Source organism: Sylvia atricapilla, chromosome 23 (genome assembly GCF_009819655.1).
Source record: "Sylvia atricapilla isolate bSylAtr1 chromosome 23, bSylAtr1.pri, whole genome shotgun sequence".
Taxonomy (NCBI): Eukaryota; Metazoa; Chordata; class Aves; order Passeriformes; family Sylviidae; genus Sylvia; species Sylvia atricapilla.
This window is the reverse complement of record NC_089162.1, coordinates 6,113,612-6,245,943: the sequence shown is the minus strand read 5'-3', so window position 1 is coordinate 6,245,943 and position 132,332 is coordinate 6,113,612. Positions and strand designations below refer to the sequence as shown.

General features: G+C 54.7%; 10 protein-coding genes across 13 annotated transcripts; 3 read left to right on the top strand and 7 right to left on the bottom strand.

Annotated features, from left to right (window-relative positions):
- Positions 1–3,755: 3,755 nt before the first annotated feature.
- On the bottom strand, positions 3,756–9,132 carry SCN2B (sodium voltage-gated channel beta subunit 2). Of its 2 annotated transcripts, none has more exons than XM_066334982.1 (4): positions 8,924–9,132; positions 6,340–6,506; positions 5,973–6,183; positions 3,756–5,869 (listed from the first exon to the last, which is right to left on the bottom strand). In XM_066334982.1, exons 1-4 carry the CDS (start codon positions 8,991–8,993, stop codon positions 5,670–5,672), a joined length of 648 nt encoding a protein of 215 aa, XP_066191079.1. In that variant the 5' UTR covers positions 8,994–9,132; the 3' UTR covers positions 3,756–5,669. The 2 variants fall into 2 exon arrangements, with proteins under 2 accessions (XP_066191079.1, XP_066191080.1); XM_066334983.1 differs by lacking the exon at positions 8,924–9,132 and adding an exon at positions 7,423–7,638.
- A 1,588-nt stretch (positions 9,133–10,720) lies between these two features.
- LOC136371119 (myelin protein P0-like) lies at positions 10,721–14,391 on the bottom strand. Its single transcript, XM_066334981.1, has 7 exons — positions 14,203–14,391; positions 12,799–12,956; positions 12,252–12,477; positions 12,036–12,165; positions 11,668–11,728; positions 11,381–11,476; positions 10,721–11,224 (listed from the first exon to the last, which is right to left on the bottom strand). Exons 1-7 carry the CDS (start codon positions 14,276–14,278, stop codon positions 11,063–11,065), a joined length of 909 nt encoding a protein of 302 aa, XP_066191078.1. The 5' UTR covers positions 14,279–14,391; the 3' UTR covers positions 10,721–11,062.
- Positions 14,392–17,854: 3,463 nt separating this feature from the next.
- Positions 17,855–24,015, bottom strand: MPZL3 (myelin protein zero like 3). Its single transcript, XM_066334644.1, has 6 exons — positions 23,943–24,015; positions 22,401–22,567; positions 21,738–21,948; positions 20,692–20,857; positions 19,925–19,988; positions 17,855–18,088 (listed from the first exon to the last, which is right to left on the bottom strand). The coding sequence occupies exons 1-6, from the start codon at positions 24,013–24,015 to the stop codon at positions 18,062–18,064; spliced, it is 708 nt and encodes a 235-aa protein (XP_066190741.1). The 3' UTR covers positions 17,855–18,061.
- Positions 24,016–24,963: 948 nt separating this feature from the next.
- MPZL2 (myelin protein zero like 2) lies at positions 24,964–29,576 on the bottom strand. The gene is made up of 6 exons (XM_066334984.1): positions 29,437–29,576; positions 27,897–28,063; positions 27,363–27,573; positions 26,779–26,923; positions 26,302–26,389; positions 24,964–25,799 (listed from the first exon to the last, which is right to left on the bottom strand). Exons 1-5 carry the CDS (start codon positions 29,489–29,491, stop codon positions 26,329–26,331), a joined length of 639 nt encoding a protein of 212 aa, XP_066191081.1. The 5' UTR covers positions 29,492–29,576; the 3' UTR covers positions 24,964–25,799; positions 26,302–26,328.
- A 2,783-nt stretch (positions 29,577–32,359) lies between these two features.
- CD3E (CD3 epsilon subunit of T-cell receptor complex) lies at positions 32,360–35,772 on the top strand. Of its 2 annotated transcripts, XM_066334986.1 has the most exons (8): positions 32,360–32,459; positions 32,563–32,662; positions 33,821–33,841; positions 34,105–34,122; positions 34,309–34,509; positions 34,704–34,856; positions 35,167–35,213; positions 35,490–35,772. In XM_066334986.1, exons 2-8 carry the CDS (start codon positions 32,608–32,610, stop codon positions 35,544–35,546), a joined length of 552 nt encoding a protein of 183 aa, XP_066191083.1. In that variant the 5' UTR covers positions 32,360–32,459; positions 32,563–32,607; the 3' UTR covers positions 35,547–35,772. The 2 variants fall into 2 exon arrangements, with proteins under 2 accessions (XP_066191083.1, XP_066191082.1); XM_066334985.1 differs by lacking the exon at positions 32,360–32,459 and having other exon boundaries at positions 32,468–32,662.
- A 1,441-nt stretch (positions 35,773–37,213) lies between these two features.
- Positions 37,214–38,891, bottom strand: LOC136371124 (T-cell surface glycoprotein CD3 gamma chain-like). The gene is made up of 5 exons (XM_066334989.1): positions 38,739–38,891; positions 38,250–38,453; positions 37,794–37,925; positions 37,616–37,656; positions 37,214–37,420 (listed from the first exon to the last, which is right to left on the bottom strand). The coding sequence occupies exons 1-5, from the start codon at positions 38,809–38,811 to the stop codon at positions 37,358–37,360; spliced, it is 513 nt and encodes a 170-aa protein (XP_066191086.1). The 5' UTR covers positions 38,812–38,891; the 3' UTR covers positions 37,214–37,357.
- A 1,226-nt stretch (positions 38,892–40,117) lies between these two features.
- On the top strand, positions 40,118–48,246 carry LOC136371117 (centromere/kinetochore protein zw10 homolog). 2 transcript variants are annotated; one of them, XM_066334978.1, is made up of 16 exons: positions 40,118–40,234; positions 40,601–40,735; positions 41,210–41,311; positions 41,468–41,545; positions 41,656–41,815; positions 41,996–42,145; positions 42,554–42,748; positions 42,931–43,094; positions 43,278–43,460; positions 43,624–43,862; positions 44,546–44,617; positions 45,245–45,414; positions 46,017–46,147; positions 46,398–46,529; positions 46,731–46,933; positions 47,020–48,246. In XM_066334978.1, the coding sequence occupies exons 1-16, from the start codon at positions 40,118–40,120 to the stop codon at positions 47,138–47,140; spliced, it is 2,352 nt and encodes a 783-aa protein (XP_066191075.1). In that variant the 3' UTR covers positions 47,141–48,246. The 2 variants fall into 2 exon arrangements, with proteins under 2 accessions (XP_066191075.1, XP_066191074.1); XM_066334977.1 differs by lacking the exon at positions 40,118–40,234 and having other exon boundaries at positions 40,582–40,735.
- Positions 48,247–48,361: 115 nt separating this feature from the next.
- Positions 48,362–51,994, bottom strand: LOC136370941 (transmembrane protease serine 5-like). Its single transcript, XM_066334642.1, has 8 exons — positions 51,882–51,994; positions 51,696–51,739; positions 51,424–51,586; positions 50,232–50,404; positions 49,650–49,748; positions 49,326–49,468; positions 48,513–48,665; positions 48,362–48,370 (listed from the first exon to the last, which is right to left on the bottom strand). Exons 1-8 carry the CDS (start codon positions 51,992–51,994, stop codon positions 48,362–48,364), a joined length of 897 nt encoding a protein of 298 aa, XP_066190739.1.
- Positions 51,995–98,074: 46,080 nt separating this feature from the next.
- On the top strand, positions 98,075–108,051 carry LOC136370940 (D(2) dopamine receptor). Its single transcript, XM_066334641.1, has 8 exons — positions 98,075–98,271; positions 99,537–99,639; positions 102,452–102,561; positions 103,233–103,369; positions 103,857–104,047; positions 105,079–105,165; positions 105,806–106,145; positions 107,812–108,051. The coding sequence occupies exons 1-8, from the start codon at positions 98,102–98,104 to the stop codon at positions 108,003–108,005; spliced, it is 1,332 nt and encodes a 443-aa protein (XP_066190738.1). The 5' UTR covers positions 98,075–98,101; the 3' UTR covers positions 108,006–108,051.
- A 13,412-nt stretch (positions 108,052–121,463) lies between these two features.
- On the bottom strand, positions 121,464–128,865 carry LOC136370987 (ankyrin repeat and protein kinase domain-containing protein 1-like). Its single transcript, XM_066334725.1, has 8 exons — positions 128,678–128,865; positions 126,652–126,946; positions 126,202–126,353; positions 125,396–125,445; positions 125,157–125,312; positions 124,839–124,957; positions 123,907–123,952; positions 121,464–122,804 (listed from the first exon to the last, which is right to left on the bottom strand). The coding sequence occupies exons 1-8, from the start codon at positions 128,863–128,865 to the stop codon at positions 121,468–121,470; spliced, it is 2,343 nt and encodes a 780-aa protein (XP_066190822.1). The 3' UTR covers positions 121,464–121,467.
- Between the last annotated feature and the right edge of the window lie 3,467 nt (positions 128,866–132,332).

Sequence of the window (132,332 nt, the reverse complement as noted above, 5' to 3'; positions counted from 1 at the left end):
CGGAGGCGCTGCCACGCTCCTGGAGCACGAACGGTGCTGACTTCTCCTCTGGGCTGCAGTGACACGGGGCACACTGCCTGGAAAAGCTCAGCCCAGGGACATTGGCTTCCCCAACCTGGGTTCTGGGTGTGAGAGCAGCTCACCTGCAGCGATGCTGCCTGCGTGTCTCGGGTGCCACAGCCTGTCACCTTCAGGGCACGTCAAGGCTCCCCATCCCCATCCCCGCTCTCCTGGCTGGCAGCATGAAGCAGCAGAGAGGAGGGAAAGCAGGAGGCTTTGCAGGGCACGGGGACATCCCAGGGGAGCCGGAGAGGATGCCAGCAGTGCCTGTGGGTTGAGGCGTTAGGGCTGCAGAGCTGGCAGGAGAGGCAGGAAAAATACAGGCGGAGCGGGCAGGGCAGCGCTGGCAGCCGGCGCTGCGGGAGCGGCGTGCACGGCTCTGCTGATGCAGCAGAAGGTGCCTTGGCGGGCGGCTGGGATGGATTCAGGGAGGGGATGGATTCAGGGAGGGGATGGATTCAGGGAGGGGATGGATACAGGGAAGTGATGGATACAGGGAAGTGATGGATACAGCGAGGGGAGCAGAGCCGCAGGCGCCGTGCGGAGACGGGAGGAGGAGCGCAGCGTTTGCTGGAGCATCACTAATTGTGAGAGGACAGGCAGAGGGATCCGAGGGGGCGCAGGGACGCCTGTCACCCCCGCAGGGCTGCCTGGTGGCTGCTGGGGCCTGCAGCAGTGGGGACACGGAACAGCAGCAGCCCTGGCCTGGTGCGGGGGAAGGTGTGGAGGAGCCCCTCCGGGGATGCTCAGGTGCCTGCCAAGTTTGCTTGCATTTGGGATGCGTTTGGCAAAACTGCCACTGAGAGTCTTGCCAGCGGAGCCCTAAATCCTTCTGGAAGCAGGAAGGTCGGGAAGCCCGCAGAGGTCGGCTGGTAAATACAGAGCTCCAGTGGGCACTGGCACGAAGGGGGTGCACTGGGCAGGTGGGCACACAGGTGACACGGCCCTGCAGCCACGTGTCCCTGCTGAGCATCCCCCAGAGGTGACCCTGGCACCCCTGTGCCCGTCCCCCTGCACGCCCGGGGCAGCCCCAGGGCCGGGAGCGGGACTCTGGCTGTCACCAGCGCCTGATGGAGCTGTCACACTTGGCAGCTCCAGCCGCTCTCCTCGGCCGGCTGATCCCGTGAGACATCTGCCAGTGCCGCGGGCCTGGACAGGGCTCTGCTGTCCCCAGCCCGGCCGGTGGCGGTGGCAGGGGCAGCAGCTGGCCCCGGGGGCTCGGCAGGACACAGGTGTCCAGAGTGGGAGCCGGGATTCCTGCGGCTCAGCGGAAACTTGTTCTGCTGAGCCCAGCACAGGGCTGCTGTGTCTGGTTTCAGGGCAGGCGAGCACCCTGTGCTCGGACACTGTCACCTCCCTTGGGGACAGGAAGGAGGGCTCAGGGTGCTGCCAGCTGGCTCACGGCCTGCAGGGGGGCACAGCGGCTGCCTGTGTACCCTCAGTCCCTCTCACCTTGCACTGCCGGAGCTCGGAGGGTTAAAACGCCGGGCTGCTGCTCTCCGAGGAGGGCTCCTGCCTCCCTCCACGTGGGTACCGACCAGGTAGGGCTGAGCAGAGCAGAGCACTTGGGCTGCAGCTCGCAGCTGAAGGCAGCAGGCGCAGCGCTGGCCCCGGCTGCCCTGGAGCATCCTGCCAGGGGCTGCCCCAGGAGGACGGTCCCAACCTCCTCCCAAAGCTCCCCGAGCCAGACGATGCTGTGCTCCCGGAGCGGGCAGAGCTCTCCTGCCGGTGGAGGGGGAGGAGGAGGAGGCAACGCTGGAACAGAGCTTCCCATCAGCACCTTATATTTACTGCAAGGTCCTCTGGCTGTGACCTTTAAAAGACAAAGGTGCCTGGCATCCCGGCGGCTGGAGGCACCGCAGGGCTCGGGCTCTGCAGGACTGTCCTGGCTGGGGCGGACTGGTCCGGCTGGAAGCTGAGCGAGAGGTCCCGGGCACGGACTGCGGGTGAGTACCTGGCTGCTTTTGTCATTCCAGCTCCCGGCTGCCTGCAGCTCTCCCTCGGAGCGGTGCTTCCCCCTCTCCCTGCGCTGCCGCTGCCTGCTCGCCCCCGCCCGCGGAGCTGCCCGTCCTCCGGAGCGCACAGGTCCCTCACCCCGTTCCGCGGGTCCCTGAAACCCGCGGGGGAAGAGCGGCCGCGTCCCCCGGCAGCCACTGCAGAGCATCTGCAAGGATCGCTGAGGCAACCCTGCCGTATCCCAGGAGAAAGTTTGATCCTGACTCGGCACAGCCCGAGGCCACCTCCACTGAATTCTCCCTGTTCTGTCCCCCAAAGCTGCCCCTCACACCCCTCACTGCCCCGGACCTCAGTGCCCCAGGCTGTTCCCTTTCCCCTTCTTTACCTCCCAGCCCCGGGAGCAGGGCAGCATTGCAGGGACTGTGGCTCTGGACTCTCCCTGAGCCACCCCAGCAGTCCGCTGTGACTGCACAGGGCCAGGCAGAGGTCCCTGCCACTTCCACCCCCCTCCCTGCTCTGTAACACCTGTAATCCCACCTGGCCAAGGAAACTGGAGTGTTCTGGAACAGGGAGTGTCCGTGGTTCTCGGGAATCCGTGAAGCCCCGGTGCTGGGGTTTGCTCTCCCTGCCCTCAGTCCCCCGCAGTGAGGAGAACTCACCCTTGTTGCGTCCCACGGGGTCTCCTCTGTGATCCCACTGCTCTCCTTAAGTTTTTTGCCAGCGGCATTCTAACGAGCATCCTGAAAGTGCCGGGGGCTCCCCCATCCCCTCTGCCCGCGGCTGCATTTGGCCCCCTGAAGCTGGGTGGGGATAACCCCACGTCCTCCTCCGGGGAGCTGCTGCTCCCTGCACGGCAAAGCTGTTCCCTGCCTCGGGCCAGGAATCGATGGGCTGCGCCTCCCGGCAGCAGCAGGACTGTGTCAGCAGGGCGCTGGAGGTGATTTGGGTGCCCTTCCTCGGGGAGGGAGAGGTGCCATGGGAAGCTGGAAGTTTTCCGCAGCGCTGACCCCACACTGAGGTGTCCAGGGCGCAGTGTCCGGGCAGGCAGGGACAGGGACACTGGGACAGCCCGTCCCACTGGCACTGCTGCTGGGGACAGCCGGTGGGGAGGGGGCAAGGCAGGGCTGGAAAGGTGCAAAGAGGCGGTGGCAGTGCCTCAGGGCAGTGTGTGGCCAGCCCCTGCCGGTGTGAGGGACTGGGATGCAGCGGCCCGGAGTGAAGGGCAGCAGGGGGAGGCACGGCGCAGGGCGGCTGGCAGAGCTTCCCTCGTGTCTCCACGGCGGCTGAGCTGATGGATGGGCCTATTAACCGTGCCCCAGTTGTGTCGTGCTGCTCTGGAGCATCCCCACGGTGTTGCTGCACTGGGAGAACAGCCGGTTACGGGTGTCCATCACCCGGCGAGTGCCCCGGGCCTTACCTGCCACCAGCAGCCATCAATCCCAGCTCTCTGAGAAGCACAAGTGGAGAAGCTGACAGGGCACAGGTCCTGGAGGCCCCGCAGTGGGTGTGGAGTGCCCCTGAAATCTCCCTGTGGGAAGGTTGGGGCAGCACTGGCCACAGTCCCACCCCCAGCACTGCCCTGGCTCTGTGGCAGTCCCAGAGCTGTGAACTCCCTCGGCACCCAAAGCACCTCAGCAGGACCAAGCTCCACTCCGGAGCGGGCTCACGCCCCCCGGCAGAGCAGATGAGGGGCCTGTCCTGCCCTTCCAGGCTGCCGCACAAAAGCATCGAGGGCAAAGTCGGTGTTTTGTTGTTCTTTTGTTTGTTTGACTGTACAAAGAGCAATAAAAACATCCCGCGCTCGGCAGAGCGCTCGGCGAGAGGAGCCCAGGGGAAGGCGCACACCCGAGGCCACAGCACGACCCACAGCAGCCCCTCCTGTGTGTACACATCTGTATTTGTCGGCTCTCCGCTGTGCGCAGCTATGTACAGACAGATGCATTGGCAAGTTGCAATCCAAGGATAGTGCACGAAAAGAAATGAAAGGCAGATGCAAGACCGGTCATGTGCAAGCCTCAGAGGGCTCCGTGCCCCCGAGGCGCCGGCTCAGCCCCGCCGGGAGCTGCGGACAGCCCGGCTCCGGCAGAAGGCGGGGCGGGAGCCCTGCGGCACCGGGCGCCGCCGGCACTGTGCGGGGGTGCGGGGACAGCCCGGCCCCACCCCGGGCAGCAGGGCCCAGGGCAGGGGGGGCCACGCGTGGGACACGGCACATTCCTGCTGCGGATGGGAGGGGAGCAGCGTGGAGCCCGGCGGGGTCGAGTGGGATGGACGCAGGGCACGCGGGGCCGGGGTGGAAAGCGACGGGGCAGAGCAGGGAGGGCACAGCTGTCCCGCCGTCCCTGGGGCCGGATGGCACGGCCGGGATGGCACCTACACAGGGACGTGGCAAAGGTGTCCCTTCTCCGCACAGGGACACTGCGAAGGTGTCCCCTGTCCCCTGGCAGCGCTGCTCGCGGGTGACCGGACCTCCATCACCTGCCCCTGGGCAGTGTCCCCTGTGGCTCTGTGCATCTCCCGGCAGCCACGGGAGGAGAAAAGCTCAGGCCCGGTGCCACAGGGGACACTGCCCCGGGTCATTCCCTGCCTGACCCCCAGTGCTGCAGCCAGCACAGCTCACCTGCCAGCTGAGGCAGGCGGCACACGGGCTGGGCACGCTGGCAGTGCATTGCCATGGCAGTGACAGTGTGCAGTGCTCTGCGGGGAGGCTGCAGGAGGCACTCTCAGCATCGCAGGGCTGCTCCAGGGTGACAGAGCTGTCCTAACTCTGCTCTTGGGCCCAGTCCTTCCCAGCAAGTGCCCAAAAGCTCCTCTTCCTTCCAGCAGCTCCTTGTCCCCGGCAGCTTCCCCCCGCCACTCCCCACCACCTCAGCTGGACACAGCAGCAGGACGTCTTCCATCACAATTACCCTCCCCAAGAAGGGAACGAGCATGGAACAGTCAGCCCAGCACCTTGGGCTGAGATGCTCAGACCAAAGAACAGCCCGAGAGGCAGAAGGGTCCATCCCTTGCACACCAAGAGCCATCAAAGGGTCCAAAACACCCCTAAGCTCCAAGACACTGGGTGAGCTCATGGCTTTGGCCGCTGACTTCTGAGCAGCCTGGGACAATCCCTGAGGAGCACGAGCTTGCAAGGAGGAGACTGGCAGCTTTGGGGATCCCTCGGGATGGGAACACCAGTGCCAGTGGCCCAGGCACAGCAGGAGCACCTTGGGATGAGTCTGACCAAGGGCAGACTGCTGGCCCCGGCTCACATTTTCTGCTGGGACAGAGAGCAGACAATGGGCCAAGGGGCTGCCCAGACCCCTCTGCCCCTCCTGGCACCCCCTGCTCCAGTCCCTCCGTGTGTGGGGACTGCACAGGTCCCCCCTCACCCGCCCCAGCCTGTCCCCAGCACCTCCTCACAACTCTCCGGCACTCCGAGCAGGGGACAGGCTGCTCCCAGCTCAGCCTCAGGGGCTTCAGCCCCCCTTTCCCCAGCCCTGCCCGGCACAGCCAGGCTCCGGGGACCTTCTCTCTGCGCCCTGCCGCAGGCTGGGTGGGGTGTTAGGATGGAAGGAGGGATGCTCTGGGGAGACAGAAATCCTTGCTCTGGGAAGCACATCAAGAGGGTCACGCTGTACAGGGGACAGGAGGGAGGGGCGGGCAGGGGGGCGTTACTTGGTGCCCTCATCCGGGTTGCCTTCTCCGTCCGTCTTCCCTTCCTCCTCCGTCTTCTGGTCGTCCGTGTTGAGCCTCTGCTGCTTTTTCCGGCGCACGCATTTCACCACCATCAGCACCAGGATCACCACGGCCAGGAAACCGCCCACGGAGGCGCCCACGATCACGGCCACCGTCGAGTCGTGCTTTGGGGGCTCTGGGGACACAGGGCACAGGCTCAGGGACCGGCTGAGAACGGGCAGGGCTCTGCGAGCACCCCCTGCACCCATGGGTGTCCCGCAGAGCAGGGCAGCACTGACCTTGGGTGAGCACCTTGAGGCTGATCTTGCCGTGGCCCCGGTGCCGGTCCGGGGGGTTCAGGACGTAGCAGTTGTAGGTGCCCTCGTCCTCCAGCTGCACGTTTTTGAGGGTGAAGGACACGTCGTACTTGGCGGGGTTGCCCGTGAACTCCACGCGGTTCCCGAAGCGGTCCAGCTGCTTGTTCATGATCTTGGTGCGGAACTGCAGGAACTGGGCGGTGGGGACAGCAGGTGAGGCAGCGTCCGGCGCCCCACGGGCCCATTTCCCAGCCAGGCACCCCCTCCCTGCACTTGCTGCCCCATAGAGACCCCAAGCGACCCCCTTTGTGCTGTGCCAGGACCCCCGGCAGATCCCCGAGAGACTCACCAGCTCCTCCGAGCAGTTACTGCACTCCTGGTACGTCCAGTTGAGGGAAAACTGTTTGTTCTCCACCTTGTAGCAGGAGTTGAAGGTGCAGGAGAGCTTCACAGAGGAGCCGTTCAAGGCGTTGATGGTGGCAGGGGCCATGACCTCCATGCCCAGTCTCGGGGGCGCTGCCGGATGCAGATGAATTTGGGGGCTGTCAGGTGGCTGAAGCCACGTCCCCACGGTGCCCTGCCTGCGCAGAGCTCTCCCTGGGGCCTGGCACTGCCTTCCAGGCGCATCCGCACGCTCTGCATCCAGCCAGGACCGGAATTTCCCTGCCCAGCAGGGGCGAGGGGAGCAGCCCCAGCCCCGGCACCGTCCCTTGGCTGGACAGGGAGAGCATCGTCCCTGCTCTGCCAGGGCTGCTGCCCGTGCCCATCCCTGTGCCTGCGGGCCAGCCCTGCCCCCGGCCGTCCCCCGAGGCTGTGCTGCCGCGGGATCGATGGCGCTGTGCGAGGCTGCAGCGTCAGCGCGGGGCCCGGCGCCACAGCCACACGCAGCTTTCTAAAGGCTGAGCTCATCACATTTCATTCCCAGCAGGACACGGCTACGGCAGCGAGGGCTGGGAGCTGCCGGGGCCGGCCCCAGGGGCTCCGGGGGGAATGCAGATGATGCTTTCCCCTGCCAGCAGCGCCCACGCGAGGATTCTCCAGCTGGGAATGACCAGAGCAAGCCCCCGGTGGCTGCTGGGGGAACCCCAGTCCCTGACCCCTGGCCTTGCTGAGAAAGAGGGACATCGCCTGGTAATTCCCTGGTGCAGCCGGCAGGGCAGGACTCAGCTGGGGAGTGGGCAGGGTGGGGTGTCTGTGCCCTGCTCCCTCCTCCACTCCTTCCCTGCAGCTCCCCTCAGCAGCACCCAAACCCAGCGCCTGCACCCAGGCTGGGCAAAGGGAGCAGGGTCCTGTGCTGCAAACTAGCCAAGCCCCGAGAAGCTCAGGGACACGGGGACAGCCAGCTCTGGGAGGGACCAGAGTGTACTGGGGGACACTGACACCGTCCAGGGCACAGTGACAGTGCCACCAGGCGCTTTAAGGATCACCTCACCTCTCCCCTTGGGCTGCTGCTCTTTGCTCTCAAACCTTCTTGCCGAGGCCAAGCTGGGTGCGTGTCAGGGCTGCTCCGGGGCCGCTGCGCTCCTCCTGCAAGCAGGGCAGGAAAGGGCCAGGCTCTGCAGCCAGGGACAGGAGCCTCGCCCAAGCTGCTGTGCTGAGCCCCAGCTCCCGCTGCCAGCCGTGAACCAGCAGCGCCCTGAAGCTCCCTGGGGGCAGAGCGGTGCCCTCGGGGCTGGCCCAGCCCCGGGGACGGCTCCTGGCCGCGCTGGCAGCCCCGGGGAACAGCCTCCATCCAGCCTCAGCGCAGGGAGGGCTCCCACAGGGCTGGGGGACACAGGGATGGGCACGGCTGGGGCGTGGGGACAAGTCACAGCACCCAAGGCAGGAAGAAGTGTCCTGAGCCAGTGTCACTTGCTGCCCCGTGGCAGCCACCACCTTTGATGCCTCTGAGAAGACCTTGCAGGGGTGGGAGAGAAGAGCCAGGAGCTGGCCAGTCCCAGCAGGAATGGTTGGAGGGGATCCCTGCACGGAATGACTGTCTGAGTGTCCCTCACACGATGCCCTGTGTGCCTCCAGGTGGGTGACATGGCCTTGTCCTGTGTCCTTGGGGCTCCCCAGGGCTCTACAGAGGGATGAGGTGCCACCAGCAGCAAACCTGGGACACCACGGCCTGGCAGGACCTGGGAACACCCGTGTGTGCGGGTCCAAACTTTGCCACTGGCCGGGCACTCAGGCCTGGGGGACAAGGGAGGAGGGGGAAGGAAGCCCCTGGAGCCCAGGGACCGTGCAGGCCGAGTCCTGCGGCGCTGCGCAGGCTCCCGAACGCTCCGTCACGCTGCAGCCGGGCTGGGGGGGCACGGTGACAGCAGCCTCTACAGCAGCCCTGACTCCCTTCTGTACCCTCCTTTCCCAGGCTCTCTCCTCGGGGAAAAGCAGCCCGGCAGGAGCTCCGGGACAGCACTTGAGAGGAGCGCTGCGATCCCGGCCGCGATCGATGCAGCGGCCGCGGAGCTGCTGACACAGCGCTGCTGCTGCCGCCGCCGCGGGGCCGGGCACAGCGCACGGAGCACGGCCCCCAGCGCGGCCACCAGCGCGGGGACAGCCACGGCAGCCCTGGCAGCACCCACGGGACGGCCACAAGGCAGCGCAGGCCAGCTGCCAGCGGCCCAAGGGACACGCACAGGCAGCAGGGCTCACCTGCCCACACCTCCCCGTGCCCACCTGCCGCGCGGAGGGCTCCGTGCTCCGCACCCGGCAGGACGCGGGGCGTTCTCCGCAGGAGATGCGGCGGCACCGTACCCCCCAGCCAGCCCGAAAGCAGGTCACCCCGGCTGGTGGCTGCCCGCAGGGCGCACGCCACGCCACCTCCGTCCCCATCCCTGCGGCACGGCGCGTCCCGGGGCTGTCACACGGCCGGGGGGGCTCGTGGCCGGGGACACGCGGGTGTCTCCCCGCCTGGGCACATGCAAGGGGGGGCTCAAGCCGACACTTACCCAGCGAGAGGAGCAAGGTGAGGCCGGTGAGGAACAAGGTGGGCTGCGGGAGCCAGGCTTCCGGGCTCATTTTGTCGGACTTTTGTGTGTGGAGAGGACGTGGTGTTGGTGTGGGTTGTGGAGGAGGTGGAGGTGCTTTTTCGAACGCCCGGGTTATTTGCAGGTGACATAGAACATTAGAGCCGCTTTCTCCCCACAGCCCAATATGGCTGGAGCGGTGCTGGGGCGAAAAAAAGCAGTAAATGCTGTGGTTGGTGGATCGCAGTCGCCGGAGTGGGAGGGCGGAAAAAATTTCCCCTGAACTGCAGGCGACAGCTCCTGGCGCCGCCGGCTCCCTGCTCTGTGCACGGGCTGTGGCACACGGTGGGTTCCTGCGGCCCCCGCAGCCCCCCGCCTTCAGAGGGGACAGGCAGGAGTGTCCCCCGTGTCCCGCTGGGGGCTGGCGGCCAGCGCTGCTCACACCATCCACGGCAGCAGTCCCCGTTCTGGGGTGGCCGGCGGGGCCCAGGAGGGTGGGAAATGTCCCCCCAGGGCCAGGCACAGGGCACAGGGGCTGCTCCAGGCTGGGGACAGCAGAGGGGCCCGGCCAGGATGGCCCCGGGAGGCTGCAGCAGGTACAGGTGCTCCTGGTCACCTGCCTGCTCCCGGACTGCTCCGTCACTTCCCAGGGCTGCCAAACCCCTGCAGGCTCCTTCCCCTTCTCCGGCAGCATCTTGTCCCGGGATAAGAGCTCCCCTCAGGCAGCCTGGGCACGGGGAGGCTCTGCCCAGCAGTGACAGCGCTGGAGAAAGTCTTTGGTCCCCTTTGCACCGCGGGTCAAGGAAACCTTTGGGCCTGGGCTCCAAAGCTGGGTTCCAGCTGCAGAGGTGGGTGCAGCAAAGACAAGGCACGACTCCTGAGAGCAGAAGGCAGTGACAGAGCTGCTCGGGCCCGGGGACACGGCGGGGTGGCGTTTGGGACAGCATCACTGGGGGGAGAGGCGAGGGATGCTCCAGAGGCAGGGCACACCTCGGTTCCTGTGCAGCAGAGCCCGGGGGAGGCAGGAGGGGTGCCGAGGGGCTCTGCTGCCTGCCCACAGTCAGGAGGGGAGGCAGGACAGCCGGGAGACAAGGCACGGAGTGTCCCAACAACTCTGCTCAGCAAACACTCACTGCACACACAGCACTGTCCCATCCTCCCTGGGCAGGCAGAACCCTCTCTGCTCCGCTGCTAAGGCTGCCACCACCCCACACTGTCCCTGTGCCATCCCCCGAGCCCCCCAATCCAGCTCCGGGGGCCGGCTCCTCCTAAAGCCCGTCCCGCGGCTGCCTGCGGGAAAACAGAGCCGGGTGTCAACGAGAACCAAGGAGCGCAGCGCGGCGCTGCAGTGTGCCGGCAGCGGTGGGAGGTGGAGGGTCCCGGCTCCCTCCGCACCTGGAGGTGTCAAACATCTATAGATAGCGCCTGGCAGCGCCGGTAGCGCCCAGCACCCAGAGACAGAGCGGGAGCAGCGCCAGAGCCCGCCCAGGCGCTGCCCCGGGGGCCCCGGAGGGGTGGCTGGGCTGTCCCCGGCCAGCGCTGCCCATCACCCGTGGCCAGGGGACACACGTGGGGGACCCCACTGCCCGCGGGCTGTGTCCTGCTCCCCTCAGTCCCCACCCTGCCGACAAGAGACCCCTTTTTTTGGTCCCGTTTGGATTTGGTCCCGCCCGGAGCCAGCGGGTGCCCCGTGCCAGGCTGCACATGGGTTCCGGGGCTCCCAGGGCCTGGGCCAGGCAGGTTTTGGCACACTTGGACATCACATGCTTAGGCAGGAGGTGAAATGAAGACACCGTCAGGGAAGACTCCCTGAGTTTTATTATCTACAGAAAAACACTGTCACAGCTGCTGCTGCATCTCCCCCGCTGGAGATCCTTACCTTGGGCTAGATCAAAGCTGGAGCCTGAGGCTGTGCCCACTCTCTCCAGAGTCCAGGGGGTAAGGGCCGGAGGGATGGGTGTCCCCTGGTCCCCTGCAGACAGCTGGGGAGGCCTGTGGCCCAGCAGTGCCCTGGCACAGGGCACACAGTGACCACAGTGACATGTCACCAGTTCTCAGTCCTCCGAGGGACAAAGGTGTCATGGACACACCCGGACAAGGGGCTGCCATCCCACAGCACAGCTATTTCTGCTGCTCTGGAGGCTGGGGCAGTGCCTCCTTTGGCCTGCTGGGGGGCTCCTGGCTCCGTCCATCCCCCTGTGTCCCCTCTGCCATCCATTCTGACGGGATTGTCCTCTTGGCCAGCTCCACGTAGACGCCGTTGTCCCGGCAGTGAGATGGGTGCTGCAGAGGGCAAAGGACGAGGTGTGAGCCTCCCCCACCACGGGTACCAGGGTGAGCTTGGGGAGGGCAGGGGGCACGGGATGCTGGTCTGGCACAGAGAGTGAGGCCCTGGCTGTGGTGACCCTGGTGACCCACCACGCCTCTGCAGCTCCTCACCATGGTTATGTACGTGTCCTCAGCTCTCCTCTTCTTCTTGGCTTCCTGCTCGGCCTTGGGTACCTCAGCTCCAGGGACTGAGCAGTAAATGGCTTCCTGCGAGGGGCAGATCAGGGTGTTCGGGACTGAGCAGCCCCAAACACACAGGGGCTGCCCCCGTCACGGCGGCAAGAAACAAGAGCCGTGGTTGGAGCTGGCCAGTAAATGGCCCCTGGTGCCGGGCAGGGTGGGATCCCCTCCCTCGGCCTCCCCAGCCCTGAGCCCACACACCCACCCCCAGCTCTCACCTCTGCTTTGTTCTTGCTGCTGCTGTTCCCCATCCTCTCCAGGGCTGTGGTGGTCGCAAACCTTCAGGGGAGGCAGCAGCAGGGTCACCTCCGGCGAGAAGCATCACCCTCCCCTCCCGTCCCTTCCTCCCTCTCCCGGGACATCCCTTTGCACATGCCCGGCCCGGGCTATCCCTGCTGCTGGCACGGCCCGGGAGCTTTGGCAGCCGGCCGGGGCAGGGTGGCACTAGGTGGCGGCAGGAGGCTGCACCCCACCTGGGGAGCTGAACCCTCGCACCTGAGCGCAGAGCGCAGAGCTCGGCCGGCGAGAGCAGCGCGGGAGGGCTGCGGGGAGATCCTTCCTCACCCCCTAAACCCAGAGCTGGTACCTCTTCCTCACGCAGAGCCCGGCCAGGAACGCCACCACCACGGCCACGCAGCCACAGCCCACCACGGCCGGCCAGAACCCCGAGTCCGGCGGGGAGGGCGCCACATCCTCGCCACCCGGTCCTCCTCTTTCTGCCGGGGAGACAGCGAGGCAGGCGATGGGGAGAGCCGCAGAGCCGCTCGGCGGGTGCGGGGGGCTCAGCCTGGGTGCGTCTCACCTCTGGATGCCGGGGCGCTGACCAGCAGCTCCGTCTGGCTCTTGAAGACGCTGCTGTTCTGCAGCAGCCGCAGCTGGCACTCGTAGGTGCCGCTGTCGTTGAGGCGCAGGTCGTGCAGCCAGATGGAGCCGTCCCAGCGGGAGGTGTCCCCCTGCCACTGCACCCGCTGCTTGAAGCGGCCCGCGGGGACGCCGTGGTTGCTGTAGTAAAAAAACACCATCTCCTCCTGCCGGGGCACAGGCGGCGTGCGGTGAGCGGTGTCAGGTGCCTGTCACTCCTCGGGAGCTCTCAATTCGCACTTTTCTGCCGGTCCCGTGGGTTGTTGTCCCCGCACAGAGCCCGGCAGGCTCAGGGATAACCCCAGCGCCCAGAGCGGCGCTCCCCCGGCCCCTGCCCCAGCACGGGGACCCTTCTTCCTCTCGTGGAAACTTCTCTCCATGGCCAGCCGACAGCGGGTGGGCTTCCCCACACCTCTCCAGGGCTGCTGGCCCACCCTCCCCGCCCTGCCACCCCGTGTCCCCTCCGCTGCCACCGTGTCCCGACCCACCTGGGCGCCAGCTCGTGCCCTGTGCAGCCAGTCCACTTTGAGCAGGGTCCATCCCTTGCTCCCGGGGTCTATGAAGAGGCACTGCAGCAGCACGGAGTCGCCGGCCCTAGCTCGGAGCTGAGGCTGCATGAACACGACGGCAGCCCTGCCGCACAGCCCTGCCGGGGACAGGGACAGCAGGATGAGCCCGGGGAGCACGGCCAGCCGCAGCCTGCCTGTCCCCATCGCTGTCTCCTCCCCAGGGGCTCACGGCCCTGAGCAGTGCAGAGGCCAAGCCCGTGCCTGACCCCTGCTCGTGGCGTGCCCGGGATGTGGGGCAGCACATCCTCCCGCCGCCACACCACGGGGCCGCTGCCGTGTGATCCAGCCGAAGGGGACTTGGGAAGCACAGCCCCTGCCCTGCACGCCTCGGAGCCAAAGCCTGCAGCTCCCGCGGGGCTGTGCCTGTGAGTCACTGGCTGGGAGAACCTGTGCTGCTCTCATCTCTGCCAGGCCAGGGGCAATTCAAGCGCTTCACATGAATTTCAGTTCCTCCCTCATTGCCCATTTGGCTTCCTTCCCCTTTGCTCATAGGCTCCAGACCTGGGCTGGTACTTGTCTGGCCACATAACCACAGCTTGGGGTTGCTAGAGAAGCTGGACAGTGAGAGAAAAAAGCAAACCAGGGGAACACCAAAGAGCACAGAGCTGAACAACCCACAGGAGGCAGCTGCCAGCTCGCTGTGCCAGCATGTGGCAGGAAGGGGGTTTAAGCTCTTCTCCAATTCTCTGAAACGAGTGGGGCAGAAAACGTCTCTGGAGCTGCTCAGCCCCACCTGGCTGAGCCCGCAGTGGCACTGCCAGGGCAGGCTGAGCTCTGGCTGCTCTTTGCTGAGGGCTGGGGGAGCTGATTCAGCGGGGAGCTGCTCAGACAGGTAGGCTCGTCCTCGTGGCCAAGGCACTCTGCTCAGCCCGTCCGAAAGCACCGAGGGCTGGGCCCTGGCCGAGCACCAAGTGTTTGTCTGAAACCCTGTAAATAATGAATGCAAAGTGCTGCAGCTTCCCAAACAAGTTCTGTTGGTCTTGACCGGCCGAGGAGCTCAAAATGACAAATATTTGCCAGCGGAGAAGACCAAGGGAGCTGCTGCCTCGAGCAGAGCCAAAATCAATACCTCGGAAAACTCCCCTTGTATTTAGAGTGGGTGAAGTGGCTTCTTTCAAAGCCTTGGAGCCTCGGCAGAGGCCACGTCCAGGGATGTGCAGCTGGCAGCCTGTTCACACGGGAGGCTGCAGGGAGGGGACACGCAGCACACGCGGGGCCAGAGGAGGGACTGGCACCCAGGAGAGGAGCAGCTCCAGGGGGTTCTCACCACAGGGAGACACTGACGGCTCTTGGAGCAAAGGGGAAATAAAACTCAGAGCTTACCCAGCCATGGCAGCACCAGGGTCAGGCTCAGCAGCACCTTCATCTCCGTCTGAAAAGAACAGCAGAGGTGACACATGCTCCAGTGTCCCCTGGGGCAGGACACCAAGGACTGGCAGCCAGCTCAAGGTCAGAGGAAGACTCCTGGTGTCCAGCCTCTGAGGCTGGAAGTCAGCAGAGCACAGAGGGTCCAGACCAGGGCTGGTTTGTAAGACCACACTGCGCCTGAGAGGAGGAGCGAGTGTGGGGTACAGGGCTCAGCCTAACCCCCTTCGTGTCTTCTCCTCAGTCAATTTTTCCGGTGGTTTAGGGGTCGAGCTTCTGACATCCGAGCTAAGATGTTTGCAGGTGCACACTCTGCTCCCAAGGCAATCAGATGTTTTTAATACGGAGAACCAGAGAGGTTTGGTCCTAAAACCTAAAACACAAACCCTCCTAGTCCAGATCTAAATCCTCACCCCTGGGTGCTGCACACGGTGAGAGGTTCTGCTGGTGTGTGGATCCAGCCTGACCTGCCCCACATCTCTCAGAATAAAGCTGCCATCTCCTTTCTGCACACTAGATTTATCCTGCAGCCCAGGGAAGGACTGGCTGTCACCACAGGAATGCCCCAGCCAGTGTCCAGAGGAAGGCAGGAGTCAGTGCCCTGCCCCTGGTCCATGATTCCCAGTTGGGGCCACTCATTTAAGGGTGAATAGTGACTGAGAGCAGCTCTCCTGCCTGGAGAACCCTCACGCGAAGCTGGAATTGAGGCTGCCATTACCAGCACCTATTTTCCAATACTGCAGAAATGAAATAGAAAGACAGGAGCTGAATCATCTCTGGCATTTTGGTGGCCTCTCTCTTTTCGCTCCTTTGTGCATGTGAGAGGCTCTCCAGGTCAGCCTCGGACAGGGATTCCAGGCTCAGAATCAGCTGCTGGGGATCCTTAGATCAGTTCTAGGCTGAGAAAATCACTGCAGCTTTGTACCTTCATCACCCTGCCCCTTTCACAAACAAATGGTGCTGAGAAGTGGCAGCAAACCGTCTGGAACTCTCTCCCATCTGCCTCTGAAAGCACAGGAGCCCTGTGTGTGGTTTGCAGTGCTCTGTGCAGCTCTGCCGTGACACACTTTGCTGCACACCCGACCTACAAACCCAGGGCCAGCACAGCTCGGGGCAGCAGGCACAGCATCCTGCAGTGTCCCAGGGACACTGCCAAAACCTGCAGAGCTGCACTCTCCCAGGATCACCCCCGTGCAGCCAGCTCAAAACCCGGTCCAGTCTGACTGCAGAAAGCTGAGGTTTCTATACCCAGAACCTCCCAAAGCTCCTGGGGCTCTGGGAATTATTTGCCAGCAAGTCCTTGCTGGGTTTAGTGCCCTGGTTTTGGGCAGGGTTTTGCAGGATGTCCCCCTGTGACACACAGCAGTGACAGGGTGCTGTGAGGCACCAGCTGGAGCCAGCCCCCACTCGCCAGGCTGGTCTGTGTGTGCCAGTGCTGACACATCCAAATGGCCTTTCCCAAATGGGGCGCAGACACTGCATGGCCCTCACATTTCCCTGCTTTTGGCACATCAGAGTCACCGGCACTTCTGCTCCCCTGGCTCTCTTCTCAGGAAAAACAAATGAAAAAAAAATCTCTAAAAATAAATATTACAGCAATAAATACTCACCCGGTGTTGGCCTGAGGAAGACAGCTTGTGTCGTGTGAAAGGCTCTCCAGCAACTGGTTTAGTTGCTAAATCACCTCGAGACCTTTCTTGGCAGCCTTTGGTTCCCTGTCAGGTTGTCTGGTGGTCACTTTCTAATGCACATCCTCCTTTGCTGTTCCTCTTTCTCTTGCATGTCAGAGGGGAAACCAGCTGCAGATGGATCTCTGCCCCAGAGGAGTGATGGGGCAGCCTCAGGGGGCAGCTCACAGGCACCAGGGGCTCAGGGGCAGTGTGGGGGCCTGGCCTGACCCCTCCCCATGACCAGCCTGGGACACAGAGACTCCTGGCACACACCCTGTGCTCCCTCCTGCTTTGCTTTTTGGGGAGCAGAGCTGCTTAGAGGGCTGGCACTGCTGGATGGTGTCCCAGTGAGGCAGCAGCAGCGCTGGGTGACGTGGCTGTGCCTTGCTCCTGCTGCTGCCAGGGCCCCTGCAGCCTCCTGGCACAGCTGGGCAGCTGCTTCCTCCTCAAACACACACCAGCCACCCGTTTCCTTCTGCTGCCACCCCCCTGGACACTTTGAGAATCCGTTTTCACCCTTCTTCCCTTGAAACACCAGAGCAAGGAGCTGTTCTCCATCCCAGTGTCCCACTGGTCCCCATCCCAGGGTCACTGGGTTTGATGATGCACCAAGAAATTCCCATGAAAAAGCCCAGCACCATTCCCAGCTCCCAGGTGGCAGCTCAGCTTCACACCAGGAATATTTGCCCAGGATCCAGCAGAGCCATGGCCAAGGAGCCCAAAGCTGAAATCCAGCGTTTTGCAGCAAAAACAGAACCTTTGTTTCCCCAGGGGAAGGCGTGTGGTGGGTGAGTGCTGAGAGTGGAACAGCAAAGCCACTTCCCCCGGGCTGCAGGATCCCAGCCTTTCCCAGGGGAGTGTTGTGTGTCAGCAGGGAGCACAAACACTTTAAATATCATAAACATTTTAAATTTCATCTCCTTCTTGCTTTATAGTAGACAGGAGAAAAATGTATTTCTGCGGAGGCACAGATCTACAGCTGACCTACTTCTCAGTGAGAGCTTCACCACACCCAAAAGCTGCAGCTGCTGAGGGGGGACCTGCTACCTGTCCCCTTTTGGGTTAAATCTGCTCCCTTAAAACATTTACTCATCATCAGATGACAATTTTTACACCTCAGGATGGCAGTTTTATGAGTTCAGCTGTATTTAGCCAAATAAAGAGACCCGCAGGATGGAATAACGCAATTTATTAATTGCACAGCAAAAGCAGCAGTAAACCTGGAGCACGCCTGTGAAAGGAGAAGTTTTGAGTGGTACAGAAAGAAAGCAGCTCTTCAGGGATTGAGGGAAGGAATTCCACTGCCCATCAGTGCTGGATGAGGCTGGTGAAAGAGGAAATGCCCTCCATGGAGGGGAAGTAATGCTGCACAATTGATCATTTCCCTAAATGGGGTCCCAGAAGAAGGGAGGAAGAAAACAGCTACTGCAAACAGAACATCCCTTTGGGCAGTGCTTGAGTCCATGGCTGAGGTAGATGGGGTTGTGTGTCCCCAGAAACAGAGTCCCCATTTGCATTTCTTATTTCAAAAAAGTAAAAAAAAAAAAAAAAAAAACAAAAAACCGTTTTCTATGAATTGTGCTTCACTTCTACGAGTAGAAGGAGAGGTACCAGTGATGCAGCTGAATAAAAAAATACTTCATAAGCAGTAGGTTCTCTTCGCTCCAAGACAGAGGATGCCAGATATCACTTCATAAACTGGTGTCAGTCAGTATGTTCCAAAAAAGAAAAAGGAGAATAAACCATGTCAGTGCCTGGAGGTGACCAGTCCAGAGAGCTGGAGCAGCCTTCACTTCAAAAATTCAAAAGATTTCCAGGGCTCAGGAGAAGAGAGATGTCACCAAAACAGCAAACCAAGAAACCAAAGTGATCTGCAGGAAAACCAAGGCACGCTGGCTCTTTCGGCACTGAGGTTTCTGTAGGCCCTGCACATCTGAGGGCAGATTTTCTTCTCCACATTAAATTACAAAGGTTTTTAGAAAATCATCGTTTGGTGCTTAAATAGAAGTGAATTATCCCATCAGCATTATCCCTGAGAGCAGAGCACACCTTTTAGTCTGCACTGGTTATCCAGCAGCCTCTGGAGGGATCTAACCATGATTTTCAGGGCTGGAGTTTTAGTCTTTTCCCACATCTTCAGTTTTCTATCAGTAGGGATCTTCCTCATCCGTGTCCTGAACGGGGAACATGGAGAGAAACTGAGATTATGTGGGAAGAAATGAATCAAGCCACGAGGTCAGCCAAATGCTGAGCCTGGCTGGGCTTCTGGCAAGAACCTAGATAGATGCTCCCCAAAAACTGCTGTGTTTGAACAAGCCAGAGGACTTGCAAAAACCCTGGTACAAATACAAATACAAACACAAATACAAATATGAATATGTCTGACCTCTCCCAGACACCATCATCACATTACAACCCACATGTGAAACGTGTTTGAAGAGGAGCAGCAGCTAAAGATGAAGCAGAAAGTGCAGCAGCAGCCTGCAGAGACAGCCCTGAGCAGCACAAATTATTGTTTTCCAGCCTGACAAACAGCCACTTGCAGAACCCCATCGTTGCTGTAACCACAGCGTCATTTGATGGTGTCCCCACAGCAGTTCTGAGCTCAGCCCAGCGCCTCAGCAGGGGAAATCTCACTGACACCCCAGACATTTCCAGTCTGAGGAGTTCTTCCCTTGCCTTTGCAGATTTTAATTGTTTGGTGACCTGTGAGGCACGAAGAGGCACATTAGAGAAACCCCAGAAAAGCAGGTTTAGGTGAGAGGGCAGCGTTCAGACCTGATCAGATAAATGTTCCAATATCAGACAGCAAAGCACTCGACATGAAAGCAGCAGGATTTTATCATCCCAACTTGACTCATCCCAAAGGATGACAGGACATTTTTCAGCTTTTATGTTCTCCCATGTCCTGACAGCACTTCCTCACCAAACTGGGGCTCCATCCTTTCCCATTTTTCCTCCCTGATTCCCAGAACATCTCCTGGAGCATCCCTTCCACCTCCCAAGGGAGCTGTGCCTTTGGCACAGGGCATTTCCTGCTTCCTGCCCCTCTCCAAAGCCTCTTCACCAACGCTGCAGCTCCGTGCTGCCTGTGCCTAATGCAGAACTGTAAATATTTTATGTCCAACTTACGTAATTGCCTGCTTTTCATCCTGTGTCTGGTAGGAACCATCAGCACACGCCTGTCTGAAGGCTTGGGCACTTAGGCCACTTTTAAATCACTGGCATTAGGGGAATGAATCAAGCAACACGTGTTTAAATCCTCCTAAACTCACGTCCTGACTGAGTGCCTGAGAGGCAAAGGTGTCCCTGAGGTAAATCTGGCCTGGAGGACACTGAGAAGGAATGAAAACCTTCTTGGATGACTCTGGAATGTGGCTGCCAGCACACGGGACTCGCACAAAACCAGGGCAGAAGGTGGCAAACCCACTGAGGAGCTGGAGCAGCTGATTAACAACCAGGAGCTGCTGCCGGGGTGGGAAGGGAAGCGGCAGCATGAGAAGGCAGCCACCACTTCAGAGAGCACGACAAACAAAAAAAAATAAAAGCAGGAACAAACAAAGCGACCGCGAGGGTTTAGCAATGTCCTGCTGGGATGGGAAGGAGGTGAAAGGAGGAAGATGTGAGGAAGATGTCCACCAGCTCAGCAGAAAGCCAGAGGGCTGGGGGGTGACAGCCTGCCTTCCCCAGCACTGCCAGCCCCAAACTGCCCACACTGAGCCCCAGACCAACCCCGCAGCAGCTGCCACTTCAACCCCGACCTGTCATCTTAAAATGACGCCTTTGAGTCCCGTCAAGTCCAGCGACAAATTGGTTTGATGGATCTCATGACAGCTTCCCCACCAGTACAACCAGCAGCTCTCCCTCCCGGCTGCTGGGGAGCTCCGGGGAGCCTTTGGGACACACCTTGGACACCCAGAGGTGTCAGGACACTCTGCCCACTGCTCTTGGCACCTTCTTTGAGCACCCGCGTTGGCAAAACCGCTGTGAAAACGCCGACTTTCACTTACCACACAGTTCAGGCAGCACTCCTTGATCCTCCCCCCGCAGCCAGCTCTGTCTGTGCGCTCAGGCCTGCAGGAAAAGCACGGGATCAGGTTGGACTTTTCCCCCCAGACATTCCAGGACCTCCTCTGGACTGTGAATTCTGGTTGTACCACATGGAGCTGGAGGGTTTTTTGTCGTGGGGAAAAAGCCTTTAAGTCTGCAGGGCAAAGCCAAAAGGACTGAAAGCTGCCAGGTGCCTCATTTTGAAGGTGGCACTTAATGCCACAAAGATGAAAACAAAAGTTGCTTTTTGACTGGCAGATCTTGCACCGCCACTCAAAACATTAAAAGACTGTATTAAAAAATGATTCTGTGAGGAACTGAGCAGAAATCCAAGGCTCCTTCAGTAGCTGGCATCTCTGCTCAGGCCACCACAGGTAGCATTATTTGGTTTATTTTCCTTTTATGGGGATTCCACCCCAAAACTCAGCACACAAAGCTCACAGATGTGAAACATCCTGCTGACTCAGGCACAAATAAACCTCATAACAGAAGTGAAATATGCCTGACCCTAAACTGCTTCAGTTCCATGGCATTCCTCACGCGAATGAGGGAGAAAAGGGGATGTGCAGCCCTTGGTTTGTGCTCCAGCACGGGGATTTCCCAAAGCTCGCTGCTCTGGCACAAACCACTGACTGAAATGCTGAAGCACAGTGAGGAAATCATCTCCAGTGCCCGTGCCCACACCCCAAAGTGGAAATACAGGCTCCAGCCTGGAGCCAGGACTTACTCATCAGACACCTCAATGGAGGATTTCTTGTAGCCACATTTCCCTTTCTCCTTCACTGCCCGGAATTTCCTCCCCATCCTCACCAGCAGCAGAACTACCACGAGGACGGAGGGCAGGAACACCAGGATGGACAGCAGGGTTGCTGAGGTCAGCTGGAAGGCCAGGCCTGAAACACAGTGAGACAGGGCTCGGCTGAGCTGTGGGACAAACCCACAGCCAGGGACAGCTTGGTGGCCCTTCCACGTGAGACACAGGGCTGGACACAGCCTGTCCCTGCATCCACAGGGTCCTGTACCCAAACCTGTGGGGCTCCTGTCCCCAAACCTGCAATCTCCAAACCTGTGGGATTCCTGTCCCCAAACCTGCAGTCCCCAAATCTGTGGGGCTCCTGTCCCCAAACCTGTGGGGTTTCTGCCACCAAACCTGCAGTCCCCAAACTTCTGGGGCTCCTGTCCCCAAACCTGCAGTCCCCAAACCTCTGGGGCTCCTGTCCCCAAACCTGCAGTCCCCAGATCTATGGGGCTCCTGTCCCCACACCCACGGGGCTCTCCTGTCCCCCTGTCCCCAAATCTGTGGTCCCTTGCTGTCCCCCCGGGCAGGCTGAGCTGGAGGGAGCTGCAGAGGAAGGCAGAGCACGGCACAGTTCTATCAGCAGGGCTGAGCTGGAATTTGGGGCAGGGCTGGCACGCAGGGCAGATGAGGAAATTATTACTGACAATCAGCGCTTGTGATGTGGAGATTATTTTTAGGCCGGCATTTCCTCGGTGTTTAACTTGTTCTGCCGCAATTTGCGGAGGCTGAACTTGTGAACAAAGAGAGGCTTTTGATTCCTGTTCTCACCACAGCTCCCCCTGGCCCTTCCTGCCTCAAATCAGTTCAGGAGTTCTCCAAGTACTGAGCTCAGAGGGCAGGGCTGGGGTAACCTCTGCTGGAACTCCAGCGTAGAAGTCCAGGGAACATTTCTCACGTGACACTCGGGATTCCAGGATCCAACAAAGCAACTCTGTCACGGGGAGTGAGGTCAAGTCCCGGGCAGGGAGCCTTACCCCGCTCTGTGACCACCAGCTCCGTCTGGGGGATGTTGTGATAAACATCTGGAGGGTTCTTCACGCTGCAGATGAAGGTCCCGTTGTCACTGAGCTCCGGGCTGTGGATAGCGATGGAAGCGTCGCCGTTGGCAACGTTCCCAACCCAGGATATCCTGTCTCGGAACCTCCCCGCTGTGGTGGGGTGTGGGATGGACTGGTAATGAAAAACCTGCAAGGAGGGAAAGGCGAGAATTTTGGCAATAAAAAACTCATCCGAGAAAGCAGAGTGGGCTGGGGTTTTTTGGCCAAAAATAAAGAAATTGTGCATTGTAAAAATAAAGAATTACAACACATTAAGAAGTCAGGAAGAATATTTCCTATATAAGAAAATGTTCCTATATAAGAGAAGTATAGCTACCAACTGAATCTTTACAGTCATTCTGTGCAGTGCACCATGCAGCACTTGTGACAAACCCCCAAATTAATCTCCTTTAACATTATTATGCTATTTTGTATTTACCTAGAGTGTTTTTTCATCCAGAGAACACCCAAAGGAATTTTACAGGGGAAAAGGAGGCAACCACGAGACTCCCAAACCACAAAGTGAGGCGGCAGCCGGGGAAAGCAAAGAGAAAATCCAGATTTTTAGCACGCCCAGAGGCCTGGCCATGCTCCACCTACTGTCTCCATCTGTCCCCCAGAGTGGGGCCGGTATGTCCAGTCCACCAGCAGGCTCTCCGTGATGGGCGAGCTGGATTTGAAGGAGCATTTCAGCAGCGCTTGCTCACCCACGAAAGCTCGGACTTTAGGACTGGCCTTAATTTCCAGGGCGAGAGCATTGCAGACACCTGGTGGGACGGGCACAAAAGGCAGGGATTTATTTCTTGTTAACTGCGAGGGGCAAAATTATCCCAAAAATACCGAGCAGGCCATGCAGAATTCAAAGACTAAAGCACAGTTATTATTTCCCTCCCTAACAGTGAAATTTGCAGGAAAGCAGGAAACTTCCCGGACGTATTTTCCGTGGGAAGGGAAGCGGCTCCAAACGAGGAAGGTGGGCAGTACCACCACAGATATTTAGATGTGGAGACAAAGAGCTGAGGAATGGAACAAGCTGCGTCTCTGAGGAGCTGCAAAACAGCAGCTTGAAGTTTTTCCAAGCGGCTCCGCTCTGCGTTTGTGGCCGCAGTTTCACCCTGACGGGCTCACGGCTCTCCCCAGAGCACGGAGCTCTCTCCGTTCGCGTTTCCAGCGGGCGCAGCCGCTTCTGCCCCGCGATGCTGCGGCGCTCCCGAGCCTCCGGGAGAATCTGTCCGAGCCTCCCGCCGGCTCTTCCCGAGCTTTCCTCCTCCGCCAGAGCACCGAGCACGGCGGGACCACCCTTCCCGAGCCTCCCGCTGCCCCGGGACCATCCACCCTTCCCGAGCCTCTCACTGCCCGGGGACCATCCACCCTTCCCGAGCCTCCCACTGCCCGGGACCATCCACCCTTCCCGAGCCTCCCACTGCCCGGGACCATCCACCCTTCCCGAGCCTCCCACTGCCCCAGGACCATCCACCCTTCCCGAGCCTCCCACTGCCCGGGACCATCCGCCCTTCCCGAGCCTCCCGCTGCCCGGGACCATCCGCCCTTCCCGAGCCTCCCGCTGCCCGGGGACCATCCACCCTTCCCGAGCCTCCCACTGCCCGGGACCATCCGCCCTTCCCGAGCCTCCCACTGCCCGGGACCATCCGCCCTTCCCGAGCCTCCCACTGCCCGGGACCATCCGCCCTTCCCGAGCCTCTCACTGCCCGGGGACCATCCGCCCTTCCCGAGCCTCCCGCTGCCGGGGACCATCCGCCCTTCCCGAGCCTCTCACTGCCCGGGGACCATCCACCCTTCCCGAGCCTCTCACTGCCCGGGACCATCCGCCCTTCCCGAGCCTCCCGCTGCCCCGGGACCATCCACCTTTCCCGAGCCTCTCACTGCCCGGGACCATCCGCCCTTCCCGAGCCTCCCGCTGCCGGGGACCATCCGCCCTTCCCGAGCCTCTCACTGCCCGGGGACCATCCACCCTTCCCGAGCCTCTCACTGCCCGGGACCATCCGCCCTTCCCGAGCCTCCCGCTGCCCCGGGACCATCCACCCTTCCCGAGCGCTCCCGGGCCGCTTCCCACGCGGGACACTGCGGGCACCGCCGCTGCCGTCCCTTTATCCCCCCGGAGCCCCCCGGAGCCCCCGTTACCGAGCAGCAGCAGAGCCCCCCGCGGCAGGAGGAGGAGGCGGCCCCCGGAGCCCTCCGCCCCTGGCCGCCCCATCCCGGCCGGCCTCAGGCCCGGAACATGGCGCTCACCTGGCGCAGGTGAGGGCGGGGCAGCCCCGAAATGGCCGCGGCGCCTGGGTGGGTACACCCGGGTACACCCGGGTACACCTGGGTACAACTGGGCACACCCGGGTACACCTGGGTTACACACCTGGGTACACAAGAGAAGGTGCGCCGCGGCCACCGCGATTGTCCCCAAAGCCCCGAGCAGCTCCTGTCGCTGCCAGCCCGCTGGCCGCGCTTTTTGTTGGTTTTTTGGGGGCTGTCCCAAAGCGAGGAATGTGTCGGGATTTTAACAAGTTCCTCGCAGTGAGAAAAAAAAAAAAAAAAAAAAAAAAAAAAAAAAAAAAAAAAAAAAAAAAAAAAAGAAAAGAAAAGTAGAGCTAATCAGAGGAGCAGGGAGCAGCTGCATCCCTTATCCAAGGAGACCCTGGAACTGGTTCAGGGATGTAATGAATCTCGATGTTGAAGTGTGTCTGTGTGTACACTGCTAACAGGGCACAACACCCAAGGTTTGTATATCCCAGAGCTGAACTATCTTGGTTATAACACCAAAACTCACACCTGAAGGTGCAAAAGACCCTGGCCAGGTGAAGAGCCTGTCCCTGAGCAGGGGGAGAAGTCGGCTGGGGTGACATAACTTGTGTGGGAATTATTAACCCATTGTAAGAGAGGGGCTGTACTTGGAAAGTTACTGACTGAATTCCGCATAAATAGCGGTGGGAAAGTCCAGCGGGATGTGCTGGATTTGTGGGACACCACCGAGCACCCACTTGGGCTCCTCTGAAGTCAATAATCAATAATTAACCTCTCCCTGATGTATTTAATGATTGGTTTGTTGCACACCGGGTAACGGACCCGACTCTGAGGACAAACAGTGCAAATGTGCTCATTTGAGGTGTCAGGGCCCCCAGGTCACTTCCCCGTGTCACACCAGGGCAGCTCTCAGCAAGGGCCTTTATTTCCAACAAGGTGAGTGACAATGAAAACAGGCAGGTGACAGCCGGGCAGCGAGGCTGGCACATCGCGGGTTATAAAGCCATTAAAGACATTGTACAAACAAACAGAGCAAGGCTTTGATTTGGGGCTGGGTAAACACTGTAACAGGATTGGTTTGGGGCTCTGGGACACTGTTAGAGCTCCGTGGGTTCCAGCTTTGGGGAGCACTGGGATGGAAAGAGGGGGAATGGGAACAGCTGCTGAACCCAGGCAGGAAACTCTCCTCAACCCCCAAACTGTCCCAAAGCTGCCAGACGTGGATGTGCAAACCACCCTGGCTGGTGAATGATATCCCTAACAACAACCAGCACAGCTTGCCCAGCTCTAACACTGTCCATCTAACGCAGGAAAAGGGATTCCCAGGACTTTGGGTCTCAGCTGAGACCTCACAGCTCAGCCTTCCTTCTCAGCATGCCAGGGAGGATTCTCAGGGAATAAAACCAGGGCAGCACAAAGGCACGTTGTGGTTTCTAAGGTGCAAGAGTGCGTCTGCTCAGACACCTCCCAGCCCTCTGTTCAGTCACTCTCGGCACTTTCATCTCCCAGAGACGCCGTGCTCAGGTTGAACAGGGGAGAAGATGAAGGAAAGTTCTTTGTTCACAGGGCAAGGTCCTCCTGTGCTTTGCTTCCCCGAAGGGAATTCACAGCTCGTGTAAAGTCACCCTCTTCCCATGCGAGACTTTCAGGTTGAGCAGAGGTTCCGGCAGCGTGGGGCGTCTGTAATCCAGCTTTGTTCTAACAGCCCAAATTACAGGCTTTCACCAGCTGCTTTGGAAGCACCTGAGAAGAAAGTTTGTAAGAAAAACAAACATCCATTACTCAGGGTCGTTGTCAAAAACCAAAATAATAGAGGCAGGTGCTGACCTCAGAAACTGCGGGTGGAATTTATGCTGACACGTTTAAGCAAAGACAGTGAATATGGAAACAGCGCCAGTCTTCCTGTTGCAATTTTAAAACAATAAAGGTTAAAGTTACCCAAAAGCAGATTCAAAACTGACAAAAGGGAAGTAATTCATTCCTCTTCATCTACAAAGCAGGAATGCCATGGAAAGCAGCAACAATGGCTTTCCTACGAATGCTCCTCAACACCGGGGGGGAGAAATCTCATGCACATTTAAGAGGCTGTGATTGTTCAGGGATTGTTCAGCCTCTCTGAAGGATCCTCAACAGCAAAGTGTGACCGTGGCCTCAGTTCTGACTGTGAATAGCAGGGGAATACCCGAGGGAATGTCTTGGAGAGTCCCCAGGAGCACTGAGACATTAAAAAGGTTTGGATGTGTACCTGCATTGTGCACACCAGCAAAGACCTTTAATCTTCCAGTGGAATGGGTTCCTTCTCTTCCCCCATCTTCAGGCTCTCCTTTTCTTTACTGTTAGAAAAGTGAGAGGAGAAAAAAAAGAGAGGAAAAAAAAGCCCCAAATCAGTGTCAGGCTGAGCAGCAGGATGTCCTGAGTCACACCCAGGGTGAGATGTGAGGGTGCCACACGTGTGGTGACCACAGCTCAGGGGACAGCGTGGTCATCTGCCCGCCACCCCCACAGCAGCCGTGTCCTCTGAGCGAGGAGCCGCTGAGAAGGACAAGGGCCAGAGGAGGACTCCAGAGCTTGTCCATCCCGGGGCTCTGCTCTGCCTGCACGCAGCCAATTATCACTGATTGTTCTGAGGTTTGCATTGAGGATGCTCCATGAAGGGTCTGGGCCAATAATTCAGAGAGGCCCAGAGCTTGTGAGACCCTCCCTGAGCCTGTCCCCCCCTCACCTCTCGGTGTCTGCCACCTCCAGCCTCTTGTCTCGCGCTCTCCTGCGGCGCTGCCGACAGATGATCACGGCTGTCACCACGATGACCATCAGCACAGAGGCAGATCCGATGGCCACGGCCAGGAAATGGATTTCTGAGAAGTTCACTGCGTGGGGAGGGACAGAGGAATGAAGCAGAGGGACACGCAGGAGGAACGAGGGTGGGATCTGTGAATGAAACCTTCCCTCAGGCTCCTCTCTGTCCCTCCAGAAACAGAACCGAGCCCAGAGCAGAGCCCAGAGCAGAGCAGGGGACCCTGTGGGTGCTAACACAGCCCTGCTGACAGCCCCGGGACATCGGGATCTCCATTTTCCCGGGAATGATTTGGTCCCGTGGTAGCCCTTCATCTCCCCAGATTTCCAGGCAGTTCCTCTCCCAACATATCACCACCTTTTGTTTTGTGGTGAATATTTGCCACTCCGGGGCTTTGTTCGGGTTGTGATTGAAGTTTAGCAGCTTTTTCCTTCTGACCCCTTTTCCCTGCTAATTTTCCAGCCACTTTGTTAAACCCTCCCGAGCTCTGGGGGTGTTTCTTGGCCTCTCACCTTTCTGCACCACCCGGAGCCGCACCTCCCCGATGGTGCCGTAGACATCTGGCCAGTTTGTCACCTGGCAGGTGAAGGTGCCGTTGTCACTGGGCTGCAGGTTCCAGATGATGATGGAAACGTCGTTACGCTCAATGTTCCCGTCCCAAGTGACTCGCTCTTTAAACCTCCCCGAGGGGGGCTTGTAGGGCTCCTTCAGGTAGTAAAATACCTGCAAAAAGCACAGAAACATCCAGTGGCCTGGCTTGGAAGGGAGCTGGAAGGTTCCTGAAGTGTTCTCAGGTGTGGGATGTCACCTAAGGCAGGCTCAGCTGTGGTGTCAGCAGGTCCAGCTTTGTAAAACCACAAATATTTTGACCTTGATCACCCCAAACTAAACACGAGAGGGTGTTTTCGGATTAGTCACTACACGTGACGAAGGCCCAAATGTCCCTGCGGGTTTCAGGTGTGTCTGTTCTCACTCGCTGCTCACCCAGAGCTGGGTGTTGGGGCAGGGTGAAAAACCCTGAAAAGGAGCATCAAAGTCTCACTCACCGGCTCATGAGAGCTCAGGTCCTCGGGCTGGAAGTTCCAGCTCACCGACAGCTGCTGGCTCACGGGGCTGCTGCTGGAAAAGGTGCATTTCAGCCGCTGGTTGGTGCCGTTCACGGCGACCACCTCCTTGGCCGTGTGAACCTCCACCGCTGCCGCCAGCCACAGCGCTGCGGGGGAAACAGAGGGAGAAAAATCACTGCAGTGAACTAATCACCGCTCCTTATCAGCTTCAGTTCCCTGGGAGCCTCATCTGTGCTGGCCAGGGATGACCTGAGTGTCCCACAAACATTGCGAGGGGAGGTGATCCTGCAGATTAATCCAGAAAAACCTTCTCCAACTGGACTGAAACTCATCCCAAAATTGCTATTTCCCACTCTAGAACCTCCCTTTGTGCGCTTTCTGCTCCGCCTCATGCACACCACGGTGGAACTGCTCTTACTGACACATCCAGAGCCAGTTTTAGAGGATTTATAACCCGGCTGGGCAGCTCCAGGTAAAGTCAGTCAGGCCGAAGAATTCTAGAGGAAATCCTCAAGGTGAATGTGGATTTGTTTTCCCCAGAAACATCCCCACATCCTCCACGGCTGCTGCTTTAAAAATAAGTGAGCGTCGCTCACTCGGTGCCCTCCTGGAAAAGCGACAACTAGCAGGAGGCAGAGCAAGGAAAAGAGAGGATGAAAAGTGAAAAATAAGAAAAATTAAGTGTTTTGCTGGTGAAGGAAATAGAAAATATCAATATCCTGTCACGTTAGGAAGTTAACTTATCTCAGTATGATTCAAACCATAAAAAAAGGAAAAAAAAAAAAAACCAAAAGCTTATCTAGGGTTGTAAGATATAACTTCACAATGGAGATGTATTTGGAAGTAATTTATGACTAAATGCTTCCTTCCAACTAATTCATTATCTCGAAGGAATGCCAAAACATTGACGGTATTTACACGTGAAAAACGTCACTGGCAGAGAACTTGTTGCTCTCACACGGATCCGGTGCCAAGTCTGTTCATTTATAACTCCTCGAAAAGAACTAAGCGAGAAATAAGAGCGAAATACTTTTTTTTTTTTTTTTTTTGCCAAGGCAGATTACACCCGTGTGCTGATGCATTTGGGGAAGGAGGACCGGGGTATTCTTAAAATCCAGGTGTTTGGATATAAAGCACCGAAAATCCAAGTGAGTTTCGTGCGGGTCTGGAACCTTTGTTGTGTGAAGGATCTGACGCTCCTGGACAATCCCCGACTGTTTAGGAACAAAGGTGGCAAAAGAAAAAAAAGAAAAGGCTGAGAGTAGAGTTCAGATTCCTGGCAGGAGAGCAAAAGACGCTGTAACCCGAGCTGAGGAGGAGATCAGGGGACGGGATCGGTGTTTTTCCTCTCGAATACGCCCAAACCTGTTGGGGAAGAAACTCCACCACTTGGTGCCACTTCCAGCGAGCCCCGCGCCAGGAAAGAATCGCAGCAAGGACGGGGGAAAGCCTCTGCCTTAGGGATGATTTCAGGGGTCAGAAGAAGGAGATGAGGCCGGCCGGGGCCAGGTTTCCTTACCTCGGAGCTGCGCCCCAAGGACGAGCGCAGCGCCCAGCCATGTGCGGCCGCGCATGGGGGACACCAATCCGGGGCTGCACGCACAAATCCGCTTCGGGTCCTCCCTGACCGGCTAAAAGATGAGTTTCTCAAAGTCTTCCCGGCACCACGGGGCAGATTCCTTGCCCCAGCTCGGCCTGCGAGGGGAGGTGAGCGCTCCCCCTGCGCTCCCCGCCGAGGTGCGCCCAGCGCCGCTCGCTTCTGCCCGGAATCGCCGAGATTCCCGAGGTGAGATTAATTTCTTCTCCCTCCCATATTGCCCTGCTCTTTTGTGTTGCAATCATCCCTCCTCCCAGCCGCCAGCCGAAACCACTCCCCTCTCGGGGGAGGTAAAGGAACATTTGCCTGGAGGTGTTCATAGGTGACTCGAAGGAATGAGGGCCAATTGTTCGGCAAAAAGAGCTGCAAACAATCCTCAAAAGATCGGCCCAAACCCGACAGCCCACGGCCGCAGCGCGGGCCCTCATGCAGAGGATGGAAACCTCCCACCAAACACAGATAACGTGCCTTAAAATGGTTTGAAGGTTCCTTGGCTGCAGCCAAGGATTGGGAGCCTGGTGCTGGGGAAATCCTTGGAAAAATCAAGTGGGAAACGGATCCAGCTCGGCCGTGCTCTAGGCACAGCCGGGGAAACTGTGCCGCGATGCTCCACGGGTGAGAAATTCCGTGCGACACAAAAGATTCTGCAGGAGGCACGTGGGAGCTGTGAGAGTGTGAACCGACCCGAGCCTGTGCTGGCAGATGAGGATCGTTTTGCCTTCGAGGGCCGTAAACCCCTGGCAGTGTCGGTGTCCGGTGCACCAGAGGTGATCCCGGGTTCCCTGTGCCTGGTGTGATTTCCTTTGCAGAGGTGCGAGGGGAGGCGCCCGAGGCTCTGCGTGTTTCGGGGGGTTCCCTTCAGAGGTTTGGCGAGGGAAAAAACAGCGCTGAGGCTGTCAGCTCCCTGGATTGTGCCCAGAACAGAGCAGGGAACCCCGTGGGTGCTCACACATCCCTGCTGACAGCCCCGGGCCACCGGGATCTCCATTTCCCGGAATGATTTGGTCCTTAGCCAGCCCTCCATTACTCCATCTCTCCAGATTTCCAGGCAGCTACTGTTCCAACATATCACCTCCTTTTGTTTCCTCACCGCCGTGAATATTTGTCACTCTGGGGCTTTGTTCAGGTTGTGATTAAAGTTTAGCAGCCAGTTTGCTGCCACTCCCTCCTCCTGTTTCTGCGGCGGGCTGGGAACAGCCCCTATTCCCACTTTATCCCGCAGACTTCTGCCAACCTTCATCTTCTTTGGAAACATGGTGCTTTTTTCAGCTTTGAGGAGAAGAGCGCGTCCCTGGCACACTCACCGGGAGCCTCAACCCTCTGACGCGCCACTTGGAAACACAAAATAAAGAAAAGAGAGCCCTGACGGCCAAAGGGAGCGCCCCCGTAAGGGAAACGGGGCACGGCTCCGTCCCCTCTGTGTCCCTGCGGGCAGCAGAGCCTGGGGTGTCCCTGGCAGAGCCTCGGGGGTCAGTGTGCGCCCCAAGCCCCCGCTGTGGGGACAGTGCCCGGCTGCGGGGACAGTGCCCAGCTGTGGGGACAGTGCCCGGCTGCGGGGACAGTGCCCAGCTGTGGGGACAGTGCCCGGCTGGAGGGACAGTGCCCGGCTGCGGGACAGTGCCCGGCTGCAGGGACAGTGCCCGGCTGTGGGACAGTGCCCGGCTGGAGGGACAGTGCCCGGCTGTGGGGACAGTGCCCGGCTGTGGGGACAGTGCCCGGCTGGATGGACAGTGCCCGGCTGTGGGACAGTGCCCGGCTGGATGGACAGTGCCCGGCTGCAGGGACAGTGCCCGGCTGCGGGGACAGTGCCCGGCTGGAGGGACAGTGCCCGGCTGTGGGGACAGTGCCCGGCTGCAGGGACAGTGCCCGGCTGTGGGACAGTGCCCGGCTGTGGGGACAGTGCCCGGCTGTGGGACAGTGCCCGGCTGGAGGGACAGTGCCCGGCTGTGGGACAGTGCCCGGCTGTGGGACAGTGCCCAGCTGTGGGGACAGTGCCCGGCTGTGGGGACAGTGCCCTGCTGCGGGGACAGTGCCCGGCTGGAGGGACAGTGCCCGGCTGTGGGGACAGTGCCCGGCTGTGGGGACAGTGCCCGGCTGGAGGGACAGTGCCCAGCTGTGGGGACAGTGCCCGGCTGGAGGGACAGTGCCCGGCTGCAGGGACAGTGCCCGGCTGTGGCGCTGGCCGCGGCAGGAGCCCCCTCTAGCGGGGCCAGGGCAGAGAAGGTCCCCAAAACGCCGGGATAACTCCGGCAGGGCCCGTGGCGAGGGGCTGAGGCTGGGCACGGGCAGGGGGCGATGGGCTCAGCTCTGTGCCCCCCACCGCCGGGGGATGAGCTCCGGGGGATGCTTCTGGTGCCTTGGCTCCGAGCGGCCAGAGCCTGGAAGGGACCTGCGGGGAAGGTGGGCAGCGGCTCTTCGTCTGCAGCTGGAGGATAGAACAAGGGGGAATGGGTTCAGGCTGCCAGAGGACAGGGTTAGATGGGATTTTGGGAAGGAATTGTTCCCTGGCAGGGTGGGCAGGCCCTGGCACAGGGTGCCCAGAGCAGCTGTGGGTGCCCCTGGATCCCTGGCAGTGCCCAAGGCCAGGCTGGACAGGGCTGGGAGCATCTGGGACAGTGGGAGGTGTCCCTGCCATGGCAGGGGTGGTACTGGATGGGATTTCTGGTCCCTTCCCACCCAAACCGCGTTGTGATGCTGCGTGAAGCTATTTTCCGCGGTCGGAACTTCTCAAACCCTCACTTTGAGAAGCTGATTCCAGCTCCTTTCCCTCTCCTGCTGCTCCCAGGGCAGCTCCAGGAGCTGTCCCGAGCCCTGCAGCGCTGCTGCAGAGCACAGCAGCCACCCCTCGCCGCCGGTGACGTGCCATGAAGACGCTTTGAGCCTCCACACTTCCTGACCTGGGCTTAGTTCACGTGTCTGGCTCTGCCTGGGCTGCTCTGGAAACAGTGAGTCCCCCAGCCCTGCTCGGGTCGGTGGCGATTCTGGGAAAAAACCACCAATCCTGGGCCTCTTTCTAAAGAAAAGCCACCGTGTTCTTTCCTGCCACAGCCATGCCTGTCTGATGTGGTGGACAGGAGCAGCAGGAGGAGGAAGATGAGGATGAGGCTGGAGCGGTCCCTGCCCCTCCTGGGGTTCCTGCTGTGTGCAGGTGAGTCCCCACACTCCGGGTGAGTCTCCAAACTCCAGGGGAGTCCCCAAACTCCGGGTGAGTCCCCAAACTCCGGGTGAGTCCCCAAACTCCGGGTGAGTCCCCAAACTCCAGGTGAATCCCCAAACTCCGGGTGAGTCCCCAAACTCCAGGCGGCTCGGTTCAGTGTGAGCTCTGAGGTTCCACGCTCTTCATTTTGGTTTTTTACCGGCGCACTGAAAGCGTTTGGTGGTGGTGGGTGAATAACTTCAGGCGTGGTGGGGTACCGGGGCTGTGGTGGAGGCTCCCAGCCGGAATGTCCCCGTGGTTCAGGGTGAGGAGCAGAGCCCCCGAAAAGGCTCTAAAGGAGCCGGTGATGAGGAGAGACGTCCAAGGTAAACCATTAAGCGTTTTTACTCCATTCCAAGTTGTTAAGAGTACAACTGCTCTGCCAAAGTGCTGCGAATACCAATCTTGGTTTGTCAATGGCCTGCTCTTTTTTTTTTTTTTTTTTTCAGATTTAAATTTGTCTATGCAAAGTCAAAAAAGCATCAGGTCACCTTCTCTCTCCTCTCCAGCCAAGCGCGCTGTCTGTGGAATTCAAATTTATGCACTTCTTTACATGACTTCTTGCAAAAAGACCCAGATGTCTTAAAGGGAGATCACAAGTCTGATTCACAGCTCCTAAAAACTCCTTCTTTAACATTCCACCTCCAGAGCCCTCCATGGAGCGAGTTGTTTCCCACAAGGCGGAAAACCCACTCAGATAAACAGTTTTACATTAAATAACGTCATGAAATAACTCTGCAGCGAGTTTTCTGGCAGAGGACCGAGGTTCTTACCAGGGTTTTCCAGCACTGTTTGCTCCATGATAATAAAGCAGAATTTCGGGGTCTGCACCTTGCAATAACAACTCTTTTTTTTTTCTGAGCTGGGTTGGAAAATGGTTCAAGTTTCCATTCTGCGTTAGGCTGTGTCAAAAATGGCTCCCAAGTTCAGAACAACATCCTGTCCCCCCACCAGAACATTTCTGATGCCCTCAGCGTGAACGTGGGGTTATAAACATCTCTTTCAAGCGGCTGAGTTCAGAAAGGAGGCCCTGGGGGTAGGAAAGGTGTGTGATATCTGAACCTCAATAACTTAACGTTTCTTATTCTTTTTGTGTTTTTTTTTTTGCAGTTGGCACCACAGCTCAGCAGGGTAAGTGTATTTTACCGCCACCCTTAATTATTTCTCATGCTAAAAATCCCAAATAAAGACTAAGAGTCAAATAGAAAGATTTGAATTTTATAAATATTGCAGGATAGGAAAAAAATTCACTGTTCATTAATTGACAGCGATCTTACAGATTGGAGAAATTGGTCCCTAATTATTACCAGTGTTGGGCATTTCCAACAGAATTTCTAAGCAGTGAGACAACGATGAGACGATTTTTTAACACTCCTTTTTTTTCTGTTTTGCAGATGAAGAAACTGAAGGGGGTAAGTGAATTTTACCAACAAAATATTAGTGTCTTTAATACTAATCTTTAATACTAATCTTTCATGCTAATCTTTAAGTATCTTTAGTATTTAGCAGGATATAAAAGCTGTAGCTGACTAAAAACCAGGTAGAAACATCTGAATTTTGCCCTTGGTTTCCTTTCTCATTGGTGTGTTCCTCCCAAGGGGAATTCCTGGTGGAGATTTCCGGCACCACGGTGACAATCACGTGTCCCTTAGAGGACGATGGCATCGACTGGACCTTTTCTAGGAAAGGAGAGGTCACCGAGGAGAAGAAGTTAATTTTCAGGGACCACGACAGCTCTCCTGTCAACCTGAGCTGTTCCTTGGGGAGCAGGCAACGTGAGCTGTACCTGAATGCCCGAGGTGAGCGCAGAGCCCTCGCCCTGCACGTGCCAGGGGCAGCTTTGGGGAGCTGACACTGGGGTTTGGTGCTGCCAAGGCCATTCCCGCCCCGTGTGCGCAGTGAAAGTGCCCCAGAGCCCATTTCTGGCAGAAGGAATCTCCCGTGTCCCCCTCCCAGCTCTGGCTCTGAGCATCCCTCTGCCCTCATCCCACAGTGTGTGCCACCTGCGAGGAGCTGGACGCCCTGACCGTGGCAGGGATCATCGCTGCAGACCTCCTCATCACCCTGGGGCTGCTGATCCTGGTCTATTACTTCAGCAAAGGCAGGAAGGGACGGGCCAGCTCCTCTGGGGACAGCCGGCCACGAGGTGAGAGCCACTGCAGACATCCTCTGAGCCCCCAGGGAAATCCTCATCCCCAGTGTGTGACGGGACAGCCTCTGCTCCCCTCGAGCTTCCAGTCAGTGCTCCTGCTTCCCACAGGCTGCCTTTGTGCAGGGACGGGAGTGGCCGCTGGGCCAAAGATTCCTGCACGCAGGAACCCATTTCCCAGGCAGCAATTGCCTCTTGGAGAGCTCAGAATAAATCCACGGGAGCTGATCCTGGCCCTGGGGTCAGCCTGGAGGTGCCTCACGGCAGGAATCCCCAAGGGTTCCCCCTCTCTGTGCCTCTGTTTCAGGTCAGAAGATGCAGCGTCCTCCCCCTGTCCCAAACCCGGACTACGAGGTGAGGACAGCCCCTGAACGTCCCATCCCTGCTGCCTGGGGAGGGACAGCCAGGGCTGGGGCTGAGAGCCAGCTCCTTTACCCATCCAGTCCAGCTCCCAGTTTCCCTGGCAGCGGAGGGAAAAGGTGATGGGGGGAGCCCCTGTTCCTGGTGCTGCCACGGGGATTTCCGTGGGAGCAGAACCGCCGCTCGCCGTGCTGCCCCTGCCCCGCTGTGCTTTTCCCTGCGCCGTGTGGGCTCGGGGCAGGATTGCTGAGGGCTCTGCTCTTCCCACAGCCCATCCGGAAAGGCCAGCGGGAGCTGTATGCGGGCCTGGCGCCCAGGGCCCTCTGAAATCCCCGGGGATGACAGGCTGTGACCAGCACCACCGCGGCCCAACGCTTCTGCCCACCTCGTCCCCAGCTCCCCGCGGCTCTGCTGAGGCTCTGGCACTTTGGGATATGGCCCACAGGACGGGGACACGCCGTCCCACCCCGGGCTGTGCTTGGGTTTGCCATCAAGGAACAGGGATGAGCACATTGGCAAGAGATTTCCTTCTCAATAAAGGACTGCAGCCTCACTGGTGGCTCCTGCTCTCCTTTCCCCGTCACACTTCTCTCTGCTCCTTTTGGTTTTCTCTCCAGTTTAATCTCTGCTCTGAGTGCCTCCAGTGCTTCTGGCTGGTTCCAGAAGAAAGTGGTTTCTGGTGGGCTGAGAGTGGACCCTCTTCGGGGGAATTTGCCTCTGAGCTCGTCCTGCTCTCACCTTTCACAGCCTGATCTCCATTTGCAGCCAAAGCAGCAGAGGCAGGCAGCAAAAACCCCCCAAAACGGCCCAGCAGCAATGGAACTGCTCAACAAAGAGGCTGAGAAGGGCCCGTGGGCTGTTTTGATGGCAGTTTCAGGTCGAAGCCCGGCTGAGGCAGCCCCTGAGCAGAGGAAGCAGCAGCGGAGCAGGGGCTGGGGGTGGTTGAGGTGCAGGAGGCAGCCCCAGCAGCCCTGCGCCCCGCAGGATGCGGTTTGCAGGCACAGCTGGGCTCCTTCACCACAACAGCCCCACACCCCGAGCAGGGAGATGGTGAGATACACACAGCACCAACCCCAGCAGCTCCAGAAACGCTCAGGGCCGTGTTCTCACCTTCTGTGAGCCAGGGGCGCCTGCTCTGCCCGCCAGTGGGGTGGGAAAAGCTTGGACTTCTCTGGGTGTACAAGACCTACGTTTTGCTCCAGAAACCCCCTAAATTTTGCTTCAAAAAAAAAAAAAAACAAAAACAAACCCTAAATTTTGCCACACCCCAGCAATTCTACCACTGTTTTTGGGGTACATCAATGTACGAGTTTGCCCCAGTGTTTTTCCCAGGCAGTGTCATCCCACACACTTCTTGTCCCAGCAGGATCAGCACCCACCCATTGGCAGAGCTCTGTCTCTGGGCTTGCCTGCACCAGGGGAATATTTCTTTGTCCTCCCAAGGGTGGGGAGGTGCTGCCTGGCCCTGTCTGGTGTCTGTCCCGTTTTGGGGACTCAGAGCATGTGAGCTGTTTCTGCTTGGGGCTGGGGAGTAGAGAGCAGTGACCAAATCCCATCCCGTGTGCACCTTCCCAGTGACCAAATCCTGTCCCTTATGCACCTTCCCAGTGACCAAATCCCATCCCTTGTGCACCTTCCCAGTGACCAAATCCTGTCCTGTGTGCACCTTCCCAGTGACCAAACCCCATCCCTTGTGCACCTTCCCAGTGACCAAATCCCATCCCCTGTGCACCTTCCCAGTGACCAAATCCCATCCCCTGTGCACCTTCCCAGTGACCAAACCCCATCCCTTGTGCACCTTCCCAGTGACCAAACCCCATCCCTTGTGCACCTTCCCAGTGACCAAATCCCGTTCCATGTGCACCTTCCCAGTGACCAAATCCTGTTCCATGTGCACCTTCCCAGTGACCAAACCCCATCCCGTGTGGACCTAAGGAGACACCAGATCCCAGCCCGTGTGTGCCTTCCCCAGGACCTGGAGACAACAGGGAGGCTGTGGGACAGGCTCATCTTTAATGGCAGGAATATGGAAGTGCAAGAGATGGTGGAATGAGCCCAGGGCTACAAGCAGCCCACCCTGGAGGGGGCTCCAAGTGAAACCAGCACGCTGATGAAGGCAGCCTCAGAGTCTTCTCACTTCACTTTCGGGCACGGGTGTGACCCAGCCGGCTGTACTGATCATCCTCCCGCTCTCCGAGGGGCTGGGAGGGGGAAAACAGGGGACATGAATCAGGACTGTACCTGCCCAGGCCTGGGAGGGCGAGCTGGATCGGCTTTTGGCAAGGTTCTTTACACACAGGGGTGCTGGAATGTCCCCCCACACACACAGGTGTCCCCACACACACACACGGGGTGCTGGAATGTCCCCACACACACAGGGGTGTCCCCACCCTCACCTGGTAGAGCTCATTGGCGATCAGGTTCTGCCTGTCAGAAGCTGAAGGAAGAAAAGTCAGGGTCAGGGATCAGGGGAGCCATGGGCACTGCGGGGAACATTCCCAAACAAACCCAAGAGCTGCACACGCAGCCCCTAGAGGTGCCAGGCACAGCCCTGGGGCCTCTCCTGTGCCTCACCTCGTGACGTGTGTCCCCTGTCGTGGCCAGTGATGCAGTACACGGCCACGGCCAGGAACAGTGTGGCCACCACGTCGGCGACGACGATGCCGGAGATGGTGGGAGCGTCCACCTCGATGCAGTTCTGGCACACTGGAAAGCCCAAAAGGACACGGACACTGAGGGCACGTCCAGAGGGCTCGGCCAGCTCTGCCAGGCCAGCACAGAGCAGCTGGGTTTGCTGCGTGAGCCGGGACAGGGGGACAAGCTGCCATGTGTCCCCCACACTCAGTGCAGGCCCAGAGAAGCAGGTCACGGCCCTAAATAAAGCTGCAGAGCTGTCACAGTGACACCACACGCAGAGGAACCTGCAGCAAACCAGCACAGACACTCCCAGATGGGGAGGGAAATTCCCTCAAGGCTGGGTGAAAGCTCCAAGGAGCCGTGGCTGTGGCAAAGGAGGTGTGCAGCACTTACTGCGATAGTGCACCTGGAGGCTCTTCCTTTGGCCGCCTGTTTCACACACGTAGAGCCCCCTGGGGTCGTCATAAACCCCGCTCAGCTCCAGCAGTGCCTCGCGCCCAACAGCGTCCCCGTCTTTCCACCATGTGACGTTTTTGCCTTGGCCGACCACACACTCCAGGAACACCTTCCCACTGAATTCCTTCACGTAGATCTGCCCTGGGGAAGGAGAGGAGAGCTTCAGCTCCGTGTTATCCACACCAGCGCAGAGCTCCGAGCTCCTTCGTGGCAGTGAAGCATCACATCAGGCTGTCCCCAAAAAAAACCCCCTCTGGGCAAAGCAGCTCCCCCATCCCTGTTGCACTGATTCCTTTTTCCCCTCGACACTCCGAACCTTCCCTGGTGGAAAACCTCACCAAGCCTCGGGGCTCCTCCCCAGCACCCTCCCGGCGTGTCCAGGCACCACGGGCAGTGTCCGGCCGCTGACCACCGCTGCGGACTCACCTCGGACCCCCCAGCTGGCCAGGGCCAGGCTGGCCAGCAGCGCCCAGGCACCGAGCACCTTTCCCCCGGCCATGGCCCGGCCGTGCCGCCTCTGTCCCGGTTCGCAGGACGTGCGGGAGCCGCTCAGCACAAGGCACCAGCCGCCCGGGGCTGTGTCAGTTCCGGATGCCGGGGGCCGGTGCTCACTCCCCCGGAGCCGGGGAGGGATCGGGGAGCCTCCTTCCTCAGCCCGGAACTGCCTGACAGCCGTGGGAGGGCACCGAGGGGCTGAGGCTCGCCTCCTCCGGCAGCCGAGGGCTTCCAGCAGCCACGGAGAGCCAGAGACCAGGACAGCCCAGTCCTCGTCCGGCCACGGAACTCGGCAGCATCCACAGGTCCGCCAGCATCCAGGGAGCCTCCCGGCATCCAGGGAGCACCTCCGGCATCCAGGGAGCACCTCCGGCATCCAGGGAGCCTCCCGGCATCCAGGGAGACCTCCGGCATCCAGGGAGCATCTCCGGCATCCAGGGAGCACCTCCGGCATCCAGAGAGCACCTCCGGCATCCAGGGAGCACCTCCGGCATCCAGGGAGCACCCCGGCATCCAGGGAGCATCTCCAGCATCCAGGGAGCCTCCCGGCATCCAGGGAGCACCTCCGGCATGCAGGGAGCACCTTCAGCATCCAGGGAGCATCTCCAGCATCCAGGGAGATCTCCAGCATCCATTGAGCACCTCCAGCATCCAGGGAGCATCTCCAGCATCCAGGGAGCACCCCGGCATCCAGGGAGCCCCCCGGCATCTATTGAGCACCTCCGGCATCCAGGGAGCACCCCCGGCATCCCGAGCCCCCTTCAGCAGCTGGGGAGCCCCCAGCATTTCCATGTCCCTCCCCTGTCACTGTCCCCCTGCAGCCACAGATCGCCGGTGTCCGCTGTTGTTCCACGCAGTCACAGAACCCCAGTATGCACTGGTGTGTTCCCCCAGCACCCACAGGTCTCGCAGCATCCAGGGAGCCCCCAGCACCCAGAGGACCCTGCAGCAGCCGCAGAGCCCCCCGGCATCCCCGGGATCTCAGTGTCCCCTTAACCGCGGTCCCCGATATCTCCATGTCCCCATAACCACGATCCCGATCCTCCTGGTGTCTCCGTGTCCCCATAACCACGATCTCCGATCCCCCTGGTGTCTCCGTGTCCCCACAACGTCGGTCCCCGATATCTCCGTGTCCCCATAACCACGATCCCCGATCCCCCTGGTGTCTCCGTGTCCCCATAACCACGATCCCCGATCCCCGGTGTCCCCGCTCTCTCCGCTGTCCCCGCGCGGTCTCGAACCCGTGTCCCCGCGCGGAGCTGCGCGCCGCGGTCCCGTGTCCCTTGGCGGCCGCCGTAGGGCGCGCAGCCATGGCGGCTCCGGCGGGCTCGCTGGTGGCGGCCGTGCTGGCGCACTCGGGCCGGCTGGACAAGGAGCATCTGGGAGCCCGCGTGGGCCGCCTGTCCCGCCGCGTCGAGGAGCTCAAGGCAAGGGACGGGAGCGGCGGAGGGACGGGGGCCGAGGGAGCGCGGGGAGAGACGCGGGGCCGGCGGAGCGGGTCGGGAGCGAGGGTCCAGGCCGGGTGCAGCCCGGGTTTGGAGCGGGTGTGCAGCGCTGGGGCAGCCCGGCTGCAGCCCTGGGTCAGCTCGGGTGGTCAGCCTTGCTTTGGAGTGGATGTCCAGCCGTGGCTCAGGGTGCCAGCCCCGGGTCAGTCCCGGGTGTGCAGTCCTGGTCCGGGCCCTGGGATGTCCGGCCCTGCTCATCCCGGGGTACCTCGGCATTCCCTTACCCCATCCCGGCGGTCCTGTCCCTCTGCCTCGGGGTGACGCTGTCCCGGTACTCGTTGTCCTCAGGGAGAGGTGTGCACCATGATCAACAAGAAGTACAGCGAGTTCCTGCCCAGCATGCAGAGCGCAGAGGACCTGGTGGCGCAGGTGGAGGGGCTGGCCAAGAACATCGACCTGCTCAAGGCGGGCATCGAGAACGAGGTGACTGCGGGGGGACCTTCTGCTCCATTTCATCCCAAATCCGGAGCCCCCACCCCATCCCGGGGTGTTTGGTCACAGCCCCAAACCTGCCAGAGTTCAAGGAGTGTCCCGACAGGACTTTCACGGTGGGGTTTTGTGGTTTGTGGCAGATCCTGGGGTCACTTCCAGCTCGGGAGATTCTGTGACTAAGATCCCTGGGTGATATCAGCCCTAAAGAATGCCTTGAGGTGACACACCAGGGTGTAAATTAACAGCTGTCAGTAAGGGTTTGTCACTCTTATGTGGGTGCAAAAGTGTGTCACAGTGTGTTCAGCCTTGGCTGTGGCACGGGGTGTGACACAGGAATAAAAAGGATGGAGTTTTTTCCTTACCAAATTATTCTACGAACAAAAATAAATGATAAATGAAATTGAAGAGGGAAAATGCGTGTGCTGACAAACAGTGTCAATGGACTGAAAGCTGTTGTTGTCTCAGGTCCAGCGAGATCTGAACGTTGCTGTTGCTGAGTTCACGGAGCTGAAGCAGCAGCTGGAGAGGGACACTCTGGTCCTGAGCGTCCTGAAAAAGCTGCAGGAGGTGAGGAGGGGGAGCAGAACAACGCTGCTCCTCGCTGTGAGGCATTATCCCGGGCTCTGTTTGGGCTGTGTGTGTACCTTACAGACTGGGGTGAGTGTGGGCAGTGTGAGAGCAGAGCTGCACTGACACCCCTCTGTGTGTGTTTGTCCTTTGCAGTTTGATACAGCCATCAAAGAGTGCAACTCTGCTCTGCTGAAAAAGCAGTACGTGACAGCAGCTCAGCAGCTGGAGAAGGTACCTGTGAGCCCTTGGCAGTGCTGATTGCTGCCCTGGGTGAGTCCCAGAGGGTGGTTTTCACTGGCAGAGGCAGCCCTTACCCCGGCTGTGTCTGCTGTCCCCACCAGGCACGGAGCAGCCTCAGGAGCCTGGAGTCCCGCAGGGGCTTTGAGCTGAAGATCCTGAAGGCCCTGGGCACAGAGCTCACAGTGCAGACACAGAACATCATCTACCATCTCGGGGAGGAGTGGCAGAAGCTCATTGTGTGGAAGCTTCCCCCTTCCAAAGGTGCTCACAGGGTTTTGGGGTTTTTTCACCCTTTCTGAAGTGCCTGTTTTCACCTGCAGGATGGGACATGCAGTGAAACTGGTGGGCTGAGGGGGGGTTGAAGGAGCTCTTGCTCTGGGGAGGGGTGGATCTTTGCCTTTGCTGTGACCCTGTGACAGCCCTGGGTGTGGTTTGTGGCAGGCAGCAGCAGCCTGGAGGCCGTGGTGCTGTCGGAGCTGCACTTGCACACGGTGCCACCCCAGGACGAGGACACTGCTGTCCCCCCCGTGGCTGCTGTGCTGCAGGCCTTGGCTGTCCTGGGAGAGCTGCACTCCAAGCTCAAAGATTTTGGTAAGACAGACCCCAGAAACAGCCCCAGGAGCTCAGGGGGATAGTTCAGGCTTTTTTTAACATGGATAGTGAGATCCACTTCACTCCAGCAGGACACTGGGAAACTTCTTCCTCTCCTGGCTTTTGTTTCCCACTGAGCTACAGCTCTTATTAATAGGAAAATATTTATCCCATTATCTCTCTGGATTTATTTCTCCTGTCCTGACAGTTCAGTGTGCTTTTGATCCATGACTGTGTGGTTTCCCAGCCTGGTGCTTGAAGAGTTTTACCTCATTAGTAATTCCCTGATAGAGCTGATTGAGGGGTTATTCCTTCCACTTCCTGCAGTCTCTAAACCCAGAACAGTCAGGGCTGGAGCTCACTGGAGCAGTCTGCTGTTGGAAAACCTCTGTCTTTCCCTTTGCTCAGGCCAGCTGTTGCTGCAGTACATCCTGAAGCCACTGATCTCACAGCCATCATCCCTGCAGCCAGTCCCAGAGGAGCAGCCAGATGTGTTCATCCTCAGGTTCAGGTCCCAGGAGTTTGCCTTGGATGAGTCCTCTCCTATGGAGGTGTTTGACAAGATCAGGCTGGTTTTTGAAGTTCTGCACAAACACCTGCTAAGTAGGTAGTTCCTTTCTTTTGGAATTAGTTATGATCAGGACCTTGTTCATTTAATGAGGGTTTTCTAGAATATCTGATTGTTAATTAGCGTTGTGTGCAAGGAAAGTGAACTTTTGAACTGGTGGGGGGTCTGGCCCAGGAAGCAGCCGGATTAAAATCCATTTGTGTTCTCTGGGATGCAGAGGTGCCTGTGGAGCAGCCTGGGGAGGGCAGCAAGGAGGGCAGAGTCACCCTGGCAGAGCTGCTGGGGGAGCTCATCTGGGAGGAGCTCTCCGACTGCCTCATCCACAACTGCCTGGTGAACTCCATCCCAACCAACAGCAGCAAACTGGAGCAGTACAAAGAGGTGGGTCCCAAAAACCCCTCAGGTTTGAACACAGAGCCCAGGGACTCCAGTGTGGTGTCATTCCAGTGGTTAATGCCCTCCAAAACCTCGTTCATCCTTTGCTTTCGCCTTTTATACCCAGTTTTACTTTGTTCCCTGGTTTTAGGAGGCTGTGCTAACACAGACCACATCTGCTCTCCTCAGGTGATCGAGTCCACAGAGGAATTTGAGAAGGCCCTGAAGAAGATGCACTTTCTGAAGGAGGACACCACTGCCTTGCTGAAATACGCCTGCAACGTCGATTCCCACTTTGCCAACAAGAAGTGCCAGGATGTGATCATGGCAGCCAGGAACCTGATGACCTCAGAAATACACAACACTGTGAAGGTGACTGACACAGCTTTTCCACCTGGAAAACAATCTCTAAATAATTTTTAACACTGCTGCAGTGTTGTGTTTACCTTAAACCTCTGCCGTTCAGTGCTTTTTAATCTTGCAGATTCCCCTTTCTGAGCTCTAAATTCTGTTTCTCTCTCTCGTTTTCCTTTAGATCACACCCGAGTCCAGCATAACCCTCCCGGAGCTCCCTGACCCTGGCTCAGGAGACCACCTGAAAATGCTCATACCCTCCAACTCCGTGCACAATGGGACAGTGAATCTGGGGAGTGAGAGCAGGCTGAGCCCCTTCACCCTGTGCCTGCCCACCTGCCGCATCAGCTCCTCGGTGCAGCAGCTGGTGGAGCTGGCTTACCACACCCTGCTGGAGGCCACAGCCAGCACGGATCTCTGGTAGGGATTACTGGGCATTCTTCACTTGTATTGGTTTATTTAATAACCTGTGTGTGGCCCTCTGGCAACGCCGAGCATCTGGCAATAGGTTTAAAGAAGTTTAAAGTGTAGAAAATACTGAAAATTGGGCTCGGTCGTTGCTCTTGTTTTGGCTGGAGGATGTATCCCTGGGTTTGGGCAGGGGACTGACACTGCTGCAGGCTGTTCCTTCAGGTTCGGGTTTTTAGAAAAATCAAAGCCATCTCTTTTTCCCAAAACCGAGTGCTGGCCTCACTGTGAGCAGAGTTCTAAAGCAAAGAACTCCAGCCCTGCAGCTGGCAGGGCTCTTGGGGAAAAACAAACAGGATCCACATCGACTTGACTTCAACAAGCAGAGAGCCCTGAAGGAGGAGAGTTGCCCAGGTGACAGGTGCCCTCAAGGGGCAGAGAGAGGGCTGAGTGTTCCTGCACACCTGGAGGGGCAGGGACAGTGTCCCCTTTGTTCTGGGCTTCCACACTGAACCTCAAGGTCACCAGAGCCTTTGTGAGCTTTCCAGAGTGTTGACAGTGCTGTCATTGATCCTGACAATCCCCTCTTTGTGCCACTGCTTCACTGCTCACAAAACCTTGTTGTGGGGCAGGCTGAGGGTCAGCTGTGAACAGGACATTAATGCCAGGCTGACGTGAGCCTTTTTCCCTTGTAGCTGTGTGCAGCTCTTCGACTGTGTCAGGAACATCTTCCAGCTCTTCTATGAGGTGGTGCCCACGTACCACAGGTGAGTGTGTCCATATTTCCTGTTCTGAGGGCAATCCTGCTGTTGGAACAGTCCCAGTTGTTCACTACTTCCTCCATCAGCAAAAATCAACTGTTCAGTCTCTCACTGAGCCATACCTGTGCAAAGCAGGAGCTCGAGAGTTCCTGTGTTGCCAATCTTACAATGAAGGGTGTGGGTGAAGTTCTCACAGCTGGATTTTTTCCAGCCACACAACTTTGATCTCAGATCTGATGCACGGATTTTTCATGATGTTTTTCCTGTGAAGAAAAAGAGCAGCAGTGAAGATGCAAAGTTCACAATCCTGTCAGAGAACTTCTCTGCCTTTTCCTCACTGTGACTTTGCTCTACCAAAATACATCCTGTTTGAAAGTGCGTGGTTTGGAAGTACATGTGTGGGGTAACACAGGGTTTAGATGTGCCATTTCAGTGCCATTTCAGGCTTTTTTCTGCCAGTTCCTGTGGGGATGTGAGAGGTTAAATGTTTTTACTCTGAGGACAGTACAGAGTACAGAGTTTTTACTCTGCTGATAGACTGTGCGTTTCTCTAGGATAGACACCACCGATTTTTTTAACAGAACCAGCTCTAAATAACCCCATTTCTTCCCTTTTCCCTTCTTGCTGGGCCAGGGAGAACCTGCAGAAGCTGCCCCAGCTGGCTGCCATCCACCACAACAACTGCATGTACATTGCCCACCACCTGCTCACCCTGGGCCACCAGTTCCACTACCGCGGCACCGGCGTGCTGAGGAACGGCGCTGCCACCTTCGTGGACCTGGTGCCTGGCTTCAGGAGGCTGGGTAACCTCCCTCCTTCCTCCTTCCCTTCCAAAATGTGCCTCTGGATCACGGGGGAGTTCACCCTGGCAGCTGCTGCTGGGTGGTTTTGTGGAGGTGTGGTGGCTCACTCGGTGTGAGCGCTGCTTTGGTGTTTTCTGGACGAGTGGCAGAAATGTTTTGTGAACTTCTGAGGAAGTTTTGGCTCTTTGAAACCCGTATTTTCTTAGCCCAAGAGCAGTTCGGCACCCAGCAAGATGTAGGGCTGTGTTTTGGGATCTGCTGCTCGGTCCTTTCATATTTTCATTGGTTATCAAAAATGTCAATAATATCTGATATTTTCATTAGTTATTCTACAGAAATAAATCCAGACATAAGTCTGTGTGAGCTGACAGGAACCATCCAGAATTCATTCTGCTACTCTGCTCTTTTCCCAGCAGTGTTGCAGCAGTGCAAGCTGCACAAGAGCTCGGTGGTTAAACTGGCTCTGGGAGACTGTTTGGAGACTGGAAATTTGATTAGAAATAAAACATTGTAGCAAGTTCATTATTCAGCACTTGCCGTCATAAATAGGCAGAGCAAATTTGGTAATTGCTTAATTGCTTCTCTCTGTTTTGCTCCTAAAGGGATGGAGTGTTTTCTGGCCCAGATGAGAGTGCAGAAGGGAGAAATCCTGGAGAGGCTCTCGAGTGCCAGGAATTTTTCCAACATGGATGACGAGGAGAATTACTGTGCAGCAAATAAAGCCATCAAGCAGGTAAGGAAGGCAGAGGAGGAGCATCCCAGTGGCTGCAGGTATCCTGGGCAGGGTGCAGTGTGTCATCTCAGCCCTGACAGCTATGAAACTGCTAAAAACCCCTGTTTTCTGACAGGAAGGTTTGGGATTTTTCTCCTGGGCCGTGTCTTTAGCAGGATTGCTGCATTGTTTCTCCCCATTTGAGCTCCCCTGATGCCCTGGTGCCTTTCCCAGGGCTCTGTCTGGTGTCACACTCAGCTGTTCCTTGCAGGTGCTGCACCAGCTGAGGAGGCTGGGCATGGTGTGGCAGGATGTGCTGCCTGTGAACGTGTACTGCAAGGCCATGGGCGCCCTCCTGAACACAGCCCTGGCAGAGATTGTCACCAGGATTGCTGCCCTGGAGGTAACAGCCATGGGGGGTGCTGGGGACACCATTTGTCACCTCCAGAATCTCCCCAAAATCACGTTTCAGGGGAGCAGCTCCTTGAACACAGAAATTATAATCATGTGTCCATGGGAAACGTTCACAGTCCCAATCTTTCATTTCACTTGGCACTGCAGAAATAAACCTCACTTTGCTCTGGTGATGTTTTCCCCACTCCAGGATATCTCTGCAGAGGATGCAGACAGGCTGTACTCACTCTGCAGGGTCATGGTGGAGGAGGGACCCCAAGTTTTCACCCCTCTGCTGGAAGAGGACAAAAATAAGAAGTACCAAGAGGAAGTTCCAGTCTATGTGCACAAGTGGATGACCTTCAAGGAGCTGATGATCATCCTGCAGGCCAACCTCCAGGAGATCGTGGATCAGTAGGTGTTCTCCTTTGCAGGCCCTTGTTTGAGGTGCCATTTCTGGGCAGGCTGGTGACATGAGGCTGTCCCTGTCTCCCCTGCAGGTGGGCAGATGGGAAGGGGCCTCTGGCAGAGGAATTTTCAGCAGCTGAGGTGAAGAGTCTGATCCGAGCCTTGTTCCAGAACACAGAGAGGAGAGCAGCAGCTCTGGCCAAGATCAAGTGACCGCAGTTGACACCAGCAAGAGCAAACTGACAAAACTTCCAAATATTTTTGTTTTTTAAATTTCACCTTTCTTATTCGTACTGGTCTGAGAGACTGTGGGGTGGGGTAAGTGCTGCCTGCAGCTTGGCTGGGGGAAGGAGCATTTCCTGGCTGGGTGTTGGTGGAACCTCACCTCAGGCTGGGCTCAGGGCCCTGCAGGGGCATTTCTGCCCTGCAGCTCCACATCAGGGCACCTGCAGCTCCTCTCTGACCTCCCCTGTCCCTCAAACCACTCGTGGGACCTTTGAGCCTTTGATATCCCTCCAGGGAGTGCCAAACTTCCCCACCTCAGCTTCCCCTGAGGAGCACACCTCCAGGGAGACACTTCTGAGAGGGATGTGGGGAGAGGAGATCCTGTGCTGGATGAACCTTTGGTCAGGTCACAGGGTTTCTCTAGGAAAACTCTCTTATTTCTCATGGAAAATACCTTCAGACTGATTCAGAACTTTTCAGTGTCTCTTTCTCAAGTGTAGAAGCCAATTCAACTCCTTCCTTCATGTTTCCTTTGGGGGTGAGCTGCATTGCTCTGGTGTCTTTCTGGTGTGATATTTTCTGTCCTTTAAGAACGATGAGAGAAATGTAAACCAATATCAAAAGGGAATGAAAGGTGCACTCTCAGCACTGAGTCACAAAATGCTGTGTTTGACACTTGGATTACTGTACATTGCTTTTAACTGAAAACCTCCCTGAGAGCTTTCACTGAATTTAGCCCAGAGCCCAGGTGGAGCAAAGTCCTTCCTGCCCTGTAGTGCTCAGAAGAGTTCCACTCACAGAATTTAAGGTTTTAATCTGTTGTCTCCTTGTCATTGGCACTTTTGTCCCATTCCTGTTCCCATTTCCAGGCATTTGTGCAGGGCCTGAGGCTTTCTTGCCACCCCAGTCCTTGCTTTTATTTCCTTTTTGTTTTATTCCCCCTCTGAGTGTTCCAGAACTCTGGCAGCTCGTGGCATCCCCTGCCCCCTCAAACACAGTAATCCAAAAACATCTATTTTGAAATACACTTCTCCCCTGTTGATTGTTCACAGAATTGTAATTTGCTATTTTCTTTAATAAACTATTTATACTGAGCACGTTTGGGAGTCTCTTTTGGTTGCAGTGAGACAGGAGGAGCAGGTCCTGGGCTGTTCTTCACCCTGTGGCAGGGCAGAGCATTGCTGTGTGCAGTCTGTCCTTGCCTGATTTCTAGTGGGCCTAATAAAATCAGTAAAAAAGGGAACAGAAAAGGAAAAAAAAAAAAAAAAAGAAAAGAAAAGAAAAAAAAAAAAACAGTCATAAGCGAGGTTGTCCTGAGGGGATCCTGGGATTTGTCTAAGGAACATACTGCTGGGTTTACCTGGGTGACCTGGTGGATCCAGGGCAGCAGCTGGGCCACGTTGCTGTAGACCCCGGGGTGGTTGGGCTCGGCACAGCCCTGGCCCCAGCTCACAACCCCCACCAGGCGCCACGTGGCTCCATCCCAGCACACCAGAGGGCCCCCACTGTCCCCCTGCGGGACAGGACACGGTGTCACAGCCTGTCACAGCCTGCTGTGGGTCCCCGAGGCTCACCCTGTGCCACTGTCCCCGTGTGGGGCAGGACATGGTGTCCCAGCTGCTGTGGGTCCCCAAAGCTCACTCTGTGCCACTGTCCCCGTGTAGGACAGGACACGGTGTCACAGCCTGTCACAGCCTGCTGTGGGTCCCCGAGGCTCACCCAGTGCCACTGTCCCCCTGCGGGACAGGACACGGTGTCACAGCCTGTCACAGCCTGCTGTGGGTCCCCGAGGCTAACCCGGTGCCACTGTCCCCCTGTGGGGCAGGACACGGTGTCACAGCCTGTCACAGCCTGCTGTGGGTCCCCAAAGCTCACCCTGTGCCACTGTCCCCGTGTGGGGCAGGACACGGTGTCACAGCCTGTCCCAGCTGCTGTGGGTCCCCAAAGCTCATCCAGTGCCACTGTCCTTCTAGGACAGGACACGGTGTCACAGCCTGCTGTGGGTCCCCAAAGCTCGTCCCCTGCCAGGTGCCACCACTCCAATCCCTGTCCAACTTGGCCTTGAGCCCTTCAGGGAGCACCCAAACCTCAGGGCAGCCTGTGCCTCACCAAGGGTGTCCCCAGAGTGTCCCCAGGGTGTCCCCGGAGTGTCCACAGAGTGTCCCAGCCCTACCTGGCAGGCGTCCACGTGTCCCTGCAGGTGTCCGGCACAGAGCATCCTGGCCGTGAGCTCTCCCCTGTACACACAGGAGCTGTTGCACCTCCGGGTGCCGATCAGGGGCACCAGCGCCTCCTTCAGCGTCGCGGCCACCTGTGCTGGGGACAGGGACACACGGGAGGGCAGGAGGGGACAGCAGGGGACAGCAGGGACAGGGGGCTGCGCTAAGGGCTGGCGGTCCCCGGGCCCGTGGTCCCCCAGGAGCAGAGCCTTTGGGATGGAAGGGGCACACGGGGCGGGGCTCCGGCGGCGGCCAGGGTGGGCTCGGGGGGAGCTCACCTTGCTCCGGGGCGGTGTAACCCCAGCCCGACACCCAGCACGGGGTGCCCTGCAGCAGGTCCCGCCCGGAGGGCGGCAGGCACACGGCGCGGATGGCACCTGCGGGGACAGCGACACCTCAGAGGGGACAGGCGGGGACGGGAGAGGCTCCTGCCCCAGGAGCTGGGACACTGCAGCGCTGGGCTGAGCCTGCCCCGGGCCAGGCTGGCAGAGGGACAGGGACAGGGCTGGGGGCAGCCCGGGACAGCGGGACATGGCCCTGCCCTGGTGGGGATGGAACTGGAGGGGCTTTAGGGCCCCCTCACACCCAAACCATCCCGGGATTCTGGTTCTGCCAGAGCTGCTCGGGAGCGGCAGGCTCGGGAGAGGCTGGGTTTGGGCAGCTTGTCACTGTGCGGTGGGACAGAAAACCCCACAGAAGGACAGGACAGCAGCAGGATACACCAGGACACAGCAGGACACCCAAGGACACAGCAGGACAGCCCCAGGACAGCCCCGGGACAGCCCAGGACACAGCGGGACAGCCCAGGACACAGCAGGACACAGCGGGACAGCCCCGGGACAGCCCCAGCCCTTCCTCACCCGAGAAATTGAGCGGCACTCGGAGCCTCAGCAGGGCGATGTCGTAGTCGAGGCTGCTGGGGCTGTAGAGCGGGTGTGGGATGATTTCCCGGACCGGCACCCCGGCCTGGGGCTGGGCGGAGCCGTGCGTGACAATTCCCGCAAAAACCAGCCAGGCTGGGGCCGGGAGCTGCCTGCAACCGAGTGGGGCCGGGAGCGCCCTGGGAACGGGCTGCGGGCACCCAGGGGTGCTGACAGCGGGGACAGGGAATGGGGAGGGCAGAGAGAGCCGGGAATGGGCACGGGGAGCAGGGGATGGGCACAGGGAGCAGGGGATGGGCACAGGGACAGCCCGGGGATGGGCACAGGGAACAGGGGATGGGCACAGGGAACAGGGGATGGGCACAGGGAGAGCCCGGGGATGGGCACAGGGAGCAGGGGATGGGCACAGGGAACAGGGGATGGGCACAGGGAGAGCCCGGGGATGGGCACAGGGAGCAGGGGATGGGCACAGGGAGAGCCCGGGGATGGGCACAGGGAACAGGGGATGGGCACAGGGAGCCCGGGGATGGGCACAGGGAGCCCGGGGATGGGCACAGGGAGAGCCCGGGGATGGGCACAGGGAGCCCGGGGATGGGCACAGGGAGAGCCCGGGGATGGGCACAGGGAACAGGGATGGGCACAGGGAACAGGGGATGGGCACAGGGAGAGCCCGGGGATGGGCACAGGGAGCCCGGGGATGGGCACAGGGAGAGCCCGGGGATGGGCACAGGGAGAGCCCGGGGATGGGCACAGGGAACAGGGGATGGGCACAGCGAACAGGGGATGGGCACAGCGAACAGGGGATGGGCACAGGGAGAGCCCGGGGATGGGCACAGGGAACAGGGGATGGGCACAAGGGAGAGCCCGGGGATGGGCACAGGGAGCCGGGGATGGGCACAGGGAGAGCCCGGGGATGGGCACAGGGAGAGCCCGGGGATGGGCACAGGGAGCCGGGGATGGGCACAGGGAACAGGGGATGGGCACAGGGAACAGGGGATGGGCACAGGGACAGCCCGGGGATGGGCACAGGGAGCCGGGGATGGGCACAGGGAACAGGGGATGGGCACAGGGACAGCCCGGGGATGGGCACAGAGAGCCCGGGGATGGGCACAGAGGGAGCAGCGGATGGGCACAGGGAACAGGGGATGGGCACAGGGAGAGCCCGGGGTACCTGTGTACGCAGTGAGCTGCCGTGAGGATCCACTCGGGGGCCAGCACGGAGCCCCCACAGCGGTGCTGGGAGCCCTGGCACACACTGACCTGCCAGGGCCAACGCCCCGGGGCCACGTCTGTGCCCCCCACCACCCGGAGAGCCGCAGCCTGCAGCCCACACTCTGCGAGGGACGGGGGGAGAGGCTCCAGCTGCAGCCCTCCCTGCTGCACGGCGGGGGCGGCTGCACCCGGGCAGAGCCCTGGGGACAGGGGACAGGGGGAATCACTCACCTGAGCACCGCAGAGCCACAACCAGGCCCGACGGGCAGCTGCTCCTGTGTGTGAGCAGGGCTGGTCACGACAAACCCCAGCCCAAAGCTCCCGAAGGGGAGTTTGGGGCACAGCCCCTGCACCGCTCTGTGGTTAGTGCTGAGAACAGGCTCCAGCAAACGCCGCTGGCCCCAGGGCCGCCCTCACCTGAGCCGCCACCTGTCCTGCGGGCTGCCCTCCTGCCGGGCTGTCACCTGCAGGAACCGCTGCCCTGCGCTCACCGGGATGTCCCTCAGGTTCACCCCCTTCTGCTGGGTCATGCTGCAGGAGCAACAGGAAACGTCCCGGGAGGGGTCAGCAATGTCACCTGCCACGGGAGGGTCACAGACCCACAGCTCTGGCAGCTGGGAACGGGCTTTTTGTCCAGAAGGACGTCCAGGAGCTGCTCCTGCAGGTGCCGAGCCCAGTGTCCCCAGGGGCTGACAAACCCCCGGCCCCCAAAGGAGCCAAGCCCCTCCGTCCCCCGTGGAAAGGGAAAATCCACCCGTGCCGTGCCCACCTGAGGTAGCCCAGCTGCTGGCAGAGCTGGGTGCCCAGGGACGGCTCCCAGTGCCCGTGGCACACCAGGAGCCAGCCGGGATGTGCTTCCAGCCGCGCCTCCAGCAGGGAATTGGCTGTGCTGATCCTGAAGGACACTAAAGCCATCCCGGGGCAGACACCCTGTGAGCTCCCCCGCTCTGTGCGGGGCGGTTCACAGCCAAAGCAGGAGAAAACCCACCCCGAACCCCAGAAATAAACCATTGGGGGAATTAGAAACTCTCAATGAACCCAGTCAGAGGGTCACAGAGAGATGGCAGAGTCGCCTCTGCAGTGAGGCTCAGCGCTGAGCGGCTCAGCAGCGCTTGGGAGAAAAGCAAAAGGGCAAAACGCAGCAGATGTTGATCCTTGCAGAGCCTCTTTCGTGCCTCTCCCGTCTCCCCACGGCTGTGACAAGGACCAAAGGCGCCAACCTGTGCTGGGAGCGCCCCGGACCACGGGCTCCTCCTCCTCGCCATCCTCACACGCTGCGATGGAGCCCCAATCCTGCTCCTGGGGAGAGCCCTGGGGCTCCTTGGGCTGCCTCACTGCGGGACACAGGGAACGGGGTGAGGGTGGGCAGCACCCAAAGGTGCCCCAGCCCAGGGCAGGGCTGAGCAGGGAGCTCCCAGCCCCTCAGCCCCAGCGCCAGCCCCCAGTCCCGCTGGCAGGGGGGCAGCAGGGCTGTCCTGGGGGGACACTGACCCAGCAGCCACGTCCCCCCCGCTGTCCCCGCCAGCAGCCCGGCCAGCCCCAGCAGCACGAGCAGCCTCCTGACGGGGCAGGGAGCCCCAGGGGACACTTCAGCAGGACCTGTAAAGGAGCAGAGAGGGTCAGAAGCTTGGTGTGTCCCCCACGGCCCTCCCAAGCCCCTGGTGAAGCCCCCGGCACGTGCTGCGCTGATTTCCAGGGCTCGGCTGCTCCTTTCCCCCAGCGGAGCAGTGGACTGTGCCCCAGCTCAGGACCCAGAGCCCACCCTGTCCCCAGGGGCCACCAGCAGCTCACCTGGTGTGCCCTGGGCAGGGCAGTGTCCCCGCGGCTCCCCTCCGGGGCTCGGCCATCCCGGGGCTGGGCTCGGCATCCTCGGTGTGCTCCGGCCTCTGGGGACACTGGCGACAGCTCTGGGGCCAGGAGCAGAGCCCGGGGACAGCTCTGGGGACAGGTCTGGGGACAGGAGCAGAGCCCGGGGACAGCTCTGGGGACAGGAGCAGAGCCCGGGGACAGCTCTGGGGACAGGAGCAGAACCCGGAGCAGCTCGGGGACAGCTCTTTGGGCAGGGGCTGGGCTGTGGGATCCCGGCTCAGCACGGCAGGAGGAGCAGAGCTCGGGTGGCCAGGAGCCAGCTCAGGTTCCTGTGCATGCGCTGAAGGCGCTGCCTGTCCCCAAACCCCCCTTCTCCTCCTGCTGCAGGGCGGGGGCCATGGCTCAGCCCCCGCTCCATCCCCTGCTGTCCCAGGGGACACTCCTGTCCCTCCCTGGGGCCTCCCCAGCCCGAGCAGCAGCTGTGGGGCTGCCTCAGCCCCCGGAGCCGTTCCCCACCTGCTGCCCCCTCTCCCCTCCCCGTCCCGGCCACACGAGGAGCCCCAGGAGCTGCCGGGGGCTGCGGCTCCAGCCAGCCCTGACCAGCGTCTGCCAGTCCTCCGGGGGCAAAACTTCCTAAAGTGGGGGGAGAAACCAGGGAGGAGCCTGGAGCTGCTTTTTAGCACCCGCACACCTCCAGCCAAGGGCCTGCCAGCTGTGCCAGCTGTGCCAGGGGAAGGACAGGGGAGGGACAGGGGAGGGCTGGTGGGACCACACCCGCAGCTCCCCCAGGGAATCAGCCCCACCTCCCCAGGGGTGGGTTTTTCCTGCCTGGAGAATAAGGGGAGGAGCAGAGGTCAGGCAGCAGCTCTCAGCTGCCTCCTGATCCTCCAGGTGATTTCTTGCTGCTTTAAAGGGAGTTTCTGGCCCGTGGCTGGGCCGTGTTGGGGCAGGAGATGGTTTTCAGTGCAGAGCTCTGGTGGAACAGGAATCCCTCAGGCTGCTGCATCCCCTCATCCTCCTCTGCCCCTGTTCCGAACCCCAGGGCAGCCGAGCAGAATGGAGAAGCTGTCCCATGGAATAAAGGCTTTTATTCCCTACTTCCCCACCCCTGACAGACACAGCTCGGTGCTCCGAGCACCGATGAATTGTTAATGCTGTTTAACCGAAGAAAGTGCCATGAATGTTTCATGTCCTGCAGGCTGAGGGTTTGTGCTCTCTCCGAGTGACACCCGGTGTGCTGTGGCACAAACGCACCCTGCGCTGGGCAGCTGCTGGGAGAACAGGGGGAGGTTGGGGTCGGATTGCATTTTTCTCTCCAAGCCCCGTCTCATTTGGAGTTTAGGGCAGAAAGGCTGCAAATATCCCCGAGCTCACACCTCGGCTCAGCCTCTGACCCCTTCCCGGGCCTGTGCCGCACCCGGCGGCTCTGGAGCACGCAGAGGACTGTAGATGGTGCTGGAGCAGACTGTAGATGGTGCTGGAGCACCGGTGGGAAAGGAGGGAACAGCCCCGAACGCCGCTGAGCATCCTTTGGCAGCTCCTGTGGGCACGGAGGAGGAGAGGCACCCTCCAGGCCGCTGGAGCGGTTCAGGTCCTCTCCCCTCCCAGAAGCAGGAGCTCAGCCTGCTCCGAGCGGAGATGAAACAGTTAAGGAGAGGTGTGAACTCAGGCAGCACAGCACCGAGGGCACGGGCTGCTCCTTGGGGCAGCGGGAACCGGGGCGGACCCCGAAAGGATCCACCGGGAGCGGGGGAAAAGGGCCGGGAGCATCCCCCGGCCCGCGCTGCCTCTGCCCCGGGTCCCGCTGGGGTCCCCTTCCCAAAGGCATCCCGATGATGTCCCGTCCTCCCCGCCGCAGCGAGAGCAGCGCAGGGCAGAGCGCCTCCGAAGCCACACGGGCTCGGGCTGGGGAAGGCGAGAGGCAGCAAAGCCTCCTCCTCCTCCTCCTCCTCCTCCTCCTCCTCCTCCTCCTCCTCCTCCTGCCGCACCGAGGCCATTCCCTGCAGGGCTGGTGCCCAGAGCCAGGGGATGGCCAAACTGCTCCTGTCCTGCCACAGAGGGGCTGGAAGAAACGTCCTGACCCCGCTGGTGCTGTGACTGTGCTGGGGACACCTCGGTGCTCACCCCGAGCACTGTCACCTGGCACAGGCAGAGGCGGGACGTGCTGTCCCTCTGTGGGTGTTTCTGCCGAGCAGGGACAGCCAGGACAGCGCTGGGCCCCGCTCCTCATCCATCACCCGGTAAATGGGGAATTTAAGGATGGCAGGGATGAAATGTTTTCATTCTCTGTACCATGTTCCAGCACAAAGATATCCCAAGGGATTTATTCTCGGGAACGAGTCAGAGAAGAATAACTGTTCAAGAGACATTCATTCTGTGCTCTTTTTCCCCCAATTCCAGTTCATTTGTCACTTGCCAGCCGGAGCTGTGCCCTTGCGAGTTGCTTCTCCCCGGATCTCCCCCCCCAGCCATAAAACAGGTGCTGGGCTGGATTTTCTCACTCCAGGCAAAGGTCCTGGGATGTTCCTGAGCTGCACCTCCAGCAGATTCTCTCCCTCAACCCCTGCCCTGCTCTCCTCCAGGCCTCTTCCTCCCAGGATCTCCCCCCAGCCATAAAAGATGTGCTGGGTCGGGTGGGTTTTTATTTCACTCCCTGCTCCTGGAGGGGACACTGAAATCCACGCCAGGGGCAGCAGGAATTTCCCTGTCTGGTTGTTTCTGGAGAAGAGTCGCCTTTGGGGACACATCCCCGGCCGGGCTGCGGCTCCTCGAGGCATCAGATGGAGTTACAATCTCGGTCCTGCCAGAAATGATCCCCCCGGGAAGATCGAGGGGTCCCTGGGCTGTGTTTAGAGGCCGCTAAACACCCGATAAAATGAACTCTGCTATCCCTGGAAACCTGTCTTTGCTCAGCCCAGCGAGGAGAAGAGCCCAGGAGCAGGTGGATATTCCCACCAGCCTTTGCTCCGAGATATTCCAGTGAGAGGTCACTAAATGGGACAGAAATGAGGGTTTCCCGGCCAGCAGCAGCGTTTTTCCTGCTCTCAGTCCCAGTTTCCTGAGCTCTGACTTTGTTCCCCTCTGCAGCACAAAGCCTTGGCCAGCGCTGCTCACCAAACCCACCTGCCTGCCGCCTCCCCGGCACAGCCTCGTTATGGATCCTAATTAAATAATTACACATTTTCCTTCGGGGTAATTACAGCCACCGCTTATGTAAATAAATACGCTGCCTGCGATTACAAAGTTATGGGGAGCTGTTAGAGAAAGAAAGATTCTGTTCAAGGGAAAATCACTTTGGGGAGCTCCTGGCCAGGCCCAAACCTCCCCATCATCACTCTGCCTCATCCTCCTCACCCGCTGACACCTCCCTGAGCGCCAGGAATTCCCTTCCCACCTGGAATTCTCTGCCTTTCTCCAGGCTGCAAAGCCAAACCCCTTTAATGCATCTTGACAGGGAAATAACTCCCCTTGTGCCAGCGTTTGTCAGCAGCGTTCAGGGGAGGAAAGGTCCCAAAGAGCTTCTCCTGCAGCTTTCTCATTTATTTCCTCCACATTTCTTCTTTATTTCCTCCCATAAATTCACTCGGGGGAGTTACTCAGCATTTTAAAGCGGCGGCCTCGATATCTCCCTGAAGGATCACCTAAAGCTAAAAAAAAGAGAAAGAAAAAAAAATATTACTTCCAGGTTTCTCTTTCTGTTCCATTTCTGCAGCAGTTTGGGGCACGCAGCTTCCTGCAGCTCGGGGATGCTCAGCTTTGCGAAAAAAAGGGGGAAAAGGGGAAAAAAAACCCAAAGGGATTTAATTTAGGAAGAGGCTGAATGGGAGAACAACGATGCTGAGCCCTGGGGACCCGCGGGGTCGTGTCACCCCCTGGGGCCCAGCAGAGATTTTGTGGGTGCTAAGAAGGTATTTGGACTAACAGTTGCCATTTGGGATTCAAAAATAGCCACAGATTTTAGGGGGACCTGGCAATCCTAATATATTTATTTCCTTTTTTTTTTTAAATTTTTTTTTATTTTATTTTTTAAATTTTTAATTTTTTTTCCTTTTCTCTACCAGGCAGCCCAACAGACACCTCGCTAACACTCCTGTGATGAACTGGCTGAAGTCTCCGAGTCATTAATTCGGTTTTTCCAGCTCTTTGAGCTCCGCGGAGGTTCCAGGCGGTGACTCAGCCCCGCTCGCTCCAGCCGCGTTTGCGCTGCTGATCATTTATCTCATTATCTCCTTAATAATAAGGAGATAATTATCTCATTAATAACGATAATAACGGGGGTTGTTTTGGCTGCTGTAACCCCCCAGCAGCAGGCCCTCACCACGTCCCTCTCTCGCTGAAGTTTTAGAAGAAGTTCACCAATAAATCCCCTCAACTGAGGAGAAACCTCCGAGTCCGAGCCCCAAAATCGGATTTCTCAGTTTCTGTGTTTCTGGAAACTGATTGACAGCTGTCAATCACAACCCATGCTAGAACTTCCTTAGGGAAAAGACTTTTCACCTTCATGCTAAACCAGCACATCTTTCCACCCCTCAACTCTGGAAAACACAGGCTTAAAATCATTATCCAAATTCCGTACAACATACATCTCCAATCTACTTAAACAATAAACTATTTCACCCTTAGATATTCTACTACAATTACACCTAACTCATTACTAATTCTTGCTTCGCCTTTAAAATTCTCCTATTCCATCTCATTTTATAACTCTTCCCAAATTTTGATCTCAATTTGTTCGCCTCAACCGGGCAGAAACACCAATTAATGTCGTGGTTTTAATTTTAATTCCAGTAATTTAATGTAATTGGTTCCCCGGCCGATGCACCATTTGTGTCATCACCAGGAGACGCTTCACACGTGGGGGAAAAAAAAAAAAAATCGTTTTTCTTAACACCGAGGAAATATTTTTTGCTTTTCTCCTGTGCCGGGTGGTGACTCAGCGCCGTGTTTGAGGCGAGGGAAGGAACATCACGGTTCTGTCTCTGTGGCCCTGGAGCTGCTCCTTCCCGGGGATTTGGGGATTTGGGGATTTGGGATTTTGGGAACCCCTTTGGCAGCGGGTCCGTGTGTGACCGCGGGAGGATTTGTCAATCCACGAGGAGTAAAAGGTTGGGGAGGTTTGATATGTTCCCTGCAGCTTTTCCATCCCCGGAGCCGCGGGGAGAGGGCAGCAGCTGCTCTTCCAGGGATGTTGTTCTTGCTATCCCCTCTGGGAAAAGAAATACAATTAAAATAAATAAATAAATAAATAAAAATGAAGAAATAAAAGAAATTTTTTTTTAAAAAATCTATAAAATAAAATAAGTAAAATCAATAAAATTTTGAAAAAATAAATTAAAAATAAAATAAAGAAAAAAATTTATTTTTTAAAAAATCAATAAAATAAGTAAAATAAGTAAAATAAACGCAATAAATATAAAATAGAAAAGAGAATGCAATATGATAAAATTTAACAAAGTAAAGACTAAAATATATAAAACAAAATAAATATAAACTAAATTAAAATAAAATAAAATATAAAATAAACCAAAATAGAATAAAATAGGCATTTCCAAGAGGCCCAAAGCCGCAGCTCACAGGGGTTTCACCACAAGAGGGGATCAGGAGGCCCCATTCCCCTGTCCCGTGTCCCCTGTCCCCTGTCCCCTGTCCTGCCCTCCCACCCCCAGGGCTTTACCACTCTCCAGTTTACCCTTTAAAATCAAATTTGCTGCCCCCGGGCAAGGCTTGGGGCTTTAGTGCTGATTATTTCCCCCCTCTAATGCTGATTTCCCCCTTTAGTGCTGATTTCCCCCTTTAATGCTGATTATTTCCCTCTTTAATGCTGATTTCCCCCCTTTAGTGCTGATTATTTCCCCTTTAGTGCTGATTTCTCCCCTTTAGTGCTGATTTCCCCCTTTAGTGCTGATTTCCCCCCCTTTGATGCTGATTTCCCCCCCTTTGATGCTGATTTCCCCTGCAGCTAAAGCCGAATTCTGCCCCTTCCCGCACGGGATGAGCTTTTTCACCCCCTGGGGCCCTTTGGCATCTCCTCAGGAGCCACTTTTGGAGGCTTTGTGTCCCCAGCAGCGCCCAGCTCCCATCGAGAGAACAATCCCAGCCCGCAGAGCTCCTGCCAGCCCCTCCTCAGAGCAGCTTCCTCATTTCAGAGGTGAGGAGCTAATGAGTCATTAAAGACAAACAAGAAACAAGAGAAAGCGTTTGACTTAGCACTTCTCCTTCTCCCAAAAAAATTAAAAAAATCCTGCAACTGCAGAATTTTAAGCAGAGCGAGCCAGAGCAATTTTAATAATATCAAGCTTAAATTGACAGCGAAAAGGGTGAATACAAAAGAGCAACAAAAACCCAAATATATATAAACCATAAGGCTTTGTCAAAAGAATGTGATTAAGCTTCCAGAGTTATACATCGAATATTTAGGCAGTGCTGGGAGCGAGGGGTTTTTCCTCCCTCCCGTGCACCGAGAAAAAGCTGCAGGAATTTATCCACGGGGCCTCGGTGCTGCTCGGATTTCTGTGCCCAGCCCCGGTGGCACAGCCTGGGCACGGGTGGCATCACAATTGTCACCTTCTCCCGGCCGAGAAAGGAGGAGCTGGTGCCCAGGGGTGAGAGCAGAGCCCAGCCCTGGGCTGTTCTCTCAGCCTCGGGTACAAAGTGCGGATTTACAGGGAAAATGAACACGAAGTTTCACTGCTCAGATAAACCTGAAGGCCCCCGAGAGTGTCTCCTGTGTTAATTCCCGTTGTTCCAGCCGTGAGGAGCAGGACCGGGGCTGGAATTCAGCAGCAGGGGGATGCTGAGGGGCAGCAGCTCCCCAAAGGGCCCTGGGGATGGAGTTTTGGTCCTCCCCAGGCTCAGCTCTGCCCTTTGCCCAGCTGGACAGAGCTGGCCGCATCTCCAGAGCATCACCGCACCGAAAGGAGCCTTTTAGCCTCGGATTTAGAGCAAACCCCAGCGTTTCCCAGCCATCAGCTCCTCCGCAGCCCTGGAGCTGCAGCCCTGAAATGTGTCTATTGATCCCGGCGGGTTAATGATGGAGCTGCTGGGAAGCGCTGTGAGAACAGCTCCTGCCGTGCCTCTGTCCCTCCTCTGCAGGTGTCACTGCTGCAGGTGTCACTGCTGCAGGTGTCACTGCTCTGCAGGTGTCACTGCTCTGCCGGTGTCACTCCTGTGCAGGTGTCCCTCCTGTGCCGGTGTCACTGCTGCAGGTGTCACTCCTGTGCAGGTGTCACTGCTGCAGGTGTCACTGCTGCAGGTGTCACTGCTCTGCCGGTGTCACTGCTCTGCCGGTGTCACTGCTGTGCAGGTGTCACTCCTGTGCAGGTGTCACTGCTCTGCCGGTGTCACTGCTGTGCAGGTGTCACTGCTGCAGGTGTCACTGCTCTGCAGGTGTCACTGCTCTGCAGGTGTCACTGCTGTGCAGGTGTCACTCCTGTGCAGGTGTCACTGCTCTGCAGGTGTCACTCCTGTGCAGGTGTCCCTCCTGTGCAGGTGTCACTGCTCTGCACGTGTCACTGCTCTGCCGGTGTCACTGCTCTGCCGGTGTCACTGCTCTGCAGGTGTCACTGCTGTGCAGGTGTCACTCCTGTGCAGGTGTCACTCCTGTGCAGGTGTCACTGCTCTGCAGGTGTCACTGCTCTGCAGGTGTCACTCCTGTGCAGGTGTCACTCCTGTGCCGGTGTCACTCCTGTGCAGGTGTCCCTCCTGTGCAGGTGTCCCTCCTGTGCAGGTGTCACTGCTCTGCCGGTGTCACTGCTCTGCCGGTGTCACTCCTGTGCAGGTGTCTCTCCTGTGCAGGTGTCACTGCTGCAAGTGTCACTGCTCTGCAGGTGTCACTGCCCTGCCGGTGTCCCTCCTGTGCAGGTGTCACTCCTCTGCCGGTGTCACTGCTCTGCAGGTGTCACTCCTGTGCAGGTGTCACTCCTGTGCAGGTGTCACTGTTCTGCCGGTGTCACTCCTGTGCAGGTGTCACTCCTGTGCAGGTGTCACTGCTCTGCAGGTGAGCTCTGCACCTTGCACAAAGTGTCACCTCGTGTTTGAACCCTGAACAGCTTCGCAGCTCTTTTGGTTGGTTGTTTAAAGAACGGTGGAAGGATGAAAGGTGTACCTGTCCCCTCCTCCTTCAAAGTGTCACCTTCCACCACACTTTGAGGTGACACCGCCCTGCAGGACTCGGGGGTGGCAAGAGAGCAACTGAGATTTAGCAAATAAATGCTAAATAATTAAGGATATGACTCCCACAGCGCTGATTTTTTTTTTCACTGTCACATAAACAACAGCAACAGCAACAATAATAACAGGCCAATATTGCCAGGTACCAGGGGGATTAAACATCAAATTAATACTTAGCAAGGTAAGGATTAAGCAGAAATAACAGCTTTATGATTAGAGCCTGAAACTGCCGCTGATAATGACTGATTATGCTCCTGCAGAGGAAGAATTACAAGTACTTAAGGACAAATAACCCTCCCGAAGTCGCTGGCAGAAGCACAGACATAAATCGTCTGTGTAATGGGGCTGGAGCTGCGTGGACAGAGCAGGGAGGTGAGGGAGGATGTGAGTGCTTTCCAAGAGATAAAACACTTGCTTGTCTCCATGTCACCAAAGTGCCGGGGAGGAGTTAAACCGAGAAAAGAAGGATAAAAAAACCAACAAAACCATCATCTTCTCAAGTCCTCTCTGCGTGGGGTTTGCAGCCCTCGTGGCAGAGCCCTTGTTTATGTGAAACGATTTAATCTGGCGCTCGGCAGAGTCTGGCTGCAGTTTCCAGCCCATTAGGTTGGTGTTTCTGGAGCTCCTCTGGGCTCCTCTCCCCCGGTGGGCATCATCGGGGTTGTTTTCTCCCAGCCTGGACACGGAAACAAGGCAGAGGCAGCAAACCTGTCCTGGTGGGTGAGGCTGGGAATGGGGACAGAGACAGTCCTGGGGAGAATCCCCACTCCCTGTGAGGTTAAAGACACAGAGCAACTCCTGGAAGAGATTTCCACTGGGAAAAACCCCAGATCAGAGCTGGGAATGGGAATAGAGACAGTCTTGGGGAGAATCCCCACTGACGGTGAGGTGAGAGACACACAGAAACTCCTGGAAGAGCCTTCCACTGGGAAAACCCCAGATGAGAGCTGGGAATGGGGAAGGACCCAGCTCTGGGCTGGGAGCAGTGACAGGGAGGAGGGTGAGGGTGGAACTGCTGTGACCAAGGCACCAACTCCTCTCTCCTTGCAGGATGTCCCACCCCACGCCCAAATGTCCCATTCCATCACAAACCCTCCTGCTGGAAGCACCGCTGGCTCCCGGGAATCCCAGCCCAGCCCCTCAGGCTGCCCACCACAAAGCAAATGAAAACCCAGAGTCCCGATTGTGCCGTTCCTTGTGTCAGTGTGCAATTCCCGGCGGTGCTGCCGCAGCAGACGTGCCTTTGCCTGGGCTCGACCCTCCCAAAGGGACATTCCTGAGCACACACGGTGATGGGCAGGGCTCTCATCACTTCTCCCTCACTGGAGGTATTCCAGAGCCATCTGGACACAGTCCTGGGCTCTGGGGTGAGCGGGGAGGTGGCACCAGGCGCTCCCTTCCAGCCTGACCCTTCCCGGGATCCTTTCAGCTGGGGTAATAACATTTTCTCTAATGAGCAGAATTTTCTGGGCCATTATCACAGAAAACCGAAACCTTGTTGTACATCTGTGTGTTCACAGGAGAACCTGAGGAGGGGAAAAAAATCACAAAGACTTAACCAATTAAAAACGCAATTTCATGGGATGATGGCGCAGGAACACATCTGGAAATGGATGAGACTTGAGCACATTAAAGGGAAATCAGAGGAACGTGTGACGTGTGTGTGCCACATCCTGCCACTTCACCAGCACGGGGAGGATTTATTGTCGTCTCCTCTGGCTGCAGTCAGTCTGGGCTCAGCCCCCTGCTCTGCGCTCTCCGAGGAAAAGAAATGCTGAAAAGAAACCTTTGGCACCACTGGAGTGGGCAGAGCTGCAGAAGATTCGGGAAATGGCCCGTCCAAAGGAAGGCTCCTGCGGGAGCTGCAGCCCCAGGCACGAGCACAGCCCAGGCGGGAGGTTCGTTAAAAGCTGCTGACTAATTGCAGATTAATAAGGCGAGGGAAGCTGTGGTGGCTCCTCAGCGCTCCTCCTCATTGCCCCTCCATCTGTCTGCAGGCAAACCCCAGTGAGATGTTCCCTGGGGTGCAGCAGGCTCTGGGATCGAGATGGAAACCACGGAAAGCACAAAGACACCAACACCAAATCCCAGAGGGAACAACGAGGTCACTGGGGGCGTTTGAGGGTCTCTGGCTGCAGGTGACACCGAGCAAAGCCCCGGGGTTCGGAGGGCACTGCTGCACACAGGAGGGATGCTCGTGGCTCTGGTGGGGTCCAAGCCCTTTGTGCCGGGGTGCCAAGAGGATTTTGGATCTGCAGCAGCCTGGGAGGGCCAGAGCTGGATGGAATTGGGGTGCCAAGGCAATAACTGTGGTGCCAAGGCAATAACTGCCCCACCAAGACAATAATTGGGGTGCCAAGGCAATAATTGCCCCACCAAGGCAATAACTGTGGTGCCAGGGCAGGGAGAGGAGCTCCAGGCCAGGCTGGTGAGGAGGAAAAGCTCTCTCTCCGTTTGCTGGTCCCTCCCAGCTCCGGGATTTTCCAGCTTTGCTGCAGGCACATTTCATCTCCCCTCTGGCTGATTTACTGCACCCGGGACAGTCTGGCCGTGGGGTTCGGCTCGTCTGGCTCCAGCTGGCTGCTGCCCCTTGGAGAACATCCCTCAGACCTGTCCCTGTCCCCCGGCCTCCTGCCGAGCCCTTCCTGCCCCCTCTCAGAGCTGCTTTTCGCCATGCTGGCCCTGCCCGGGGGAGGAGGGCAGAGGGGCTCTGATGGATGGGCTCTGCCTGCAGGACTGCTCCCAAACCACCCCGAACCCGACACAAAGCCAGCCCGGGGGGCTCTGATTCACGGCCCCCAGAGGCCTCCAGGAGCACCTCTCCCACTCAGCTCATCCAATGAACGGAGAAGGAATTAAGGCTCCAATTAATCTTCTCCTCTCCCCTCCCCGAGGCTCTGAACTGACGCTGAACTGGTCCCCAGCGATTTGCCGGCAGGGAGAGGGACACAAGCTGGGAGAGGAGGCAGCCCAGATGTTTTGCCTGAACATCAACAAGGAGTCAAAGAGAAAAAAATCCGGGTTGTGACTGAACAAAACAGGGTTTTTTTTGGCGTTTTTTCGGTTGATTATTTACTCACTGTAACATTATATTTTATCAGGACCAACACCTCTGACATTCACCTGTGACCTCAAAATAATCAAAGAAAGCCCAGGTGAGGGAGAAGGAAGGTCAGTGGTGCCTGAGAGAACACCAAGATGTGATGCCCAGAGAGGGGCAGAAAGTTTGGCCAAAAACCCCAAACATCACTTTCACTGGGTGTGAAAATGGTGCTGAGCCCCCCTCACCTGAAATCATGGGATATCTCCTGGAATATCTCCTGGAGTATCTCCTGGAGTATCTCCTGGAATATCTCCTGGGCCCTGGATGGTTTCCCAGCCCAGGGCTCTGGGCTGGATTTGGGCAGGGGTTTATACAAATAATGGGGGTTTTTATACAATAATGAGGTTTTTCTCGGTGGATCAATCAGGGGACAGTCGGTTTGATTCGCTGCTGGGCGGCCAAAGGCAGTGAAAAAGAAGTGAGAGGAAGCAGAGACTGGGCTGTGTCAGCCGGGTTAATGAGGTTAATGAGCTCTCGGAGCGGCAGAGGGCTTCAGCAGGGCGGATTTCCATGGGGCGGGAATGGTGCTGCCAGTGCCACGGCAGTGAGGGAGTGGAGTTAATCCGAGCCCGCGGGGCTCAGGGTCTCCCCGTAAGGATTCGATTTCTTCGATCGATCTTTGTCAGCAGCGGGGATGGATTTTATTAAAAATGATGCAGAGCAAAAGCCCTTTTCCTCGTCTGCTGCAGCTGCATCCAGCCGGGCTGTGTGAAAACAACTCCTGGGCCCTGGAAATGCCCTGCTGGAACTTCGCTTTTGCTGTTTGTACCCGTTTGGGCTGCATTAGCCAGAAACCCTTGAACGACAGTTCTCCCTCCCCACTCCTGGATTACCCTGGATAATCTGAATGTTTTCAAGCTGAGAAATAAAGTGACCAAGATAAAGATCCCTCCAGGAACCCGAGAGCTGAGCTCTGCCCTGGGGACGGCTGCTCTTTCATTGCTTCGCAGATGTAAAGGGTCTTTTCCTTATCTCATGACCTCTGTGTGCCCAGCAAGAGGAGGCTCAGTCCTTGTGCTCTTGAGCTGGAAATGAAAAGAAGGCTCCCAGAAGAGCTCCCAGCAATTCCTCCCCTCCCAAGAGGCAGCATCCCCATGCAGCTGGGTGAAGAGTTCTCCCTCCTGCCTACACAGCCAGGTAAACGTGGGCTGCCAATTAAAGTCCGGATTTCAAACTCTAAACGAGTTTGCCTTTGATTGCCGTGCGTCAGTCGCAGAGCAAATCATGTTTATTCATGACTGTGCCTCCCAACCCGCCCGGCTCAGGGGGAGCTGATGCTCCCTCCACATCCAGAGCAGCTCCTGATTCCTGGGCAGCAGCCCGAGGTTCCCCTGGGGAGCTGAAGGCAGCCAGTCTCGGTGTGGCACTGCAGAGATCCCGGCCGGCCTGGAGGTTCCTGCCCATGGCCAGGGCTGGGATTGGATGGATTTAAGGTGCTTCCATCCCAAACCATTCTCTGATTCACCCCCTTCGTGCCCCCGGCCGCCAGGCTGTGGTGTGGCTGGGAAGGGCTCAGCTCATCCTGCTCTCCACATTCCCTCTCCTTTATCCTCCCCTGAAAGGGAGACGGTTCCAGAGGTGTTCACACAGCCCAGCCCCTGGGCATTTGCTCTTGATTCAGAAACACAACTGAATAACCCCGAGCTCTCCTGCACAGCCAATTTCCTTTCCCAGGCTGCTGGAACAACTGCTTGTGGAAATGACTCAGGGCAGCCCTGGGAAATGGCACCCTGGGCTGATCACTCTCTCGTCTTTCATTCATGTTTATAGATTTGGCTTCATTTCCTGGGCTGTTTTTCCATGTGTGTGTTTGTACCGAGGCCTGGACACCCCAATTAAAGTTGTTTTCCGCACCAAATCTCCCGGGGGTTGGGCAGAGACTCACCTTTCACTGATAATTTTTGCTCTGCTGCCCTTCACACGTTGGGCTGCACATCTGGACACTAAAACAACACTCAGCAGCTCCCAAAGGTGAGGAGCAGAGGGCAGGATGGAGCACGGGGTGAGATCCAGGGATTTCTGCAGTATTCATTTAGAGGCTGGTGTCAAACACAAAATAAACCCGGGTTGTGTGAGGAGAGCTGAGCTGCCCCTGCCGAGCTGTGCCTCACTCCCTGCTCTGGGAAGGCTGGAAATGGAACATCCTCAGGTGCCTGGAAACCTTCTCCATCTCAGGAGCTCTCCCCAGGTGGAATCACATCCTGCACGGGCTTTCACACATCCCTGATTTCATACAAATCTCAGTTGTCAGGAGGTTTCTGAGCCGTGGAGGTCAGTAGTGGCTCCCACTGGAGGGTTTCAGCCTGGTCTTGGTGCAGCCACAGAACCTGCTCCTTGTGAGGGGATGAACCTGGGGAGATTTATTTCCCCTAACCGAACCTCAGTCCTGATTCTCATTTTGTGAAATAGTCACTCTTTTGTGTGCAGGTCTGACCCAGTCCTTCACACCTCTACACGACTCTCAGGCAACGCCCAGCAGAAAATCCAGATTGTGCTCCGTTAACTCGCTATTTTGGAGAGCCAGAGGAACAAAAGACGTGTTTGGGTTTTGGTTTTATTTTGGCTTGAATCCTAATCCTCACTCTCCCAAGATGCACAGAGCCCATAATAACGAGATCTCACCTTTTATCCTCAAAAACTGGAGAAGAGATTGATCACTGGGGAGGTTTCTGAGCTGTCTGGCAACACCTGGAGAGATTTAGGGAAGTTTTATTGTGCTGTGACACAGAGAACCCCGATGCTGGGCTGGGAGCATCAGCCCAGGGTGAAGCAGTGGACTGAGACTCGAGCTGGGCAGTGCCAGAAAAGTCCTCTAAAAACCTCCCGTGCCTTATTTTAATAACACACAAAAAAGTTATAATTCCTGTCATTTGAATTTCAAATCCAACAGAAAGATCTACCTGATGCTTCTATTTTAAAATGCAATTCTTTCTTCTCTTTTCTTTTCAACTCCTTTGCAGAACCAAACATCATGTTTCATCTCCAAGCGCTGAGATTAAAAAAAGCCAAAACAATTAGTGGGGAGCTGATGAAGGTGACAGGGTCATAATTAGTGCTGTTCCTCTCCAGCATGTGTTTATCATGCTAACAGAACAAGTCACTCACAGTGTTGGAGTCATGAGCTGCAGGAGCACACATGCCTGCTGCAGCTCCAGCGCTGCCGGGGCTCTTCTGCACAGGGGAAAAATAAAAAAAGGCACAAATTTAATGTTTTAGAGCGAGTTAGAGAGGTCAGTAAACAGGAATGGTTTGGATGTTGCCGGTGGCTCATTATCTCCTTAATAATAATATTAATAATATTAATAATATTAATAATAATAACGGGGGTTGTTTTGGCTGCTGTAACCCCCCCAGCAGCAGACCCTCACCACATCCCTCTCTCGCTGAAGTTTTAGAAGAAGTTCACCAATAAATCCCCTCAACCAGCCTCAACTGGGGAGAAAGCTCCGAGTCTGAGCCCCAAACTCGGATTTCTCACTTTCTGTGTTTCTGGAAAATGAGATTGTTTCTGGAAACTGATTGACAGCTGTCAATCACAACACATGCTAGAACTTCCTTAGGAAAAGGACTTTTTTCACCTTCATGCTAAACCAGCACATCTTTCCACCCCTCGGCTCTGGAAAACACAGGCTTAAAATCACCAAGGTTCCAAGATTGCCTGTTTGGCCTTGTGAGGGCGGGCAGCAGGACAGGAGCAGAGCTGGTGACAATTCTGGCACGTTCCAAACAAAACGGGTTTGAAGCAGCAGAGACTCTGCAGCAGCGGCACCCGCACGGCAAGAACACAGAGCGGGAGAAAAATCCCTCAGCAGCCCCAAAGAGAACGGGGAAATCTGTTTAATTAAAGACTTTTAAAGAACTCTTTGTAAATCCTCCTTTCCACCCTCCCCACTCAAACACTGGGTGCTCCTCGCAGGATTTTGCGGGGAATTGAATGATCTCCCTAAAACCATTTTGTCTTTCTGCATCCAGCGCTGAAAATGAGCAGCAATTACCCGGGGAGGACGTCCCTGTGAGAATCCCTTGCTAATTAGGTCTTAAGTGATTAGTTCCCTTCCCATCCTGCCCTAAATCTCTGTATTTTCCTGCCCTGGTGTTGGAAATCCAACTGGAGAGAAAGAAACAACCGGCGACTCTTATTTGACTGCGCACAAACAAATGTCCAGGAGGAGCGGAGCGAGTGGGAAATGGGAACTGTGGGATGAATGTAAAGCCTTGCTCGGAAACGGGATTAAAAACTGGATGATTTTGAAGAGATGAAGCTCCAAGACCTCAAGGCCTCGATGGAGAGGTGGAGGAAAAGCTTTTTCTGCTTTAACAATCCCACAGCTCCGTGCACATCCCACTGGTAACTCAAGGGCCGCTCGCTGAACAGCGTTTTCCACGGCCAAGCCCTTGCTTTTGCCGGGCATTTATTTGGCAAATATCTTCAGGAGAGGCCTCGAGCCCCTCGGAAATGGCTTTAAACCATCCCGGTTCCATCTGCCTCTCTGCAGGACGGCAATCACAATTAACCACCGCCTTAATGAGCGGCAGTTCTGTCACCGCCGGCCCTCTGGGGAGAGCAGGGGTTAATAAACCCCGCTGGTCTGAGAGGGGAACACCAGTTCAGAAACACCTCATGGGGGTTTCCTGTGGGCGGATTTTAATGTAAGAAAAGTGGGAATGGGGCACCAAATGGGGAAATGGAGAAAGTGGGAATTCATCTCCTGGAGGAGGAGAATTACGGCAGCGCTGAGGCAATTCCAGCTCCTCTCTCCCCGCCCGGCTGCTGTTTGGAGCAGGAGCAGAGGATGCTCCAGGCTCTCCTGGGGACAGGACACGGTGCTGGGCCATTCCAGAGCTGGGGCCAGGCAGATCCTGCTGGATTTGCTGGGAACACATCCTGGTTTGCCCGAGCTCCTCTGTCCCTGTCACCTGCCTTCGCACGGCGCAGCCGGGCTGGGAAAGGCTCTTTGGAAATGGTATTGGAATGGGGATCAATAGTGGGATCGATGGGGCTGTCTGACAGGCAGGACGGGCTCGGGGTGACAGCACGGGGACAGCAGGAGGCAGGGACAGGGGGTTGTTAGTGGAGGGCAAGGTCAGGCATCACGAGAGGGGTCAGACACGGAAAATTCCTGGATACACCCTGCAGGAGGATCTGCCCCCCAAATCCCGGCCCAGCAGCCACGAGAGCCCTGCCGAATCCCCCAGCTTTGCCAGCAGCTCCTAAAGACACAGCTCTGTCTGTTGGCTCAATAAACAGCAGCCTGTTATCATATTTATTTGCTGATTGAATCTGAATTACAAGCGAGCTCCGTGGAATTAGCAGCTCCATCCCGCTCTTTTTTAATAAGGATTCTGATTGCAGCACTGATACATCCTGCAGGCTCCGCGGCTGAGCCTGAAATGAATTCCAAATAAAAGGAGAAAACGAGAGCGGAGATAATCTCCAAGTGTCAATTTGCCTTTTAAACCCGATTTACCAGCTCCTGAAACAGCCCTTGGCTGGTAATGGAGGAATTAATGAGTTGGAATGCTCTGCAGAAGATGGTTTTTTCCCCCAAAGAAGCCGGGTTTCAGCGTTTCCCCGGGGTTTTGGGCAAAGCTCGGGGAGCAGGGGGGTCTGGGGGCTGCGGGAGCCCCGGAATCCGCCGCTTTTCCCTGGGCAGGAGCCGCTCATCAGGAATTCAGCGCTGACCTTTCCTGGTTTATTGCCCAGGGCTCCTCCGGGAGCGCAGCGCCGGGCAAACACGGGCCCGGCTCCTCCTGAACTTTGCACAGAGCCCCCGAGGAGCCGGGGATGAGCAGCCCGGCCCTGTAACCCCTTCGGGGGTGTCCCAGCGGGGCCAAAACGCCGCGAGTCCAACCCCAGCCCATTGTTCCTGATGTGCCTTCTGCATTTTGGGAGGAGATTTCCGCTGGAAAAGGCCCTTCCAGCACAGATCCATGACAAGCAGATTTTCCTCTCCTCAAGGATGAAACAAGTGTAGCCCTGGTTCGTGCCGGAAATGTTTTCTTTTTTCAAAATTATTTTCCCCCCCAAAAAATTCCATAAAAACTCCATGTTTTTGTAAACTGCACTTTCTTTTCGTTCCTTTTCCTAATACGGGTTTCTCCTCGGTGTCCCTCTGGTCTAACCGATGCAATTAAAAAGATTTGTCTTTGTTTCACCAATCAAATTAGTCTGTAGAAAACAGTACATAAAGAGGACACATCCCGAAGATAAAGGAGGAATTTTCAGCCTTCTAAAGTTCAGAGTCTGTGACGTTGTGGTGTAAAACAACGTCACAGGTGGGGGAGGGAGGAAAAAAAGGCAAAATTTGTGGAATTTGCTTTGAATTTCCCACCCTCAGAGCATCCTCAGATCCTGAGCATGGATTTTTCCCCCCTCAGCACGACAAAATGCCCCGCGGGTAAAAACCATCCCGATTCCAAGGAGAGGAGCCAACAATAAAAAACCGAGGTGCCAAGCTCACCTTCCTGCGTGTGACAATGCAAAAGATGTCATTTCCATGACAGTTTTTTTTTTTTCTCCTTAATTAGAGGCGTCATTAAAAATTACACTAACAAAAAAAAAAAAAAAAAAAAAAAAAAAAAAAAAAAAAAAAAAAAAAAAGAAAGAAAAAGGCAGTTTGAATTTTCTCCCCACCCATTTAAGGGAACAAAATTCTGGGTCCTTTGGAGACTGGAGCGAGCTGAACCCTTGGAAATTCAGTTCTCCCTGTGCCCACTCCAGTTTGGGGATGGACATTAACTCTGTGTTAACCTTGTTTGCCTTTTTTCTGTCCTCTCCCCCATTTATTGCCCAGAATCACTCAGGGTCATTTCCTCTCGGAGCACAGCCCTCATTAGACACTCAAAACTCAACGGCGAGGGCACAGAAGTGCAGGGAACGAGGTGATTTCTGCTGCTCTCGGGCAATTTTGGGCCATCAGGGCCCTGCCCCCGCCTGGGTTGGGGTCAGTGCTGAATACAGGGGTCGTGAAACACTCCCAGGGCATCTGAACTGGAACTGAAATCCAAAATCCGCACTGCGGAGAGATATCTGAAATATCGAGGAGTTGGAATTTTTCAGCCCCAGCCTCGCTGCTCTCCACTCTGCACGAAATCATAAAGATGAAAGACCCCTGATGAGGCACTCCGGGATTTTTATTGATTTCTGCCTCGTGTGTGATGGTTTTACCAACAAACACGCGAGCCAAGGATGGAAAACTCAGAGCTCAGGCACAGAGAGAGCCCAAGGACGTTCACCCTTCCACGGGAACAGCCCCGTTCCTGGGATGACAGGCACAGAACACTCAGCTAATTACACGGTGCTGCTAATTATTGCTACGAAACGGACAGATGAAAAGTGCTTGGTGTCGTTCTTAAGGCACAGAGTTGCAGGGCTCAGAAATGGCAAGTCAAAATTCCAGTTGGAAACACAATTCCGAGACTTTTTTTCTCTTTTTTTGTTCCCCCCCCCCGTGTGGTTTTTAATCTAATGCCGAGCTGGAACCCTGCACTCAGAGGAACCTCATTTCCAGAGGAATTGTGAAAAAGCTCTCAGGTTTTCGGGATCCTGTTCCTTCTTCGCAAAGGCACATCCAGAGCTTCCCTCTGGCGCCAGAGCTCTGTTTTAAGGGAGGAATTTTTTGGAATTATTTGATTTAAAGGGGGAAACCACCCTGTTGTGTGCAGTTACCAGCGCTGCTTGGAGCAACCTGGGCCGGTGGAAGGTGTCCCTGCCCACGGGGAGTCGGAACGAGATGATTTTTAAACTCCTCCCCAGACAAAACCATTCCGAATTCCCACATTTTTATGAGATCCTGCCTCTCCCAGCCCCTGTTCAGCCACACGGGTGGGTCAGCGCTGCCTCCGCCTTCAGCAGCGCAGAAAGAACTCTCTTTATTAACTTAAATTACGCTTAATTAGTAAAAGACGGGAAACTTTCGCTATAGGCGAAGAGATGGAAGATGGGATTCAACGTGAGCCATGAAATGCGAGGGCTCCCACCGCACACACCGGGGCCATCTGCCGAGAGCCAGCCCCGCTCCGAAAGGCTCCGCCGCCTTGATTATGCAAATCAGGGCCATTATTCCAGCCTCAAGACTGCGGCAAGATAATTAGCCGACAATAAATCACCGCAACTCGAGCGGGCTGCGGACGGATTTTCGGCTTTCTCGCCATAATTGCAATTGGATGGTGGTTATTAACTGAGCTGGAGAGAGGACATCAGGCCCCAGAGATCCCTCCCCGCTGCTCGGGAGGGAAATTCGGGCTGCTTTGGCTCGGTTCAGCCTGCCGGGAGGCTGCGGAGAGGGGTCATTTTCAGGGATATGACTCGGCTTTTCCATAAATGCAATTTTCACCTGCTCGCTAGGCTGGTTTTTGGCTGCCTCAGACTCTCACAAGGACTGAAGAAAAGCGTGTGGGGCGAATAGCAGGGGTTTTAGCGAGTCCTGAGCCTGATTTGGTTCAAATTATCAGCATTTGAGAGTGTTATGAGTATTGGGGAATTCATTCGTTCTTTTTAGATAGATATCCCGTATAAAATATATACTGCATCAAATGCCTCCGACTCCTTGAATAAAAAATGTGGTGCAACTACAAGTCAGGAATAGGAGACCCATTCATGTGCAAAATAAAAAGAAGTCTCCACCAGGAGATGGGTCCTCTCCGGAGATGGGATTGTCCACAACTCGGTGATAACACCTCATTGGGCTCTTATCTCCATCGTCCCGGTGGGTTGTGAATGCCAAATTCCCCAACACTGCCCAGAAAACCATTCTTCAGACCGGCCGAGGGAAAGAAAAGAAATAGAATTTGAAAGAAAAGAAAAAGAATTTGAAACGCCCACAGAGTGGACAATGTGGACAATGGGGTGAGGCAACTTTTTGCCTCGAGCAGGAAAAGCTGTATCAAACTGGAGTGTGTGTGGGCAGGATTGGTGACCAGGGAGGACAGGGCTCGCTGTGGGTTCTGAGGGTCACCCAGCATCCATCCCAGGGTCCACTGTCCGATTGATTCTGGCTTTATTCCGTACAATTCTATTTAGCAAAATTTTATCAATAAATTGGCATTCTTTAATGAAATTGGACTCGTTATTTATAACAAGAGGAAAAGCTCAGGCTCTCCCCTGAGTCTGGTGGGACTCAAACTTGGTCTGAGTTCTCCACCTTCCTGGGCACGAGAAATAAACTCAGCTAAAACCATAAAATGCAGCAAAGCACAGCTCCTACAAAGCAGAGGGAAAATCCCCAAGGCACGTTTCATCATGGGAGCTAAAAACTGTCCTTTTTGGCTGCGTTTTCCTTGGAAAAAGCCACATTCCAAAGGGGAAGGAGCCTGGAGTTCCCTGCAGCCGTGCCGCAGCTCCTCATTCCCTGTGCCACCGCTGCCTGCGGCGCTCCAACGAACCAGACCATGTTTCCTCCGAGCTTAATCTAATTTATGCCCAAACACAATCAATTCTATGGATTTAGGACCGACGTTCAGGTGAGAAAAGGATGAGCTCAATTACAAACAAGGAAGGGAAATGCCTGATGGGCTGGGGAAATTTAGAGATATTGGAAGTATTTGACGTCTATATTAACTCAAAGCCCTAAATGGGCTGGGCTTGTTTACACTGCTGCACTCTTATTACAGGGTGAATTTTCCCAGCTGTCTTGCTGAGCAGTCATTTAGCCTTAAACTATAGTTAAAACTGTCATGGTTTTAAGCAAATTATATTGCGTAAAGTAATTATTTCCCGAACTGCAAAAGAGGATCCAGGTAGCTCGTGAATCTCATTTCTGAAAAAAAGAGCTTGGGAAGCGCCCTCCATGTCGGAGCCGTGCATTGGGGAAGGGTTTTGTGCTCCAAAAAACGCCGAGGTATCTCCGTTGAGTGAGTGGAGCGCGTTTGGGAAGGGAGGGAACAGATTCCTGCTCGCTCCTTAAACGCCTTGACCATTGATCCTAAAATACCCAGGCGGAGCTCAGTCTCCTTCCCAAAGTGTTCCCGCAGCAATAAGCATTAATCTCGGTGATTAACATCCCCTCCGGGCTGGGCTGTGTCTGAGAGGAAGCGCTGAACAGGCGTTTTGGGGGAAATAAACGGCAGCAATTAAGGGCTGGGCAAGGGGAAGGAGGAATATCCCTCAGGTTTGATCCGGCAGCGGCATGCAGAGCTCTCAGAGAGCCCCAAAAATGCCCTTCGTGGCCCAAATTCATGGTGTGGAACAGTCAGCTTCCCTCCCAGAACCCCGAAATTCCCTGTACAACCCATATTCAGGGTGTGAGACGGGCGACTTCTCTCACAGAACCCCAAAAATACCATTAGCAGACCCAATTCCCTACGTGCAACAGGCAAATTCCTTCACAGAACCCCCCAAAATTCTCTTTATAACCCATGTTCAGGATGTGAAACTTCCCTCACAGAACCCCCGAAGGTCCCTTGACAGCCCAAATCCACGGTGCGCCCCAGGCAGCTTCCCTCAGAAGCGCCCCCAAATGCCCTTTGCAGCCCAAATTCCCCACGTGCACCCGGCAGTTTCCAGTGGGAGTCTCCAAGGCCGGAAAAAGCCGGGATGAGATGAATTCTTTCGCTGTAATCTATGCAAAGCTTTGTCTCGCAGCCTCCCAGCAGCAGACTGTGGCCCGTGGGTGGCTGTCCCTGGGGTTTTCACTAATCCCGAGCAGGAGCAGCTCCTGTGCCTGGTTGAGGAGCTGAATTGAGCCTGAAGTTGTAGTTAAAGCTGTCATTTAGGGGGCTCTGAGTCTCCCCAGCTCCCGGATTTCTCCCCAGTTCCCACTCCTGGTGCGGCTTCCCTCACACCCTGCAGGATTTGGGTGTTTGTGGCACCGAGAAGGGGGAAATGATGCTTTGAGTTTGATATTTTTCATGTTCTGTGGTGCCCAGGGCTGAGCTCTGAGCTCACAGTCAGTGTCACTCAGCTCTGCACACAGCAGGGACACAAAACAAATCCTTCTCCTGCTGCACACCAAGGACAACTTTCAGCCCCAAAGCACAAACAAGGGTGGGCTGGAGGAGGGACAGGGATGGGACCTCACAGCCTGGGGCTGGAATGGGACAATTCAACCCCAAAAGGACGAAAATTTATAAAAGTGTGAGACCTCATGACCGTTTGTCCATTTTGTGACTATTTTGTGACCATTTTGGGTCTGTTTTGTGTCCATTTTTTCACCTGCACAAGGTGACATTGCCGCCTCCCTCCGGGGCCAGGCTGCAGTAACTCTCAGTGCTCTGGGGCTGTGGGGACCGTGTCCCGCTGAAATATTCCCATTCCCCGGGAGCCAGAGGCGCCCTGAAGGCAGCAGGGGGCTGTTACATCACCCAGCAATCACAATTAACTCTAATTACACGTCTTCGCTGGCTGCCGAGCTTTGCAGAAATAACAAGGAAAAAATAAAACACCAAAACAACCAAAAAACCACCTGAGCAGAGGCAGAAGAGAGGCTCTTGCAGTGCAGGTGAATTTTCCCGAGCTGATTGCCAACACTCAAGGCTCCCAAGGGCCTTTGTCAGCAGAGAGAAAAGCAGCAGACAAAGAGATGGGGACAACAGGAAGACTCATCTCATTCTGTCTTTTAAAGTAACCGAGTTAGGACCCCAAATTTGGGACACTCGGGTGTTTGGGGGCATTTCCCTGTGGTGACACCGAGCTGTGACAACACCTGAGCAGCCCCACGGCTGCTGGAGGGGCGAGGAGCTGGATTTTCTGAAGTTCAATCAGAATTAATAACCTGCTCTTGGCCAGGTGCTTTGAAATCCTCCCGTCCTTATCTGTCCTGCGAAATATTGAATTTGGGGAGATGAGCTGCGGGTGGGAAACAAAAGCCCTGCCACGGGAATCCCTTTCAGCAGCGCCTCTTTTATCCCTGACCACGAGGAGGAAATGAAAAGAAGGAGTTTTTTCGGCTCCCCAAAGCTGCTGTGAGCGTGGGCTGTGAGCTCTGCCAGCCCAGCGTGCACACCCACGGACAAACATCCCAACTCTCTGCTCCCAGCCCGGGTTTGCTCTCCAGAGAGCTCAGCCAAGGTTTTACAAACACCACGGCAGCAAATCCTGCTCTGTAGGAACATGCCCCGATGGCATTTCCCCACTCAGACCCTGTGGGGATTGCACAGGGTGAAAAGCAACCGTGAGAAACGGCGATTGATTAAAAAATACCGAATGTCTGTCAAGCCCACGCCCATGACAGCCCCAAACTCTGCCCCAAATTCAGGTTAAGACAAAGGGAAAGGCCAAAATGTGCCCGCTGCTCCCCAGGAAATCTCTGGCATGGGTTGGTCACATCCCTTTTCCTGCCCTCCTTCTCAGATTAGAACGTTCTGGGGATTGCTTTTGGGGAAAAAAAAAACCAAATATTTGGAGGCCACTATTGACATTATTGATTGAAGGGAGTAACAGCATCCTCCTGGCACATCCCTGGGGATCTGCAAGGAGAGGAGAACTCATTTCCTTCCCAGGGATATCAATACCCACTCTTGGCTTGGGAAGAAATCTCCCAGCCAAGGTTATTGATTTCCTGCACTTGAGATGAACTGGTTCAGTCAATTCCAGAGCTCCGTGAGCAGACTGGGGCTCCAAGGCCCTGGGGCACCAGGGATTCTCTTGGGAAAGTCGGGATTTGGGAAGGGAAAATGGCATTGGAATGGTTGCCTTGGAGGTTTTCCAGGAAATCGCAGGAAAGTTGGGATTTGGGAAGGGGAAAATGGGGATTTAAGGAGGGAAAGGCAGGATTTGGGAAGAGAAAATCAAGATTTAAGGAGGGAAAATTGGGATTTGAGAAGGGAAAATGGCATTGGAGGTTTCCTGGCAATTCCCCAGAGAAAAATCATGATTTGAGAAGGGAAAATAGGGATTTAAGGAGGGAAAATCAGGATTTGGGAAGGGAAAATCATCCTCCAGAAGCCAACCCTGACCAAACTTCCCTGAGCCCGTTGTGCTGAGCACAGCAGAGGCTCCCCCTGCACTCCAAACGTGCACAGGAGACAGCGTGCCTCAACAAATTCTGGTTGCATTTTCCTCCCTCTCCTCCTCAGCTGACCCTTGGATTTTGGAGCCTGGAGAAGAGCTGGTTTGGGTGGTTTGGATCATCTCCCAGGGGTTAACCAGCACCCTGCCCCTGCAGTGAAACAGGGCGAGTTCTGCGCCTTTCTGAGCTGGTTTTGTGGGTTTTTTCACTTTATATGACACCTGAGCAATGCCCAGCAGTGTGTGTGTGATGACCAGTGTTAAAGGGTTTGGTGGGTCTTCTTTAGGCAGGAGGAGGAACTGAAGTGGTTCGCTCTGAAAACCATCCTGGGTTTTTGTATTTATTGAATGTTGGTGCCAGAAAGAGACAGGCCTGGGACAGAAAGCAGCAAAGTCGTGATAAAATCAGAGGGAATTTCATTCTGCAGCTCAGGACTGGCCCTTAAAAAAGCTCTGCCTTATCCCAGAGGTGTCAGAAACGTTTCCTCTTCAGCATTTGTGGCCAACTACTCCTCATATTCGAGAAATCAAATCATCACTCAGGACCCCAGTGCTCTCTTCAGAGCTTTCCACACCAGCGGCCTGCAGCAGAGCAGAGAAACGAGGAATGATTTCCTTGGCAGGGGCTGAGATTCCCCTGGCCTTTCCCTTTGTCTGGGGCGTGGGGCAGCGCAGGAGGCCCCCGATCCCCTTCCACCCACCCTGCTGCTCTGAGCAAAAAATGGACACGTAATAGGGGAAAAAAAAGAACATTCAGGATATTTGCCAATATTTGCCCCAGGAACAGCACTCCCCAAACCAGAAAAGCCCTGAAAAGAAAAGATTTTGCTCCTTATGAGCAGGTTGCACTCGTGGGTTTGAAGTTTCATTTTGTTTTGGCTTTGGGTTCAGGGCTGTTTTTTTTTTTTTTAATCCGTCAGTTTGTCTCGTTACTGATCTTTATTTTCTCCCGTGATTCATCTGACTCTGGGGCATTTATCGAAATCCTTGAATACGAAGTGCAAGGGAAATGAATCTCACTTTAAACTTCCTAAGGACGTCTCCATCACCTGATTAAAGCCTCCTGCAGCTTTTTTTTGCAGCTCTCCCCATCACAGCCTCCGAGACAAGGTGCATTTCTGGCCAAGGCAGATGTGATTTGTTGCACACTTCCCATCAGAGCAGCCATTATTTTAATCCATCGTTTTCCAGGGGAAAGAATAAATGCTTCTTTCCTTTGGTAGGACTGAAAAAAAAACCCCCAAACCCATCCCACACAGAGATGAGTTTTACAAGCAGTTAAAGGCTGTAAATCAAAAGGCAGATGGCAAAGAGTCCGTGAGGCTCGGAGCTCGTCCATTAAACACCTCACTCAGCTCTCAGTTATTAAATTGCTCTTTCCCTGGCTCAGGTTGGAGATGATTTCCTTATGGATGGCTGCATGGAAAATATCCTTGTGGTCCTTGGGAGCTCAAGGAGTCGAGGAGAGGACAGGTTCTTCTTGGCCTCAGAGAAATCATAAACATCTCAAAGAAGTCTTGTCCAACCATTAAATAAATATATTTCTTTTGAGGCGAGCAAAGTGTATGAGAGCTTTTGCTGTCCTGCTTTCCAGAAGAAATAATTGTTCTGTGCTGAGCTCATTTGGCTCCCTTGGCATTGCAAAACTCACATAAATCGGGTAAAAAGGAGGTTATTGCACTAACACTTGGAAAGTTCAGGAGAATTCAGTCTTACTTTAGCACTGAGGATGACTCAGAAAGTCAAGAGTGTGCACGCAGCAATTCAGGAATGCAACATCCCAGGAGATTGAGGGTTCCACCATCCAGAGAGGTTGAAGGCAGCATTTGAAATCCACTCATTTGGAGAAAACCCCCAGAAACTGAATTTCTTCAAAGCCTCACCACAGAGATGGGTTTCAGTGTGTTCCTTCCGTGTCTGGGGCTGTTTGGTAATACACAAAAAAATACATCCAGAAAAGGTTTTTGAGCCTTTACTGGGAAAAAAAAAGAGGAGTTTTCTTAGGAAACATCCTTCAGTTTAGGGACTGCTGACGCCCTGGGAGTGAGCTGGTGTTAGGGATATTAAACTACAAGGAGATATTAAAATATTGCAACAGCAGCCGCCACTTCCAGGAAATGGTTTCTCTCGGTATTTGAATTGCAAAGAGGTCTCTTCACCAGCACAGGGAGTGTTTAAACAAGGAGCACTGCTGAGGATTCCAGCCGGGGTTTTTAGCGGATCCCCAGGACGCGGTGCCTGTTCCCTCAGCCCGGAGCTTTACGAGCCCTTAACAGCGGCAGGAACTCCTCCAGCCGCTTCCTCCCACACCAATCCTGCCCTCTGCGCTCTCCCCGCCGTGCCAACAGCTGTGCACTGCCGGGGACGGAGCTGGCCTTGGAGCTCGGGGAGCATCCCCGGCCGAGAATTCCCGCACAGCATCCCTGACAGCATCCCTGACCGAGCATTCCTGGCTGAGAATCCCTGACCGAGCATCCCTCCGCGGGCATTCCCAGCAGAGCATCCTCGGCCGAGGATTCCTGACTGAGCATCCCTGACCAGGCAGCCTTGACAGAGCATCCCTCACCGAGCATCCCTGATAGAGCATCCCTCACCGAGCAGCCCCGGCCGGGTATCCCTGACCAAAATCCCTCATCGAGCATCCCTGACTGAAATCCCTGACCAAAACCCCTGACCGAAACCCCTCACCGAGCATCCCTGACCAAAATCCCTGACTGAAATCCCTGACTGAGCATCCCTGACCGAGCATCCCTGACTGAAATCCCTCACCGAGCAGCCCCGGCCGGGTATCCCTGACCAAAACCCCTCACCGAGCATCCCTGACCAAAATCCCTGACTGAGCATCCCTGACCGAGCATCCCTGACTGAAATCCCTGACCGAGCATCCCCGAGCAGACCCCCTGACCAACCCCCTGAGCAAACCCCCCGGCCGAGCCCCCCTGGCGCTCACCTGCCGCCCCGCACGGGGCAGGGCAGCCCGCAGGGAAGGATCCTTCCCCCCTCCCGCCCCGAGGGGTTCCTGGGGGTGGGAAGCCCCCGGCTGCTGTCGGCGGGGCTGCGCTGGGAGCGCCGGAGCCCCCCCGGGCCCTGCCCCGCGCTCCGCCCGCCGCCGGCCCGGGGCCGGTCCCGCATCCCCGGGGCTGGAGCCGCCCTTCCCCGCCGGGCTGAGGCCGTGGGATTCGGGGGAGGAAACTTCGCCCCCTCCTCTCCCCTCCTCTCCCCTCCTCTCCCGTCCCCTCCCGCAGCAGCGGCAGCGGCGGGCGAGGCGGAGAGAGAAGCGCTGCGGGAATTCGCATCCCGGACCGGGAACAGGTTGTTGGGATCCGCCCGCGGGAAGCAAAGGGAGGCTCTGCTCAGCCGCCAGCCAAGCCTGGCCTCTGGGAAATGGAGACGGAGCTTGGGCAGCCGGCGGTGCGCTGAAGGAGATGGACAGCGAATCGCCGCGGCGGAGCCCGGCCCCGGCATCGCCCGGGAGCCTCAGCCTCTCGCCCAGCTCCTGAACTTCCAGCAGAGGCAGGGGTTAACCACGGCCGGCCCCACCTGCCCCGCTCCCCGCCGCCGGGCTCGGGCAGGTGATCGCCTTTCTTTCTGCTCCTCTGCTCGGGCGTGAATGCCGAACGCCAAAAAGTCAGCCCGAAAGCCTGGGAAAAGCCTGAGAGCTCGGGAAAAGCCGCGCTGCCGGAGAGTTGCGCGGTTTTGGATGTATTTGGCACGAAGTACTCGCACCTCTGCTCCAGGGATTCGTATGGCTTGAAGGTAAGGGATTCGTGTCGTGCTTTTCTTCCAGAAATAGGGATGTTGTGAGTATCCCGGTGGGGGAACGCAGACGGCGGGGGCTGCTGTGATCACCACTGCCTCGAGATGTAAATAGACAGGAGAAACAGGGAAATATTTGTCATTACACCAAAAAGACCCATTAAGCTGTTCCCTTCCTCAAGAGAAGAGGTGAGAGCGGCTTTTCAAACTGAAATTCAGGCTGTCTCATTTCTCCATCTAAACCGCTCTCTGCAAGGCAACAAACAGTTGTTGTTGTGTGCTAAAGAGGCATCTGGAGTTGTTAAGAAGCTCATTTTTACAAGTTTGATGTTTAACGTTAGACACAATGGGGAGAGAGTGACAGGGAGAAGTGGAGGAGGAGGATGTGTGGAGAGGATATCATGTAGGTACAATCCAGCTCCCCAAGGAACAAGATCTTTCAGTCAAATTATTTGAGGGAAAACACTCCTTTCTTCCCTTAGCACACTCATTTTTCCCTGTCTGATAAGGCAGAACTGGAATCCTTTCAGGCTCAGCACCAGTCCTGATGTAGAACAATCCTCCCCAGTGGAGAACAGGGGACCTGTCACCCTTTCCTGCGAGGAAACCCCCCAGAAATTCCTCTCTGGGTGCTGCCAGCAGATGTTGTGTGAGGTTTACAGTCACCTTCGTCCCAATCTTAATTTAATTTTTTTTCCCTCCTCAGTTCTAAGCCCCATCCAGCTTTTTGAAACCTGTGGGAAATGTGTGGCTTTAGGAACCCCAAAGCAGGACTCTGCTGGGTCCTGCTCAGCTCTGGAGTATTTCTGGCCCAAGCTGCTGTCTGTGGGTTGTTTCTACACGAGATAACACCTCCCCGCTCGGCGATTCTCAAGTCTCTCTCCCGTCCCGACGTTCCCCCATGGCAGGCGCGGAGCTGCCGAGCTCCCAGCGTGGGGAACGTGAATCACTGCTCCTCCACTGGGGCTCAGGATGAAAAAAATAACAGCTTGGGTTGTTTTATAAATAACCAGGGTTACAACGGAGCTGGCCAGATAGGTTACACATGTAAACCAGCGTGGGTTGGCTTTCCTACGTGTGCAGGGTGTGGTGGAATTATTGTTCTTTATCCACACACAGTGCTACTGAGGACTCAAACCTTGATTTTTATCTCTTGTGTGTAGTAATCTAGAAAAAACCCGACCTCTTGGCAATATTTCTGACTCCACTGAGTAAAAACCACTGTAATTTTTATTCCCCCCTCAGCCTTTTGCTTCTTTTCCATGCTGCAGAGGTTCTGTTGCGTTCAAGCCTTCCTTCCTTACTTCTGAGCAGAGTTTTGTAAGAGAATTTTCTACTGATTCATGGGCCACTGTGTAAAATCTGCTGTGCTTCCCACATTTCCACCTAACACATTTCCACTGTGTGTGGAAAAGAGCTTCACTGTCACGCTGGGAAAGAAGATGGGCAAGGTTTAGGCTTTAGAGAGGAGCTCGTGAGCCCCCAAAAGCAGGGGAGCAGTCAGTGTGGGTATGTTTTAGGTGACACGGGCTCTTAAAGAGTGACATTGCGCTGCTGTGTCACTGTCACCCTGCAGGAGAGGGGTTGGATGGGATGAGTGGCCCCACAGTGTCCCCTGTGCCCACCCTGACGCTGTCCCCACAGCCCTGACCCAGCCCTGAGCCTGCAGCCCGTGGGGGCTGATGGAATTGTCCCCACAGGGGTGTCACAGCGTGTCCCTGTGCCAGGCAGCAGGACGCAGAGTGCTCTGATGTGCTCGAGAGGCTGACACCTGCCTGGCAGCCACACTCAGCCCTAATGGCACTTCAGGGACGTCCCTGGGGTTGTTCCTGCAGCAGCAGCAGCAGCAGGAGCTGCAGGCACCGGGCAGGGGTCACAGACCTGCTGGGAAATGCAGCTGCAGCAGCAGGAATGCCTCACTCTGCACTTGGGAGCAGCTCGGAGCTGGGACAGAGCTGTTCCCCCTCTGTGGCACACAAAGTGCCGTTCCCTGGGGGTTCTTCTCCTCAAAGCCATCCTTCCCTCGAAATCAGCAAATCTCCACGCTCCTCCCAAATCCTCTGCTTCCTCCAGCTCTGGAGCTGTAAGCCAAGCTGATGGAGGAACCACAGAATATCCTGAGCTGGGAGGACCCACAAGGATCATTCTGTAGCAATTACCAGACACAATTTTCCTAAAACAACAGCAAAACAACCAACCAACCAAAAAAAACCCCAAAAAACCCCCAAAAAACCCAACCAACCAACCAACCAAACAAACAAAACCCCCAAACCCAGTGAAGAATCCTATAAAGGATCAGCTGGGATTTCTCAAACCTATGTCTCACCCATCCTTTGCTCTAAACCAGCAAATCTCCACCTTCCCATCCTCTGGTCCCTTCAGTTTCCCTCGAGCTGTTGGAGCCACAGAATTTCCTGAGCTGGGAGAGACCCACGAGATCCATTCTGCAACAATTTCTCTAAAAAAGAGCCAAAAACCCCCCAAAAAACCCCAAAAAACCCTTTGGAAAACACTTCTCCCCAGGGGTTTGTAGCTCCCCAGTTATGAAGAGGACGGATTTGGCTCACACCCCTCTCAATCCTTTCAGGATAACTCGTTTCCAATTTCACCCTCTGTGCATAAATTCCTCGTGAGCACAGAGGAAATCTGGGGCTCAGTTTTGGGTTTCCCACATGCCCAGAGCCGATATTCCCGTGCCAGGAGGAGCAGGACAGTGAAAACCCCGAGCTCCTGCCACACCATGTCTGGATGTAAAACATCCCCAAAGGCTGTGGGCGCTGGGGAACGGCGATTCCACGGGAAAGAACCCCACAGATTGTTAATAAATGCACAGAGAGCGGGCTGCCACAGCAAACAGTTGGGTGCTGGGGGAGTGTTTGCAGAAACATCACAGACATCGCTCCATTCTCACACTCCTGCCCAGGCAGAGGCAAAACGGGATAAAAAGAGCCCAGACTGGTGGGATTTGGGCCTCCCAGGGTGACTTTTTTAAGGCTATAAGAGAGAAAAAAAAGGTGAGATGAAGGTTCGAATTTGTTCAGGGGTTTGGAAAAGCTTCGTTTGGAAAAGCTTCCAACTTTGCTGCCTTTTACAACCCCGAACTTGCCGTGGCTCGTGGGGAGCAGTGAGGGTGAGCAGCCAGTGGCAGGGCGCTGCCAGCCAGATCCTCTGGGGAAGGGGGAGGCAATTGTTTAAGTCCTGTCAGATGCATCATCCCCTGGGCTGTTACAAAACCAACCTATATTCAATCCCAAGTGATTGCTAATAACTATTAACTCCTCTCCCAATTGTTCCGCTTCAATCATGTTTTCTCTCGCTGTCCTTCACCTGGGTATTTTTAGCATTGTAATTTTATATATATATATATTTTTTTTCCCCTCTCTTTTTGAAGAATGTGACTATGTGTTCAGTTGCTGCTTCTCTGTACATCCCTCCCAATTATCCCGGTGGGTATTTTTCTCTCAACCCCCCAGAATGGGTTTATTTCTGGTTTACTCTTCCCTGTTGGTTTCCATGTGGTTATGTGGGAGGCTGCACTTGCTTTATCAAAGCAGAGAGCCATGATTAGTCCATTCAGAAAATGTAAATGCAGCCTTATGTGTTCTGGAGCGCTGGGGAGAGGGAGAGACTGCAGGAGCAATAAAAGCTGTGATAACAGAGCCCAGCCCCGAGCCCTGCAGCGCTGTCCCAACTCGGGACGGCCACAGTTCACATTTCTGATGGAGATAAATAACCCCCCTGAGCCGCCTGGGGAAAGGTGAGCACGGAGTTACCTGCATGGGAGAACCCCTGTGCTGGGCATCTGTAGCTCCTTTCTGTCTCATTTATCCCAAATTTCAGCCCCCTGGGCTGTTGAGGTGTCCCAGGGTCTGCAGCTCTCACTGAGAGCTGATAAATACCCACAGAAACACCGATATTCCCTTCTGCTCGCTGCCCCAGGTTGCCAGCTGCCAGCGCTGGGGGATGGAGCAGCAGAAATCAGCCCCATTGAGAGCGCTCTGTGCAATCTGCAGCTCCGGGGAGAGAAATGAACCCTTCAGCAGCAGCTCAGGTTTTTCAATCAGCTCCCCTGAACGCTGCAGCTGACACACTCCAGCAGAGAACTTCCAGCTATTACCTAAAATATGGCACCTTGCAGATGACTTGTCTAAACTCCCTCCTATTTTGACATCTCAGGCAATCTGGAGCTCCAGCAAATTAAGATTCTCTGCAACAAGCGCTCTCTGACCTCTTCGTAGCTGTTTATCTCGAGCTTTTTTTGCACGGTTTTATGACAGCTGAGAAAGATGTGATTGTCTCTGCCATTGCAGGAATTGAGTGTCCAACACTTGGTCTCTTTTCTCTGAACACCTTGTGAGTTCCAGCCCTGGATCCCACCCCAGAGAGGGGACAGGCCACCTCCTGCTCTCCTTGAGACGTCCCCACACGCATTTGGGAGGTGAATTTTAGTCACCCGAGGTTTGAAAAGCCACAATTATCAAGAACTCGCTAATTTAAAAGGCCTTAAAAATAGAAACGCTCTCCCCATCCCCTCCCCACGTTCCCATACATCTTGTGGAACAGGAAGAATCACTCATGTCCCAGTACATGAATCATTCATCACCCCCATGAGGTTATGGATGCTCTAAAAATGTGTTTGTGAGTACAGAAATGGGGATGATAATAAATACTACAGCAATACTTCAGCCCACCACGTCCAGGCATGTGTAAAGCTCCTCATTTGCACTTTGACGGCAAAACCGTAAGAATTAGAAGTAGAACAAAGAATGTGGTTGTTGTTTTTTTTTCGCCAGCAAGGGAGTCAAAAAGTCAACATCAGGATTTCCATGTGAGTGGAGTCCTACAGATTGGTTGATTTTCATTTGGAAAGCAGGCTGTGATCCATGCCTGGGGCCTGTGCTGTGAAACACGAGGTGATTAAAGCATGACACTCATTATTATAAAGCATCACCATTATTATTATTATTGTTATTTATAAACGGCACATAAGGTACCAGTGAGATTCAGATTCCTGCTTATCTTTCCATTCTAGAAAACCAGACTGAAAGGGGAGCCTTTCCCTCAAATTTCCTTAAATTTCCTCTTTTTTTCCCCCTCAAATTCACAACTGGAAGCAAAGCAGGACTTAGATTTTATTTCCAAGGACAGCACCGAGGGAACTGCTGGGGACAGAGCTGGGGGATCCCTGCCTCTGGATTTATTTCCAGGCTGAAGACAAAGCCTGAGAGTAAATCCCAGACCTTTGGTGATGTGCAGCTCACACCCAGAGGGATTTCAGCCCCAGGGCTCCCTCCTGCCTGCTGAAGGCTGCTGTTTGCTGCTGCTGGTCCCAGCCCGGATCATCGGGAATGGGTCAATAATTGTGGAATTGTCGGGCAGGAACAGAGCCAGGGCTGCTGCAGCTCACACAGCCTCTGCCAGCGGAGGGGTGGTAAAAAATAAAACAACATTTGGAGGATAAAAGGACTCAAAAATCCCAGTGGCAGCAGCACAGTGAGAGCTCAGGGGGCACGAACACTTCTGGAGCAGCATCAGAGGGAATTGGGCAGGTTTTCCTCCCCTTTTTGCTGAGGAAAGCGTGCACACGGAGCAAACGTGGTGGGGTGAGGCAGCACTTATTAAATATCTTATTTTAATACCCCAGTGCTGGTTGTGGGGAGCAGAACGGGCCAGGGCTGGCTGAGAACTCCTGGGCCTGAGCTGGAACATTCCCATGGGAAACCCACCAAAAATCAGCGCGTGCACAAGGTCCCGGCTTTGCTCAGGGCTTCTCCTTTCCTCCCACAGCCCGGGGACAGTGACTCCTCACCTCGCCCAGCTGCAGGGCTCAGGGTGCACAGCACCTGCCTCCGGGTAGATTTTAAGAAATAAGTTTAATAATAATAATAAAAAAAAATTAAAAAATAAGACAATTAGGAAATAAATAAAGCAAAAGGAAGCACGGCTGCCTGGGTGACCTGGCATTCAGCTAAGGCCACAACTTGCTATTCCAAAGGCTTTTTATTTTTTTAATTCTCTTTAATTCTCTTTTTATTGCATCAGTTTTGTTGAATATTCAAATTTTTTCTTTTACAAAATAGTTTTATATTCTAGGAACTGTCCAGCTTCTTTTTGGGTCTGCTGTTTTAGAGCACGTGTGTTTCTTGGCTGTGTTTTCATTATCACTTTTAGTTTGGGCCTTGGTTTATACTTTCTTCAGATGGCAGATGCTGACGGTGTATCAATAGCAGGGCTTTTTACATGTTCACTGGATGCTATTTTGCCTAAACAGTTTAAGCATTTTATATCAATAGCAGAGTTTTTTTACATGTTCACTGGAAGTTATTTTGGCTAAACAGACAGTTAAAGTATATTATATTAATATCAGGGTTTGTTTTTACATGTTCATTGGATGTTATTTTGCTTAAACAGACAGTTTAAGCACATTATATCAATACCAGGGTTTGTTTTTACATGTTCACTGGGTATTATTTTGCCTAAACAGACAATTTAAGCACACGACATTAACACAACATAACTTTCTAACACAACACATTTAGTATTCACTTTGATATTTGCGAAGAGCCAATTCTATCCTGTATTTATCACACACAGCCGAGGCCAGGCAGGCTCCCTGCAGCCCAACCTGCATTTCCTGCCAGGGGGTCACCAGTGGCAGGAGAATTTCTGTTCTGTGGGAGGATGTTTGCCTACATGTGATTCCTGGTGCTCAGCACTTGCCTTTGTCATCCTTTCCAAGAGTTTTTTTTTTTTTTTTTGTTTATCTCGAGGTTTATTTTGTTTCTCTCTCTCTCGGCGTGAAGGAAGAATCAATTAGGAAATCACAAGCCTAACAGAAAATGACAAGGAGGGATAATGATAATAATAAAGTCGAGATTCTTTGGGGCTACACTTGGCAATTTAATTTTTCCTGTTTAATTTCTGAGTCAGGAGGCCTCAGACTCCCAACCATCAAAATTTAGCTTAAGAAATAATGTTTGTAGAGACAATAAACACATTTCAGAAAAAAGAATGAAAAAAAACCAACCCAAACCAGGCAAAGCAATTACTAAAGAGACAGTTCAATAACTTGCACATGTCCATCAGCTTTCAGCATTCCCATGAAAATATTATTCCAAGACATCTTTGATGTGTCAGGTGGGAGAACACAGCCACCCCTGGGAGTGGGTCTACCTCCTGATCAGACAAAAACCAGCCACAGGAACAGCAGCCAGCTGATCACAGAGCAAAGCACAACAGTGAATTTTGGGGGATTTATTTTACTGGACAGAACCACAGGCTCAAGCAACGGAGCCTGAGCACGTAAAAGAGAATTTTTATTCCAGGATGACCAAGACCAAGAGGCTTTTTTTTGGGCTTCTGTGGCTGTTTCACCTTCAGCAAGTTTGGCTTCTCTCTCCAGATCGTGATTTTAGCCTCTGCAGCCAGCGATTTTTATTGCTGATGAATTAAACAGCCCCGGGTTCAGTCCTGCCTGAACTTCCACAATAACCGGCGCCCAGCACCTTAATTAAAAACATTACAGCTCCTTGTAACGCTTCATCTGAAAGAAAATCCGCTCCCTGCCAAGCAGGGGAAGAATATTCATGCCTTTCTGGAGCCCTGCTAATGACTTGGTGGATTAAAGGGAAATGGAAATCACGTGGAATTCACTGTCCCGCTCACTGGATTTAGGAATTGGGTTCCTGATGGATGCAGTGTGCACTTCCCAGCAGGCTGGAAATGTTGCTGACTGTGTGAAAGCCAGATGAAATTCAGGAGAGCAGCAGCTGAGTGTGTGTGTGTGCAGCGATGCCAGGGCTGGGACAGAGCGAGAGAAATCCCTCAAATCAGCCAAAAAACATGGAGCACTGAAGGTTCCGGTTCCTTCCCTGGCCGGGATTTGTCAGTGATGCCACCAACGGGAAGAAAAGATTTGTCTTCCCAAGGATTTTAATTTTTTATTGGGCAGGATCAGCCCCAAAACCTGAACAAGGGATTCTTGAACTGAGCGAGGGATCCTCTGTCAAGAGGTTGGAGACCTGGAAATTCCGATTTGTTCTTGGGCTGTGCTCCACACACAGCTCCACACAGTCCCCTGCAGCACCTTAATGAGCCGGAATTTTAATGAAGGTTTAATGGGAGAAGTTCAGTGGAAACAAGAGAAGAGCCTGAATCACTTTTGTAACTTTGTGGCTCAGGTACGGAGCAAAATAGCCACGATTTCACCTGGAAAATAGCCACGATTTCACCTGGAAACAGCCAACACTTCACTGGAAAATAGCCACGATGTGCCCTGAAAATAGCCACAATTTCACCTGGAAAACAGGTGAAATCCCCACACGTGATGGGAGCAAAATCCTTCCACCATCAGAATTCACTAAACACCAGAGAATTTAAAACGCTCCGTGAGACCCCTCTGCTCTTGGGAAGTTTGACTGACCAGGCAAAGGCCAGGCAGGGAAAAAACATTCCCCCGGAACACACAGGAAAACCTCACAGAGCATCTTCCTTGGGGGAACTGAACCCCCTGCCCGGGAGCAATAATTCCTTGAAGAACTGAGGTTTTTTTTTTTTTTTTTTTTTTTTTTTTTTTGTGGTAAAAAAAGGAGCAGCAACTCAAAAGAATTCGTGGCTCCGTGGGTGGGGTGAGCTGAGCAGAGAGGGGGACACGATGATGCAGCAGAGCTGAGGTGGGGAGGCAGAGCAGGGAGGGCTGAAAGACGGAACAATTAAAGAATTGCAGATGTCAAAAAAGGCAATGAGCTGCTCTGGAAAGGTCTCAGGAAGGTCAGCCCGAGGAGGTTGGGCAAACACTGGCCGTGGAGAGGCCCAGGAGCAGGGCTCTGCAGGAGAACAGATGCTGATCTCCAGAGCTGCTGGTCCAGCACAATTCCTGCACGGCTCAGCGCCCACAGCAGCTGGAAAAGGACAAATCCACAACCAGAGGTGGCTTCTCCTCCTCTCCTTTTTTTTTGCCTGCAAAGATGGGAAATGCGGGATGGAAGTCAGGGGTAGAACAGCTGAGCTGGTTTAGCCTGGGGATTAAATAAATGATTAAGGATCATTAGGATTTGAAATTTGAGGAGAACTGGGGGTGGAGGAACATTCGGAGCCTTCCCTCTGAGGCTGGAGCCTGCCTCTGTTCCTTGCCCACGAGGGACAGCAGCATAATTCATTAAGTGTTTTCCCGGAGTTTTAAATGCAGGGAAGTGGCACTTGGAGCAAGGGGGAGTCACATCAGGGTTGTGACATCCTCATCAGAGCTTCTCAGAGGGACCAGCCAAACCTCAGCCGTGGGTGGTTTGGGGCAAACCCCCACAAATCCGAGGAAAAGGAAAAAAAAAGAGTTCTCCTCTGGAACTCGCTGCTTTTGGCAAACATTTTTGCAAACAAGCTCAAGGGGAGGAGTGGAAGGAGCAGATGTTCAACGAGCTCTCGGTGACATAAGTGGAGGGCAAATATTTGACGGCTTCAATCTGAATTATTATTATTTACTTTTAATAAAGTGTGGCTGAAGGACTCGAGAGCTACAGTATCCCTGTGCCAGGTGCTGCACAGAGGTGGGAAGCCCGGCTGGAGGGGCAGCAAAAAAGGGTTTATTCAGCCCTTTAAGGAATTAACACAGCCTATTCCTGCAATTAAATTGTTTTACACTTCAAATGCCAAGTGCCAAAATGTGAACATTCGACAGACAAAAACAAATAATGAAAAAAAAAAAAAAAAAAACAACCAAAAAACAACAAAACCCCTTAAATATTTGCCACGTTTTATCCAGCACTTCAAAGTAAATATTTTGTTCAAATTTCAGCCACTTCTGTACATAACTAAGGGGGGGGGTGGGAAGGGATTCAACCTTTCCAACTCCTCCGAAATCGCACAATTGGCTGTGTGAGTGATTAAGGGTTATTTGCAGACATTGGTGGATGATCTCAAACACAGCACAGATTCTAAAGGAATACAGATCACCAGCATTCATGAAGCTGGGAATTTATTAGATTAGTCAGAGGCTCAGATCTCGTCAGGGAGATTTGGCATTAGGATACAGATAAAGGAATTATGAGGAGGAAAAAAAAAATAAAAGGGCTTTTGTGGAGAACAGGATGTTGGGTCTATAGTAATGCAATATTTAATAAGAGCCAATATCTCCCAGGCTGAAGAGCTGCCTCTGAAGAGCCCATCCCTCTGTGAGAGCACAGGGAGGGAATAAATCCTTCCCCTGTGGCCACTGAAAACCCACTCGTGCCCAATATCTCTGCTTGTGTGTCCAAAGCTGAAAACACGGGGTTAGAAATGATTTTTAAAAAGCCATTTCTGCCCATCCAGCTCAAGTGGGCTCTGTCTGGAGCAGCTCCAGCTTGAAAAATTCATCTGTGCCAAGTGCAGCAGAGATCAAAGCTTGCCCTGCACCCACAGATCCCTCAAGGGCAGGAGGAACCCGAGGCTCTGCCAAACCTCTCCTGAATTCCAGGTGGGCAGGGGCACTGCTGGCCTTTTCTGGGATAAGGTTGTTGTTGGAGGGAATTATTAATACCCCAAACTGGCCCTAAAATGATGATTATTCATGGGAAAAACCCCAAACCAAAGAGCACAAAACCAATCCACTGCAACCTCTCCTCGCTGACCTTCCTGGGTTTGGCTGTTCAGTATCTTGGGGTGAGAAAATGTTCAGACTGGAGGATTGCTGACAAAAGCAGGTTTGGTGGCAAGCCTTGAGTGAAGACAAGGCCTCAACCGTTAATTTGAAAGATTCCTTAAAAAAAAAGAAAAAAAAAATGGAGTCTGATTTTTATTAGCAGAAGGACTTGTTAAAGGAATTACAGGAGCGTTTCTCCCTCTCTGGGGAGGAGATCACTGAATTCTTCCCCTCCACCAGGACTTGCTGAGAAACGTGGAAGGATGAGGTTTTTCTGAGGGTCTGAAAGCAGCAGGCAGTGAATTCCCAGGGAACTTCAGCCTCAGGACAGAGGGTGCAGCCTGGTGTGTGCCCCGGGGTCCAGGAGAGCAGGAGCACAGCCCTGGGAAGGTTCTGCTCCATCACAGGGATGAAGGACAAATGCTCCAGGACAAAACTTCCCTTTCCCTTCCTGCAACACCGATCCAAACTCTGCCAAAAATTCCAAGAAGGGATGAAAGAAAGAAGGGATGATCAAAGAAGGGATGATCTAAAGAAAAACACCACAAATGGAGAACTGGGAAATCTGCCTTAAAACCAGGGCTCAGCCTCGAAATTCTGGAGCCACAAGGCGCTGGGATTGTCCTGCCCTGAGCCAGGAAAACCCTCCCTGCAGTCCAGAGGGTGAATCCCAGCCCGGGATGGGAGCAGGGAGCTCTGAGGCAGCGATATCAGGCAGGGAAATGCTGGGAACAGAAAATTCCCTGGCATCAGCAGGAACAGCTCAGGAGGTGACTCAGAGGCCGCGGTGGCAGCGGGGACTTGTCACCACAGAGCTCAGAGCTGTGCTCAACAGCAGGAAAAACTGGGACTAGGTGCTCGGGGGGATGTGTCAACGTTCCCTGGCAAGAGGATCCAGTGAGATATTATGCAAAATAGATCCGATTAGATATTTATTAGGTATTAATTCGAACTGTTCCTGAATCAGGAGTGAGCAATAGCTGCAGTGAACACACCTTTACATCTTGGGTGGGAAAGGATCTGGGCCATGGGGAAAGGCAGAGGAGGAGGATTTTCTGGAGGCTTTTGGAAGGAGCTGATGGCAGAACTGTTGCTTTGATAGATATGAAGGTTGCAGCGTTGAAATTAGAACCCAGTGCCCTAAAAGCCCCAACCTGGGCAGGATTTTTGTCTCGAGTTCTGCCCCTGTGGGTGCAGAGTGGCCAAACCTCCTGCTCCTGCAGTGTGCTGGTCCCTGTCCCCAGGGAGGGGACAGGGGAGCTGTGCCCAGGTGTAATCGCTGCCAGCCCCTCGGTCCCGGCTGTCACCTCCCCTGTCACCTCCCGCTGCATCTTCACCAAGCTCTCAGTGCCCGGGGAGTTTATCCGAAGCCCCCGGGGCTGTGCTGGGTGGTTCTGTGGCAGCTGCTCCTGCAGGAGCCCAGCCAGGGCCGGCCTCTGTCAGCAGCATCAGCAGCCTGCCCTCAGGTCAAGGCAGAGTTTACAATATTTTCCTCACTCCCGGCCCTTCCTCCTGCTCCTCCCTGCCTGCAGACGCTGTTCCCCGAGCAGAATCCATCAGGGGAAGGTTCTTGCTGGGTGCCAGCTGTTCCACACCTCCTTTGCTCTCCAGGGAGCCACGACCAGGAATCCACAGCGATTCTTGTCTGCAAAAACAAAACAGAAGTTGCTTTTTTTCCCCCCCTGCACAACCCCCCTGAACTGGGAAACAAAGCAGCTCCTCGAACATTTCTCCCCTTCCCTTCCTCTTCCACCTCCTCCCCACTCCAAAGAAAACGATGTTATTTCCTTGGAGTGGAACATCTTTGCTGCGTTCTCAGAGGAGCCCAGCACACATCTTGAGGACGCACAGGACGTCAGTTTGACAGTTTTCCACGGCCCATTGGCTCCAGAATTCCAGAGGAGGGTGACAACATTCAGGGAGGCAGCCTTCTGTGCAAATCCCACTTGGAGCTGGATTTCTGTGCCATGCCCTTGGAGAGGATCTGTCTGTGAGAGCCTCAGCAGCCTGATGGGCACCTCTGGGCAGCAGCAATCAGCAGGAAACATCAACCTGCCACCATCTGCAGGCACAGCACCCCGGGGACAGCAGGAGGGGGACATCTCCCCTGGGGATGCTGTCCCTGCTGCCCTGGGATGCTGTCTCCCTGCTGGGTGCACACTGAGTTAGGTCCCAAAGTTGTGTCTGGGCTGCAGAAGAAAGCTCAGCCCGACCTCCAGATTTCATCCTCGATGTGTCTGAGGTGAAACCTTTGGGGGATTCCGTGCAGAAGCAAAGGTTGGGTGAAGCTCTGGCCCCAAATCTTTATTTACCAGGGCCAAGAGTGACAGTGCCTGACACTCCTCAGGGTCACTCCGGGCAGGATTTCATCCCTGGGAGTGTTTGCAAGTGGAGTGAAAACCAAGAGGAGGCTCACACTTTGTTGTTTCTGAGAGAGGAAAGGTTTCAGGGGGTTTGTTTGGTGGTGACATCCCCCGTGGGCAGGGAGAGATCTCCTGTGCCACAAGTGTGATTAGACAGGAGGAACACGGCACGGCAAACAAACCTTCTGCAGTTTGCTCTGCAAAAGGGCAGGGAGCTGGGAGCAGAGCAGGGCAGAGCTCTGCACTCCTGCCCTCGCCCCTGGGAATTCCAGCAGGATTTACCCTGGGAATTCCAGTAGCCTCTGTCTCTGAGAATTCCAGCAGCTTCTGTCCCTGGGAATTCCAGCAGCCTCTCCCTGAGAAGTCCAGCAGCCTTTACCCTGAGAATTCCAGCATCTCTCCCTGGGAATTCCAGCAGGATTTACCCTGGGAATTCCAGTAGCCTTTACCCTGAGAATTCCAGCAGCCTTCTTTGGGAATTCCAGCAGCCTTTTCCCTGGGAATTCCACCAACCTCTGTCCCCAGGAATTCCAGCAGCTTCTGTCCCTGGGAATTCCAGCAGCCTCTCCCTGGGAATTCCAGCAGCAGATCACCTCCAGGGGCAGGACAGCTGCTCCCAGGGGGTTTTGCTGGAGCAGGGAAGGGGATGTGAGGGGCAGGAGCAGCAGCAGTGAGCAGAGGGATGCTGCTGCTGCACTGGTGCTGCTGCACTGCTGCCATCAGACAGGAGGCTGCGACCTTGCAGCCCTGTCCTGCCCTTGACCCTGCAGCAAATCCATATCTGGATTAGCTCAGCCACCCTGGAAATCCGGGGGGACTCGGGGGGGGAATTAGAGTGGCTTTGCTGCCGGTAATTCCCGAGGGAATTTGGGCCTTTTGGGGCTCTCTCTCCCTCAAACCAAGACTCTGTTTTCCCTCTGTGCAGGAGCTTCACCAAGGCCAGAGCCAGGTGCTATTTGTGCCTTTTCCCCGTGTTTTCAATCCCTTCCCTCTCCCTTTTCCGAGGAAAATGCAGGAAAAGCCTCTCTCTTTTCCAGCTGGCTCTTTAAGTGCTTCTTCCTTCTCTGCTGAGGAACTGTCAGCACTGAAATCAAAATTGCTGCTCAAAGCAGGACTGAGAGACTCCCAGAACACCTCAATGGCCACCAAAAATGCCTCCAGGTGCTGCCAGTCCTGGGGCTGGGGAAAAGAAGGTTGTTTTTAGGATGGGAAACTCAAACTTCCCAAAGCTGGGAATTCACAGAGTTGTCCGTGTAATTGTAGTTTGTGCCATGAGGATGTGTACTGGGCACAGCCTTTAATTGTGTGATCACACAGTTTTAATTTCCAGCTTTTGGTGTTTAAGTTTCCCTATTTCATGCAAAGCTTTTGGAACTTTTCTTCTCTTTCATTTTCCCAAATTAAACTTTTTTTTTTTTCTTTTTTTGATAGAAACACCAAATCTTTTCACTTTTACAACACTCAAACATTGCCTTTTAACTTTGCTCATGGTGCACACGAAGACAAAAATTATTACTGCGAAAATAGATCCGTTTAAAGAAAAAAAAAAATCTCGAGGGAGATAGAGGAGGAAATGAAAGGGGATTTTAATTACTTCACCCAGGGATTTTTTACACCCTCCCTAAACCACCACTGAGTAAATTCCTGATGAATGGACACCAGAGATGAGCTATAAATGACTCCTCCAGCTCCGCCAGGGAACAGCCTGGAAAAGGCTGGAATTGCCGAGCCCATCTCCCTCTTGGTGGCTTTTCCTTCCTAAAGCCAATTTTATTTAAACCCGAAGGGCTGATCCCAAACCCTTCCATCCCTTTTACACCTCAAAAACACTTCTCCATGTTCCTGCCTTTTTTTTTTTTTTTTTTCTTTTTTTTTTGTCCCACCCTGCATTTTCTGCATGGTTCTGCCTCCTCGAGATAGTTTTGCATTATGAAAGGGCAACAGGAGAAGAGAAAAAAACTGTTGCTGTATTTAGCATTGATTTTTCCCCTTCACTCTGAGTCACAGAAGCTAACATTTAATTAATTTCTGACACTTTGACAGCTCCTAAGAAGACATTTGTAGAGCTATCAAGTGCTGCTGATAGCACTGTCAGACAGACACTTTTTGAATTATCAGCTATTAAGGACCCATATGCAACAAATTTCCAAGGATTATTATCCAAATTGTTCTCTGAATGAGAAAAGCACACAAAAGCTCGGTGAAACATAAAGAAACCATTGTTCCCAGGTGAATTTGATATTTGCAAATGTTTTGCTATTTTGATCACTTACGTGGTTTAATAAATCGAAGTGGCTTTGTCTTTTGTTGGAGGGGATGGAGTGGCCCTGGTTTGGGGTGTCTGAGAGCACGGCCAGATCCCCCCGGGGGCTCTTTGCGGGAAAACAGCCTGGGAAACACGGAATGTTTCATCCTCGAGCAGGGAATGAGGCCACAGGAAGATGGGATGAGTTGTTTAGGTGGAAAAAGCTCCGTCAGAGCAGCACCAAAAAAACCACAGCCCCAAGTGCCACTTGCAGAGGGGTTTGAGCCCCTCCAGGGATGGGGACCCCAGCACTGCCCTGGGCTGCTCTGCCAACCCTTAACATGGATTTTTTCCCCCAATAATATCCGAGATAAACCTCCCTGGCACAGCTCGAGGCCTCTGTGAAAGGCTCAGGAGATCCCAGTCAGGGGTTGGCTTTTCCAGCTCCTCCTGCATCACTGGGCTGTGGAGAGCTCAGGGATGATTTCTGAACTGAGAGGATTCTCAAATTGGAGCCCAAATTGCTTCTGCAGTGTGGAAATCCCTGCTCTGAGTGGGACAGAGGCGTGGTGATGGAATGTCCATGCCCACAGCCCTGCCCTGAGCCCAGAGCTGGGACATCCTCCCCACACAGCCGGGAAAACCTTCCCCAAAAACACCCCGGGAGTCTCACTGCAAACATGGAATTGGCTTTTCCTATCCTGGCACCAGAGAGGGACCCCAAACCAGCAGCAGCCAGAGCTCCCCACCCCACAGCCTCCTTCAGCACCGAGGAGCTTTTTGGTGTCTGAGTTTCAAGTTGATGACACACAAACCCCTGTCCCAGCAGCTGAATTTCTCCAGGATATTGTGACAGCACAGAGGGACAGAAAAAGGTCCAAAAGCCACTCACAGGGGTAAAACAAATGCCAAAGCTTCCCCAGGTTTTAGGGAACTCCGCAGAAATCCCACTTTTTTTATATTTTATTTCTGGAGGAGTGCCCAGCACATGGCCATTGGCCAGGAATAGTGGGGGGTGTTGCTGTGGTGACCAGATTTTCCAAGGAAAAGCAGGAAAACCACGTTCCCAGTGCCAGGAGCTGCTGAGGGCTGTGTCCTCACCATGTCCCCCTTCACTGTCACCTCACTGTGACGGGGCAATGGCAGAGGCAGCCCTGACTGCAAAGCTGCTGCTGTCAAATTCCATCATTGTCACTGTTTGGGTTTAAAATTTATTTATTTCGCTGCTAGAGGGGAAAAAAAAAAACCCAAAACAAAACACTAAGGAAAAGACAAAAGAAAAAAAAAAATAAAAGGAATACAGCCCAAAGGCCCATGAAACACACGGAAAATAAACATGAAGTGGGTCATGGCACTTCTGCCCTGAACTGTGCACACCTCACAGGGAGCAAAAACCCCACACCTGACCCACCTTTAGCACCGAGGAACTGGCCCAGCAGTGTGGGGGTGAGCTCGAAACAAACCCCAGCTCCAGGAATCCCTGCCTGGCTCAGCCCTGCTCCCATTCCCAACCTCCCACCCGGGGCGGGGACAACCCAACCTCATTAATCCCATTTCTGATTTTTCCATGCTGGCCCGACCTCCAACCCGTCCGCGGCAGGGTGGGGCCGGCAGCTGCCACTCGGAGCCCCATGGATCCCCTCAACCTCTCGTGGTACGACGGGGACAGGAACTGGAGCAGGGCCCTGAACGCGTCGGACGCGGCGCAGAAGCCGCACTACAACTACTACGCCGTGCTGCTGGCCCTCCTCATCTTCATCATCGTCTTTGGCAACGTCCTGGTGTGCATGGCCGTGTCCAGGTGAGCCCTGAGGAGCCCCTGGTTGTGGTTTGAAAGCAAACCAAGTGAGAGGCTCCAAGTCAGAAATACAATTTAATGAGAAGAAAAGGAAATAAAAGGAAATAAAATAAAATAAAATGAATGCAACAATTAAAAAAAAAAAAAAAAAAAAACAAAAAACCCCCCAAAAACCCAAAAAACCCCAAAAACAAACAAACAAAACCCCCAAAAAAACCCCCCAAAAAACCACCCAAAGAATAAACCACTGACAGAGTCAGAACACAGCCTGATCAGGGTGATGGAAGCAGTCCAGGTGAGGTGCTCTTCCTGAAGCAGTGATCTCATAGAAAGCTCTGGTAGCTCCAGTCCTCTGGGAATCCAGTGGGTGAGGGCTGCTTCTACTGTCCCAAATCCCAGCTTATATCCAGGTGAGAATGCTTGGCTCCTCCCCGTGGGCGGAGCATCTCACAATGGGATGATGAGTCATTCAGTGGGTCCTTGATGGCCCATTAAAGAGAGATAACACCCGGAGGGAGTGATCTGTGAGTCATGCACAAGGCATTATGGGCCATGAACTGAAGATGGTGATAGAATACACCCTAAACTACAGCCCAGGACACCCCTAAAATCGCCATTAAGGACTCCCTAATTAGTGAAGCTTAAAGTGGGATGGTTTGTTGTGATGTCAGGAGTCCAGGCTCTCGGCCCTCTGTTTATTCCCAAAGTCTTACACACAAGATGATTGTACATTTGCATAATCCCAGCACCTCCCACTCCTGCTTTGTACCAAAATGAGGTTGAAATGAGGTTGAAATCAAATTAAAATGAGGTTAAAATCCCTTCACACCTGCGCAATTCTCCTCTTGAACTGGGCAGGTCTCGGATTGGGTCAGTTGTCCTGGAAGATGAAGTCAGGAAAGTCTTCATCACAATGACCTTTCTACCTCCTTGCTGCTGGCAGGGCCTTTTGGAACCATCCAATCCCTCCTGCTTCATGGAGCAATTAATTAGTATTAATCCATTAATTAGCACTGAATCCAGGTGCAGGTCATGGTCCCATTGGTTCCTATTTGTCATTTTGATGGTCCCTCTATTTAATTTCCTTTTATAAACACAACTTTAACCAAGCACATCACACCTAGCAATACATCACCCAGCTCCAGCTCCACCACCTAATAACCACTTACTTACCTTTTGTTTTTCCTAGCTTGCATCTAAATCGATATAACCTGCTTCTAACCTTTTGGCTAAAAAAAATCCTAACTCTCTAAACTCGTGCTCCACAGGGAGAGAGCCCTGCAGACCACCACCAACTACCTGATCGTCAGCCTGGCCGTGGCTGACCTGCTGGTGGCCACGCTCTGCATGCCCTGGGTGGTCTACCTGGAGGTAAGGGATCACAATTCCTGGCTCAAGGATTTAGGCAGGCTGGAAATCAGCTCCTGCCAGGCCTCCTGAATTCCCCCAGAAGTGTTTTCCGTGCCCTAAATACAGGTTTTCTCGTTCCTTCAAGTGCAGGGTTTTTTCATTCCTGAAATTGCCTTTTTTTTTTTTTTTTTCCTCCTGTTCCTGAAATTGTAGCTTTTTCATTCCCGAAATTACCAGGTTTTTTTTTTTCCCAGGAGATGGATGTGAGAGCAGCAAGCTTGAAACCTCACTGCTGCTCAGAGGGCTAAATGACATCTCCCAATTGCACCAGAAATTCGGGGTCAGGAGGGAAAGGGACCCAATTATGAGTTCAAAACTCCACCACGGGTATCACACTGAAACCACATCAAATTTGTGGAGGTGGAAGGGACCCACAAGGATCATTGAATCCAGCAATCAAAAAAAAAAAAAAAGAGAAAATAGGCAATCAAGGCCCTGTGTTTGAAGGGCTGCAGGAAGGCAATTGTGGAAGTAGAATGGGAATCCACAGTTTTTATGTTACAATATAAGGGAGAAAATCACTTTTCACACCTCAGCCTTCAGCACAAAACCGTCCTGAGGTTCCAGTTAATTCCCAGGCACTCACTTTTGGAGGGAACGATAACACAGAGAGGAGAGCAGCGGAAGGAGCCAAGGAGCCCTTTGAGTCCTGCTGCAAACAAAACAAACCCACAGACGTGACAGGGGCTGTGAGAGAGCACAGTGCTAATTATCACTGGAGTTAATGATTGTTTTCCTGGCACTCAGAGCACGGACAGCCCCGTGCCTCTGCTGAAGCTCATGAACGTGGCCACAGGCTGGTGGGAGAGCAGGCACTGCCTCTGGGACCTTGATGTCATTCTGTTCTAGTCTAATTCTATTCTATTCTATTCTATTCTATTCTATTCTATTCTATTCTGTTCTGTTCTGTTCCGTTCCGCTCCGTTCCGTTCCGTTCCGTTCCTATTTCTATTTCTATTTCTATTTCTATTTCTATTTCTATTTCTATTTCTATTTCTATTTCTTTCTATTTCTATTTCTATTCCATTTCATTCCATTCCATCCCCATTCCCATTCCCATCCCATCCCCATCCCATCCCTTTTTTACCAGACCCATTGGAAACCTCTGCTCCCGGTAAAAAAAAGGAATAGGATGGACTGGAATTCCCTTTGCTGGAATTCCAGCAGTGGAGACGCTCCTGCTCCCTCAGGTCAAGCCAGAAGAATCTCTCAGATCCTTTTAATCTTTAAGGCAGAAGAATAAACCAGGAATGATGCAAAATCCTCTCTCTTTTTCTGGGCTCACGTGCAGGGGTTGGTCAGGAGCCACGGCTGCTTTAATCTGCCAGGGTTCTGGACAGTTTTCTCCAGGTCTGGTGTCACAAGCTTGGCCTAAAAGTCAAAATCAAAATGAAACATTAAAAAAAAAAAAACCCCAACTCCAGCCTTGGTTCAAACAGATCTTTTTTACCCCCAAATTTTGGAGGTTTTTCTCCATAAATAAATGAAAGCACCAAGAGAAGGAACTGCAGCTCCCAGCGTCTCCTAAACCATGCCCTGAGGAAATTGGTTTTACGGAGGTTTGGATCTGGCTGGAAACCTTTGCCTTTGGGCAAATTCTCCTCCAGGTTCCTGATGTAACCGTCTCTTAAGTGCTTTTTTAATCACTGAGTATTCATCTGTCACTCAGGCTTCAATGCAGTCATTCTTCCTTCTTTATGCTGCCTATGGTTATGTATATCAGAGCAGAAATAACTGAAGAATAGATATCTTATTCATTCTATTTTCAAATGCAGTAGGACTCTATTTTTGTTAAGAGGGAAATATACTTTTTTTTTTTTTTTTCATCACATGTCAACCACAGCAGTCCGAATAATTGCTATTAAACTTAATTGGCAAAGTTCAGCTTCAACAGCAAGAGAAGTGAAGAGAAAAAAGGCCACTGGTGCCTGGAAGTGTTATCATTAGTTCTTTGTCTTTAGCACATCGTATGGAGTGTTAAAGGCTTTTCACTCTGAATTAAACTCGTTTGGCTCACAAGAAAAAAAAATAGAAAAAAAAAAAAGATAAAGGTGAGGAATGTCTACCCGGATTTTTTAAACTAAGAAACGAAGGGAAGCTCCTGCTTGTCAGCTGCTGACCTTTGCTGGGTGTAATTGGAAAAATTGTTGGGGAAAAAAAGCTGTAAGTACAATTAGAGGTGCTTGGGAATTAAAATTAATGCATTTCCCTCCTTATTCTGCCTTGAAACGCTTCCCAGAGCTGGTAAAGGTCCTTTATCTTCGCTTCTGAGCCGGAGGAGCCTTGTGCTCCCTGATGTCACCGCAGTGCCAGCCCGGGATTGCTGCTGGGGCTACCCCCGGGTGGAATTGGGCAGGATGGACCCACAGTGGCCTGGAAGGGACAGAGCTCTTCCCCTGAACCTGCACAGCCCAAATCACCCACCTCTCCATCCTCCAGCCAAACCCTCCTTTTGTGCCCCAGCAGCAGCCCAGCCCCAGGGACTGCTCACCATTCCAAAGGAATTGTTCACCAACCCCAGGGACTCCTCTCCAGCCCCAGGAATTCCTCACCAGCCCCAAGAATTCCTCTCCAGCCCCAGGGACTCCTCACCAGCCCCAGGGATTCCTCACCAGCCCCAGGAATTCCTCTCCAGCCCCAGGGACTCCTCACCAGCCCCAGGAATTCCTCTCCAGCCCCAGGAATTCCTCTCCAGCCCCAGGGACTCCTCACCAGCCCCAGGGACTCCTCACCAGCCCCAGGAACTCCTCACCAGCCCGCTGTCTCTCTGCAGGTGGTTGGGGAGTGGCGGTTCAGCCGCATCCACTGCGACATCTTTGTCACCCTGGACGTCATGATGTGCACGGCCAGCATCCTCAACCTCTGTGCCATCAGCATTGACAGGTGAGAGCTCAGTGCCACCAGGCGTGCCACAGCCGGGGTGGCAGGTCCCAGCCACCTCTGTGTGGTCACATCTCACCTGGGACTCAGAGGTGGCAGCTCTTTGAAGAGCAGCCTGAAGGATCTCCATGAGCTCCGGGAGGGGAATTCTGTCCGGAGACACAGAAACGCTGGTGCTGGGAGTGCAGATGGAGTTGTCTCTGTGCTCCCACCAGTCTGGTCCTGCTGTTTGCATTCTGGGATGGTGCAGCAGGCCTGAGTGCCAAGGGGTGGGAGGAGAAGGGAAATAGGGGTTGGATATTAGGGAGAAGTTTTCCACAGAAAGAGAGATAAAGTACCAGAATTGTCTGCCCAGGGAGGTGGTGGAGTCACCATCCCTGGATGTGTTTAAGCAAAGACTGGATGTGGCATTTGGTGCCGGGGTTTAGTTGAGGTCTCAGGGCTGGGTTGGACTTGATGGTCGTGGAGGTCTCTTGGTGATTGTGTGAATTCTGTGAATTCTGTGATTCTGGGATTCTGGGATTCTGTGATTCTGTGAGAACACCGTGCTGAGCTGACCCAGCCTCAGCCCTCGTGGCGTGGCTGCAGCCACCCTGGGACACCTGAGCCGCGCCTTGCCGGGGCGGTGTGAGCCTGGCAGGGTGACAGCAGGGCTGTGTGTGTGTCCCCTGCAGGTACACGGCCGTGGCCATGCCCATGCTCTACAACACCCGCTACAGCTCCAAGCGCAGGGTCACCGTCATGATCGCCGTGGTCTGGGTGCTCTCCTTTGCCATCTCCTGCCCGCTGCTCTTCGGCCTCAACAACACAGGTGAGGCCTCTGCCACCTGCAGATGGCTCCTGGTGTCGTCCTGGGTGCCCAGACAGCCAGGAACCGACGTGGGGTCAGCTCTGAGGTGTATTTTTTCTCCCCCACTGCCACCCCTCACGATTTGCACACTGATTCTGGGTCTGGTTCATCTCCAGCTGTTCCAGAGCAGGTTTCACACTCACCACAACTGAGGCAGTGTCGGAGTTCACACACCACCAAACCCGTGTCACCTTGACATTTGTCCACTACAAATTCAAAACCCCTCTTCTGTAAAAACACAAACAAAAAGGGACAGGAGAGGCAGGAGAGAAAAGGACTGGCAGCTTGGGCAGCAGTTTCCTGGGCACGCTGGGTTGGGTGGGATCAGCAGTCGTGGCTGCCAGGCAAGGAGCAGCCAGGAATTTTTGGGGTGATCCAGCCCGAGGGCAGAAGGCAAGGACAAGCAGCGGGGCAGGAACAACAACCCTGAAAGGCTTTTCCCTTGCAGACGAGAAGGAGTGCATCATTGGCAACCCAGCCTTCGTGGTGTACTCCTCCATCGTGTCCTTCTACGTGCCCTTCATGGTGACGCTGCTGGTGTACGTGCAGATCTACATCGTGCTGCGGCGCCGCAGGAAGCGCGTCAGCACCAAGCGCAGCAGCCACGTGCTGGACTCGGACACTCAGGCTCCCCTGAAGGTACCCAGAGCTCTCCGTCCTCCCCCTGCCCCAAACCCCCTGCCCCAAACCTCCCTGCCTGGGCACGGCTCCCCCAGCTGGGTGCTGTGGTCAGTTTGGGGTGCTGTGGTCAGTTGGGGGTGCTGTGGTCAGTTTGGGGGTGCCGGTGGCACACGTTGGGGTCCCAGCTCTCCAGCTGAGGCTCCTCGGGTCTCCCTGGGTCTCAGGGGCTGCTCCAGGAGCTGCTGCAGTCCCCCAGAGCAGTGCCTTGGGCTGCCCAGGAGTGGCTGCACCGTTTTCTGGGCCAGCCCTGCAGAGTGACAGAATCCAGGGACGGTTTGGGGACATCAAAGCCCATTTAGGGACACCTTCCACTGTCCCACGTGGCTCCAAACCTCATCCAACATGGCCTTGGACACCTCCAGGGATGGGGAAGCCACACCTTCTCTGTGCCAGGGCCTCTCCACCCTCACAGGGGAAGGATTTCCTGCCAATATCCAGTTTAACCCACCCTCCTTCAGCTTAAGGCCATTCCCTGGTGGCCAAGCCCCTCTCCAGCCCTCCTGCAGGAGCTGTAAGGTGTCCCCAGGGCTCCGTGGGGATGCCTGGGATGCTCAGCTCCTCCCTGGCAGGGACAGCTCTGCAGGATCAGCCTCTCCAAGCGGGAGCTGCGTGTCAGGGAGCCCAGCTGGGTGTGAAAGCACTTGTCAAAACACGGCTCTGGCAGCACACACAGCACAGCCAGGGGGATGTGCAGGCCCAGAGGCTCCAGCTCCACACTGTGCTGCCTGGAAAGGAGGCAGGGACACACAGACACCAGCACAGCTCCGTGGCCTCCTTCCTCTGGAGAACAGCACAGGGGGCAGCAGCAGCCCCCAGCCCTGCTCCTCCACGGCAGGTGTCCATCCACTTTTCCATCCTGCTCGGCGCCTCGGCCACGCTGAGGAATTCCTGATTGATTCCTTTGTATTCCCACGTGCCTCCCTCTTACCAGCTTCCCTTCCCGACCCCTCTGTGCCTGTGTAACCTCTGAGCTGGTGCTTGCCCCTTAGGACAAATGCACTCATCCAGAAGACGTCAAGCTCTGCACAGTTATTGTGAAGTCCAATGGGAGCTTCCAAGTTAATAAGCGCAAAGTGGTGAGTGTTAAAGAGAAGTGGGAGCTTTCCAGAGCCTTCAGCCTTCCCCTTCTCCCTCAGGACACGAGGTTCATTTATGTAGGGTGGGAGAAAAATAAACCTAAGAGCAAAGGTTGCCGTTCGATCTCAAAATTTAAATAGTCTTTCCCATTCCTTGGAGTGAAGCAGGGGGTTTAAGCTCACAGAGCTCGAAAAGCCAGATTAAGCTCACCTAAAGATCAGCTCTAAAAGCCACGGCATTTGAACATTTTTTTGTGCCTTTGATTTCCTCCTCCTCTTCTCTGTTATTTAAATCTTGGTCTGCAGTGGCTTTGCTGGGTTTTGCTTTTGTTGATTCCATTTTTATTTATTTTTCGTTCTGAAAACCCGAATAAAACCTGTGGAGAGCGGAGACGGCGTCTCCCCCATTTCTGAGCCTCTTTGGGCCAAAAGAGAGAATCCTCCAGTGCAGCTCTGTCAATCCCATCTGCCCAAAACATCCAAACACACCACAGCCCTTTTCTCCAGGCAGCAGGCAGGGAGGGAGAAGAGGGATTGACTGTTCTCCAACATCATCCAGCTTCACTCTGTAAGGAATGTTCGTTGCTCCTCTCTGTGTATTTACCTGTCATTATGTTGTGGACATTTGATTCTTGTCCAGGAGGCAGAGAGTCACATAGAAGAGATGGAAATGGAGATGGTGTCCAGTACCAGTCCCCCTGAGAAAACGGCCCTCAAACCCACAGCACCAAGTAACCACCAGTTGATTGTGCCAGTTGCTTCTAATCGGGGCAACAACTCTACCCTGCAGGCACCCCTGAGCAGCCCCGGGAAGGTGGAGAAGAATGGCCATGCCAAAGAATCCCACCACACAGCCAGGGTCTTCGAGATCCACTCCCTGCCCAACGGCAAGACGAGGAACTTGCTCAAGGCCGTGATCAGGAGGAAACTGTCCCAGCAGAAGGAGAAGAAAGCCACGCAGATGCTGGCCATCGTGCTCGGTGAGAGCGTGCCCTGCCTGCCCTGGGCTCCCTGCACAAACCCCAGCCCTCTGCAGGCTGACTTCCCAAAACCCCTCAGAATTCATTTCCCTCCATAGGTTAGGCAGGCAAAGCGCTGCCCATGGGGGGTCTGTCCTCCCCAGCCACACACAGCTGGTGGTGCTGCACTAAAGGTGCCCAGAGCTGCCCCTCTTGGGGACATCCGAGCTCCCAAAACAGGGGCAGAGCTCCTGGGGCTTTCTGGAACAACAGGCAGCAGAGCTGACCCCTCTGAAGGGCAGAGCTCCTGCTGTGTCTGGGCTCATGATGTGAGCAGAGGGGTTCTTCAGTGCCAGGGCAGAACACAGGGCAGGGCACTGAGAACACACACACACAAACACAGACCAGGACACTGAGCACACACAGAGTGGGTCACTGAGCACACACACACACGGGGCAGGGCACTGAGAACACACAGAGCACACACACACACACGGGGCAGGGCACTGAGCACACACAAACACACAGCAGGGCACTGAGAACACACAGAGCACACACACACACACAGGGCAGGGCACTGAGCACACACAAACACACAGCAGGGCACTGAGAACACACACACAGGACACTGGGCACACACACAGCACACACACACAGGGCACTGAGCACACACAAACACACAGCAGGGCACTGAGCACACACACACAGGGCACTGAGCACACACAAACACACAGCAGGGCACTGAGCACACACACACAGGACACTGAGCACACACACTCAGCAGGGCACTGAGAACACACAGAGCACACACACACACAGGGCAGGGCACTGAGCACACACACACACACAGGGCAGGGCACTGAGCACACACAAACACACAGCAGGGCACTGAGAACACACACACAGGACACTGGGCACACACACAGCACACACACACAGGGCACTGAGCACACACAAACACACACAGGGCACTGAGCACACACACACAGGACACTGAGCACACACACTCAGCAGGGCACTGAGAACACACAGAGCACACACACACACAGGGCAGGGCACTGAGCACACACACACACACAGGGCAGGGCACTGAGCACACACAAACACACAGCAGGGCACTGAGAACACACACACAGGACACTGGGCACACACACAGCACACACACACAGGGCACTGAGCACACACAAACACACACAGGGCACTGAGCACACACACACAGGACACTGAGCACACACACTCAGCAGGGCACTGAGAACACACAGAGCACACACACACACAGGGCAGGGCACTGAGCACACACACACACAGGGCAGGGCACTGAGCACACACAAACACACAGCAGGGCACTGAGAACACACACACAGGACACTGGGCACACACACAGCACACACACACAGGGCACTGAGCACACACAAACACACACACAGGTTACTGAGCACACACACACAGGACACTGAGCACACACACTCAGCAGGGCACTGAGAACACACAGAGCACACACACACACAGGGCAGGGCACTGAGCACACAAACACAGACCAGGATACTGAGCACACACACACAGAGCTCGTTGCTCTGGGAAATACATTCCCCTTCTGCCCAAGAGAACCTCACAGTTCTCCCAGCCTGAGAACCCACCCAGCTTTCAGCAATCAAAACCCTCCTCTCTCCTTTTTCCCCCCCTCCAGGTGTTTTCATCATCTGCTGGCTCCCCTTCTTCATCACTCACATCCTGAACATGCACTGCGACTGCAACATCCCTCCGGCCATGTACAGTGCCTTCACGTGGCTGGGCTATGTCAACAGCGCTGTCAACCCGATTATCTACACCACCTTCAACATCGAGTTTCGCAAGGCTTTCATGAAGATCCTCCACTGCTAAGAGTCACAAACAGCACCCGCATTTCTTTCAGGGACGGAGGGGGAAGAGGAGGCGACGCCATTCATGCACAGCGAGGACGGGGCTGGAGCTCTGGAGCCGGGCGCTGCTCGGTGCCCCAGCTCCTGGTGGGGATGGAGAGGGGTGGGAAGGTCTCTCACCCCGCTGGGTGACCCCCAAGGGTGCTTTTCTGAGCCACCCTGACGCTGTGCTGGAGGTGGGAGCGCCAGGAGGATCGAGGCGCTCTCGCTGGGTCCTCGCCCGTGGTCACCCGGCCTGGACACAGGGTGGCCACGGGGCCACCAGGAGGTAGCGCTGACACAACTCTCACCAAAGACAAGGCCACCCCTTCCCGCTTGGCAGCAGAGGCACACAGGGCCTCTGGGAGCTCCGTGCAATAGCTTTGCCTTCACCTCCAGCTGACTCACCCGGCGTTGAACTGCTGAAGCCTTCGGAAATTACATAAAAACCGACCCCACCCCAAAATAAAAAAACTTTCAGAGGTCCCCAGGAGGGTCGAGAAGGTTCTGCCACCCACAGACCCTGCAGCAGTGCGAGCCTACGAGCCGTGGGTGGAAGGGAGGAGGGGGCATCACTCTCACGTCAACCCGTCGTTGTAAATAGGAATAAACAGGATGGATTTTGGAGCCCAAGCCAAAAAAAAAAAAAAAAAAAAAAAAAAAAAAAAAAAAAAAAAAGAAGATGGAGAGAGAACCTCAAGAGAGAACCTTGTCCTGCGTGGTGTCCATCCAGCAGGACCCCCTCCTCCCCCAGCAGGATTTCTGCCCACCAGCAGCTCGTGTCCAGGGTGACAGCAGCGGAGGGGTGGCAGCGTGGTGAATGTACAGACACCAGGACTCCGTGCCAGGGGAGGCACCCACGGCCCCAGGGGCACCCTGAGCACGCCAGCCAGGCCAGGGCTGGTTCTTCTCACCTAAACCAGGGGCCCCAGGGAGCACCTGGGGTCTGATTTGCCTCTGTCTCTCCCCAGAGAGCACAGAATAACGTTGTGCCTAATTTAAATCAACAGTCAAGGAGATAAAACTGTGCATTTTGGAAAAAGCCAGAATAAAAACCCAAGCAAGCCCCTACTTGGACCAGCTCCTGCATCTCAGCTGGACTCTGGAAAGGTCTGGATGTTCCCAGCACCCCTTAACTCTCTGCTATCCCTTTTCCCATGGATTCCAGGAGTTGGAACCCCACGAGAGCATCATTTCCCCACGCTGCACCTGGCACTGCCAAACCCACGCCGTTCCTGCTGCTTGTGCTCGGTTCACATGATGTTCTGCAATATCTCTGTAAATAAAACACAGTAAGGTGAATAGAACAACGTGGAATTAGGGCCCGGCTTGGGATCCCTGCAGGATGTGGAGCAGCAGAGGGTTGCAATAGCCATAAGCAGGGGCAGACTCCCAGGGTGCAGTTTGCTGCTGTTTCCTAAAGGAGTCAAAACCACAGTTGGGAGAGCAATAGAATCCCTCTTTTCTCTATGCACTTTGTGGAATTTTCACTCAGTTCCTGCTTCAGATGAGGTGAAGATCTGCCAAGGTTCCCTTTAATTCCCTGGATTTCCTGCATTGCTACCAGAGCGCTTTCCTGTGCTGGCAGGACGTGTTCCAGCTCTGAGTCAGGAAGGGATTACTCCCAGCAGCTCTGACACGTAATCTCAGCTGTTTGCTAAAATTGCAGCAGCAGTCCCACCGTAATCCACGGGTTTCTGTTCTAAAGCTGCCATTCCTGGGATCCAGGGCCTTTGATACCCAGCCCACAGCCTTGTGTAACGTTTGAACCTGGCTCTTCACAGCTGAAAACTGCACAATTGGGAACGCCAACTCGAGACATCTCAGGCACACACGAGCTGTTCTCTCTTCCCCACGGGTTTAACCAAACAAATGCACTCAGTGGTGAGAATCAACCCAGATTCGTACCCCAATATCCACAGAATGATGCAAAGGCAGGAGGGTTTTGGGAAGAAAAACAGCAACAAGCTACTGCTCCATTTTTTTATGTATTTACAAGAAGGATTGGTTTGATGTGGGGAGGAGCTGAATGAAAATAGCAAATATTACATATAGATAAAAAAAAAAGCTTTAAAGCATTTGGAAGCTGCCATAGGTGATGTTTGCCCTGTGCTAAAGCCCGGCGTGAGCCCTCAGGGTGAGTGGAATAATAATATCCCTCAGGATAATGTGGATAATACCTTAACTTTGTGCCATGATTTTACTTTGTGCCCAAGGAAAATCCTCATCTCCAGTGCTGTGTACCTTGCTCTCCGATTTTTTTTTTTCCTCCTGAATCTAGAAGCAGAACCTTATAGCTCAACCCACCTGAAGCACTACCTGAAAAAAACTCTTCCAAAATGGCACGGAGGGGAAAAAAAGCTGCTGGAAAAGGCTTCTGTCCTTCACGTGCACCAAAACCCGCCCTGGGAGAGATTTCTCCAATACTGGCTGCGAGGAATTATCCTTCATCCCCAGGATGTTTTCAGCTGCTCCTTCCAAACCCTCCAGGCTGAGCTGTGGGCACGTGGATCTCCCCAGTGCCCTGGGGAAGGTGGCAGTGCCACCTCTGGCCACCTCTCCAGCAGGTTTTCCTCCCCTGTAAAAACACTCCTGCACTTCCAGACAGCAAACCGAGCGCTTTGGAACCCTTCTCCTTCTGGAGACAGCAGCAGAGGTCATCCTCACCTCTGGTTTTCCAAGGAATAAAGCAGTGCCAGGAGCAAGGGCAGCGTGTGCTGGGGGGAAGGAGTTGGTCGGAGCTCCTCAGAGCCCAGCAGAGTCAGCTGCATCCTCGGGGGCCTCTGCACAGGTCAGATCCTCACTGTTCCTTCCTCTCTGCAAATCAAAACCACCTCTGCTTCATCCCAGAGACTTCTGCTGGCAGCACGTGCCGGCCACGGGAAGGGTCCTGAGCTGGTTTTTAGAAACACCTAAAGGAGAAGATTTCATTCCTTTGTTCCTCCAGAACTTCCAGAGCCTTGCTCTAGCCCCTCTTTCGCGATTCACCATTTATAACTGAAGCTTTAGTTCTGCTTTTTTTGAGTCTTCCTGCTCCTGCTTTCCCTCCCTGTGACTCCCAGCTCGCTGCAGCCCTGGGTGGGGCCACTGCACCCCCAAACAGGTTTGAATTAAAAGCCAGTGAATTCTGCCTGCGCTGTATTTGCTGCTTGCCTGCTTGCTCCCACTCCACAGAACTCTTTATCTTCCTGGCTGAAGAGTCAATTAACTCCAGTAGGTCTAAACCAGCTTATCCAACCCTGCTGAAATTAAAAACAAAACAACAACAACAAACAAAAAGATAAAAGGGAAAAACAGGAAAAAGAAAGCCACTACCTCCTGTGGTGAAAATCTCCAGTGCAAACACGACTCCCCGGGGAGTCAGGAATGTATAAAATGCCCATCACAGGTACATGTGACACCAACCAATGTCTTCATGCAGCACTGTAATTAAATAGAGACTTGCACAAGCCGCCCTGATGTCGATCTGATTGTTCTGTTCTGTTTCACACCCGGCTCTGAGGGTTCTGCTGCAGAGCTCAAACACACAGAGGACAATCCGCCTTCACACGATATTTGGCTTTTTTCTGACTTGCTTTTCAGGCTGTTTTCCTTTTTCCCTGCCTTACCCCAGCCCATCCTTGAGAATGGTGGTGTTTGTCTTTCCTGCAGCCAGGAGAACCAGACACGGGAAAGGAAAGGTGCAGAAAGGCGCAGACAGAAAAGAAACGGGCTGAAATTCCTCTCCCAGGCAGAAGGGGAGGATGGGAGGGGTGGGAGGCAGAGGTGCCCAGCTGAAGTTCTGCTGGAGAACCTCATTATTTTATTTTGGCATATTTTGATTTGTGTTGCACTGTTTTCTCAAAGCCACACACTCAGCTTTGTTGTTTCTGCAGGTGGGCCCTCAGCCAGGCTTAATCAGCACTTTTAAAATAAAGATTATTTTCTTTATATAAAAGAAGAAGGAAAAAAATAATAAAAAAAGGAAATCCTTCCCACTGCCAGGAAAGAAAGAACTGTCTGTCCATCTCCAAGAACTAAGAAACTAAAATTTCAGTTTATTGGCATTTCACATCCAAAGGTCTGCTCAGGTTTGAGCCGACACAGAACAATCCCTGCCCTGAAGCCCTCAGTTTATGCAGAAACCAGAATCTCCAGAGCTGCTGAGTTCAACCGAGGCTGAATTCTCCTTGTTGGGCGGTTCACCTCAGTGCCACCACGACTGAGGGAAAACGAGGAGCTCCAGTGCCCCCTCCCCTCCCAAACACAGCAGAATAAATGATATTTTCACAGCAAACAGGACACACCGGGTTGTTTCCAGCCTGTCTGGCCCGAGCCTGGCAGGATCAAAGGCAGCCGCTCTTGAGGTTCACCCTCACAGCCAAATTTTATTTCTAAGCCTGTGGACAGAAGCCCAAAAGAGATAAAAAAGAATGATGTACCCATCTCCTGGGGCAGCTGAGTGAGTCCTGCCGCTCCAGGTGAGCCCTGACACATCCATGGGTGTGCTTTGCTCAGGGAAAAAAAAAAAAAAAAAAAGATAAAACCAGTTACTCTTGTTAAATTAACTCCCCGTCTTTAATCAAAGCTTCTTTTAATAATTCCAGCTGCTCCCCCAAGTCTTTCTGACGATACCAGCCTGTCTGCTTCATAAAGAGCTTTTGACTCACAAATAACAACTTTCCTCACCAAAGAGAGAGCGATCACGGTGGACTGAACATAATTAAGGCGTCATGAATAATTAACAGACCTGGAGATGCCTTTAAAGAGACTCGAGGAGCGAAGCGAAACCCTCTTAAAAGGAGAGGAAAGCATTCTGCCTCCCCAGGCCGCCGTGCGGGGAGAAGGAGCGGGCTGAGGGAGGGTGAGAACATTTATCCAGGGCAGCTCTGCCTCCTGCTGCCCTCCTGCCCGCGGGCAATCAGCGGCAGCCTGGGACCCTGCCGGGGTACGGCACCCAAAATTATCCCTGCCGGGGTATGGCACCCCAAAATCACCCCTGTCAGGGCAGGGACCCCAAATTATCCCTGCTGGGGCAGGGACCCCGAATTATCCCTGCTGGTATATGGCACCCCAAATTATCCCTGCCAGGACACCCCAAATCATCCCTGCTGGGGCAGGGACCCCAAATTACCCCTGTCAGGGCAGGGACCCCAAATTATCCCTGCTGGGGTATGGGACTCCAAATTATCCCTGCCAGGGCAGGGACCCCAAAATAATTCCTGCCAGGGCAGGGACCCCAAAATCGCCCTTGCCAGGGCAGGGAGGGAAGGGAACAGCGCAGGGTTGTTCCTACCCTCTGTGAAAATCAATTTCCCCCCTGGTTTGGAGGTTTCCCCCGGCTGCCCGGGAGCTGTGGCACAGCGGCACGGCAGGACTGGGAGCACGGGGAGCTGAGGATGGAGGCTCCTGAGCACAGGGGTAAATCAGCCCCAGAGCTCCTGGCTGGGAGGGGACAGTCACCAGCAGCTCTGTGCCCCGCCCGTGGCAGGATTTGGGGGCAGAATGCTGAGCCTGCGGGGACAGGCTGCTGTCCATCCCCTGCCCTCCATCACCCCACTGCAGAGAATTCCCTGCTCGGAGCAGCCCCGAGCCCCTCGGGGGCACTGCACAGCCCTGCTGCTGCTGGGGGCTGCCTGGGAGCCTCGGGATGGGGCATTCCTGAAGGATACTGAGGGTGGCAAATTGCCTGTGGCCACACTGGGGCTCCAAATAAACAGGGACAGGGGCAGGGACAGGGACAGGGACAGGGACAGGGACAGGGACAGGGAGCCACACCAGCCTCTGCCCTGACCTCAGGACATCAGCACAGAGCAGCCAGGCACTTCCCAGATCCTTCCTGGCTGATACTGTGGGGTTTTAATGCTGCAAACAGAGAAAAAATTAAATCAGCAGCATTCAAGTGTCCTCATGGCTGTTTCTGCGTCCTATCCACACCCAGCTGCTCCTCAAACCCTTCTGAGCTGTGCAGGGTGGATGGAAAGGGCTGCAAACATCACCTGGGAGAAAACCAGGTCATAACCTCAGCCCTCGTCACTGCATCAAACGTTTGGCAACAACCATCATTAATATTTATTTAATAGTGCAGCCACAAGCTGGTTTTTTTATTCAGGCCGTGTGAAAAAAAGCAAGAAAAGCCCAAACTGACATCAGGCAGAAATGGAATCTCGTCTCCAAGTGCTAAGAGCAACAGAGAGAATCTGTGAGCAGCTCCTGAGTGTGAGTTCGGAGAGCTCTGTCAAATCACCAGCTGGAAAATGTACAAAGCTTCAGAGGGAAACCCAGGAGCTGCAAATCTGATTGAACAAGACAGGTTATGAGCTGGGAACTCGTCTGGGTGAAGAAATGGGCAGTCAGTGCCAGTCCAAACAAATATGTACATCTCCTCCCTGCGAACACCTCCCTCCCCTGGGACTGCTCCCGGCAGGAACACAAGGGGCTTGGAGCTGGCACAATTCTTCCAGTTTGCTGGGGGAAAAAAGGACAAAAAAGCCAAAAAACCAACCCTGGAGATGGCCAAGCAGCTGCTGGGGTGCTGCAGAGGGGCTTGGCACGGAGGGGCTGTGCTCAGGGGGGACAGGGATGGGGGTGATGAGCTTTGGGGTGACAGGAATTTGGGGTGATGAGTTTTGGGGTGACAGGAATTTGGGGTGATGAGCTTTGGGGTGGCAGGAATGGAGGTGGTGAGTTTTAGGGTGACAGGGATGGGAGTGATGGGCTCTGGGGTGACAGGAATTTGGGGTGATGAGTTTTGGGGTTGCAGGAATGAGGGTGATGGGCTCTGGGGTGACAGGAATTTGGGGTGATGAGCTCTGGGGTGACAGGAATGAGCTCTGGGGTGACAGGAATTTGGGGTGATGGGCTCTGGGGTTGCAGGAATGGGGGTGATGAGTTTTGGGGTTGCAGGAATTTGGGGTGATGGGCTCTGGGGAGTGGGCTGAGCCCACCTGGACCAATCCCCAGCATGAAACCATCCCACAGCACGAAGCAGTGACAATTCCACGACTTTATTAAAGAGCTGAACTCCTGCCTGTGCCTCCCTGTGGGCTGTGCTCCCTGCCGGGCTGGGGCTGCACAGGGAGAGGTTTGGCCCAGAGCTGAGCTGGGGAGGCTGAACCCGACCCCTCTGAGAGGCTGAGAGCACAGACAATAACAAATTATTGCCTGGTGCAAAGCTTCCTACCCTCTGCTGTAAGGACACAACATTTAGTTGTGCCTCACTAAAGCTAGACAGAATTATAGTGGAAAAACAGGGCAGCTCCAAAAAAACCCTGTTTTTAATTGTGCTGTGGAGTCCCTTTTGTCCAAAACAACATTTACACATCTTGTCTTTGCCCCTTCTGCTATGAGCATCATTATTATTACTATTATTATTATTATTATTATTATTATTATTATTATTATTATTACATCTTTGGTGCCTGGCAGGGAAGGAGGGAGCAAAGGTATAGAAACGAGGAGGGATTTTCCTGCACTACAACTGGAGATATTTTGCCTTGGCTGTTACAGGGAGGAGCAAACCCAGGGGAAATGCTGGTGCTGGGTGTCCCTGAGCACCCACTCCAAGTGCCACTGCAGGGACAGGGGCTCAGCTCCCGCAGCCTGAGTGCCACAGTCACCCCGAATGAACCCCGGGGACGCAGATCTCTGGCTGAATTCTCCTGGCTGGATGCAATCATTGAGTTTGTGCGTGTTCCTAGCTGGTGGCAGACACTCAGAGTCACACTCTCCGTCATGTTCACCTTGCAGTGCCCACCTGGGGCTGGCAGCGAGGGCAGGGGGGACAGGCAGGGATGTGCTGGGGCTCAGGTAGTGCCTGGGAACCTGTTCAGCTCTGCCTTTGTGTCTGAGCCCCCCGGCAAAGGGAATATTCGGCTCCTGGGCAGCTCCAGGGTGGCTGGGAAGGAACAAGTCTGATCGCCTGTGTGATAAACAAGCCTTAAATCACATCAAAGCCGAGGCCAGAATCACTGGGGGAGATTACAGACTGTGAAATAGTAGGGGCTGGAACGTGATTCAGAGACGGAAGGGAAAATCACAGTAAACTCTACTTCCTTAATTAAAATAAAATAAAATAAAATAAAATAAGGCAAAAGGAAATGTTCCGTGAGTCGACTGACTGGGATGCTCTTCTCCACCCAGCCGGGCTGGGAACAGGCACTGAAACCCCAAAGCCCTGGGGGAAAGGCTCTGGGGGTGAATCCCACACATCCCTGTGCTGCAGGGGAAGGCGTGTGCAGGGAGGAGCAGCTCTGCTCCCTGGCAGCTTCAACTCATTGGCAAAAAGCTGGTTTTTTTTGCAGCGAGACTCATCCTCCAGCTGCCTAAGCCTCGAAAATTCCCAAAGCCGTGCTTCTGTTTTAGGCACAAATCGAAATTTCCCCCCTCAGCCAACAAGCACAGCGAGGCCAGGCTCTGGTTTTCCAGCTGGATTCCAGGGCTGGGCACAGCCTTTCCCTGCTGTCCTGGCTGGGAGGTCAAAAAGGCTGGAAAATACAATCTTGGAGGCTTTTCCCAACCCCAGGGATTCTGTGGGGTCTCCCAGACCCCCCAAAATGACCTCAAAGGGGGCATTTTCCCACGCTTGCCAGATCCCAGAAAAATTCCACCTTTTCCCTGCTTTTTCTCTGCTTTTATCTCTTTCTCTCGTGGTGGTTGTTGACTTTCCCCTGCCACTTCTCAGGGTGTGAAGGGCTCCTGTCCTGTGGCATTTTCCAGCATTCCCTGCAGCAGAACTCATCTCTCCTGGGAGAAATCCTGCTGGACTTCACAAAACAACAAAAAAAAAACCTTCAACAAAACAAAGGCAGGGCAGCCTCAGCAGGATCTTTCTGGCTGGCTGCAGTCTTGTTTTTATTCAAGGCGAGAAAATGAATTCCCTGAATGCCTTGTAAGGATTTTTTTTTTAATTTTATTTATTTTTCCCGCTGCTCGGAGCAGATATTAAGGGTTTGCCCCAAGAACAGCAATCAGATCTCGCTGGTGATAAGAAGGCTGCTGTGCCTTGCTGAGGAGCAGTGAAAGTGCCACGGAACGAGGCCAGAAATGCCTCAGAACCTCAATTCTGTCCAAGCCGGATTTTCTCAGTGTCTGCAATGTTTCCCATTGAATTCTGAAGTGGTGGCCTTGTAGAGCAGCGAACAAAGGCTCATTTTAGCCCTCATTAGCTAATTACTGCACCTCCTGATTGCTGACCCCTCTGATGCCCCTCTCTGTAATTGCTCCAGATGGACTTGGAGCCTTTAGTGGGGGATTTTCTGACCAGAAGGCCGCTGGGGGTTATTTATTCCTTTTGATCCCGAGGAAATTCCCTGCGGGATGAGTTCAGCCGCGTCCTCTGCCTTTTCTCCGGGGTGGTTTGGAGCTCATCTCTGTACCTGGTGGGGTTTTAAAGGGAAATTCAGAGCAGGGTTGCTCCAGGGATGTTCCAGGGATGTTCCAGGGATGGTTTTCTGTTCCTCCCAGCGCACCAATCCTTGCCACCAAAAGAGCTCTTCAGACTCACAGTTTCCATGATTTCATGACCCCCCCAAACCCAGGCTGGGCAGCAGATTTATGGCTCTGGACCTCTGAGGTGCCCTGTTGTTCTTGCAGGAGGGATATAAATCTTCTCCTGGCCTTTGTTTGGGTACAAAAGTGCTGCTTTTTTTTTTTTTTTTTTTTTTTTTTTCCCAGGCCACAGAGGGTATGAGGAGAGCTGGATTGCCAAAACCAGAGCCTGAACTGTGAGATCTCCTCCCCAAACTGTCCCCACAGAGCTGAACTTGAGATCTCCTCCCCAAACTGTCCCCACAGAGCTGAACTTGAGATCTCCTCCCCAAACTGTCCCCACAGAGCTGAACTGCCACCAACCTCAGGCTTTTTAAAAAAAAAAAAAAAATTATTTTTGGGCTTGGATTTGTGAGGCTTTTTTAATTTTTTTTTTTTTTTTTTTTTTTTTTTTTTTCCCCAATAAGAGAAGGAGGCCAGCCGCAAATTGCACAAGAGCAGGGCTCCCTGCTGTGCTCTGAGGCAGAGGAGAGCAGCAGCTGATCAGAAGATGTGGAACTTGCTGGGGATGAGGATCCTGCCAGGAGGAAACAGCGAGAGCTCCTTGATTCCCAGTCGGGCCCCTTTTCCCATTACTCTAATGGAAGCTCAGCTCACACCTGCACTGATGGAAACGGGTGAGGAGCTGCTTTTTTTTTTTTTTTTTTTTTTAGGTGAAAATGTGTTTTTTTAGTGCAAAAGGAGAGGGTAAATCCCCCCTGGATAGGCCAGGGAGGGAGCAGGGTGAGTTCTGCCAGGCTGAGCAGGAGCCAGGCACGTCTCACACTGACGTCTGCCACAGCACAGAGCCTACAACCACCTCCTTGCAAGAAAAAGAAACACAGAGAATTCACCATTCCTTCTTACATGAAAATCACTGCCTCCTACATTCACATCACTGCTGTCAGAAACATCTTGATTTTCCACACCTAAGGGGCTATGGAAAAAAACAAGCATTTCTGCTAAGAAATAAGGGATTTTTTTTTCTCCCCCCCTTCACAAGATGTATTTATTCAGATCTCTTTTCCTCTGAAACGCAGCGTTATTTTAATTTTGATTTAATCCCGTATCTGCATAATTGCAGCGCTGCCAAACAAACAAATCACAGCGGCTGGGGAAGCAGGAGCAATGCAAAACGTGGATTTAACCGGCTGCATTTCCAAACGTTCTCCTGCGAAAATTCCCTCACAGCAGAGCCACACTTCCCACTGGAACGTCCACGTTTTGATCCCAACAAGCAGCTCCCCTTCAAAGGGGGTTTGACAGCAGAGAATTTGTGTTGCAGCACGGAGAGAGCGCTCAGGAAATCAGTGTCAGCCCCGGGTTTCTCCCCTCCTGGAAGCACCCCCTGCTCCTGGTGATTTGTTTCCCCCGAGTTTCTTTGGTGTGCTGGTTGTGGGGAACACAGAAAGTCTCATCCATTTCCCCACGGGTGTCCTGGGTGGGAATGATGGAGAGGGAATGCAGCAGCACAAACCACATCCCAGGATTTACTGAGCTCGGGGTGACTCCAGCAGGATCAGGGCTGAAACAGGAGCGGCTTTAAAAGACCTTAAATTTCCCCCTTCCTGTTCTCCATCTCAACCCAGAGAACAACCCAAACCATCCCAGGATTTACTGGGCTCGGGGTGACTCCAGCAGGATCAGGGCTGGACAGGAACAGCTTTAAAGGACCTTAAATTTCCCCCCTCTGGTTTTCCATCCTAACCAAGGAACAACCCAAACCATCCCAGGATTTACTGAGCTCAGGGTGACTCCAGCAGGGATCAGGGCTGGAACAGGAGTGGTTTTAAGGGATCTTAAATTTCCCCCTTCCTGTTCTCCAACTCAACCAAGGAACAACCCAAACCATCTTGGGATTCTCTGAGGGTTTTGACGAGCAGTGGGTTTGAAAATCTCCCCGTGGTTCAGGAGCTCTGGAGCTGGACAGGACAGGGATGCTCAGGGCAGCACTCCAGAGTCATTCCACAGAATTCCCTGCCAAAATCAGCAGCACCACCCTGCTCACCCCACCAGCTCTGGGCACCTTAAAAACACCATTTTTGAGGTATAAATATCGACAATTTGGATCTTTTTGAATCTCAAAGGGCTGTCTGGGAGGCTTCTGCCCTGCTGCTGCCAGGAGCTGCCTTGGCCGTGAACTTTGGCAGCCCTTGGGAAAGAGCATGAGATAATCAGCAGCAGACTTATCAGCAGGGACAAAAGACTGAAACCGAGTTGGAAAAGGAGAAAAAAAGAAAGTGGAGCGGGGGGGGGATGCAGATCTACGAATAATTTTAGAAATAAGCTGCAAGTTGCACAGTCACAAAGCGGAGGCTGGAATGCACTTTTCTAGAGTTTGTAAAGACTCATTTAATTTCTATAGAAACTGAGCAGCAAACAGGTAATTTTCTCTGCAAATTGCTTCTATCACCTCTGGAATGCTCTGCAAGAGCACTGTATTTCCCTCGTGTCTTCTTAATCCCCTGTTATTTTCATTATAAATTTAATTAAGCTCTTGTAGAGAACATTCCATGACATACGAGCTGAGTTTTGTTTTTCTGCTGCAGCGGGGGACAGAAAGGAGCTGCTGAATTATGTGGCAATTGGATTTCTTTTTTTTTTTCCTGGGTAAATATTTCAAATGACACCGAGCAGGGGAGTCATTTGCTGAATCAATACAGCTGAAGCTGAGGGAAGGAGCTGCACAGGAAGGTCTGAGCATCCCAAGAATTCCTTCCAGCCAGGCCTTTCCTCCTAAGACAAAACTGGGGAATATCAGGAACAGGTAAATCAGGGAAATGCCAAGTTTTTTTGGTTGGGGTGGGGTGTTTTTTTTTTGTGATTGCAATAAAAAAGTCCATTTCTTACACTCCCTGCAACACAAAATGTCACCAGCACTTTATTTCATAACCTGCCCAGCTCCCTGCTTCACCAATGGCAAATGTTAAACATGAATCATTTCATTACAATTTATTTAAAATGATTTCTGAAGGCTTTGGTGCCAGAGCGTAGTGAAAAACCGGGTTGGAACACAACACACATCAATGCTTTCAGTTAATAAAAAATGAAAACGAAATCAGCAGAGGCTGGGCTTTTAAACCCCTGGTTTTAACCCGTTTAATCTCACGTTATCAGGCAATAGCAGCTCCCCTGCAGAGCTGGGGCTGTTTGTTTCTATTTCAGCCTCTTCCCAGCTCGGGGCCATGACAAGTCATCCTCCCACCAGGCACGTTTGGGGACGCTCAGGAGTCACAGCAGCGCTGTCACCAGGGAATCAAATCCAACACGATGTTTTTCACAGGGGTGATCAAGCTCTGGGATATCTTCCTGAAGGAAAATCAGGAATTATTTCCCCCCTATCCAGGGATACAACTCGCACCTTGACCTGCAAGCAGCCAGATCTCGTGTGTGATGATTCTGGAATTCTGTTCCCCGTGATGCATCCGTCTCAATACTCTCTGTCAGTGATTATTCCTTCCTGCCTTGTTTTATTTGATTCTCGTTGCAGAAAGGAGATGTCAGGAAATCTGACACGTTGCTGTGCCAGCAGCAGGTGAGAATCTCACGATTCAATTCCCACCTGTGCCAGGGCCATTTTTCCCCAATTTTCTCTGTAGGAAAACATGGAATAAAAGCAATAAAAGCTGTGTGTGTGCTGTGCACAGCTTCAGCGCTGCCTGCGTGAGCAGGGGCTGCATAAATCCCTGCTCAGGAAGGCTTCAGGAGGAAAGCACTGCCTGAAGTATCACCAAGCCAAAACGTTCTACAGGCTTGCGAAAGAACTTGTCATCAAATAACTTCATTTCCTTTTACTCTCTCGGTGTTCACGCTTAAAAGCTTCCATTTAAAAAAGGGGAAATATTTTCCTGTAATCAGCAGGCGAGAGCACGAGGCGCTTTAAGGCGTCACACCTGAGGTGGGGAAAGCTCAAGCTGCGAATTCCTGAGCCGAGGGATTTACAGATCTGTCCTTCCTGGGATAACCCTGGGCCTGGGAGCCTTGGCATCGTTCAGAGTCCTGCTGCCAGCTTTGCCCGCCGAGCTCTCCTGGCCCTGCAGCAGGGTGATGATGTTGTCCCGCTGGTGCCTCACCGCCAGCTGCAGGGCCGTGCACCCAGCGCCATCCTCCACGTCCAGCCTGGCCCCGGCCTTCAGCAGGGTCTTGATGATGGCCATGTTGCCCTTGAGCACGGCCAGGTGCAGCGGCGTCCAGCCCACCTTGTTGCTGGCGTTGACGTCGGCCCGGCACTCCAGGAGGTTGATGACGCTGAGGAAGGAGCCCCTGAGCACGGCAAAGTGCAGGGGGGCCCAGCGGGCCCTCTCGGCCGTGTTGGGGTCTGCCCCGCAACGCAGCAGCTCGCTGACCACCGCCTCGTCCCCGTAACGAGTGGCCAGGTGCAGCGGCGTCCAGTCCATGCCGCCCTTGGCGTCCAGCCGGGCGTGGCTGCCCGTCAGCAGCCGGATGATCTCGATGTGCCCCTTGAAGGAGGCCAGGTGCAGCGGCGTCCAGCCTTTGTCCGTCCTCAGCTCCACGTTGGCCCCGTATTTGATGAGCTTCTGGCAGATGAGGTACTTGCCCCTGACCACGGCCAGGTGCAGGGCGCTGTAGTGGTTCTGGTCCAGGCTGTTGACGGAGATGCCCTTCTTCAGCAGGTACTGCACCACGCGGAACTTGCCCCTCTCCACGGCCACGTGCAGCGGCGTCCTGAGGTTCTTCTGCTTCCTCTCCAGGTCAGCTCCCTGGCTGGCCAGCAGCTTGACCAGCCCCACGTGCCCGAAGCAGGCTGCCACGTGCAGGGCGGTCTTGCCGTCCACCTCCTGCGTGTTGGAGTCTGCCTGGCGGGACAGCAGCACCCGCGCCACGTTCTCAAAGTTGTTCTGAGCCGCCAGGTGCAGCGGGGTCCACCCATCGCGCTCCTGGGCGTCCACCCGAGCCTGGTGGTCCAGCAGCAGCCTCACGGTCCTGTCGTCGCCGTGCTGGGCCGCGAAGTGCAGCGGGGTCCAGCCGTCCTCGTCGGCAGCGTTGGTGTGGGCGCCGTGCTGGATGAGCACGGAGCAGAGCTCGGGCAGGCGGAGCTGCACGGCCAGCAGCAGAGGGGTGCAGCCGCAGCCCCCCGAGCTGTTGGCGCCCGCCCCGCAGCCCAGCAGGAAGCGCACCTTGCCCACGTTGCCCTGCAGCACCATCAGGTGCAGCAGGGTCAGGCCGTTCTCCTGCAGCGTGCCCGGCTCCTCCGGGGCCAGGTCCTGGGCCTCCCTGCCAGGAGGAGGGACAGACACCTCCTGCTTGTCCTTTCCTAAAGGAGGGGATGGAAAGCGGGGAGAAAGAGGGTGGAGCAAAGTGGGAAACTCCCCAGAAGGCCGGGATGTTGGAACTCTGAGGATTTCAGGCTTTTGGTGTTGACAGGCACTGACCCCCAGGCAAGCACTGCAGTCAACCCGAGGCTTCCAAAATGAAGTGATAGCACTGGGATTGGGGAGTTTGATTAGAAAAAAATGGGGAGAAAAAGAGTGAAAAACTCCCCAGAAGGCTGGGATGCTGGAACCATGGAAGCTGAGGATTTCAGGCTTTCTTGTGACCCTTGAGCAAACACTACATTTGACCTGACGCCATGGAAAAGACTCCCAAAATGGAGTGATAGCACTGGGATTACGGAAGTGGAGTCTGAATAGAAGTGGAACACTTAGTAGTTAAGGTTTCAGTGTATAGTAAAATATATGGTATAATAATATATATTGGGGCAAGGTGGAGGGTTTGGGGTGTTGGCTAGAAGGTTCTTCTTCTTTCACCCTCTTCTTCATGGGTTTGAGTGTTTTTTTTTGTAATTGGGTGAAAGGGTCCGCACTGCAGGCCCATGGGTGTTTGGTCATTGGGTAAAAAGCATAAATAATACAGGTCTCATCTCGTTACTGGGTAATTAGTACTTGAAAGACCATGGAAAGAGTTAGAGATCCATTTTCTACCTTGTTAGCAGAGCTCACAGCTTGTGAGACTGTGCTATAGATAAGAATTGAAAAACACTGAGTGCAAACATGAAAACTGCATGTCCCATTCTTTAATCCTGGCTCTGACAGAAGATTAGAAGATAAAAATTTTAATTGTGTCCCATGTGAGAATCAAACTCACGACCTTTAAAGAGGGAGAGCTTGTGGCTCCTCATAGGATGACATGAAATGCAGTCATCTGGGAGATAAGGGATGTAAAATAAGGCCAGACACTCACTGGGACATTTGGCCTCTCTCTCTCTCTCCCAGTATTTCCTGAATAGTTCATTTTCCTTAATTTAAAATGTCACCCACATGGAAAACCTTATGAGCCACACCCTTCTACCACAAAAGAGACAATTTTATGGTTTCTCCTTCTTTAATTCTCCATTCTAAAGCCAGTCCCCTACTTACCCCCACTCCTGGTGTCCCGGGGGAAGGCGAACTCCTCTTTGTCACTCTTGTTTTCAGAAAGGAGAAGAGAAAAAGGGTAAGGCAAAGTGTTTGTTTGCACCCTGTGATGTCTGCACAAAGTGTTTTGCTGCTGCTCTGCAGTTCTGTGCCATCATTTCAGAGTTCTTTTGCCCAGTCCTGTTTTTGCACCCCAAACTCAGCTAAGCCAGTCGTGACACAGCAGGAATGGGGCAGCCTGAAGATGATCTCTGGTACCCAGGAGTTTTTCCTCCTCCTGCTCAATTGCTCCCAAACACACACATTCTGCTTCCCGACTGCAGGGCAGCGTCCCAAAATTACTTCCTTTGTTGTTTAGGGACCCCCCAAGCCCCCACCTCTTCAGGCCCCTGGTTTCTCACAAAGTTTGGTAAAACCCTCTAAATAGCAATAATTCCCAGATCCCGTCTCTCCCTGTTTTCTTGCCATAATTACTGCAGTAGCTGGGATTACATTTTGACTATCCAGAAGCCTGATTTTTTTCTTAGCCAAAGAAACATGGGAATTTAAAACTTTTTTTTTTTTTTTTTTTTTTTTTTTTTTTTTTTTTTTTTTTTTTTTTTTTTTACCATCTGTAAGGGTTGTTCAAACCGGAACACCCTCAGTTTTGTGCCACGAACAAAACCCTGTGACCCTGTGTTTGCTTGAGTTTCTTTTAGGGACTGAAGCCACCATGACAAACCCTCTTCACCTGAGCAGGTCCAGAAGAAGGTTTTCCTTTCGGACTATTTATCATTCAGTGCATTTGTTAATTAATTTACAAATGTCCTACCCCCATAAATACCTGTGCAGACACCCTGCGAAGGTGCTGCACCTTCGGGAGGGGAAACAGCCTGGCAAGGACCAGGAGCAGAGCCAGCGGAATGTCCTGACTGCCCAAGGGGGGTTTCCCTCACCTGCTGGCTCCTGGAGATGGCCGGTTTGTGGGACATCTTCCTGACCAGCCGCTCGTTCTCGGGGTCCTGCACCAGGCTCTGGATCAGTGCCAGCAGCACGTCTGTCTCCACTGGGATATCTGCCAGGGCACAGCAGCTCAGCCTCAGGCTGCCCCGGGCTCCAGGAGCCGTGTGGGAAGGGAGGGAAAAGGGATGAAGGGGACGGGTGACAGCAAAAGGACACCAAAGCGGCCAAACCTCAGAGACGTAACTGGGAGAACTGGACACAAACTTATCCCCTGATTGTCACCCCGTGGCTCATCCACGCCCCAGTCCCACCTGCAAAGCTTGGCCTCTGCTTGGGGTCCTGGTCCCAGCACCTCTTCATCAGGTCCAGCATCTGGTGGCACTCCCCGGGCCAGTCGTCCCTGACCAGCTCCAGCCCCGGCCTCTTCCCCGCCGCCACCTTCACGATGATGGCCATCATGTTGGCCCCTGGGGACAGCCAGCACAGCCGGGGGTTTGCCCTGGCAGAGGGGCTGGGGTCAGCATCCCACAGGTGCAGGGCTGGCCTTTACCTGCGTAAGGTTTCTTCTGCATGAGCACCTCCCAGATGACGATCCCGAAGCTGCGGGAGAGGAGAGACTGTGAGCACTTGGATGTGGGATGCACTTACTGCTCCTGCCTTCCTGAGAAATGCGGAGATCTGTTCTTCAGGAGGGAAGGATTGCATCTCCCAGAGCCAGAAGGATTTCATCCCCTAAAGGGTCAGGCCGTGTGATTCTGCCCCATTAGGAGTGGGGTCATCACCCTCCAAAGGGTCTGTGCAGTGACCTGGAGCCTTTCCTGTCAAAGTCAGGCTCTCAGTGCCTTTTTTCCACTTTATTCACATTGGGGTTTAGAGCCCTTGGCTCTTTCAAGTTCCTGTGGCCGTGCAAATCCTCCTTTCCTCCTGCCTTGGGTTCCCCTGTGCTGCAAAGGCCAAGGAGCTGAGCAATTTCCAGACATGGGCACGGAGCTGGTGTGGATGTGCTGCAAAGCTCCTTGCCCAAAATGACAAAAACCAAATGGAAATCTCTTCTCCACCTGTCCCTGACCAAAATGCAGCTGAACGCTGAGGCAGATAAGCCAACATGGTTTAAAATTCTTTTAAAATCAGTCTCAGCAGTGACTGTGATGAAAGAGCAGCACTGGCAGTTCTGATCTCACTGGTTTTTATAGGATCTGGGTGTGATGGAGCCTGCAGCTCCCTTGGGAGGGTCCACTGGGGTGAGGATTATCCACAGAGAATCCCTCTCAGTCTCCACCGTGTGCTCCCCACATTCCATGAGGCAGAAAAGCAGAATTTAAACAATCTGAGCCCCCCTTTGCCGTGTGCCCTCACCTGTACACATCGTACTTGATCCCCGGGGGTTTGCTGTTCTGCAGGAACATCTCGGGGGGGATGTAGCTCAGGGTGCCCCTCAGAGCTGAGCTCTCGATGTACTGCATCCTGCTGGACTGCTCCATCCACCTGGACAGCCCGAAGTCGGAGATCTGCAAGCACAAACAGGGAAACTGCCCCAAAATGTTCCCACTCAGCCCCCCTGGACTTTGGGAGCAGGGACAGGAGGAGGTGTGAGCAGCTGGGACTCGATAAAAGCCAGACAAGCTGCAGCCACTGAGTCCAGCTGGAGCCTGGAATCCCCAGTGCTGGCCCAGGCTCCCTGCGTGACCTCCAGAACCGTGTAATCTGGTCAATCTTTGATGGAGTGCTCCTGGAGAACCTGATTCACTGGGGTTCTGGACTGGCAGAAACAACCTCACTCTTGTTTGAGAAGCAGCAAACCCACACCTTGACGTGCATGTTCCCATCCAGGAGGACATTCCCTGGCTTCAGATCCAAGTGCAGCAGGGGAGGGCTCATGCTGTGCAGGAAATTCATGGCCAAGCCCATCTCATGGATCACCCGGAATTTCAGCTGCCAGGACATCCTGTGAGTGGGGAGGATCCTCTCCAAGGAGCCCCTGGCCATGTATTCCATCACTATCCCCAGGGGGCTGTTGCACACCCCGTAGATGGTGACGATGTGCTGGAATTTGATTTTCTCCATCTTGCTTGCCTCCTCCATTAGGCAGTTCATGCTGGTCCTGGAAAATTGAGAATTAAAAAAAATAATTTAAATAAAAATTTATTAGCAAGAAATTTTATCAGTTGATTCACAGACTCTGTAGTCACTTAGTGATACTCAGCCTTTCCAGGCACTGCCTGCCCTAAAAAGATTCATCCCAAATTCCCCCTCGAGCTGATGCTAATGCTGCCACACAGTGATCTTTTGCAGACTAAAACCTGACATAGAAAATGCTGTGACTTCCCCAAAAGAGGTTTATTTGGGCACAATCATCCCCCACGGGGAAAGGGATGAAAAAACTTGCAGTTATTTCAATCCTTGGCAGTGAGGACAGAGAGCCTGTGCTTGTCACACGGGTGAGATGGCTTTGAACTGCCCCGGGGCAGGGTTGGATGGGAAACTGGGCAGGAACCTCCCCTGTGAGGCTGGGCTGGAATTCCCAGAGGCTGCCCCATCCCTGGAAGGGTCCAAGGCCAGCCTGGGATGGTGGAAGGTGCCCCTGGGGATGGGATGGAATGAGTTTTAAGGCTCCTCCCCACCCGAAGCACTCTGATCCCACGGAATTCCCGGTGTTTCCCCGGCAGCACAGCTCCTGCAGCTCCTCCTGTGCCTGCAGCTCCTGTCCCTGGGCACGGTGACTCTGCTCCCAGGGGGGACCCAGGCACGTCTCTGCCAGCTCTGGCAGACCTGTTTCTCCAAATTCTCCAAAGTTTCACCTCTCCCGACCTGCTGAACGAGTTTGGGGTGCCCGGGGCGCTCCGGGAGCAGCTGAGCAGCAAAGTGCCAGGAGTGCCTTTAAAAAGCACACCCTGGGAATTGGAGCTGAGCTGCCAGCAATTAGCCCGGGCCAGTAATTGATCTAAAATGGTTCAGCCAAGCAAAAATCTTCTGCCAGACTTCCTCTAGCAGGGTGCTCACAGTGCGACCGACCCTGGCTTGAGGAATCTCAGGTATTTTACTACTACTGATAAGACATAGAAGTAAAATTGATTATTTGACTCTTTTCCCCCCTAAAACGAGAACCAAATACAAATGTAATATCTGCAGAGCAAACTGAGCACAGTCACTGCTCAGCCTGAACTCAGCTGTTGTCAGTAACGAGAAATCACACCAGAGTGAGATTTTTATCCAGGCACGATCCTTCCAGATCGAAAGGAATCAAATTTTCAATTAAATAACTCCATCAGCTCTGCTGTTTTTCCATCAGCTCTGCCTGTGTTGGAGGTGTTATCAGCAGTGGCTGTGATTGCCTGGCCCTGCCCCGTCTCCAGACACAAGGTGGGCACCAGAGCAGTGAGAGACAGAGCAGGAGGCAGAGGGAAGAGATGTCTGGAGGCTACAGGAGCAGGACAGCAAAACCAGCAGCAAATCCTCTGCCCCTCATCTTTAAACCTGGGGGTTCTGGTGATTAATCCAGTTTGATTGATAGACATCAGCCCCAATGTCCAGTGGAAGCTGTAAAGAGGTCACCAGGCTGCTTTTAGCCGTGTTTCAGGTGCTCAGCCCCGGGTTCCAGCCCTGTTTTATTTCCTGTGTCCCTTGTGTCCCTTTGCTCACCCACACACGGGGCAGGGCAAGGCAGAACCCAGAGCACCTTTGGGTACCCAGCCCTCTCCTCCCCAAGCAGCAGAAGCCCTTCCCCGCAGAGTTTTCTCCCCAAACCCATCCTGGGAAGGATCCAGACCAAAACCCACCCAACCCCCTGGGGCTGCGCTGTGCAGAGCGGAGCAGAGAGCAGAGCAGGGGTTACCTGTCCAGGCTGGAGTCCTGCAGCAGGAACGGGGAGCACTTCACTGCGTACACCGTCCTCCACCTCCTGTGCTTCACCTGGTACACGTGGCCAAAGCCCCCGCTGGCCACCCGCACCCAGTCATCCTCGAAATCCTCCTTGCTGAACACGGTCAGGCTGCCCAGGGGCCGGCCCCGCTCCGGGCTCATGGCACGGCTGCTGCTGCCGGGGAGTGCTCGGAGCTGGGGGGACAGGAGCTGCTCCTGTCCTGTCCTGTCCTGGGAGCTGCTCCTGTCCTCTCTTGTCCTGGGAGCTGCTCCTGTCCTCTCTTGTCCTGGGAGCTGCTCCTGTCCTGTCCTGGGAGCTGCTCCTGTCCTCTCTTGTCCTGGGAGCTGCTCCTGTCCTGTCCTGGGAACTGCTCCTGTCCTCTTGTCCTGGGAACTGCTCCTGTCCTGTCCTGGGAACTGCTCCTGTCCTCTCTTGTCCTGGGAACTGCTCCTGTCCTGTCCTGGGAACTGCTCCTGTCCTCTCTTGTCCTGGGAGCTGCTCCTGTCCTGTCCTGGGAACTGCTCCTGTCCTGTCCTGGGAACTGCTTCTGCCCTGTCCTGGGAACTCCTCGGAGCTGGGGGGGACAGGAGCTGCTCCTGTCCTGTCCTGGGAGCTGCTCTGTGCTGGGGAGGGACAGGAGCTGCTCGGAGATGGGAGGGACAGGGACCTCCTGGGAGCTGTCCTGTCCGGGGAGCTGTTCCGAGCTGGGGAGGGCCAGGAGCTGCTCCTGCCCTACTCTGCCCTGCCCTGCCCTGCCCAGGGAACCTGCTCTTAGCTGGAGAGGGACAGGAGCTGCTCCTGTCCTGTCCTGGAACCTGCTCTGAGCTGGGGAGGGCCAGGAGCTGCTCCTGCCCTGCCCGAGGAGGTGGGGATTCACCCGAGGGGAATCCCGGCACCACCCATCAGCTGCTGATCCGCCGGGATGTGGCTCCTCGGTGTCCCCGCGTCCTCGGTGTCGCTGCCTGCAGTTCGCTCAGTTCATTCCCAGTCTGGGAATGTGGCTCTGCTCCCTCGTATCCAGCACTGGACGGGCAAATCCTTAAAGAATTCCCAGTGGGAAATGCAGAGGACAGCCCTTTGGTGACTGCTCGGTGCCGAGGGTGGGATTGTAGGATGGAGAGTAAGAAAACACTCCAGAAAGATGAAAAACGGAGTTTAAACCCCTCCTCAGAAGTAGCTGGAGAGGTGAAAAACACTCCAGAAAGATAAAGAACAGGAAAAACCCCCCAAACAACCAGAACTAGCGCATGAGTGCATGAGCCTGAGGGAAAAAAAACAAACCTCAGCAGAAATACCTGAAATGTGGCAAACCAGAGCAGTTCCCTCAGGGATAAAATAAAACCTGCTGTCAAATCCCTGGAAATTGGTGCTTGGAGGAGCAAAGCCTGGTCAGAGCAGTTTAACCCTCCCCACGTGAGCACCGGGAGAAAAAGGGTTTAAAAACTCCTGGCTGGGTCTTGTGCATTTGTGTCTCTAACGCCTCAGCTCTCTGCAGTCAAATACAAGGTGGCGCCGATTTCCTCGGTGCTGCTGCGATATAAATAATAATTAACACTGCTGCAGGTTAATTGTCTCACTGCCAGGCAGCTTTGACCCGGGACTTTTAGTTCCTAGACTTTTAATCTAAGACTCTTAGATTCTTTTAGCAAAACCTTTGAAGAAATCTTTAGAGGAAGCCTGACCCGGGAGGAAATGTGGGTTATTTCTGTTGCACTGACACGAGGGGCTCTGGCAGTGGATTCCCTTCTTTTAAGGAAAGAAGGAGGGGGAAAAAAAGGGAAAAACCTCCAGCCAGGCTGTGCAGCCCTTCAGGGAGGAAAAACCCCGGATAGAAGGTGGTTGGTGGCGGTTCCCTGCACTCCCCGGGAGCTGAGGTGATGCTCCCGCCTGGGGACACAAATGTGGGGTTTGGACAGTGTCCCCGTGTCCCCGGGGCAGGCACGGACCAGACAAACACGGCGGTGCTCAGGTTTATTGTTACAGCCTTCAGGAGGACGGGAGGCACTGCGGGGACGCTCCTGTCACCTCCCGGCTGCGTTTCTGCGCCAGCGGCGCCTAGGGGATGTGGCAGCGCTGGGGGCACGAAGAGCAGGAGCGCTGCTGGTCACCCCCAGCACAGGCAGGGACCTCCTGAGGTGCTTTTGCTCGCTCGCAGGGCGCTACAGCTCCTGTCACACCCCGCCGGGTCGCTCGGTCCTCCACCAGCAGCAGGTCCTGGGCGTGCTGGAGCTCCTCCGGGACAGGGGGATGTGGGGCTGGAGGGGACTCTGCCCTGCCACAGCCACCCCTAAACCCCAGCGTGGCCCCAGCAGAGCCCTGGTTGTGTCCCCTGTGCTGTGGTGCCTTTCCCCAGAGCCTTCCAGCAGATCCCACTCTGGTGCTGGAGTCCTCTGACCTTTAGTGGGAACTTGCTGGAAAAAAACAGCAACAGGACTAAAGGGACAGGAGGGACCTGGCTCCTCAGGGGTGAGAAAAGCTGTAAAGCCGAGGGGACGCAGCTCTGGAGCTCCTGGCTCCTGTCCACAATTCCATCATTTCCCCATCACTTCTCCCTGCTGGCAGCCTCTAGTGCACGGTGCAGGGTTTCTCCTCTCTGCTTCTTCTGGGCCCTCAGCTCTGCTGTTCCTGGCAGCTGGAGCACTCCGAGGCTTCCTTCTCCACCCTGCAGCTTGTGGAGTCGCTGGTGCAGAAGCAAAGGAGGGAAGGAAGGAGAGGCAGGCTGGGAGCAGAGGTGGCATCTCCTGCTCCTGCCTCAGCAGAAGCTCTACAGAAGCAAAGCAAACTCAGCTGCTTCTCTGGTGGCTGGGGGGGATCACAGCCCGCGGAATTCTGCAGGCAGCGGGTGTTGGCCGGCCTTGGCTCTGTGCCGGTGGTGCAGCCACAGCCCCATGAAAGCAGAGCCCAGGACGGCACAGCCAGTGAGGGACCCCAGCAGCACGGGCAGCAGCACGGCAGGACCAGCCCCTGCACACACAGAGACAGGGAATCCAGCAGTGAGAAACGCTCTTTGCACAAACAAACCAACACACGAGGAGTTAGGGATGGTGCCAGCCGGTTTGGAGAAGTCTCTCATATTTTACCAGCTCAGTGTCACTCTTTTCTAATAGCTACAACCATTTAATTAACATTAACCAGCTTCTGTGTTTCGCCTCTGAACAGTGCTGACCTGTGGCCAACCTCACTCTGCACCAAAACGCTGCAATTCTTTACGGACAGAGAAATTTCTGCCTCATTTTTCTCCCCTTTCCTTCTCCTAAAGCCCCAGTTCCTTCACAGGGTCCCTCTGGCTGTGTCCTGGCTGGACACTGATGAACCCCCACGTCTGGGATTCAGGGAGGCCAAAGCCAAGGCGAGCCGTTGTTGGGATATAACCTCATCAGAACAGTTATTAACAATGTGCTGGTTTTCCTGCAGCAGGAAAAGCTGAGCAGAAACTTCTGCAGAGGAAATAAAAGCAGCAGAGCCTCACCTTCCACTGGTTTGTACAGAGACCTGTTGTTCACCCTCCAGACGGGCCCCAGGGACACCAGGGTGTGCAGGTGTCCCTGGCTGCTCCTGTCACTGGGCTGGGGAAGGGGCTCCACGCTTTCCAAGCAGCCCTGGAAAGACATGGGAAAGACCTGGAAGT

What these genes read in the sequence shown, in the direction of transcription:
- LOC136371117 (XM_066334978.1), top strand. Translation starts at nt 40,118, where the DNA reads ATGGCGGCTCCGGCGGGCTCGCTGGTGGCGGCCGTGCTGGCGCACTCG. An exon ending in CAGCTCAGCAGCTGGAGAAG is followed by an intron (nt 41,546 to 41,655) that starts GTACCTGTGAGC and finishes TGTCCCCACCAG; the next exon opens with GCACGGAGCAGCCTCAGGAG. An exon ending in CAAATAAAGCCATCAAGCAG is followed by an intron (nt 46,148 to 46,397) that starts GTAAGGAAGGCA and finishes TGTTCCTTGCAG; the next exon opens with GTGCTGCACCAGCTGAGGAG.
- LOC136370941 (XM_066334642.1), bottom strand. Translation starts at nt 51,994, where the DNA reads ATGACCCAGCAGAAGGGGGTGAACCTGAGGGACATCCCGGTGAGCGCA. An exon ending in CAGGACAGGTGGCGGCTCAG is followed by an intron (nt 51,740 to 51,881) that starts GTGAGGGCGGCC and finishes GCTCACACACAG; the next exon opens with GAGCAGCTGCCCGTCGGGCC. An exon ending in TTACACCGCCCCGGAGCAAG is followed by an intron (nt 49,469 to 49,649) that starts GTGAGCTCCCCC and finishes CCCTGTCCCCAG; the next exon opens with CACAGGTGGCCGCGACGCTG.
- LOC136371124 (XM_066334989.1), bottom strand. Translation starts at nt 38,811, where the DNA reads ATGGCCGGGGGAAAGGTGCTCGGTGCCTGGGCGCTGCTGGCCAGCCTG. An exon ending in CAGGGGACACACGTCACGAG is followed by an intron (nt 37,657 to 37,793) that starts GTGAGGCACAGG and finishes TTCTTCCTTCAG; the next exon opens with CTTCTGACAGGCAGAACCTG. An exon ending in TCGCCAATGAGCTCTACCAG is followed by an intron (nt 37,421 to 37,615) that starts GTGAGGGTGGGG and finishes TCCCCCTCCCAG; the next exon opens with CCCCTCGGAGAGCGGGAGGA.
- MPZL3 (XM_066334644.1), bottom strand. Translation starts at nt 24,015, where the DNA reads ATGGGGCGGCCAGGGGCGGAGGGCTCCGGGGGCCGCCTCCTCCTCCTG. An exon ending in CTGGGGGACAGATGGAGACA is followed by an intron (nt 21,949 to 22,400) that starts GTAGGTGGAGCA and finishes CCCTCCTTGCAG; the next exon opens with GTTTTTCATTACCAGTCCAT. An exon ending in TCCATTGAGGTGTCTGATGA is followed by an intron (nt 19,989 to 20,691) that starts GTAAGTCCTGGC and finishes CTTTTCCTGCAG; the next exon opens with GCCTGAGCGCACAGACAGAG.
- LOC136371119 (XM_066334981.1), bottom strand. Translation starts at nt 14,278, where the DNA reads ATGTGTCACCTCTGCTGTTCTTTTCAGACGGAGATGAAGGTGCTGCTG. An exon ending in CAGCGCCCCGGCATCCAGAG is followed by an intron (nt 12,166 to 12,251) that starts GTGAGACGCACC and finishes TCTCCCCGGCAG; the next exon opens with AAAGAGGAGGACCGGGTGGC. An exon ending in GGGCTCTGCGTGAGGAAGAG is followed by an intron (nt 11,729 to 12,035) that starts GTACCAGCTCTG and finishes CCTCCCCTGAAG; the next exon opens with GTTTGCGACCACCACAGCCC.
- LOC136370987 (XM_066334725.1), bottom strand. Translation starts at nt 128,865, where the DNA reads ATGAGCCCGGAGCGGGGCCGGCCCCTGGGCAGCCTGACCGTGTTCAGC. An exon ending in ATCAAGTACGATGTGTACAG is followed by an intron (nt 125,446 to 126,201) that starts GTGAGGGCACAC and finishes CCTCTCCCGCAG; the next exon opens with CTTCGGGATCGTCATCTGGG. An exon ending in CCATCTCCAGGAGCCAGCAG is followed by an intron (nt 123,953 to 124,838) that starts GTGAGGGAAACC and finishes TCTGAAAACAAG; the next exon opens with AGTGACAAAGAGGAGTTCGC.
- LOC136370940 (XM_066334641.1), top strand. Translation starts at nt 98,102, where the DNA reads ATGGATCCCCTCAACCTCTCGTGGTACGACGGGGACAGGAACTGGAGC. An exon ending in GTGTGCATGGCCGTGTCCAG is followed by an intron (nt 98,272 to 99,536) that starts GTGAGCCCTGAG and finishes CGTGCTCCACAG; the next exon opens with GGAGAGAGCCCTGCAGACCA. An exon ending in CTTCGGCCTCAACAACACAG is followed by an intron (nt 103,370 to 103,856) that starts GTGAGGCCTCTG and finishes TTTCCCTTGCAG; the next exon opens with ACGAGAAGGAGTGCATCATT.
- SCN2B (XM_066334982.1), bottom strand. Translation starts at nt 8,993, where the DNA reads ATGAGCCCGGAAGCCTGGCTCCCGCAGCCCACCTTGTTCCTCACCGGC. An exon ending in CACCTTGCTCCTCTCGCTGG is followed by an intron (nt 6,507 to 8,923) that starts GTAAGTGTCGGC and finishes TGCATCCGGCAG; the next exon opens with CGCCCCCGAGACTGGGCATG. An exon ending in GTAACTGCTCGGAGGAGCTG is followed by an intron (nt 6,184 to 6,339) that starts GTGAGTCTCTCG and finishes CCCACCGCCCAG; the next exon opens with TTCCTGCAGTTCCGCACCAA.
- CD3E (XM_066334986.1), top strand. Translation starts at nt 32,608, where the DNA reads ATGAGGATGAGGCTGGAGCGGTCCCTGCCCCTCCTGGGGTTCCTGCTG. An exon ending in GGGGTTCCTGCTGTGTGCAG is followed by an intron (nt 32,663 to 33,820) that starts GTGAGTCCCCAC and finishes TTTTTTTTGCAG; the next exon opens with TTGGCACCACAGCTCAGCAG. An exon ending in GCTGTACCTGAATGCCCGAG is followed by an intron (nt 34,510 to 34,703) that starts GTGAGCGCAGAG and finishes CTCATCCCACAG; the next exon opens with TGTGTGCCACCTGCGAGGAG.
- MPZL2 (XM_066334984.1), bottom strand. Translation starts at nt 29,491, where the DNA reads ATGCGCGGCCGCACATGGCTGGGCGCTGCGCTCGTCCTTGGGGCGCAG. An exon ending in CCTTGGGGCGCAGCTCCGAG is followed by an intron (nt 28,064 to 29,436) that starts GTAAGGAAACCT and finishes TTTCCCCCGCAG; the next exon opens with CGCTGTGGCTGGCGGCAGCG. An exon ending in GCTCCGGGTGGTGCAGAAAG is followed by an intron (nt 26,924 to 27,362) that starts GTGAGAGGCCAA and finishes CTCCCCACGCAG; the next exon opens with TGAACTTCTCAGAAATCCAT.